The 103,149-nt window shown below is 44.6% G+C and overlaps 2 protein-coding genes across 2 annotated transcripts; both read right to left on the bottom strand.

The window, feature by feature from the left end:
• Window positions 1-2,613: 2,613 nt before the first annotated feature.
• LOC311138540 (carbohydrate sulfotransferase 11-like) lies at window positions 2,614-28,090 on the bottom strand. Its single transcript, XM_084173276.1, has 3 exons — window positions 27,506-28,090; window positions 15,444-15,526; window positions 2,614-4,380 (listed from the first exon to the last, which is right to left on the bottom strand). Exons 1-3 carry the CDS (start codon window positions 27,597-27,599, stop codon window positions 3,532-3,534), a joined length of 1,026 nt encoding a protein of 341 aa, XP_084029402.1. The 5' UTR covers window positions 27,600-28,090; the 3' UTR covers window positions 2,614-3,531.
• A 7,617-nt stretch (window positions 28,091-35,707) lies between these two features.
• LOC311138091 (thioredoxin reductase 1, cytoplasmic-like) lies at window positions 35,708-63,639 on the bottom strand. Its single transcript, XM_084172751.1, has 16 exons — window positions 62,968-63,639; window positions 62,714-62,774; window positions 60,323-60,432; window positions 59,187-59,294; window positions 58,433-58,505; window positions 53,142-53,264; window positions 52,888-53,030; window positions 52,300-52,415; window positions 48,454-48,679; window positions 47,810-47,902; window positions 47,440-47,516; window positions 39,699-39,855; window positions 39,227-39,334; window positions 38,077-38,172; window positions 37,604-37,738; window positions 35,708-37,074 (listed from the first exon to the last, which is right to left on the bottom strand). Exons 1-16 carry the CDS (start codon window positions 63,082-63,084, stop codon window positions 37,012-37,014), a joined length of 1,806 nt encoding a protein of 601 aa, XP_084028877.1. The 5' UTR covers window positions 63,085-63,639; the 3' UTR covers window positions 35,708-37,011.
• Between the last annotated feature and the right edge of the window lie 39,510 nt (window positions 63,640-103,149).

Below are 103,149 nucleotides of genomic sequence, written 5' to 3'. Positions count from 1 at the left end.
TCCCCAGCACAAGGTGCACCTGTGTAATGATCATGCTTTTTAATCAGCTTCTTGAAATGCCACACCTGTCAGATGGATGGATTATATTGGCAAAGAAGAAATGCTCACTAACAGGGATGTAACAAAATGTGTGCACAAAATTTGAAAGAAATCAGCTTTTTGTCCGTATCTAAAATTTCTGGGATCTTTTAATTCAGCTCATGAAACATGGGACCAACACTTTACACGTTGCGTTCATATTTTTGTTCAGTGTACAAATGTTTTACTGGGCCCACACAAAATTGAATTCTAATGGTGCAGCCCTCTTATTGGTCAACAAAAGAAGGACTGGCTCTTGTTGTCAAATTGACTGGGGCTGTTGTTGAATCTTTTGTTGACCAATAAGAGGGCTGCACCATTAGAATGCAATTTTGTGTGGTCCCAATAAAACATTTGGTGGAAAAAATATTGTGAAACACTATCATTCCACTATTACTGTTGTAGATACAGTATATTAAGGACATTTTCTGAAATTACAATACAAAAATATTACATATATCTCTATTAAAAGGGATATTTTTGCGAGATTACATATTTAGATATTTGTTTCTTTACCTTGAAAGCAGTTTATGGACAAGGAGTCCACACTTTGGTTTTGTTAAACTAGCCACTGCCAACAAATGTAATTTCTAGGTACTATCCCTTCTCTTAATGCATTTCTATTTTAATATTTTACTTCTGTTTATTTTAGTAAATACTTTCTTAACACTTATTTTTCTTAAAACTGCATTGTTGGTTAAGGGCTTGTAAGTAAGCATTTCACTGTTGTATTCGGCGCATGTGACAAATACAATTTGATTTGATTTGATTTCCCACACTGTACTTCGGATTGTCTTTTACGATTATTACATGTCACACTGTGCGATGTGACCAAATTAAAACCTTGATATCAACCTGGCCAGATTGTAGATTTGCTTCAGTTCTGTCGTCACATTCTGCGATTGGCTTGCGAGGCTACGTCAACAGGGCGTGTCAAGCGTTGCATCAAAAGAACAACAACAAGCTTTTGCTGTGATGTTGGCGGTGTTTTGTCTCGAGAAACCCAAGAAAAAGAGAAGAAGAAATGGTATGGACCATTCGTGGCTGGGAACGAGAGCAGTATTGGTGCGCAAGCATGGCGTCATTGGCCGTGTTCCTATTGGTCAGTCACCGGGATCGTCTCGTAACACCAGCCAAACTACACGATGAAGGCAAAAAAAATCTGACACTACCAGGACTGTGTCGGAGCCTACGACCGCATGTAGCGGTACTTAATTGGCAGACCCAGTCACACTGAACGAGCCATGACGTCCAACAATCATTTACGACCTAAGAATTTGCCCACGACGTGGACATTTCGTCTGGGACGGCAAAATCGTGGCATAAGACGGCTAAAATAATACAGTCGGTGCGGGCTTTAGGTATACTTTATCAGACAGGGCTCCAAGCCTCCAGGGATACTACAACAATGTTAAGAGTATTGACATAAAGACTGGTAATAATAATGCCTATCATGACAGTTCATCTTACATAACATTGGACACAACTCGGTTTAGAGTGCAGTAGAAGTGCTCTCTTCCCATACTTTCTTTCACAGCAACTATAAAACAGCATGATTTTACCTCTATTTTTCAAACATTCACACAGTACATTCAACATATTGCACAGCTGGATTCTTACCCTTTATGTTGACTGGTGTTGATGATCACAAGTTTACTGGAGAACGGAGACCAAGTAGAGACTTTCGGACAAGGTGGATGATTGTATAATATAAGGCAGTTTATTCAGAGGTAAAGATATCTGTAAATAACGTGCACGGACCCGTTCGTCAATCTCGTAGGGAGATATCTGAGAGCGCGAGAGCCCCTAAACATTGTGTGCTGACATTTTATACAATAAAATAAAGTAGGTTGATTCTAGTAGTTCTGATCTTCTGATTGGTCCTGATGAGTTGGTCGAGGTCACCTCCAGGCTAGTGTCACTGTTGCATTGGCTCTGAGTCGGGTTCTCTGTCTTCAGATGTTCAGCCTAAGAGAAGGGGGTTTTTGTGTGTGTGTGTGCTTAACAATGATGATGTGTGTGTGTGTGTGTGTGTGTGTGCGTGTGTGTATGTGTGTATATGTTTAACAATGATGATGTGTGTGTGTGTGTGCGTGTATGTGTGTGTGTGTGTGTGTGTGTGTGTATGTGTGTGTATGTTTAACAATGATGATGTGTGTGTGTGTGTGCGTGTGTGTATGTGTGTGTGTGTGTGTGTGTGTGTGTGTGTGTATGTGTGTGTATGTTTAACAATGATGATGTGTGTGTGTGTGTGTGTGTGTGTGTGTGTGTATATGTGTGTGTGTGTGGGGGTGTGTGTGTATGTCCTCAGAGCAAGAAGTCGTGAGTTTGGGAGAACTGAGAGACCTATGGCGTGGGTGTTGTCCATAGCCACCTGCTGATAAGGCCGACAAGATAGAAGTCTTTGTGCATTGTATTAAATCCAAAGGCCCAACACAAGATGGGTCATGCACAAGATTTTAGTCAGACCAAGCTATAACATTATATATTTACTACGACACTGGTATGGCAGCATTCCAGATACGGACACACAAAAACTGCTTAAATGTGTTTATTTGAATATGTCTGAAGTTATGGTAGTTATTCCAAATGTCTCAGTGTTTTCTAACTGCAGTTTGTTGACATTGATACGCAAATATCACAATAAATAAACTGTCCAATGAGAGTCAATGCCATGCTCTGTACACACCAGAGACACTCTCTACAGTACAAAGAAGACACTGATGTCAGTCACATTTCCAAAGGATGTCATACACCTTTGAGTCATAAGGCTCATACTCAAAGGCACTAATATGAAGACTTTCAGCACCCCCTATGAGATAACTAGTACTTTCAGACAGCTTGTGTTCCTCTTAGTCTGACTGTAGAATGGAACATTGTTTGTGACAATAGAAACTTTGAAAAAAAAAAAAAAAAAGTTTGTTGGTGGTGTCATTGAGTTTGGACATTTTGAGTTAATGTGCACTATAGGTGCATTCTGCACATATAAAGGCAACAGTTCAATCTCCAGTGGCTCATTGTTACAGTACAAGATCATTTGCCTAGTGTAGTCAACTTCTCCATCTTGAAAAAGTGTCCATTCCCAGTTGTGAGGACGTCTCATCTTAAAGCCACTCTTACCTTTGATATGAAAGATATATTTAGTTAGTTGCTTAGAGTTCACCAGGTTAGTTCTCTCAGTAACGAGCATTATTGTGCTTTGGAGAGTCCCGGGATCCATGCTAAAATTGTCTGTAACAATTATCTTGAACCCTCTGTCATAGGTTATACCAAATGTTGTTATAAGCAACAGCTGTTAAAAGCCATACAAACAGCTGACATCAGCTGTATGATATTTGACCACGTCAAGCTGCCATGACACAAGCAATAAGCTAGTGGGGGCTGGGCACAACGTCATGCTTACAACTGCATTACAGACGGTTCAAACAAAGCCTACTCCTAAGAAAAGTGACTTCATGGAAACTTCAGGTACTCCGGCGTGGAGTAGTTGAACAGCAGGAAGTCCATGCGGTACAGGTTGTACAGCTTCTTTTGGTAGAAGGGGCTGATGTTGTGGAAGAACTGGGCGGCCATGTCTCCCGTAGTCCTGGTGTTCTTGGCTGAGGTGGGGAAGGTCACCTGGCCCTTCACCCCGGCCAGCTGCAGCACGTAGCGGGAGTCCTGCTCCAGCGTCTCGTACTTGCCCACCACATCGTAGTGGATGAGGCAGGGGTGGCACAGTGAGTGCACCCGCTCCCAGTGCTCGTTGAAGGGCTCCTCACGCTGCGTGGCCGGGTCCACCAGGTAGTACACAAATTCCTCGAAGGAGACGTCATCGCCCCGCTCCAGCGCCTTGGCCTGCGGATCAGGCCGGTGCCGGCGGATGATCTTGGTGCCGTAGCGCTTGTGGAAGGCCGTGTTGTAGCTGCGTGTGAACTTGTTGCGGTAGGCCGAGACGAGCCGCTCAAAGGGCTCGCGCACAAACACAAACTTCAGGTAGGAGCGCAGCCGCTGGTTGATCTGGGAGGTGGAGTACTCAGAGAGGGTGCGTAGGTTGCCCGGCACGTGGGCCTCGTTGGCAGGAATGTCGAGGGGGTCGCGGTGGGGGCCAGCGGCGCCTGTCAGGACCATGAGGACTCGCTTCCAGTTGGTGCAGGCCACCTTGGGCACGTAGCAGTAGAGCAGGCCATGCTGGTCATCCACAATGACGTGCTTGAGGTCCTCAGGGATGAGCACGCGGCGCTTGAGCGTGTACGAGTGGCAGGCATCTTCCAGCAGCTCCCGCCGACCCTGGTGGGTCACCTGCACTGCCGACTGCTCCAGCTACAGGAGAAGACAGGAGAGGATTCAGTGAGTATTCCAGACAGTGACATAAAAAAACAGCTTGAATTTGTCTGAAGTTATGGTAGATGTCTTGTGTCGTTTAATCATTGTTTGTTTCCTTGAGGTGAGTAGAAAGTGAGATGGCAAGTGGTTATGGCTGGGGGATACACTTTTTATATCCATGTTACTGAACACATTGGCATATTTCAACATGTAACACATGAACAAGTTTCAACACTCATCAGATTGCAGAATGAGAGACAAGAAACTGGCTCCAAAACAACCTCTAGCCCAAACACACTTCAAGTACATCCAAAATAATTGGATAGGTACAAGCAATGTTGTTGTAGCGCCACCTTGCCCATATCTTGATTAATCCAAAAAAGTATTATAACACCCTTGCCTTTCTCAAACTAACAATTTGCACTTGTATTTTCTTAGTAGCACTGGCTTGGCAGATAGTTTATTGAGGAGAAATGTACTTACTATGACATGTGGTTGTCTCACCTACATATCTTAAGATGAATGCACTAACTGTAAGTCACTCTGGATAAGAGCGTATGCTAAATGACTCAAATGTAAAATGTAAAAATGAAGGGGAAAGGGGATACCTAGTCAGTTGCACAACTGAATGCATTCAACTGAAATGTGTATTCTGCATTTAACCCAACCCCTCTGAATCAGAGAGGCTAGATGGATGGATTTTTTTTAACATATTGCTTATACCCATCAAATCCTTTCAGATATACACAAGTGCCTTGTAGGGGCTAGGGGTTGTTTCTGTATGGGGCCTTTTTCAACCCGAATATGAGAAAAAAAACACCCTTTCAAAAGTAATGCTTGGACCTCCTCAGTCTATTGACATTAGGAAGTTACTTGCATGGGCAGAAACGCTCCTCGCATTCCAACGTCACTTCATATAATTCATTCTACACCTTGTCCTTGCCCCCACAGAAAATTCATTCTGAAAAGGAGTTAGCTACAGTGGGGAAAAAAAGTATTTAGTCAGCCACCAATTGTGCAAGTTCTCCCACTTAAAAAGATGAGAGAGGCCTGTAATTTTCATCATAGGTACACGTCAACTATGACAGACAAATTGAGAAAAAAAAATCCAGAAAATCCCATTGTAGGATTTTTAATGAATTTATTTGCAAATTATGGTGGAAAATAAGTATTTGGTCACCTACAAACAAGCAAGATTTCTGGCTCTCACAGACCTGTAACTTCTTCTTTAAGAGGCTCCTCTGTCCTCCACTCGTTACCTGTATTAATGGCACCTGTTTGAACTTGTTATCAGTATAAAATACACCTGTCCACAACCTCAAACAGCCACACTCCAAACTTCACAATGGCCAAGACCAAATAGCTGTCAAAGGACACCAAAAACAAAATTGTAGACCTGCACCAGGCTGGGAAGACTGAATCTGCAATAGGTAAGCAGCTTGGTTTGAAGAAATCAACTGTGGGAGCAATTATTAGGAAATGGAAGACATACAAGACCACTGATAATCTCCCTCGATCTGGGGCTCCACGCAAGATCTCACCCCGTGGGGTCAAAATGATCACAAGAACGGTGAGCAAAAATCCCAGAACCACACGGGGGGACCTAGTGAATGACCTGCAGAGAGCTGGGACCAAAGTAACAAAGCCAACCATCAGTAACACACTACGCAGCCAGGGACTCAAATCCTGCAGTGCGAGACGTGTCCCCCTGCTTAAGCCAGTACATGTCCAGGCCCGTCTGAAGTGCATTTGGATGATCCAGAAGAGGATTGGGAGAATGTCATATGGTCAGATGAAACCAAAATATAACTTTTTGGTAAAAACTCAACTCGTCATGTTTGGAGGACAAAGAATGCTGAGTTGCATCCAAAGAACACCATACCTACTGTGAAGCATGGGGTTGGAAACATCATGCTTTGGGGCTGTTTTTCTGCAAAGGGACCAGGACGACTGATCCGTGTAAAGGAAAGAATGAATGGGGCCATGTATCGTGAGATTTTGAGTGAAAACCTCCTTCCATCAGCAAGGGCATTGAAGATGAAACGTGGCTGGGTCTTTCAGCATGACAATGATCCCAAACACACCGCCCGGGCAACGAAGGAGTGGCTTCGTAAGAAGCATTTCAAGGTCCTGGAGTGGCCTAGCCAGTCTCCAGATCTCAACCCCATAGAAAATCTTTGGAGGGAGTTGAAAGTCTGTGTTGCCCAGCGACAGCCCCAAAACATCACTGCTCTAGAGGAGATCTGCATGGAGGAATGGGCCAAAATACCAGCAACAGTGTGTGAAAACCTTGTGAAGACTTACAGAAAACGTTTGACCTGTGTCATTGCCAACAAAGGGTATATAACAAAGTATTGAGAAACTTTTGTTATTGACCAAATACTTATTTTCCACCATCATATGCCAATAAATTCATTAAAAATCCTACAATGTGATTTTCTGGATTTTTTTTTCTCATTTTGTCTGTCATAGTTGACGTGTACCTATGATGAAAATTACAGGCCTCTCTCATCTTTTTAAGTGGGAGAACTTGCACAATTGGTGGCTGACTAAATACTTTTTTTCCCCACTGTACGTGCTTATGTAATAGTATAAATGTCTGGGAGATTAACCATAATGAGCATAATCTGTCCAAGAATGGAGTTAATCTCCAGAAAATTGAGAGTATGTGGAGAGGTAGAAAATAAGATGAAAATGTGTGCATTAGGGAATCTGGAACCGAGACAAGAGTATGTTCGTGCTGAATGACTCTGAATTACAGCTTCTCTAAATTATCTTATTGTTCGTTAAATATGAGAGTTGATAGTTGAGTTTTAATGACCCATTTCTCTCCCACGTACACACACACTGTAGCTGGATGTCATAATCATATTTAAACCTCTCCCATCAACACACCACCAATACCAACACTACAGGTCAACCAGTTCAACTTGGCTTCCTTCCTGTATAAAACCTGTATTTACTCCTTCCATTTACTCAGCCAAATGCAGAGGCTCTCAGTTTGCCTCTGTGTCTGGTGGCATGTGTGGTCCTCTGAGCTGGTTTGAGAAGACACTGTTTACACTGAAAGATCAAGGACACACTCAAGCAGGCCACACCGATGCCAACTATTAGCCTTCACTCATTGTGTAGCTGGGAAGTTATATCTTTCTATCAAACACGATTTTGTCAAGCAGAAGTTATCAAGTAAAACTATTACTTTATCTTTGTCATCAGTGAGACACCAGGTAAGTAATTGCTTATCAATGTAATTCATTATCAATGACAGTGTAAAGACTATTTTATGTGATAATCTTGAGTTTAATTTGTGGTGTAATACGTATTTTTATGGTACATACTCTTACCCTGTCGGCTATGGTTGACCTCAAGTAGATTCAATGGCTTCCTCGTAAACCTAACACGCAAACCACACCGGCCACGTTGCGTGTGCGAGCATTGCAAAATACATTTACACATACATGTATATATTATTCAATAATTTCACCCACACTGCTCACGCACGTGAAGAAGCGTCTGCATAGCCAAGCGCTAAAATACAACTTGGTTCTATTTGACACACATGACGCGCTACAAGTCCCGCCTCTCCCATCTTCTCATTGATTTTCAGGAGCATAGATATATTACTAAAAATTCAGAGAGCCTCATTTTGTGGTCCTTTGAATTTAACATTTTAATTGCCATTTTCAAAGTCATTTTCCTAAATAAGTCTATTTAACACACTGTCATTGTTAGAATTTCGATATCACAAACAGAGTTTGTGTTATAAGCAGTTTTAGGAGGACATGTAATTTCCCCCCCACCCTGCCCTTCCTTCACCAGTTGGCTGCCATCTGGCAATGGTCCATCGAAACTACACCTAAACTATCTCAAAACAAATTTCAAATCTGGGCTTATAATAATAGATTAAGCCTAAATACAAGATTCAATCGATAATAATCTGATGGGCGACAATATTATCAATTGCCTTGTGAATGAAGAGACTGCAGTGCAGCGTGGGTAATTGACAAAGAAGGGAACAGAGCTTACCAAAAAGCAACTTTTTCAAATAATCTTTCATGCAGGTAAGACATATTGATTTCATAAGCTAGAGGAAAGAGCAGGTTCTAAGGTTTCTAAAACACATACATTTGCCAAACAACTTAAAAATTAGGGCATGGGCTCTATTTCAAAATATAACTTTTTTGTAGAATAATACAGCCGCTATTCCATGCGTTCTACATGTGAGCACTTGCCGCAGCATAGCCATAGGGTACTGAACACAGACTAGTAACATAATACAACTTTAAATATGATATTCTGTTCTTTTGAATGACAATCTTTTTTTCTTTTTTGTATGTTTCTAAATACCTGCGTTAACGAAATAATGATGCATTTCTTTGGGATGGTGTATACTTGAATTGTGGTGTTATGTCATTTTTCATTTTTACATGTAGCCTACAGTAACATAAACTAATGAAAATAATAAAATGTTCGTATTCTAATGGTAGGCCTACCTAAAACCTTAATAAACACAACCAAATTATAATTTTTTGCAATAGCATATAAAATGTATTTATTAGACTGTTAGAATGCATTGGCTAAGAACGGGATTGCTAAATGCTCAGCTTTTCTAGTGTTAACCCTTGGCCTACCGCGGAAATCTAATTAACATAATAATTACATCTAATTAACGCCCACAAGCCTCACAAGAGTCGTCTGAAGGTCCCGGTAACAGTTTAAAAAATGAATGGAAGTATATATGGAGATAGGTTAGTGTCTAAAATAAGGGGATAAATACATCTAAAAAATATATAAAAAAATAGTTTCCTGCTCTTTCTTATATCTCTCAGATGTAGGACAGACACTTCAGAACAAACTTCCTTTAGATTTTGGGGGGGACTATCTGTTGTTCCATGTAGTGAATCTGTTATTCAATGCATTTCTATTGGCTAATAGCAGTAAAGCCAAATTCAATCCAATATTTGGGCTTAGACAGGGTTTAGGCTGGGCTTACACTCTAGAGGGTTTTAATAGTTGGAGTAGAGAAACATATGACTGTGTATGACTTCGGGTTAAAAAAAGCATGGGTAAAATAAAAACCCAATATTCATCTCCCAGGACAAATAAGTTAGCAATAGCAAGCTAGATAAATGTCCATGAATGTTTCATGTGTGTTTGACATGACCCCAAATTAATATAGTTGGTTCACAGTTGGTTTAGATATTTTAACCTGCGCGTCATGATCGCGTCTGGTATGGATGGACAAAATGCATGTGATGACGCATGCGGACGTACGTGCATGGCCAGTGTAGTCAGCATATAAGGGTAACTTAAGCATGCAAGGGCAACCTCCATGCAACCTTTGCTTAAGTTAAACTTCCTGTATAAAGTAATTACACCCTTTAGTGTTCCAAAAGTGTTAGACAAATCAGAATAAAATGTGTTAAAATCTTCTGCAAGTTTTGCTTGCTGCCTGCCTAAATTCAAAAACGTTTCCTCAGAGTATAGCAAGAGCACAGAGTTCAATCTCCTCCCTGCGTAGAGATTACGTTAATTTATTTTCACGAGTAAAGTACGTTGTCTACTAGCTCTGTGTCCTGCGCCTGACTCCGTCCTACCGCTACACACTGACGCCTGACAGAAACACGCACCTCAAATGGAGTCAGCAGGTACATTTTTCCTTCAGGATCAGTGGAGGAACGCGTCCAGCAGCAAGCGACCATGATACAGACTCTCGGCACAGCCATGGATCGTGTGTTGAACACTATGGAGCGATGGGAGAGAGGGGGTTTTCCTACACCTCCTTCAACTACACTGCAACCCACACCGCTGTCCACCCCTTCGTCACCTGGGTCCAGTGGGATTCGGCTCTCGCTCCCGAGGGCATATGATGGTACAGCTGCCGGGTGCCAGGGGTTTCTGCTCCAGGTAGATCTCTACCTGGCGACCATCCACCCGGCTCCCTCGGGATACGAGAGCGTGTCTACCCTCATCTCCTGTCTGTCGGGGAGAGCGCTCGAGTGGGCCAACGCCGAGCGGGGAGGAATAGACGCGGCGTCTGTGCGCTATGAAGATTTCACCCGCCGCTTCTGGGCGGTATTTGATCATCCACCGGAGGGGAGAGTGGCGGGGGAACGTCTGTTCTACCTCAGACAGGGGAAGAGGAGCGCTCAGGTCTTCACACTGGACTTCAGGACCCTGGCAGCCAGCGCGGGATGGAATGAGAGGGCCCTGATTGACCACTACCGATGCAGCCTACGGGAGGACGTTCGTCAGGAGCTGGCCTGCAGGGACACCACCCTTAACCTGGCCCAGCTGGTGGATTTATCGATACGGCTGGATAACCTGTTGGCCACACGTGGACGTCCGGATCGGGGTCTGTCCATTCCATCCCCCAGCACCTCCGACCCTACACCGATGGAGCTCGGAGGTGCTGCTCTAAGGTAGACCGGAAGGGGGGCCGTTTCCTGCACTAACTGTGGCCGCAGAGGACACACTGCTGGTCGGTGCTGGGGAGGTTCCTCAGGGAGTCGAGGCAGCAGGCAGAGCACTGGTGGACCATCGCAGGTGAGTAGGCACCCGACTCACCCAGAGCTCCCTGTTGCGCACATGTGTATTGACATAACATTTCCTGAGTTTTCCCCGCATTCCCAGCATAAGGCGGACGTAGATTCAGGTGCAGCTGGGAACTTTATTGATCGTATATTTGCCCGTAGAGTAGGGATTCCTATTGTTCCTGTTGATGTGCCCTTTCCTGTACATGCCTTAGATAGTGTGGTCCTCTGTAGCTCAGCTGGTAGAGCACGGCGCTTGTAACGCCAAGGTAGTGGGTTCGATCCCCGGGACCACCCATACACAAAAAATCTATGCACGCATGACTGTAAGTCGCTTTGGATAAAAGCGTCTGCTAAATGGCATATTAAATTAAAATTATTATTATTATAGTCGCCCTTTAGGGTCAGGCCTGATTAGGGAGGTCACAGCTCCACTTTGGATGAAAACGCAGGAGGGTCATGAGGAGAGAATTAGTCTCTTTCTGATCGATTCTCCTGCGTTTCCAGTGGTGTTGGGGCTTCCCTGGTTAACCTCTCATGACCCCACTATTTCATGGCAACAGAGGGCTCTCAAGGGATGGTCAAGTCAGTGCTCGGGGAGGTGTGTAGGTGTTTCCATAGGTGCAACTACGGTGGAAAGTCCGAACCAGGTCTCCACTATGCACATTCCCCCCGAATGTGCTGATTTGGCTCTCGTCTTCTGTAAAAAAGAAGGCGACTCAATTACCACCCCATCGACAGGGGGATTGTGCGATAAGGTAGGCGCTGCACTTCCCCGGAGTCACGTGTATCCTCTGTCACAGGAGGAGACGGCGGCTATGGAAACATATGTCTCCGAATCTCTGGGACAGGGATACATTCGGCCGTCCACTTCACCTGCCTCCTCAAGTTTATTTTTTGTGAAGAAGGATGGAGGTTTACGCCCGTGCATTGACTACCACAGTCTCAATCAGATCACTGTTAAGTACAGTTATCCACTACCTCTCATTGCTAGTGTGACGGAGTCATTTCACGGGGCGCGCTTCTTCACCAAATTGGATCTCAGGAGCGCGAACAACCTGGTGCGTATCCGGGAGGGGGATGAGTGGAAGACGGCATTTAGTACCACCTCTGGGCACTATGAGTACCTCGTCATGCCGTACGGGTTGATGAATGCTCCATCAGTCTTCCAATCCTTTGTCGATGAGATTTTCAGGGACCTGCACGGACAGGGTGTAGTGGTGTATATAGATGACATTCTCATATACTCCGCTACACGAGCCGAGCATGTGTCCCTGGTGCGCAAGGTGCTTGGTCGACTGTTGGAACATGACCTGTACGTCAAGGCGGAGAAATGTCTGTTCTTTCAACAGTCCGTCTCCTTCCTAGGGTACCGCCTGTACGCGTCAGGGGTGGAGATGGAGAATGACCACATTTCGGCCGTGCGTAATTGGCCGACTCCAAGCACGGTTAAGGAGGTGCAGCGATTCTTAGGGTTTGCCCACTACTACCGGAGGTTTATCCAGGGCTTTGGTCAGGTAACGGCTCCCATTACCTCCTTGCTGAAGGGGGGACCGGTGCGACTGCGGTGGTCAGCTGAGGCGGACAGGGCTTTTGGTCACCTGAAGGCCCTGTTTACCTCGGCTCCTGTGCTGGCTCATCCAGATCCCTCCTTGGCATTCACAGTAGAGGTGGACGCGTCTGAGGCTGGGATAGGAGCTGTACTGTCTCGGCGCTCAGGTACGCCACCAAAGCTCCGCCCCTGTGCTTTCTTTTCGAAGAAGTTCAGCCAGGCGGAGCGCAACTATGATGTGGGGGACCGGGAGCTGTTAGCTGTTGTCCAGGCTCTGAAAGCGTGGAGGCATTGGCTTGAGGGGGCTAAACACCCTTTCCTCATTTTGACTGACCACCGCAATCTGGAGTACATCCGGGCGGCGAGGAGACTGAACACTCACCAGGCAAGGTGGGCCATGTTTTTCACCCGTTTTGTGTTCACCCTTTCTTACAGACCAGGTTCCCAGAACGTTAAGGCAGACGCTCTGTCCCGGCTGTATGACACAGAGGAGAGGTCCATGGAGCCCACTCCCATACTTACGTCTTCTTGTCTGGTGGCACCGGTGGTATGGGAGGTTGACGCGGACATCGAGCGGGCGTTACGTACGGAGCCCAGTCCCCTCCAGTGTCCAGAGGGTTGTATGTACGTTCCGTTAGATGTCCGCGATCGATTGATCTATTGGGCTCACATGTCACCCTCCTCTGGTCATCCTGGCATCGGTCGGACAGTGCACTGTCTTAGTGGGAAGTACTGGTGGCCCACTTTAGCTAAGGACGTGAGGGTTTATGTTTCCTCCTGCTCGGTGTGCGCCCAGTGCAAGGCACCTAGACACCTGCCCAGAGGGAAATTACAACCCCTACCCGTTCCACAACGGCCGTGGTCACACCTATCGGTGGATTTCGTTACGGACCTTCCCCCGTCACAAGGGAACACCACGATCCTGGTCGTTGTGGATCGGTTTTCTAAGTCCTGCCGTCTCATTCCTTTGCCCGGTCTCCCTACGGCCCTACAGACTGCGGAGGCCCTGTTTACACACGTCTTCTGGCACTACGGGGTACCTGAGGATATAGTGTCTGATCGAGGTTCCCAGTTCACCTCAAGGGTCTGGAGGGCGTTCATGGAACGTCTGGGGGGTCTCGGTCAGCCTGACCTCAGGGTTTCACCCCGAGAGTAATGGGCAGGTGGAAAGAGTAAACCAGGATGTGGGAAGGTACTGTCACGAATTCAGCCGAGGCTGCCCCTCTTCCTTGCTCGGGCAGGCTTCGGCGTTCGTCGTCACCGGAGTACTAGCTGCCACCGATCTATGTTTCTGTGTTCTACTTGTTTTGTCTTTATTGTACACACCTGGTTCCCATTATGTTCCGATTTGTTCCCTATTTAACCCTCTGGCTCCCACTGTGTTGTGTGCGTGTTTGTTCTATGTTTGGTGTCATAGACTGGTGAGCGGGATTTGTCCTCCCTGCGTGGAGATTATGTTAATTTAATTTCACGAGTAAAGTACGTTGTCTACTAGCTCTGTGTCCTGCGGCTGACTCCGTCCTACCGCTACACACTGATGCCTGACAGGGTTTCAGTGGCATTGGGACTGGGACTGGATAGGAAAATAGCCTAGGCTGCAGGACAAGAGAAGTTAGAATTTTCCCTCATGCCTCTGAATTGTTAACAGACAGAGATGCCTATGTAGTGAATTGTGCATATCAAAATTGTGACTGTCTGAAGAGTCACAATGACAGCTCAAAGAGGCACACGTTATTTTATAGTCTATACTGAAGGGATTTCCTGTATGGTTTATCAACTGCATTCAGGTCGCGTGTGCAGTCCGACAGTATCAATTATGCGTGTGCTTTCAATTTATGGTGAATTTGTGTGAAGTAAATACACTAGGCTTAAGGCTTCCATGCGACAACCTGTTTGGATAATGTGCCATTTTATTTTTTGCTAAACTGCTGCTGCGCATGTTGTGTATTTTGTGGAATTGCATTAGTGCAACATTGGGGCCATTTTTTGTAATTTCTCGGGTCTTCCCATTCCATTTTTTCAGGAAATGTGAAGATTGTTCCTGGGACAGTCCCGGGATGCCAGTTACCCATGTTAATCCCTAACTACTTATACTGCAACTTTATACTGCACTCTATCACTGTCTGGACTTTTTTTCAACAGTGGTATGACAAGCCAAAAGAGGGAGGGAGAGCAAGAGGGGGGAGATAGAGACAGATGGTAGCAAAGTTACAATGTCAGTTATTTTCTTTTTAACAAGACGGTTTTATGCCCACCAACACCCGAGTAGGCAGGCTAAAATAAATGAGCGAATGCCCTTTGCATTATAACTAATCTTTTTCCATCCTAAGCGTCCGTCCAAAATCATTTTATTTTGCTAACCAACGTCTGACTGCAGTCTGGAAGCGCCAAGTCAGGGCTGGGAATGAATCATCTTCAAAAAACTTAAGTCTGCGGCGAAATTAAACGCAGACGTTTCAACTTTTGTCTGATGACTAACTTCAAAAGAGCTGTACTAGACAGTAAACAAACAAAAAAAGGTCAAGGGTCGCACCTGTGTCAATCACTGACTGTCACCGGTAACTACAGCAGACAGTTTCAAAGGCTTGAGATGTACAGATTGCAAGACACCCGACCCTTGGAGCTTAAGGTACATCTGTAGTGCAATGTGGGCTTAATAATTATGATTTCATCTAAATCTGATTTTACAGACAAACCACTCACATCAGAGACGGAATGAAACATGGAACAGTTCACGCATATATTAATGCAAAATGTCATCTGTCCGCGCACAACCATTTATCATGAGGTAAGTCGAAGTTCGGTAGCCGAAGTCTACAACCCTTCACAGTGACACAGTAGGTCAATGGTAGGGGTGGGAAATATGGCGGGATTGTAGACTTGACCAAAACAAGTTCAGTGGTCATCAACATTCATGTAGCTATATATTCATCAGCCAATGATGTGAACGCTACCTGATGGTGGGCGGGACTTACCTGGTCACTGTCATAGAGCATCTGGAGTGGACTTCTCCCTGACTTTCCCTGGCCGCTGCTCCTCCTACTGCCCTGCGCTGAGGCTGAGAAAACACACACAGGTATACACATCAAGGTCAGCACAGGCAGATTACCTATAGTACACACTCAAGACCATCAGTGGCCACTAGCCATCTCTGCTGCATTCTGAATTGGTATCCACACACTCCATGTTATGCCAGTGTGGCAAATTATCAGGTATGGCAAGTTATTACTGAACATTCAATCTAAACACAAACGTCATGTTCGTTTAATGTTGAGTCCAATACTTGATAAGCGACCACTCTGACCCAGCTTAGTTGAAACTCGGGCAAAATGTTCTTTACATCCGTGCCATAGTTTAGTTAGTGTGTTAGTGAAAATGTGCAACTTCCTAAAAAAGGGCAAGAGAGATAATCATGAACCATGTTAAATGTAAAGGTATGAATGCAACCACAACCAGAGACTTTTATATAGCCTAATAGAAAGAAGTCACAAGACAAGTCCAATTGAGTCACAGGGAGACCAGAAAGAGAAACTCACCCATGTGTAATTTATTACATATTGTACACACTACTACACACCTGAGGGTCGTTAAACACTAACACACTAGTACACACCCAAACGACATTCCATACAACACTTACCTAGGGGTTGTCATAGAAGCACACAGAGAAGAGAGAGAGTCTTTTATGTAAAACCAGGCCTCAAAAAGGACTGTGCATACATTCAGACTACTACTGTACCTTTTACTGTAGCTCTCTCCTAAACATACAACGCAGCAACACTACTGAAAACAGCACTCCTTTATGGGAGCAGAGGAGGGGGAAGGAAGTACGAGGGGGAAAAAGTTGCATAGCAATCAGAGAAAACCAAGAGGGCTGATGGAGGATAAACAGAGGTAGGAAGCCTCTGGGACTACTTTAGAGTTCCTTTAAGAAACGTGACTGGCATTTAGATTGTTGTTGTCTAGACTGTTGTTGTTGTAGCCACTGTTTCTTATGCTGTTGCTCATGTGATGTCCTATAAAAAAATGGGTTGGCAGTGCAAACATGCAATTGACTGTGTTTGAGTTAGATGGTAAAACAATGTCACATTTGTCAGACAGTGTGGGTTGACAAGAAACCTTCGCATCGGACATTGCAAACAGCTGAAGCACATACTGTAACCGGGCCATAAAGTTTTCAGGAAACACTTCTCTTCTAGCAGTATAAAGGCCATTTGGTGTGTTCTAAATCCTTGCATCAAGGTATAGGGCTACATATACACAGATTACGTTTTACACAATCATTCCCAGCTCGTTAGACCAGTACACCTGCTTTCAGTACACCTGATCTTACTATCTTATCCCCTGCTTTAATGACCACCACTGTTCAAGTCAATATGAATGGTACTAACTCAGCCCTGTTAAGACTGTAAAAGCAGTCAGTCTCTGTCAAGTTCAAAGGCAAAGAGAGGGCCTCTTCTGACAGTGATCTGCCATGTTTCAACTCTAGAGTAAAGCTAGAGGCACTTTTCAAACCTGTCAAAAGGAATAGAGGAGACTTTGACTTTTACCTGCGAAGTTACGACTGTCTTACATTTGTATTGCCTGAATTTTCTTAGTCTCGCTGATTGCAAAACTTGATGTGATTTTATGTCATACTCTTTTAAAGACGCTGACACATGCAGTGTTTGACGCTTGGGAAACCAGTATTTTCTATATTTGGTCAGTTTTTCTTTACTGAGAGAATTTACAATTTGTATTCTTTAATAGAAAGGAACTGGTTTAAGACCTGGCATCACAATTTTAAGTGGCATCTATATGTTGACCCAACGCTAGCCTCGATTCCAGGCTTGGGAGTATGGTAACGTGAGACTAACCCGATGCAAATGACTATGCATTTCACCCGTTTTAAGAGGTAACTTTAAAAGCTTTGCTTTAACTTTCACATACAAGTTATTGAAAGGCAGTTATTGCATGAGCCACTTCTGCCTTGACTGGGATGTAATAGCTACTGTGAAAGACGATGAAGAGGTTGTAGATCATTACAGAGGAGCAATGACAACAGGGCAAGATAGAAATTGGCCTATAACAGTTAGGATCTCCCCCTTTAAATAAAGGACGCAACATGGCTGCCTTCCAAGCACTGGGAACCTCCCCAGAGATGAGAGACAGGTTAAAAAGGTGAGAGATTGGCTCTGCGATGATAGGGGCTACAACCTTAAAGAAGAAAGCTGCTTATCTACTGTACATACTGTATCAGCAACGGTTAAAACCATATGTATTATCAATGTTGATGGAGTAGCTGAGACATGGTCATCACACTCAAATAAAGTTAAACAGAAAACTCAGATTATGGTAGGGGCTTGAGCAGAAACAATTCCAAGAGCAATAATGTCCAAAATGATGAAGCGATGAGAGACAACAACAACAACAAAAACAAGTCCCTCATTCAGGAAATCGCCCTTCTCCTGTAGCCATGCACTGCGGAGAAACCCGAGGAGAGGGCCTCAGTTTTATCTCTCCTACTTTACGGATCTAATTAAATAGGACGCGCATTCCTAAAATGCCAACCTCGCTTTGTCCACTTCTGCTAGTGTTACACACATGTGGAGTTTCACCTATGCTATCCTCAGCTTTCTCCCCAAGGGACAATGTTACGGAGGGCATTCCCACTTACCAAACAGTTAGGTTCAGAGTTCAGGTAAACCTTTAGCTCATGCCAGACATAGTGTTATTGTAACTGGATGTTCTGTCAATAGGCAATTTGTGGCCTCATGCATGGTCCCCTGAGTGTAAGTTGGGGAAAAAGAGAGAGGGTCGGGGTGCAATATATTGATTCGAAAGAATATGCCGTCTGTCCTTAGATGCTTATAGAACACAACCTGTCCTCTACAAGTCTACATATCATGAAATTTGCTTTGGCCCTAACCAACATCACACAGAGAAAATGTAAACATTATTTATTTGATTTGTATTTAACTAGGCAAGTCAATTAAGATAACATTCTTATTTACAATGATGGCCTACCAAGAGGCAAAAGGCCTCCTGTGGGGACGAGGGAGAAAGAAAAAGACAAGTAGGACAAAACACACATCACGACAAAAGAGAGACCAAAGACAACACAACATGGCAGCAACCCAACAACCCAACAATGGTAGCAACACAACATGACAACAACATGGCAGCAACACAACATGGCAGCAGCACAAACATGGTACAAATATTGTTAGGCACATACAACAGCATGAAGGGCAAAAAGGTTGAGACATTCTTCTTACCGAACCCCATGACCTTTGTTTTGGAGGTGTTCAGAACAAGGTTAAGGGCAGAGAAAGCTTTGGCCAAGTCAATAAAGATAGCGGCACAATATTGCTTAGAGACAAGTGCAGTGGTGACATAATTTAGGACCTTTAAGGTTGCAGTGACACATCCATAACCTGAGCGGAAACCAGATTGCATACTAGAGAGAATACTATAGACATCAATAAAGCAAGTCAGTTGATTATTGACAAGTTTTTCCAACACTTTTGATAAACAGGGCACGATAGAAATTGGCCTATAACAGTTAGGATCAGCTTGATCTCCCCCTTTAAATAAAGGACGCACCGTGGCTGCCTTCCAAGCACTGGGAACCTCAACAGGGAGGAGAGACAGGTTAAAACACGTGAGAGATTTGCTCGGCGATGATAGGGGCTGCAACCTTAAAGAAGAAAGGATCTAAACCATCTGACCCAGATGTTTTTTTAGGGTAAACTTTAAGGAGCTCCTTTAGCACCTCAGACTCAGTGACCGCCTGCAGGGAGAAGCTGTTTAGCGGGTCAGGGGGAAAAAGAGGGAGGAGCATCAGGGTTAGAAGGGCTGGGAGATGAGGAAGTGTTGGATGGGCAAGGAGGCATGGCTGAGTCAAATAGGAATCCTGACTTAATGAAGTGGTGATTAATGAGCTCAGCCACACCATTAATGAGCTCCAACCACATCATCTACATTAAGGGACATGGGCAGCTGTGAGGAGGAGGGTTTATTCTCCAGGTCTTTCACCGTTTTCCAGAACTTCTTGGGGTTAGACCCACAGAGAGAGAACTGCTCCTTAAAGTGGAGCGGTTCGAGAGCTTCAAGTTCCTCGGTGTCCAAATCACTAAGGACTAAAAATGGTCCACTCACACATGCACAGTCGTGAAGAAGGCGCGACAGCGCCTCTTCTCCCTCAGGAGGTTGAAAAGGTTTGGCATGGGCCCTCAAATTATATAGTTATATAGCTGCACCATTGAGAGAATCTTGACTGTTTGCATCACTTCTTGGTATGGCAACTGCACCGCCCTCGATCGCATGGTACTACAGAGGGTGGTGCGGACAGCACAGTACATCAGTGGGGCCGAGCTCCCTGCCATCCAGGACCTCTATACCAAGCGGTGTGAAAGGAAATCCCGGAAAATCAATAAAGACTCCAGCCACCCAAGTTATAGACTGTTCTCTCTGCTTCCGCACGGCAAGCTGTACCTGTGCATGAAGTCTGACACCAACAGGCTCCTGAACTAACAGCTTCTATCCCCAAGCCATAAGACTGCTAAATAGATACCAGAATGGCTAAACGGGCTCTGACTTGACCCTTGTATTTTATTTTTTATTTTGGACTGTCTCTGTGGACACTCACAGGACTCTACACACTCACGCACACTGACACTCCAACACACAAATAACATGCACACACATTTATACTAACTACACTAACATACAATCATAATTTACGCTGCTGCTACTCTGTTTATCACATATCCTGATGCCTAGTCACCTTACCCCTATACATACAGTATCTACCTCTATCACTCCAGTATCCCTGCACATTGTAAATATGGTACTGGAAGTGACCCTGTATATAGCTTCTTACTTTCTTGTGTTCTTATTTCTTATTTGTAGTTATTGTGTGATTTTGTTCTACCTTATGTTATTTTTAGTGATACATTGTTATTGATTACTGCAATGTTGGGTTTGGAACTTGCAAGAAAGGCATTTCACTGTACTTGTGCATGTGACATTAAAACTTGAAACCAGGCGTCCCATGTCTGTAAACGACACAACTCAATGTGCAGTGGCTGGATTAACCCAAAAGGCATACATTCTAAAAGAGGGAGGAAAGTGATACTTAACTGTGGTGTGGATTAATTTAAACACACACACACAGACAGAAGAGGAAGGGCTGGGTGCATCAGGAATCCAGCAGAGTAAGACTGCTACGCAATCAAAGCTTTCCCTGCAACAAGGATGAGGGAGAGTTAAGAATAGGTGCTTTGTGCGTTTGCACGGTATATACTCTAGGAGTCCTGATGTAAAATGCCAAATAAGATTTAGCAAAAAGAATGGCTAAGGACAACGTTAGTGTTGTTAGCATTCATGCTATCACATCGAATGGACTCGCACTGATAGCAACCTTAATCTTGTCTGAGCCCAATCCAATCAACCAATAGCATGCCATCACAATATTTATAACGCTGTTGAACTCCAAGCTCTATAAATACCCATCAGGCTAAGCAGCATTAAATCCAATTTGATGATGCTGCTGTGACATGAGTCAGGTGAGACTGCCTTTTGTAGAGCTACACCATATAGCCAGGAAGCAACGTGTGCAGCAGGGTCAAGGAGGGGAAATGCTATATGGACACTCCTGACCTGCAAACCAATATTTAATTTCAATTTTTTTTTAAAGTAGGTTACGGTTAGGGTCATGTTTAAGGGTTTAGTTAAGGTTAGGGATAAGGTTAGGGTCAGGGGCAGTTTTAGGGTTACGTGACAGACACTGTGGTCTACAAGGCTGGTTCTGCATTACATGGTAGTTCCACCAAGGATAAAGGCAATTAAATAATACTTGTGTGAGATGAATAGAGTATAGAGGGGAAATGTAGTGTGTGTATGTGTGTGTGGCAAGGAAAAAGACAAACGGACGATGTGTGTCTCTCCCTCCACGCCCGTGTGAGACTCGGCAAGTCTGAGTGCCAAGCCGCTTGTGAACAATGAACCCACTCACACTCTCCATGCCACAGCAAGGCATGTGGGAAATATATACTGTAGCCCACTGTAGCTGGGGATAACCTAGAAGCTATGCACTGCCAGGAGGGAGGGGGAGGGAAAGAGTGTGAGAAGCAATAGATGCAACTATACATATTCAACCAAGTCTCTAGATTTGCCATCTGCATGCCAAAAGATTATATTTTGAAAAAACGTGCTTATTGCACCGATGTCTTGCTAATAGAAATGACATGTTATTTGTATGGAGAAACAACCTTTTCCATGCTGAACAATTTACCTTGTACATTCAGTAGATTCTTACTTTCTCGTGTTCTTATTATTTTTTATTTCTTATTTTCATTTATTGTGTGTTTTTGTTCTACCTTATGTTATTTTTAGTGCTACATTGATATTAATCATTGCATTGTTTGGTTTTTCACTGTACTTCCGCTTGTGACCGTGAAACTTGAAACTATACTAAACAAAAATATAAACGATCCCGCAGGTGAAAAATCCGGATATGGAGGTCCTGGGCTGGCGTTTTTACATGTGGTCCGCGGTTGTGATGTCACGCCAGGGTAAGCCTACATGAAACCCAGCCCTTATTTTATGTGTTTCAAAAATTCCCTATGGGAGAAATCAATCGTGGAAAAACGATTGGAACCATTTCACTGTTTGACTGCTAGGTTTTATGGGTATTATGACACCTCCACTGTGGGGCTCTACAAGTCTGTACTGTGGGGCTCTACAAGTCTGTACTTGGGTTAAATTTTTTGTCACTTAGCTAGCAGATCTTATTCTGAGCAATAGTCAGTCAACATATACAATGAGCAATTCTTGGGCTTTACTTAGGCCTAGATCTTCAGCAGCTGGCTTGCAAGGCTTGCCAATGCAACAACTTATCTTCCGTAATTGGATGGGAAACTCCTGAACATATTGCTCATTAGTTTGCATCCGAATAAATGCTAATTAATCAGAGGAATTTGTGTAACTTTCCATGGTTGTAGAATGATAATAACTAGGGTGTGACGATACCAGTATCACATTATTTTTTTCATGGCAAAAATGAAAACACGAAGCACGACCGAACTCTTTGGTCCTTTAAAAACCTACTGTTTGTAAAATATTGTGTGCTATAGCTTGGGAAATAAATAAATAGGACTCTGGATGACAACATAATGATGTCTGTTTCCAACATTATGGCTGTTTTCCTAAATAGGTTACATTCGCTTCATGTTTTGTTTCCTTGCCACGAAACTAACAAGTATAGTGATACAGGTATCATCCCAGCCCTAATAATAACAACAGGAAGTTAAGGTACTAAGAGCACATTGATTCAATGTGTCATCTCTGCTTCTTCCTGGAATACAGTAGCTATAGTCACATTCTGCCAGGTCCTGCTTCGTATATTCAAAAATAGTACTGACATTACCTGTACTCCTGGCATTTTATCAGGAAAAAATGAAAATTTATTCATACTAAATTTAGCTAACATTCGATAGTTAATCCAGAGATTTGCTTCTCTTCGGCAGTCTCGTCCAGATCATCATGGCATTTGTAGTTCTTTATGATACCCACATTAGCAGCTAATTAGCATTTCATTTTTGGGGGGTAAATACAGCCGCATATATTGATAAAAGTCACCTTGTCCTAAAGAGATTTACAAAGTTATTAAAACGTCATGCCAGGGTAAGCCTACACGAAACAAAGCCCTTATTTTAAGTGTTTCTAAAATCCCCTATGGGAAAAATGAATGGCGGAAAAACGATTGAAACCATTTCCTTGTTTGACCGCTAGGTTTTATGGGTATTATGACTCATACTGTGGTACTCTATACAAGGGTTTATAGCAGTCAACCAAAAACCCATTTAATGTGAGCTGACCAAGTCCTATTAGTTTACACTTGACTAGACCCCATGCTGATCCTCTCTCTTTCCCACTCTCCCTTTCTGGTACAGAATCAAGGGCTTAGGAGATGCAGAATGTAGAAAGGCCAATGTGTGTTTCTCCTGTCCCTGCCATGAACGCTGCTCTGTGTGGAAGTCCCTCGGGGAGCAAGGGCCCCTCCCCCTCCACGGGCTCTCCAGGTCCGCCAAAGACAGGAGCTTTACTGAGAGAGACACTGCTGTGTGGAGGCCGATTCCCGCTGCTGCCGCAATGTATGTGAAGGGTGTTAGTGCACATCCACAGGCGCGTGGGTGGTGGGGGTTATCTTTTTAACGAGAGTGAGTCTTAGGAGAGTGTAAGCAGATGTGGGAGGAAGGCTGCTAGGGCAGAACACAGCCCAAAAAGCAAAGCAGGCCATGGTGTTCCACAAGGAGGGTCATCTTCCAAGCTGTGCTTTGGGTCATCACCAAGGTTTAAGTCTTTGATTGATTGCGTGCCAGGCTGGCATGCTACGCCTGTTATGTGCCGATCAGGAGTCAAGTGTTTCGCCTAGTGAGGAGAACAAGCCTCTCAAAGCCCTCAATGGTGATCTGCGAAATTGCTGAGTCAGCTTGGGCAGTCTAGGGGGGATAAGGTGACCTTCAGCACAGATCTAGGAACAGTTTTAACTTCAAAAGCTAACATTTAGGTGACTGGGGACTGGGGTCAAGACAAGAACACAGGGCTGACGAAGTACATCAAAAATTACACAAGACAAAATTCTGGAGAGAATTCCCATTACCATTCCCAGTAGTCCTCTGTGTGTGAGAAGATAATCCAATCCTACATAGGGATTTGTTCCATGGTGAGAGCAGCTGGAAGTAATTGAAGCCAATTATGAACAAACCCAGAGTGAGCGAAGAAATCCGTGTTCTGGCATCACAAAATAATCTAATCCAGGAGAGCTCGGTCTACATAAGTGGAGGCTTCTGAGCGGAGGACGGCTCATAATTATGGCTGGAATGGCACGAATGGAATAGCATCAAACACATGGAAACCATGTGTTTGATGCCATTCCACCGATTCCACTCCAGCCATTACCACGAGCCTGTCCTCCCCAATTAAGTTGCCACCAACCTCCTGTGTTCTACATGAATATGCAACTGGCAGGGGGAAAAGAACAGGTTGGAACAGCAGGGCCGAACTGAACTGTCATCAACATCCCAAGATGGCTACAGATCTGACGGTCATCTCAGGCAGAACTAATTCCACCTGGCACCTGAGAGTACCATCGAGATCTACATGACAGACAGTCAGCCCGTATCTCTTCTGGGACACATAGTACTAGACTGAAGTCAAACAACAATGACAAACATAGGAGAAACTGGAACATTCCCCAGATCAAAGTTCAAGACACTTTGTGCTCCTACTCTTCTGACAGGTAAGACAATGTATAGATTTGTGCCTAAGGATATTTGTATTAGTCTGGGGTACTGCAAAGTATTTTATGACCCCAATGCTCTTGAGTCAAGCCCAGGCAAGGCAGGTATGAGGTGGGGACCAACTTCACAGTGTAAGCTGATAGTTGCCCCAAGCACTGATCTACGGCCAGGTTTCCTTTATCAGCCACAATGATTATGGTTGGGACCAAGATAGGGCAATCAGGCCTCAGATCAGCACTAAATCAGTGAAATCATTGGTTGGAGCCTTGCGTGTCTTCTCTCTCCCTTCCACTTGTAAAACATACATCCGACTTGTATACCCCAGAAGCATCCTGACAGTGTGTCTGTGTTCTAGATATAACATTCCATTGAGGTTTTAGTGCCACACATGCTGTCTCACGTCTTTTCATAAGTTGTGTTGTTCCAGCAAGGCTTTTGTCAGACCCTCAAAATCCACCACTGGCTTTCGCTGCAAACCACAGAGGGCATATTGGGTTGAATTCACGTTGACTTTAGCGTGGCCACCACAAAAATGTAATTTGTGTCTCCTGGGTCAGGGCAACGGAGTACAGTCTATGTAATTATCTTTCTTGAATTTGAGAGTGAGTACTGTGCACACAGAAATCCCACTTAGCAAGTGGGAGATAATGGCACTGTCCTTTTGTAAGTTAAACAATGCTGTGCAGTGTGACATGATACTCTCCCTTTGTTAACATAGAAAAACATTACATCAGACTGGGGTCTGACAAAACAGACTTAGAAATGGAAATGTTCCCAAAGTCTCATCTGCACGCCCGACTGCAACAATTTGAAGCCTATCTAAATTAATTAAGTACGCAGATTTTGTTCCCCAGACCTGTGCATTGGTATGAAAGTGCGCTCTTCCATGTAGATCTACTGACATCTGAATGCTCAGAGGCGTTTCCTGCTACAGAAATCCATGCAAACATGTGTGCTTTATATCATACTGAAGACCTACAATAAGATACACCCGTAAAATGGATGATGGTTATAAATGTATTAGTGACAAACCCATATTGATCGACCTTAACCTTTCATGGCATTATGCTAGATAGAAAGGGTGTAATTTGAACAACATTTTAAGTTTAGGACTTTGATTTGATAAATGGAACAAGTTCTTGAAAACAATGTCATAAGTAGAGCAACATGCACCTACAGAGCTCCACAAAGGTGACCGTTCTGTTCAAAGATGTTTTAAAAGCCACAAATGTTACCCTGTAGGCCTATATGGACTTAGTATGGTTGTGCATGTCTGAATGAGGCCATTGTATGGGCAAAGAGGGACCAATGTGGGCTAGAGGAGAAGGCCGGGTCTCACAGTGAACGAATACACAAACAGCAGCAAACTCTCACCACGTTATTCCACATAGCAGAGGAAACACTGAACCAATCAGGCTGGTAATGAAAGTTTTCCTCCATTCTGGTCCATGTCCCAAAGGGAAACGGAGAAAGAGGGTGGGACAGGAGGTAAAACATTTGTGAAAGCTGTTGAAAGAGTGGAGTGGAGACAGAGTACAACAACAACACACACTTTAAACACATCATCTCTGTGGTTTACTCACTGACAGCAAGGCTTTGGAAATGTGTTTCTATAGTAGTATAATGTGTGGTGTAGGCCTAGTCAGGCCAACTTGGCCAAGTCTGCAAAATGACAAACTTTCTCACTGAAGTAAAATTACTGTTAAGTAAATGGGCATACACACTGAGTGTACAGAACATTAGAAACACCTTCCTAATATTGAGTTGTACCCCCTTTTGCCCTCAGAACAGCCTCAATTCTTAAGGGCATGGACTCTACAAGGTGTTGAAAGCGTTCCACAGGAATGCTGGCCCATGTTGACTCCAATGCTTCCCACAGTTGTGTCAAGTTGGCTGGATGTCCTTTAGGTGGTGGACCATTCTTGATACACATGGGAAACGGTTGAGCGTGAAAAACCCAGCAGCGTTGCAGTTCTTGACACACTCAAACCGGTGTGCCTGGCACCTACTACCATACCCCTTTCAAAGGCACTTAAATATTTTGTCTTGCCCATTCACCATCGGAATGGCACACATACACAATCCATGTCTCAAGGCTTAAAAATCCTTATTTAACCTTACTCCTCCCCTTCATCTACACTGATTGAAGTGGATTTAACAAGTGACATTACATTTTGTCATTTAGGAGAAGAGCGATTTACAGTAGTGAGTGCATACATTTTTATACTGGTCCCCTGTGGGAATCAAACCCACAACCCTGGCGTTGCACCATGCTCTACCAACTGAGCCACATGGGACCGACATCAATGGTTCATAGCTTTCACCTGGATTTACCTGGTCAGTCTACATAATGGAAAGAGGTGTTCCTAATGTTTTGTACATTGTGTACACCTCTATCCAGCCTTTTAAACCCATTATAATGAAAAGTATGAATAAGTGCTGGCATGGAAGGCTGCAGGCTACTTGGCAATCATGCATGGTTCGGATATGACATGCCCCTTGTATCTATTCACACTGTAGTAGAACACAGGAGACATTATTATTATTATTATAATAATATTAGTCATTAAGTGTCTGAATGCAATGGATTTTTTTTCTCCTAAAATATGCCATTTAAGAGCTTTAAATAGATATGTTCAAAAGTTACTTTGTACGCAAAACACATGTAAAACAAGCATATTCCATTCAATGTACTGAAATATGACAAAGTAATTTATACAGTAAAATGCTCAGCAGGATATTTGACTCACCTGGTTTCAGGTTGCTGTGAAAATAGAATATAACCATTATAAAACAACACAGGCACATCGCAAGAACCATCCGATTAACTTTGGGTTTTCTCATCCTGAATCTTTAGGAACGACAAAGCCGACCCAAGTCCTTTTGTGATTCATGCGAAAAAAGACCATTCGACGCTCAAGTAACGTTAGGGATTTGGAGATTCGAGTACATTGCCCGGGTACAGATAGAACCATCTCTCCTTCAAGTCAAATTGCTGGTTGTTAACGTTACTTGTGTAATTCGTCATTTTGATGTACATCCACGATTCCACGCATGTCCTGGGCCGGTGAATAGTTACAACAGTCCAACCGCAAAAGGAGCGACAGTTATTTGAAGTTAGCAAATAATTAGTTGCAGACACAACTTGCCATGCCAGTCGCTCGCGTTCTGAACAAATGTACTAGCCAGGGTAGAGAGTCCTTTATTAGAAATTAAAACGGCAATCGACTTCTCTTACGACGAAGGGGTTTATATGCCCTTAAGCAACCCTTCAGAGTTTAAATTCTTTCCAAATGTTAGCTTTGCTGTTAACTCTTTACCTTCCAGAAACATGTATGGCAAGGGTGACGCATAGGCTACATATACCCCCAAGCCTTGGAGAATTTGGGAAATAAATATCATACGTATTCAATGAACCAGTCTGGTATCAATGCAAATCAATGCCTGGTATAACATTTATATATGATTACAGTAATATTTAGGCTATATAGGCCTTTTAGAAATCAATCAATATTTGGCATGGGTTTATTGACCCTGCATCTACCAGTAGTGGCTGACAAAATGTAAGATAATAATGCATTCTAGCACCTAGTATTACACGGTAGCTACATAAGCTGTTATAGTGTAATTACAGTCTAGGTACAAATTGTTGCATAGCAGCCTACTCATACATCTCTTATACCTTCAGCATGTGTATATGTAACTCTTACCCTCTCACCAAAGGTTTGTATATTCAACAATCTACCTGTAATTACAGCATACCTGTACATGTATTAGGGACACTTATTCTTAAGTGGATATGTGGTTGTCAGAGGGATTTAATCATCTGTTTGCTGATCATATAGTAGCGACCTCAACACCTAGCGACCTAGCGGTTAAGGTGTTGGTATGACATTTGCTGGACCTGAATTTGCTACATTGGTGTCAGAAGTGGGGCCATTGGAGAGGCGTGTACACATGAGGGACATGGTAAAGAGAAGCGTAGGGAGACGGTGTGAGGCTTGCCAGTTTATGAGGTAGATAATGGTGAGTGGTCAGTGTCAGCTCTGAGGCCAACTACTCTGTTGTGTTTGACTAGACATGTTTAAAAAAAATGCAAAAATAATAACCTTGCTCTTGTCGTTTCCTACTAGCATTGACTTTGCTGATAACTTCTTTATTGAGGAAAAATGTACTTACTATGACTGATATGTGGTTGTCTCACCTAGCTATCTTAAGATGAATGCACTAACTGTAAGTCACTCTGGATAAGAGCATCTGCTAAATGACTAAAATGTAAAGCAGGTAGACGGTGACCTGAGGAGATTAGCTGAACTCATTTAGAAAGTTACGAGAAACTAAAGAGAAACTAAGGCAGTTGTTCCTAAACCTTTTGGAAACTTATGTCGACAAACCCACAAGTAAACAAAAACAACGCCACTTCTACTGTAGCTATAGCACACAGGATACCTTAACTTTGTTTTCATCGTACCTTTATTTTTTCACTTACTATGAAAGTAGTCTATGACCCAGGAGAGAAAGCCGCAACCCACAAATGCATCTCGGCAAATGCATCTCAACCCATCATTTGGGAAAACACTGCTATGAGAAACTTACAAGGGATTTTTTTTTAACGGGAGAGATTATGAAATACAAGGTCATATTTCTTAACCAATAAACATGGTTGATGTGAGGACAGAGTAATAAAGCTATCATAGAGAGATTCTCAAAAAGCTCTAAACAAGGCCTTTTAGGAAAGATGCTGAAAAGTTGTTTATCCAAAATCAATAATCCGTGGCTATAAAAAAAAAAGACTTGTTGGGAAATAGCAAAACCATATGTGCTTTAAAAAATCCAAGAATGCTTGTTCATTCTGACTACCCTTCATGTAGCTTTCCCCCCAGAGTCTCAATGATTAGACTGTTATACAGTATAAACTTAAAGGGGCAATCTGCATGTTGAAACAATAACAAAGCGTAGTCCCCACCACTGTTTCCAAAGTCGGACCTGTTACATAATACAAAAGACAAAACGATAAGTGGGTTCGATATTTGACGTTTTTGTTCTTGAGGATGTTTTAGTTATCGGTATGCTAGACTAGCAAGCCAGGGCAGTGTCTGCATTATACCGTAATACTTATTGTCAGTGATTCAATCGGCTGTGTCACACCACATCTGGTGACCTGTCAGAGAAATGGAAGAGAGGGGAGAGCAAGAATGAGGAGCAAAGACAAATGCAAACCAGTTTCAAATACATAACAGTGAAACAAAGACATCAAGCAACAATACTGTTTTCCCCATCTTTACTACTCACCTGCAGAGCAAGCAATATTAGGATTTTATTAATAATCTCAAAGTTAGCTACAACATCCCTTTTAGAGATGATTTGGTAATGAAATAAGTGTATTGGCCTTTGGTTACAAAATTATAATATATGCAGTTGGTGGCAGTGGCTAGTTTAACAAAACCAAAACGTGGATTGCACGTAGAGTTTTCACGGTAAGAAAACAATATATATATATACACATTTGTAATTTGGCCGAACCATCCCTTTAACAGTGCAAGCTAGTATTTTAAAACTAAGGCCATGATGGTAGGTGGTGACTGTCACTTAAAGAAGGACTAGCAGCAGGACATCATCTGCTGTGGTAACTGTTTTGGCATTAGTAGGGCAAAGTGTGAGTGAGCGAGCGAGCGAGCAAGAACCCTGGCATGGTCTCTCGCTCTGTGCAAGTCTTAGCTCCCTTCTGAGGCATATGAGCTCACTCACTCCCTCACTTCTTACCTCCCCTCACCACCTCTTCCTCCTCGAAAAACCTACACTGCCTCCGAGGATTCATTGCAAACACATTTTCTCCAGAGGAGAAGAAGGGTACATTTGTTTATTGGGAACATCATGTTCCCAGGCAGTACAGCAAACTGCAGCAATTCCAAGGGAATTCTGGGGGGGAAAGTCCAAGACATTAGCTGATAATGGTGCTTCCTGAATGGTTCCAAACACATACAGTGGGTAAATAAGAACAATAAAATCAATAGGAGTCCAAATATGCAGACTGTATTGGTCTTTTTGCAAATAATTGTTTTGCTCTCACTCTTGAGCCGGACAAGTTGCAAACTCTTATCTGTTTACCGGTTTATCATTGGGCTAACAACCTTTACCTTCTCTTGCTGATGAACAACCATGACCTTCTCATGCTTAATTGCTCACTGGCTGTCAGTTTGGACCACCCTCAATTTAGGGACCAGGAGGCTGGTATTTGAAGGGTGTAGGAATAACAGTAATGCTCTCTGAAATCACTTTACTGATGTATTGGAATGAGAACACACTAACCCTTCATGGACTAGGAGGTAGTGGTTGGAGAGGAATAGGACTAAACACCAGGGATTAGTGAGACTGTGCTGTCCCCTACTGGACAACAATGATAAAACAGTGAAACATGTTGAGACAACAGAAAACATGGAGAAACACAATTATTCTCCTTGTTCATAGTCTGTAACTGAAATTGTTACTCATTACTCTACTGCTCACATTCATACAAGGGCGTTTGGTAGAATGGTCACACCTTAAACTAGTCTAAATACACCCTATAAAGGTTAATGGAAGCCTTCAAAAGCTTCACTACATAGCACGTAGGCTTTTCATCAGTGACTTTGACAGTCCAAAGCATCAGTAGGTGGCAATGTTGAGTTCATGTCCCGCACTCTGCCACTGTGTGAACAACACAGTCGATCATAGGAGGAAGGAGTGGGGAAATAAACCCCAAATACGCTGCTCAAAAAAATAAAGGGAACACTAAAATAACACACCCTAGATCTGAATGAATGAAAAATGTTTATTAAATACTTTTTTCTTTACATAGTTGAATGTGCTGACAACAAAATCACAAAAATTATCAATGGAAATCAAATGTATCAACCCATGGAGGTCTGGATTTGGAGTCACCCTCAAAATTAAAGTGGAAAACCACACTACAGGCTGATCCAACTTTGATGTAATGTCCTTAAAACAAGTCAAAATGAGGCTCAGTAGTGTGTGTGGCCTCCACGTGCCTGTATGACCTCCCTACAACGCCTGGGCATGCTCCTGATGAGGTGGCGGATGGTCTCCTGAGGGATCTCCTCCCAGACCTGGACTTAAGCATCCGCCAACTCCTGGACAGTGGTGCAATGTGGCGTTGGTGGATGGAGCGAGACATGATGTCCCAGATGTGCTCAACTGGATTCAGGTCTGGGGAACGGGCGAGCCAGTCCATAGCATCAATGCCTTCCTCTTGCAGGAACTGCTGACACACTCCAGCCACATGAGGTCTAGCATTGTCTTGCATTAGGAGGAACCCAGGGCCAACCGCACCAGCATATGGTCTCACAAGGGGTCTGAGGATCTCATCTCGGTACCTAATGGCAGTCAGGCTACCTCTGGCGAGCACATGGAGGGCTGTGCGGCCCCCCAAAGAAATGCCACCCCACACCATGACTGACCCACCGCCAAACCGGTCATGCTGGAGGATGTTGCAGGCAGCAGAACGTTCTCCACGGCGTCTCCAGACTCTGTCACGTCTGTCACATGTGCTCAATGTGAACCTGCTTTCATCTGTGAAGAGCACAGGGCGCCAGTGGCGAATTTGCCAATCTTGGTGTTCTTTGGCAAATGCCAAACGTCCTGCACACCTGTGGACGTCGGGCCCTCATACCACCCTCATGGAGTCTGTTTCTGACCGTTTGATCAGACACATGCACATTTGTGGCCTGCTGGAGGTCATTTTGCAGGGCTCTGGCAGTACTCCTCCTGCTCCTCCTTGCAAAAAGGTTGAGGTAGCAGTCCTGCTGCTGGGTTGTTGCCCTCCTACGGCCTCCTCCACGTCTCCTGATGTACTGGCCTGTCTCCTGGTAGTGCCTCCATGCTCTGGACACTACGCTGACAGACACAGCAAACCTTCTTGCCACAGCTCGCATTGATGTGCCATCCTGGATGAGCTGCACTACCTGAGCCACTTGTGTGGGTTGTAGACTCCGTCTCATGCTACCACTAGAGTGAAAGCACCGCCAGCATTCAAAAGTGACCAAAACATCAGCCAGGAAGCATAGGAACTGAGAAGTCGTCTGTGGTCACCACCTGCAAAACCAGTCCTTTATTGGGGGTGTCTTGCTAATTGCCTATAATTTCCACATGTTGTCTATTCCATTTGCACAACAGCATGTGAAATGTATTGTCAATCAGTGTTGCTTCCTAAGTGGACAGTTTGATTTCACAGAAGTGTGATTGACTTGGAGTTACATTGTGTTGTTTACGTGTTCCCTTAATTTTTTTGAGCAGTGTACAAACGCTACATTACCTCAGTAATAAGGAATGATCAATCCATTCATACTAAATGATCAGATCAGTGATTCACTGATGCAGGAGTCAGTTACAGCTCAAGGAAGTTTGAAAAACATTGAGTTGTAATACAGTAAACTACATTACCTGTTCAGGTTGCAATCCAAGCTATTTAGCATATTTCCATTGAATGTAATTAAGTTAACAATCACTGATTGTTTGATGAAAATAATAACATAATGGCACGTAAAACCAGAATACTTTGTGTTAGACTATGAGACAAGGACGTTTCAACAAACGACTCCTTCATTACAACATAAGATGTGGTTAGGGCATGTTGATTAGGAGGGCCAGCCATAACTGTGGAGTCATTGTTTGCAGTAGGACAGGAATAATATGTCTCGTCATTGATAGCACATCATGAATCAAAACAGGAACTGCCAGCTTTATACTTGTAACTACATCAGAGCATGCAAAGTTCGGGGTCACTTTATCTAGCCAGCCTTGGGTCCATTTCCTTCTGTACAGTACTGTAACGAAAGTACACTGTGGCTTTGGGTCTTTCTACATTTGCAATCCTTGACACAACTTCCTTCTTAGTGAGAGATGATTGTGTGGAGAACAAGCCTTGTTTTTGAAACAAAGTTAGTCAAAACAGCAGTATTTTCTTACCTGGGCCTGTATTCATAACACGTCTCAGAGTAGGAGTGCTGATATATGATATCAGCCTTTTAGCTCATAACAAATAAGATCACATGGACGGGGGGGCTCGTATCCACAAAGACTGAGTAGCAGTGCTGATCTAGGATCAGTTTCGCCTTTTAGATCATAATGAATAAGATTGTATGGACAGATCCTAGATCTGAGACGCTTTATGAATATGGGCCCTGATCTCTTTATGAATATGGGCCCTGATCTCAAAAGGACAGAACAAAACTGGAAGAGAGTCTACTTTCCACTTCATTCAACCTCTGGATTGTTCGTGATTCGTTGCCACACATTTCTAATAACTGTCTTATGCCTTGAATTACTCAGATATCACCCTGAACAAACTCGTGGAAAAGCTTGACTAACAGAGAGATAGAGCTCCGAGCAGTGGTGGAAAAAGTACCCAATTGTCATACTTGCGTAAAAGTAAAGATACCTAAATAGAAAATGACAAGTAAAAGTGAGTCACCCAGGAAAATAATATTTGAGTATCAAAAGTAAATGTAATTGCTAAAATATGTTTAAGTATCCAAATTAAAAGTATAAATCATTTCAAATTCCTTATATTAAGTAAACCAGACGGCACCGTTTTCATGTTTTTTAATTACGGATAGCCAGGGGCACACTCCAACACTCAGACATCATTTACAAACAAATAATTTGTGTTTAGTGAGTCCGACAGATCAGAGGCAGTAGAGATGACCAGGGATGTTCTCTTGATAAGTGTGTGAATTGGATGATTTTCCTGTCCTGCTAAACAAGTACTTTTGGGCGTCAGGGAAAATGTATTGAGTAAAAAGTACATTCTTTTCTTTAGGAATGTAGTGAAGTAAAAGTTGTCCAAAATATATAAATAGTAAAGTACAGATACCCAAAAAAACTACTTAAGTAGTACTTTAAAGTATTTTTACTTAAGTACTTTACCCCACTGGCTCCACGTTTGTTTAAAAAGCTCTCATCTGAATGACAGATGAAATAATTGAATCATATCACTGGTAGATTGAGTTTCAATTCAACTGTAGGACTAAATTAAATTAAAATTCACAAAAGGCCAGAGTTGTCATGGCAGCGTGTGCAGGTGACACCGTTCATACAGCTAAGCGTAGGACGGAACCACTAAACCTAACAAAAGCTTCACACCAGTCTAGGTTCTTTTGATCATGACTGCCACTTGGCTGGCTAAATAGACCCATTGAAATAAATACACAAATATGAAAGGAAATACCCCTATTTTAAAATGTTTCAAACGTCCTTTTCTGATGTACGGGGAAATAAATTGGGTGCCCACTTCAACAGACTGGATTGATCCACTGTACCGATGAATTAAAATAATCCAATAATGATCTCGTCACTATTAAACAGCACGCCCACTTTGTACGGAAAGAGGGTTCTCAGCAAACACAGAATGAGAAATCAAGTTTTTCCAAAAATTGTCATTTCTAATTAAACCATTAAACTTGATCCTTTAAGCCATTTTCATTACACTTACAGGTTCAATAATATAGATTGAAGAACAATTGCTTTAACAAATGTACAACATATCTTTCCCCCTACCAATACACCTTGTACTAATAACAGTTTTTGATATGCAAGTAAATGTCCATTTTGCCAGCGCCCATGTCAGTCACACTTGGCAAGATAGCACAAGCGGATCACGATGTAGGCTACATTGCTGGCCCTTCCCAGTAAGAAGGAAACGACACCGCGGACTGATAAGACTATACACACCCAGCTCCTTATCTCAGGAAAAACCCAATCACCTCACATTTCCTTCAGTGCTTTCCTGTAAACCTGACATAATATTATTGCATGCACAAGATTACGCCATCAACCACTAACCACACTTAGGCAACCACACGGAACAGATCGCTTCATGATAGAAGCAAAAATAAAAGTAACAGATATCTTCAATTTCACTTTGAGACAGCAAAACAAACAGCCAAGATGATAGCTTGCATGTTGACATAACTTTTATTAAAGTCTTCAAAAGATAATCTACAAACAGTGATACCAGTGAAGCAGTCGTTTATACAGTTCGACCGGTGTCACCGCTCAACAACAGTAGTAAGATTGGAATTTATTAAAATACTGTCCTCTACCACATTGGATACATCTTAAATACAAACATAATGCAGAGCAAACGAAACAGCAAGATCAAACTGATTCAAAGAAGCATTCGTTTAATTCTCCACTGTAAACTTAAGATTATGATTTATTTTTTACCATCCAGTACAATTCGTGTTTTATGTATTCATTCCTTGGAAGTCTTAACAGTTCTAGCAGAAAGTGTTTTCTAAAGCAGCACACACACCAAAGATTTGAATGTCGGAGGCTCTTTTGACTTCTCTCACATGCACCTTTTTGGTTAACATTTTGGTAGAAATTGGAACTGGGAGGCGTCTTTAATCTAAGGCTAACGGCCCCGATGTGGAGAAAGGTCGACACCATGAGAAAAGGCTGATTAAAAACAAACATATACATTGCCCCACATTAACCTCAATTATTGATTTTTCATATCTGAGATATTTGATAATACACTTCTGACAATAATGAATGCCTGGAATGTTGATGGCTTGACAGAAGAGACGTAATGACAAAATAAACAATATCTTACATCTACCAAGTAAAAATGACCAGGCGTTTCCACCAAACACTCGATAGGAGTTTAGAGAATTATTGTATCCATTCAGTCAAACTCTGGCTGTGTGCCAGCAGTTACATCCTGCCATACTACAGGAGTCATCATACGTGAGTGTGTGTAGATGTATGTGTGTGTAAAGTGTGTTTAAGTTGGGGAGTTGGACGAAGGGTTCGGTTCACCCCTTGTGCCTTTGGACACAGAGGGACATCGGTCCTAGCCCACCACAGTGACTGGGTTAAGGGCCAGGACGTCAAACAGCGCTCACCCATCCCTAGAGAGGGGTGGTGCACCTCTGAGCAAGACACACAAGAGGCGCCTTGTAAAAGCAGCAGAGTAACCCCGCTGTCTAGTAGGCTGTCCCATAGAACGTAACTCACCTCACCTCATTATCTCGCCTTGTATGTCCACGCTACAGGCCCCCTCAGTGCATCTTTTGGCTCAATCTTTCAGACAGTTAGCCATATTGACCCACTGTTTCCTGAGAAGAGATTGGTCTTGGATGTAGAATTTGAGAGGGAGCCAGGTTGGCACAGAGCTACGAGGTGAGAGGGAGGGAGAGATGGAGATATCTAAGATGAAGAACAGGACAGCCGGCTAAACGAGCAGGGTTTAACCTCAGCAGCCCGCCTGGGTGATGTCACCGCCCGAGCTCTTGGTCACCTCCATGGTGGTGAAGATCTGGAAGAGAAGAAGCAGAACGACCGTTGATCTCCGTGACGTGGTGAGGCGCTGCGACTCGTTCGCAAATTGAAAAACAACCGATTAAAGCTACAACCATAGAGATGGCTAGAGGGGGTACTTGCCACAAAATACTGTGATAACATTAGCCTTGAACATTATGGCAATAGTTACCTGTGGTCCTAACGGTCAGCTGTTACAGTGGTTAGTTTTCCAGCCTTTAGTTGACAATAATTACATTCTTGATTTGATAGGTTCCAAGGTCAAATAACCTGTCGTGGCTCACTGCCAGATCGACTCAGGCAATTAGAAAAAGTTCTGTGAGTTACTTTTTTTGCACCATGGAGGGACTTGCATGTTATACATTCACGTCTACAAAAGCAGTCATAGAAGCGATTAATGGGAAAATAGGATGTGCGCCCTCTATCCATCTCTATGCCTACAACCGATTCAAGGAGGAGAGAAAACGAGGGCAAAAGGGAGCAACTCTCTGGAATGAAACGCGGCCTGCAGCTGCGATCAGTCTTACCTCAGCGCAGGTGGGGTGGATGCCGATGGTGTTGTCCAGCTGCTCTTTAGTCAGTCCGCACTTCATGGCCGCGCCATAGCCCTGCGTCACCTCGCCTGCGTTGGGCCCCAGGTAGTGGAACCCGATCACACGGTCCTGCAGAGAGAGAGTGATGTTACTGATAAATCAAGTGTATAGGTCATCTACTAGTTCATTATGTTAGCCAGACCCTGCAAATAGGAACTTGTATTCTTCTCCAATATGGCTATTGAATTTGACATGTGTGTCCGTTGTTATTCTAAATAGCTTTCAGAAACATGGTGTCAAAGTGACAAGGTATTCACATAGCTTCTTAACCAGAGACAAGGGTGGAAGGTAGGTTCCTACATCAAAATCATTTCAGGTTTCCTGAACTCTATACAGCAAAAGTGACAATTGCAGTATCCATGAATCAAACAGGTAGTCAGGTGAGTTAGGAGAGGGGGGTTTCCTACATTGTCCAGTTTATTGCAGATGATCTTGGAGTAGCACTTGTTGTTGTCCCTGTTGGGGATGGTGAACTCCAGAGGCCAGAAGAGACTGTGGTACACCTACACAGTTAACAAAAGACACATTAAATAAACATACAGAAAGGGCAGCATGTACATGTATGTTTCTGGACTGTCAGAGGGTGGAGTTATAACTAGGGCCCTGTGTTTTGCGCAAGCATGTGACATATTTTATTTAACCATTATTTCAATATTTTTCATCAAACTGGTCCACTTTTTATGTCAGATGGTCCAGCACCATCCTCAGACAATATATTTCATTTAAGGTGCAATTGTCATTTCTGGATAAGGCTTAAAATACAGGATAAAATACTGCTATGTCACATGATTCCCCCAAAACATTCTAACCGCATCAGTCTCCACGTGCATATGTTACATTACGGTGTCAGCAGTGGGATCCATTTCAACACATAATGTAGAGTTCTTCATTGCGGAAACACTAACACCACAACATTAACCTGTGATACGTTAGGCCTATATGTAATAGATAGTAATATACAGTCAGTGGACCGTTTATTAGGTACACCTATCTAGTACTGGTCAGACTGACTGGATGTTTTTTGTTTGTCGCACAATTCTCTGTAAACCCTGGACAATATGAAAAGCCAAGGAGGCCGGCCGTGAAAAGCCAAGGAGGCCGGCCGTTTCTGAGATACTGGAACCGGCGCGCCTGGCACGACGATCAACGATGCTCAAAGTCGCTTAGGTCACTCGTTTTGCCCAGTCTAACGATCAATCGAACAGTAACTGAATGCCTCGATGCCTGTCTGCCTGCTTTATATAGCAAGCCATGACCAAGTCACTAACGGTCTGTAGGAGCGAACCATTTGTGAACCGGGTGGTGTACCTAATAAACTGTATATGATAAGTATCACTGTCTAATAGCTGGCGAGTCAATATCTACATTTAAACTGGTATGCTAGCTAGAATGCATATTGGAGCAGAGCCTGAATGTCAGTTGATATCGTTCCGATGTGTAATATTCAGTGCAAGTGGTCTGGTAGTGTGTGATGTGGCTGTAGTACCACTAGGCTGGAAGTGGACTCTGTGTGTGTGTGTGTGTGTGTGTGTGTGTGTGTGTGGCGTCAGTAGCTACCTCCAAGTTGTCTTGGCCGTACAGCTCAATAGCTTTCTCCTCAGAATGCCCACAGGCGCCATACTCCAGAGGGGTGAACACAGTGGTGGGAACATTTACGTAGTCACACTGCACACGACAACATTCAACCGCAGTTAATAATAACAAACAAGACATGACAATGTACAGTCTGTACCAGGTGGTGTCACATCTGAGGTTCACCAGACAGAATATACTACAGTATGATGATAGAAGCTAGGGAACATTTTTACAGGGTTTTTCCTAGTTTTTACATTTTAGGTGTGGAGCAAAGGCCCCACCATATAACATCAACGAGGGCCAACATTACGATTTTCATTTGAACACAAGCCAATCTTATTAAAGCAGAGGGACAACAGAGCGAAGGGTCATACTGACAAACTGCCATGGTCTATCAACAGAAAAGCACGTCAACTCCCAAGTGGTGAATTGAGGCCCGCTGTCCGATAATTACCTTGAGCGAGGCTCCCGCGTACAGCCGGCGTGCCAGCAGCTTGCCAGCCTGGATGGCCACAGGCGTCAGCTCCCACTTGCCCTCCAGGATGTCTCCGATGGCGTAGATGTGCGGCACGTTGGTCTGTTCCTCGTCGTTCACCGGGACCTTACCGTTCCTGAGAGAGTGGAAGCTTAGCTAGGGTAAAATGACAGGCGACTCACATTTGACTAATTATAGATCCCCATAGAGCCACAAAGGGGCAGTGGAAGAGCCACATGCGGCTCTGGAGCCACAAGTTGCAGATCCCTGGTCTAGACTAATTACGCATTTATGTATGAGAACAGGGTTGCAGAATACATTGATTTTGGTGCCTATTTGATCTTTATTATGCAGCGGATGGATTGAAAAATGTTTAGGGCATCGAGGACACAGAGTAAAGTGAAAGGTCCAACAAGTACATGATGTAGTCAATAACTCCCACTTGATGATTAAGTGGAATACAATTGTAAAGTAAATATTTTTAAATCATTCCCAACGTGCACTCTACATTAAGCTGAGACTATTTGGTGACAATATTCACACTTCGCAAATGAAAAGTATCAGATCTTGTGAAAGACACTCTCAGTGTAATGTGATGTGAAAGAATGTGATGTAATGTGACCATCGGTTGAGAAATGTCTCTATGCAAAGAACTCCGTGTTCCGTGATTTCGAGGGTAAACCAATAAGAGGATGTGTTCGGGTCACACTTTTTACGGTGCATTATTTAACTAAAGGTAATACCATATACAGTGCATTGGGAAAGTATTCAGACCCCTTGACTTTTTCCACATTTTGTTACGTTACAGCCTTAAAATTGTTTTTTTCCCCCTCAACAATCTACACACAATACCCCATAATGACAAAGCAAAAACAGGTTTTTAGAAATATCACATTTACAAAAGTATTCAGACCCTTTACTCAGTACTTTGTTGAATCACCTTTGGCAGCGATAACAGCCTCGAGTCTTCTTGGGTATGACGCTACAAGCTTGGCACACCTGTATTTGGGGAGTTTCTCCCATTCTTCTCTGCAGATCCTTTCAAGCTCTGTCACGTTGGATAGGGAGCGTCGCTGCACAGCTATTTTCAGGTCTCTCCAGAGATGTTAGATTGGCTTCAAGTCCGGGCTCTGGCTGGGCCACTCAAGGACTTTCAGAGATTTGTCCCGAAGCCACTCCTGCGTTGTCTTGGCTGTGTGCTTAGGGTCGTTTTCCTGTTGGAAGGTTAACTTTGTCACAGTCTGAGGTCCTGAGCAGGTTTTCATCAAGGATCTCTCTGTACTTTACTCCGTTCATCTTTCCCTCAATCCTGACTAGTCTACCAGTCCCTGCCGCTGAAAAACCTCCCCACAGCATGATGCTGCCACCACCATGCTTCACTGCAGGGATGTTGCCAGGTTTCCGCCAGACGTGACGCTTGGCATTCAGGACAAAGAGTTCAATCTTGGTTTCATCAGACCAGAGATCTTGTTTCTCATTGTCAGTGTCCTTTAGGTGCCTCTTGGCAAACTCCAAGTGGGCTGTCATGTGCATTTTACTGATGAGTGGCTTCCGTCTGGCCACTGTACCATGAATAATGTGGAAAATGGGAAGGTGTCCGAATACCTTCCGAATGCACTGTACGCCTAAGGTTTATCTGACAGTGACATACTGAATGGTTGTGGTTGGGCTGGGCGATATGGGCAAAATATCATATCATGATACCGTTTACATTTTTCACGGTATGACGGTGTTTGATGTTTTTGAATAATAATAAGTTCTAAATATGCTTTATGAGCAGTTCATAAACCTAGGGTGGCAACAAATTACAATAGATTTCAATGGGGCTTTCTCCAATCTGATTGTTTTATACTGTTCAATCCCCCCCCCAAAAAAGAGAAAAAAAAGCATTTTCTCATTAATTTCTGCATTTCCTGCACTTACCATTTCCACGCAGGGCTGTATGATATCTAGGCCCAGTTAAATTTGTGGAATAATGGAAATAGAATGATTATTCTAATTCTATTGTTGGAATATAGTGGGCAGCACCTTGAATACATTGTTGTTTGACATGACGAACAAATAAGCCAGGGCAGGAACCAAAGTGTTGGTCAGAAGTTTCCAAGTTACATTACCGGTACATGTTCTCTTACCTCATGTAGCTAAGTAACATATTCATGCTTCACCTATTTCTCTCTGATTTGGATGATTCCGTTGCACAAACATGCTTATCTAGGCCTACACCAGCACCAGGCTGTATTAGATAGCCATGTTTGCTCTGACTCTTAGTACATTTAGCAAGCTAGCTAGCCAGCTAACTAGTGATTCGCATTAGTGGCTAACCAGATGTATTTTAGCCACAACTTGCTAAGAAGATATAAACTAGCAGACCGTAAGATACACACAAAAAAATACATACTATTAGTTTGTGTATGTACACTACCAGTCAAAAGTTTGGACACACTTACTCAAAAGGGTTTTTCTTTATTTAAAAAAAAATAAAAAATAAAACACATTGTAGAATAATAGTGAAGACATCAAAACTATGAAATAACACATGGAATCAGGTAGTAACCAAAAAGTGTGAAACAAATCAAAATATTTTATATTTGAGATTCTTCAAATAGCCACCCTTTGCCTTGATGACAGCTTTGCACACTCTTGGCACTCTCAACCAGCTTCACCTGGAATGCTTTCCCAACAGTCTTGAAGGAGTTCCCACATATGCTGAGCACTTGTTTGCTGCTTTTCCTTCACTGCCGTCCGACTCATCCCAAACCATCTCAATTGGGTTGAGGTCGGGGGATTGTGGAGGCCAGGTCATCTGATGCAGCACTCCATAAATCTAATGAATTTATCCTCTGCAGCAGAGGTAACTCTGGGACTTCCATTCCTGTGGCGGTCCTCATGAGAGCCAGTTTCATCATAGCACTTGATGGTTTTTGTGACTGCACTTGTTATTTGAGTGGTCTTCCTCTCCTCCTGCTGCATGCCCACTGTCAATCAAGGAGAGAGCAGTTGCTCGACCACAGAGTCACGAGGACTTCCTTGCCGTTCACTCAGTAGTCTGCATGGTCAGATAGATGCAACAAGATGTTGACATGGTGGTGACATGCTTGCACAAACATCTTCTTGCATCCATCTGATCAACTGCTCTCTCCTTGATTGACAGGGGGCAAGGCTTGTTGGGAAGTGGCATGCAGCAGGAGACGAAGACGACTCATGTAACAAACGGAGTAAACTATAAAAACTGACATTACACACGCCTAAGTTGCATATCACATTTAACAAACCAAACATTGAAATATCGTTATAGAAGGTAGAGTAAAAACCCAAACCAGTCCGTGCATCAATACCGGTATACAGTGGGGGAAAAAAGTATTTAGTCAGCCACCAATTGTGCAAGTTCTCCCACTTAAAAAGATGAGGCCTGTAATTTTCATCATAGGTACACGTCAACTATGACAGACAAAATGAGAAAAAAAATCCAGAAAATCACATTGTAGAATTTTTTTATGAATTTATTTGCAAATTTTGGTGGAAAATAAGTATTTGGTCAATAACAACAGTTTCTCAATACTTTGTTATATACCCTTTGTTGGCAATGACACAGGTCAAACGTTTTCTGTAAGTCTTCACAAGGTTCACACACACATTGTTGCTGGTATTTTGGCCCATTCCTCCATGCAGATCTCCTCTAGAGCAGTGATGTTTTGGGGCTGTCGCTGGGCAACACGGACTTTCAACTCCCTCCAAAGATTTTCTATGGGGTTGAGATCTGGAGACTGGCTAGGCCACTCCAGGACCTTGAAATGCTTCTTACGAAGCCATCCGGGCGGTGTGTTTGGGATCATTGTCATGCTGAAAGACCCAGCCACGTTTCATCTTCAATGCCCTTGCTGATGGAAGGAGGTTTTCACTCAAAATCTCACGATACATGGCCCCATTCATTCTTTCCTTTACACGGATCAGTCGTCCTGGTCCCTTTGCAGAAAAACAGCCCCAAAGCATGATGTTTCCACCCCAATGCTTCACAGTAGGTATGGATGCAACTCAGCATTCTTTGTCCTCCAAACACGACGAGTTGAGTTTTTACCAAAAAGTTATATTTTGGTTTCATCTGACATTCTCCCAATCCTCTTCTGGATCATCCAAATGCACTCTAGCAAACTTCAGACGGGCCTGGACATGTACTGGCTTAAGCAGGGGGACACGTCTTGCACTGTAGGATTTGAGTCCCTGGCGGCGTAGTGTGTTACTGATGGTAGGCTTTGTTACTTTGGTCCCAGCTCTCTGCAGGTCATTCCCTAGGTCCCCCCATGTGGTTCTGGGATTTTTGCTCACCGTTCTTGTGATCATTTTGACCCCACGGGTGAGATCTTGCGTGGAGCCCCAGATCGAGGGAGATTATCAGTGGTCTTGTATGGCTTCCATTTCCTAATAATTGCTCCCACAGTTGATTTCTTCAAACCAAGCTGCTTACCTATTGCAGATTCAGTATTCCCAGCCTGGTGCAGGTCTACAATTTTGTTTCTGGTGTCCTTTGACAGCTCTTTGGTCTTGGCCATAGTGGAGTTTGGAGTGTGACTGTTTGAGGTTGTGGACAGGTGTCTTTTATACTGATAACAAGTTCAAACAGGTGCCATTAATACAGGTAACGAGTGGAGGACAGAGGAGCCTCTTAAAGAAGAAGTTACAGGTCTGTGAGAGCCAGAAATATTGCTTGTTTGTAGGTGACCAAATACTTATTTTCCACCATAATTTGCAAATAAATTCATAAAAAATCCTACAATGTGATTTTCTGGATTTTTTTCCCTCAATTTGTCTGTCATAGTTGACGTGTACCTATGATGAAAATTACAGGCCTCTCTCATCTTTTTAAGTGGGAGAACTTGCACAATTGGTGGCTGACTAAATACTTTTTCCCCCCACTGTATAGTCAAATACGGCATACCGCCCAGCCCTAGGTTGTGGCCATGAAGAATAGAACTGACTGACTGGGTGGGGCTAAGATCTTGTCATCACCAAAACAAAGACAAAGTATTCAACGACGATGAGGATGATTCATCAACAACGACAGGCAAATGATGAGACAACAATATAACCGCAACATGCAACAATTTCAAAATGTTTACTGAGTTACAGTTCATATAAGGAAGTCAGTCAATTGAAATAAATTCATTCGGCCCTAATCTATGGATTTCTTGACTGGGAATATAGATACAGTACCTTAAAACAAAAACAAAAAGTATGAGCGTGGATCAGAAAACCAGCCAGTATCTGGTGTGACCATCATTTGCCTCATGCTGCGCGACAGAGTTGATCAGGCTGTTGATTGTGGCCTGTGGAATGTTGTCCCACTCCTCTTCATTGGCTGTGCGAAGTTCCTGGATATTGGCGGGAAACTGGAACACACTGTCGTATATGTCGATCCAGAGCATCGCAAACATGCTCAACGGGTGACATTTCTGGTGAGTATGCAGGACATGGAAGAACTGGGACATTTTCAGCTTCCAGGAATTGTATACAGATCCTTGTGACATGGGGCGGTGCATTATCATGCTGAAACATGAGGTGATTGCGGCGGATGAATGGCACGACAATGGGCCTCAGGATCTCGTCATGGTATCTCTGTGCATTCAAATTGCCATCGATAAAATGCAATTGTGTTTGTTGTCTGTAGCTTACGCCTACCCATACCATAACCCCACTGCCACCATGGGGCACTCTGTTCACAACGTTGACATCAGCAAACCGCTCGCCCACAGGAAACCATAAAACGCTGTCTGCCATCTGCCTGGTACAGTTGAAACCGGGACTCATCCGCGAAGAGCACACTTCTCCAGCGTACCAGTGAACATTTGACCACTGAAGTCGATTACGACGCCGAACTGCAGTCAGGTCAAGGCCCTGGTGAGGTCGACGAGCATGCAGATGAGCTTCCCTGAGACGGTTTCTGACAGTTTGTGCAGAAATTCTTCACATTTTCATCAGCTGTCCGGGTGGCTGGTCTCAGACGATCCCGCAGCTGAAGAAGCCGGATGTGGAGTTCCTGGCCTGGCCTGGTTACACGTAGTCTGAGGTTGTGAGGCCGGTTGGACTTGCTGTAAATTCTCTAAAACGGAGGCGGCTTATGGTAGAGACATGAACATTCAATTCCTCCAGTCAGCCAAGTCATACCAATTGCACACTCCCTCAAAACTTGAGACATCTGTGGCATTGTGTTGTGTGACAAAACTGCACATTTTAAAGTGGCCTATTATTGTCCCCAGCACAAGGTGCAACTGTGTAATGATCATGCTGTTGAATTAGCTTCTTGATATGCCACACCCATCAGGTGGATGGATTATCTTGGCAAAGGAGAAATGCTCACTAACAGGGATGTAAACAAATGTGTGCACAGAATTTGAGAGAAATACGCTTTTTGTGCGTATGGAACATTTCTGGGATATTTTATTTCAGCTCATGAAACATGGGACCAAACCTTTACATGTTGCATTTATTTTTGTTCAGTATATTTATATAAATCGGATCCGATATCTAACCATGCAAAATAGATCAGGTCTAGAATGTCTTTGGACAGAATATGCGTGTCTGTACCTACAAAAGAGAATATCATACCACTATGAACAACTTCTCAAGTCACATTCAAATCAACAAGTAATTTCACTGTTATTCATTAATAACATAATTACACATTAACAAATAATTAACTTGTGTCAATAAATCACTCCTACACATGTAAACTACTAGTCTGGTTGATACCAAAGCCCTCCTGACGTGGGTCGCTTCAGCCAGCCCCGTAAACTACACTCATGTAGCGAACCTGGTGCACCTTAAGCTGTGTGTGTCAGTCAGCCTCATGTTAAAGAGATTCTCCGGTACTTTTGTATAATTCTTAGCCAGTAGTTCTGAAAGTAGCGCTCACGAGCCAAAAATGGTCCCCGAAAATGGCAAACTACGTCACATATGTGCAGAGATGTGCATTGCGCTCTCTTTTGCTCTGCTGTGTGCAGATCTTGCTTGTTGTCACTCAAATGACGAGGTGCTGAACCTCATTGGCTAGAACTCAAATTGCTAGGGGGCTGGCCCACATGGGGGAAAATGTAAGGAAAATGGCGCAGCACAGCTTCCAGTAAACAGTCACTTTCAAACTAGGGATTTCGTGGCTAATTGAGGTAAGACAGTAATTCTGCATGTATGAACTACACATTCACGCATCCATGTCCTTAAATGCTGCTAGGGACCCAGTCATATGACCGAGGCATATGACTGACTAAGGCGCTCTCACTCATGCGCTTGCTTAATCCCGTTGGCCTAGAGCGTACTCTGTAGGGCTGACCCATTCATAACTGAACCCCATGTTAGGAACACTATGAAAACACTTCTTCCTAAATCAATCCAGTTTACATTATTGGAAAGAGGCCTGAGGTTTTTAGATACAGTTACGTCCCAATGTAACAGCACAAGGGGGTTTCTCTCCTTACAAAGCACAAACACAAAAACTCTTATCCCCACAAAACCCCTCCCTGTCAGTTCACACACACATTCCCACTCACTCCGCAGGCTCTGGTGTGGCAATAGTGCTGAATCACCATGACTGTAGAGAGCCTTAAAGGTACAGGCACGTACACACACACTTGTCTGCGTCTCATTGGTGATAGCTGCGAGGGTGCATGGGCAGATTAATGAAATAAGGGAGCGAATAGAATAGAAGAAAATAAAAGGAATGTTTACTTACTTGGGGTTGACTTTAACTCCGGCTTGATCCAGGCCGATCTTGCCTGTACACGCGTCACGCCCAACGGCTATCAACACCTGAGGGAGGACAAGGAAGTCACCGGGTTAACGGGACCATTCTCCAGCTGTAGCATGTCATTAAAACATACAAATAAAGCCCCGTCATCCCTACAGAGCAAGAATGACTCCAGTTTGCTAACAAAACTTCTTATAGTTATAGTTAAGGCTCAAAGACTGACAATCATGCAGAGTGCCTAATGCAATAGGTTAAAGAACTACATTTGCAGATTTAAGTAACAGTATTGGTTTCATTCATAAGTGAAGATTTACTTTGGCTAATGGGGGTTAAGTGGACTTTACTGCGTACGTACAGTGTTGTATTCTCCCTCGATGGTCTCGTCACTCTCTGTGCTCTTGGCTGTCACCTTCAGCCTCCCAGGAGTGCCTGCCTCCAGCTCCTCCACCTGACATACACACACACACACACACACACACACTTAAAAACAAATATCTTCCATACAATTCATTTTATATCTAGCTACAAAATTCTCTCTATAATACTATAATGGCCAGGGCCGGGTGAACTGAAGGCATCTTTTACTCTGAAAGATCACGTGGTTTTATATTTAGTTCACCTTCACAGGCTAACATCCATGACAGTTAGACTTAAACTGATGACAGGATTCTTCCGATAAATAGCGAAATATTACATAACTTCCCTGATGACAGAGCGATTTAGCCTCAGCATTTCCAAACCATAAAAAGGCCATAAAGCTAGCCCTGAACAGCTGAGTAAAGATAAAAGGGCATAGTAGTAGTACCTTGGTTGAAATACTATTGAAATAATTTCAAACACTAGCTGTGCTTGATTGCGCTTACCTGTTGCAAGGGAACAAATAGAAAAGTCCCATAAGTGCAAACTTTACCCAGGCTAAGGCAAACGTTCAAAGTATTTGAAAGACTTCAAATACCATTTGAACCCAGGTCTGGTAGTAGATCATTCACATTGGCTCACCTTGACGGGGACGTACTTCCGGAGGAACTTGACACCATGCTCTTCCATGTGCTCACCGGCACGGTTGGCCATGTCCTGGTCGAAGCCCCTCAGCAAGATGGAGCGCACCATGACCGTCACGTCCAGGCCCAGGCCCGCAAGGAAACCCCCGCACTCCAGTGCCACGTAGGACGCCCCGACCACCAGGGTCTTGCCGGGGCAGTGGGGCAGCGAGAACAGGTCGTCGCTGTAGCATAGACAGGGGAAGATCAGCCAGAGTAGGGTGCACCTCCATTAAACCCATAATGCTCTTAAAATGTATAAAAACACCACAATTCACCTATTCTTTCTGCGATTAGCAAGTGAAATACCTGGAATGTCTGATTCATTCACTAGACCAGTTCTCACCAACCGGTCGATCTTCAAGGCATTCCTAGTCGATAGCCAAACATTTGTAGAAAAGCCAACGATAAAGCCTTGCGCTACTATTTGTTTTAAATTCATCCTGCATGGTTGGTGGTAGGTGCACTTGATTCAGCTGCCCTGCGCGCCGTGTAAGTGAAGCGTTCCCATTTAGATCCATTTCATTTGTCAACAAAAAAAAAAAAAAGTACAAACTCTGCGGACCCGGTTGGCTAAATCAAGTGCACCTATTGCTGGCCAATCGGACTCGGATAGCTCAAATCACTGTGCCTGCAGCTTCCACAGCAAAGATTGATACTAAGTGAGATATTATCACTTTTAAAACAATGACCAGAGAGAGACTCAAAGAATGTAGCAAAGAGCTGCTGTTTTTATGAGTGATTTCATGTTTAAGTTTTTATTCAAAACTTTATAAACCATAAAACGTGTTTCTCCCTACTTCCACTCTCGCTGCAACCAACCAGCACTGCAGCTGCAATAAATGAGTAGCTAAGGTAGAAACGATACAGGTGGAATAATACAGGTGGAAGACCGTGTCCCCTCTCTCTGAGCAGTCTCACCGGAGGAAGGGAGAGAGCAGGGACTATGACCCTCTGCTGCCCTTTCCCGCCATTTGTTGAGACTAACAATCAGAAAAATCCAGTAAAACAAAAAAGCAAATTTAAAATCATGCTCAGTTTACAACTGATCTATATAGCTCAAGTTTAGAAATATAATATGGTCTGAGAAGAACAATATTGGCAGGCCAAATATGCTGTGATAATGTATTAGGCCTACTGCACAAACCTCATTCTTACAGAACAGTTTTTATTAGGTTAATGTTGCACAGGCTTACATTTTTTAAGTCATGTTTTTTTATTTTTTTATCTGAGTGGTAGACCTCGGCTTGGATTTTGACTGCGAAAGTGACCTAGACTCAGAAAAGGTTGGTGACCACTGCATTAGACAAAATAACTTACATATTTACATTACATTTACGTCATTTAGCAGACGCTCTTATCCAGAGCGACTTACAGTTAGTGAGTGCATACATTATTGTTTTTTCATACTGACCCCATGGGAATCGAACCCACAACCCTGGCGTTGCAAACGCCACGCTCTTCCAACTGAGCTACATCCCTGCCGGCCATTCCCTCCCCTAACCTGGACGACACTGGTTATGTAGTCTGAAATGTGTCTGGGCGTGAACTTTGAGGCGAGTTGACAAGTATGTCCTCTGAAAAGTTATTCTGTCACAAAACAACTATTAGGCATAGAATCTGGTTTAAAGGTACAGATATGGATACCAGGGTCTGTCCCTATGACATGTAGGTTAGCAAAAGCCACCAGCATAAAGGGGTTAATCTTCTAGAAAACCTGTGTTCAGACCGTTGGGAGATTATAGCCTTATTAAATGAGTGACCTGAGATACAAGACCTCCTGTGGTGGAAATTAGATATTTGAGCTCACCTGGGGAGGTTGTGTGTGTGTGTGTGTGTGTGTGTGTGTGTGTGTGTGTGTGTGTGCGCACGCGTTCCAGAGCACAAGCTTAGCTGCAATGATCCACATCCCTTATGTCCATCAACATTTCAACTGCATGTCAGTGTAAGATGGGAATTACCTGAACTTGTCCAATGAGAAACTCGTTTCTAGTTCCGTTGGAAAGGGTTTTACTACAGTGTACTCTAATGAAACCACCTTGCAGTGTGTTTATACAGTGCATTCGGAAACTATTCAGACCGACCTTTTCCAAATTGTTACGTTAAAGCTTACTCTAAAATGGATTAAATAAATAAAATATATTATCAATCTACTCACAATACCCCATAATGACAAAGAGAAAACAGGTTTTTAGAAATAAAAAAACAGAAATACCTTATTTACATAAGTATTCAGAACCTTTGCTGAGACTTGAAATTGAGCTCAGTTGCATAAGATCTATATAAGTTCGCACAGTTGACAGTGCATGTCAGAGCAAAAACCAAGCCACGAGGTCAAAGGAATTGTCTGTAGCGCTCAGAGACAGGATTGTGTTGAGGCACAGATCTGGGGAAGGGTACCAAAACATTTCTGCAGCATTGAAGGTCCCCAAGAACCACCAAGACTCTTCCTAGAGCAGGCCACCCGGCCAAACTGAGCAATCGTGGGAGAAGGACCTTGGTCAGGGAGGAGACCAAGAACCCGATGGTCACTGACAGAGCTTCAGAGTTCCTCTGTGGAGATGGGAGAACCTTCCAGAAGGACAACCATCTCTGCAGCACCACCAATCAGGCCTTTATGGTAGAGTGGCCAAACGGAAGCCACTCCTCAGTAAAAAGGCACATGACAGCTCGCTTGGAGTTTGCTAAATGGCACATAAAGGGCTCTCAGACCATGAGAAACAAGATTCTCTGGTCTGATGAAACCAAGATTGAACTATTTTGCCTGAATTCCAAGCGTCACGTCTGGAGGAAACCTGGCACCATCCCTACAGTGAAGCATGGTGGTGGCAGCATCATGCTGTGGGGATGTTTTTCAGCGGCAGGGACTGGGAGACTAGTCAGGATTGAGGGAAAGATTAATGGAGCAAAGTACAGAGCGATCCTTGATGAAAACCTGCTCAGGACCTCAGACTGGGGCAAAGGTTCACCTTCCATCAGGACAACGACCCTAAGCACACAGCCAAGACAACGCAGGAGTGGCTTAGGGACAAGTCTCTGAATGTCCTTGAGTGGCCCAGCCAGAGCCCGGACTTGAACCCGATCGAACATCTCTGGAGACCTGAAAATAGCTGTGCAGCGACGCTCCCCATCCAACCTGACAGAGCTTGAGAGGATCTGCAGAGAAGAATGGGAGAAACTCCCCAAATACAGGTGTGCCAAGCTTGTAGCATCATACCCAAGAAGACTCAAGGCTGTAATCGCTGCCAAAGGTGCTTCAACAAAGAACTGAGTAAAGGGTCTGAATACTTATGTAATTGTGATATTTTAGTTGTACATTTTTTATATACGGTATTTGCAAAAGCTTGTAAAAAACTGTTTTTGCTTTGTCATTATGGGGTATTGTGTGTAGATTGATGAGGGGGAAAAAACTATTTAATCCATTTTAGAATAAGGCTGTAACATAACAAAATGTGGAAAAAGTCAAGGGGTCTGAATACTTTCCGAATGCACTGTATCTTGTTGTGTTAATTGAATAACCAGGGCTTTCCCCTGGCTGGACAGCAGTCAAATTGGATTGTAGGTTAAATAATGAACACGATCCTCTGCTCAGGTGTTGCTGACGCATGCCAGATCTGGATAGGTATTTTACATATCAGCTACCCACATCATATGTTATAGCAAGCTGGTGCCCGACGGCACAGTCGATGAGGTGGGACGCAACCATTGGTTGATGCATGCAACGTCTGAGCAGGGGAACGCGCCCATAGACATAATGCCTGCTGTGTACTAGGATGGAGGTTGGGAGTGGGGGGGTTGGTCTCACCTGGTGATGCAATACTCTTTGTCTCCGGGGATGCCCAGGTAACGCGGCCTCTCGCCTGTCGCCAGGATAAACTTAGCTGCCGTGTGGAAGGTCTCCTTTCCTCGCTTGTTGGTCGCCTGCGGAGGGGAAGGAGGGTGTCAAACATTCTTCACCGATTTATCTTACTCTCTTACACACTGAAAGAATAGACGTTAAAAGTCACCTAGCGTATCCCCGTCTGTTGCATAAAAACCTACAGTATGGTTTAAATGAATCGATGCATCAATTCAAGGGTGTGGTTTGAAACCATCCACGAGAGAGACATTAGCTACTGTACTACGTGTTGTGATGTGTGTTTGTACAGAGCCATTACATATCTTTGGGGTTTGTTTATGATAAGCCAAGGAACTAACACAGCTAGTTTCAGAATACATTATGCGCTGTGCATCTAAAAAGTTCATACATTTTACCCATTAGAAGACAGTCAAGTATGAAAATGTAAGGCAGTAAATTCAGTATGAAAATGTAAAGGCAAGTCAATTCAGAATGAAAATGCATCAGAAAATAACCATGGTTAGACATTTGCTTATAAATTCATAGGGTGCCCACCTTGATTTTGTGCGGCTCAATGAACTCTGCGTAGGAGTTGACGTAGTTGACGTTCTTGTCGCGCAGCGCCACCCGGTAGCCCCAGTTCAACGAGCCAATGTAGTTGTTCACCGCAGTCTTCATCGTCTCCCAGTTGTGCTTCACTGTGAACCAGACCAGAATGACAAAGTCAACAGAAATGACCACACAACTATCTTTAGTCATTTATTACCCTTACTGAAAAAGTACTCAGCTGGAAGTATTACAGACGCTACCTGTCTCCTCAGGCAACTCCCAGCCAAACTTGCGGGCGTCCTGCATGGAGGTCCCTAGCAGGGCTGTCTGGTGCATCAGCTTCTTAGGGATGCAGCCCACGTTCACGCACGTGCCGCCCAGGCCTGTCCAGGGACATGGACACATACAGAATCACACATTTGAAGATTGCATTTGGATCCCCATTGAAATATACAGACATGTTGCAACTGATAACAGCGGTATTCTGCAAGGTATTTTTATTTATGCTTCGGTGGGATTGTGGCAGTTTCTGTAAGATTGTATGTCTGAAACAACCAAAAATGTTCAGTCGAAGACACGCACGTAATATCATATAACTATCTTCAAAGTAATGACTCGGGATGTCGGGTATAAGATGAAAGCTTCTTTTAGTAATAATACTTGTTCACGCTACATTTCACCACTTTAGATAGTTCAAAACAAAATAAAGTTGTTAGCGCAAGCCAGGCTAATCACTCATCACTTGTTTATAACTGGAGCATTCTCGTTCTCACTTCCTGTTGCAAAGCATTCTGGTACTTGCAGTCAATAGCGTAATCCAATACAACAGAAAGATGGTACATCGTTCTCAATCTCCATCACATTAAATGTAATCCTATTACTACTACTCTGTAGATAATATCTTTAGATCATCTCAACGAATTAACTGTAAATCTTAACTCTGTAACCCATTAAAGTTACCTTATCCTCCCCCCAATAAACAACTGTTCATCTAAATCAACTGAATAGGTCTCAACAAAGTCCCTGAGGTAGTGCAAACTGAACATGACCTAACTAGGCCATCTCGGCCTGGAAAAAGTTACTCGATCTTCCCTAGTTTCCAGGTTTGTCTGGGTGTCATCTTCTCCGATGAGTGCAACGTCACCCACTTTCAGTGGGGTGGGCTGTGGTGTGTCACAGTGGTGTGCTGACTAAGTCCAGCAAGTAGTCTCTTCGCCAGCTATTCCAGAAGCTGGTTACAAGTCTCTGCCTGTACTTCCATCTGCATGTCATGTCCTCCTTGTTGAGCGTCAGTCGGAAATAGCTTGTGCGGCAGAGGTTTTTACCCACCAGGAAGTGGGCTGATGTCAAGGACTTGTGGTTAATCCACTTCATTGTACTTGAAGGTCAGAGGCCTAGAGTTTAGGATTGCTTCAACCTGTCAGGACTGTGCACATTACATTTACATTTTAGTCATTTAGCAGACGCTCTTGTCCAGAGCGACTTAGTAGTGAGTGCATTTTCATATTTTGTTTGTACATTTCTTCTAAGTTGAGCGAAGCTCTCCCGAGAACTTTTCTCAGGCATGTTTGACTGATCTGACGAGTCTCTCACAGAATCTGCCCCATCAGGCTGCTGGCTCTCCAATTATCCTCCAGGCAATGCCCCTTTCTGAGAAGAACTACAAGAGTTGTGGGATTGCGTTCTACAGATTCTACAAGTCCTGACCACCTCTCTTGAACATTTTTGCATTGTCCGAATAGATTACTTTGCATAATCTTTTGAAGATTAATCTTCAGACCTAACATGAATGTCTCTTGACTGATCTGAGACCAGATCTACATCTACTGCTCTGGGTACAGCACAAGTGAACAGCGCAATGTTGGAGTTCTTCACAGAACCATTTGCTTTCACGTAGAGCGGTCCTGCAAGATCCACATCTGTGGTTATTCTGTCTTTTGGTAAAAGCACAGTGACCTTCTGTCCAGACTTTGCTTTGAAACTCTTGCAGACTGTGCATCTAGCCACAGTGCTCTTGACTAGCCGTCTAGCACGCAACAGCCAGTATCTGTCTCTGATTGCACTAGAATGTCTCTTACTCCAGAATGCATCACCTTCTCATGATAGCACTGCATCAGTTTTTCTGAGTATCTGGGTTTGCTGGGCAGAACCCATGGGTGCTGCCCTCTGAATGGAAAGTTGGACTGTTGCATTCTTCGTCCTACACCGAGTAGTTCTTTCTTGTCCAGGAACGTTTTCAGTTCTTTGATTTTACAGTCATTGTTTAGGTTTTTTCCTGCCTTCGGTAGTTTGATCTCCTGACTGAAACGTGTTACTTTGAGACAGTACTTTTCTGCTTCAAACAGTTTGTCAGCAGTCAGTTCACCTTGTGTCTGTGTTTGTATAAGCATTGGCTATGAATCTCTTTATCCAGGCGGTCACTCTGAACACTCTTTTCAGTTTGCTGTACCCTTCGAGCTCCAACACTGGTTCAGTGATGTCTGTGTCATTTGCAGTGACCTGAACAGTGACCTGGTGACTGGACTTAAGTTCTTTGTTCACCTCTTCCGGAACCTTGTCATCATCAGTTTCCTCTGACTGATCGCTAGGTCCGTTCCACCATAAATGGCTCTGAAGTTTTGAACAGTTCGTCCTCCTTAGGAAGATCGGCTGGGTTTGTTTTCCCTTCAATATATGTGACCATGACACTCGGTTGGTCAAGGACTGGATCTCTGTCACTGTTTGCAACAAACAGTTTCCATTTCTGAGCTGAGCTGCAAATCCAATGCAGCACGATCATCGAGTCTGTCCACATTCTGATCTGTGTTTGTACCATTTTCAGTGTGGTCATCAGATTGTTTGCTAGTCTCGCTCCAATCACAGCTCCCATGAGCTCCAGGCGTGGCAGCATCATTTTCTTGAGTGGGACTAGGCTTGTCGTTGTTTCTCCGTTTTGTGTTTCACCTTGCAGGTAAGCTACTCTTGCGTCACAGAACATGTGTGGTTTCCTGGTGTGGCTTTTCTGCGGCTACATGTCTGTTCTACACCACCTTGGTATGGCAAGCTGGTGTAGTTCTGAACACCACTGTTGCCATTCTAGTGTCAAATCGGGAGGCAACTCTTCGTCCAAGCAGAGTCCCATCTCCCACATTTCCTGGAACATGCACTTGATTCTGATGGTAAAGGGGGTCAGAAAGCTGATAGGGTCGAAGATGCGTGCAAAAGACTGCAAAACGCTTCTCTTTTTGTTCTCCTTTTGCTTTAGAATGCTCAGTAGCCGTCTGAGGTCAATCAAATTAATCTGTTTCTTGTTTCCACACTAAGCCTAACACTTTCAGCACTGCTCCGTGTGTTCCTGCCCCCAACGTGTGGTCAGTTGTCGTACTCTCCTCCCATTTTGTTTTCAGCTCAGGAGAGTCATCCACTTGCAGAGGTCCATGCTTGCAGTCGATAGCATTTGCTTTGCAGTTGTCACATAGTTAGCCTTTCCAACATTGTGTGAACTTGAAATGAAGTAATCTACATAGAGTGACTCAATGTCCCTCTACAACTTCTGGTTGTTCTGTTTTGTATTGTTTCAGGTGCTTCCTGATTGTAGCTGCGAGCAAGAATGGACTTGGGGAAGCTCCAAACACCACTCTAGTCATCATCAGCACACACAGCTCCTCTTCATTTTCTCAATTTGGTGACCCACAGGAATCTCTCGGCGTCGCTGTCTCTCTGCTAGGGATATCTGCAGAAAGGCTTTCTTGATGTCTGCCATGAATGCGATCTCGTGCAGTCTGAACTTTATCAGAACGCTGAGCAGACCTGGATTGATGCGTTGTCCTTGGGCACATCCTCTGCCATATCCTGTTGTAGGTAGTCCTCCACTACTGCTGTACAATGTCACATCCTTCTTCAGTCCTTTCCTCAGACCTTCAAACCGTTTCATGGCGATTCTGTAGTTGTCTCAGGTTCTAGATGTTTTTGTTCTCATGGCAACTCCACATGGTATAGTCCTTAATTGGTCCTACACCGACCATCCAAAGGTGCTCTCTAAAGCAACTAGCATCTGTCAGTCTCTCCACTGTCAGACACTATCTGCCAGTAGTAGTCTGCTCCTATCAGGACAGAGAGTTCAGGATCGTCATCTCCTGGAAAGTCTGCGAGCTGCAGTCCTTTCCCTATTGAGCTCATGTTGAATCTGCTCACCAGGAACCTTCCTCAAGGCTGTGCATCTTTTAGTAATAATACTTGTTCACGTAATATTGTACCACTTTAGATCATTCAAAACAATAAAAGAAAGTTGCTAGCACAAACCAGGCTAATCACTTAATTGGTATTCTCATTCTTTCATTTCCTGTCGCAAAGCATTCTGGTACTTGCAGTCAATAGCGTAATCCAATACTAACCAATGATACAGAAAGATGTACATACACTATCTATACAAAGTATGTGGACAACCCTTCAAATTAGTGGATTCGGCTATTTCAGCCACACCTTTTGCTGCCAGGCGTATTAAATCAAGCACACAGCAATGCAATCTCCATAGACAAACATTGGCAGTAGAATGGCCTTACTGAAGAGCTCAGTGACTTTCAACGTGGCACTGTCATAGGATGCCATCTTTCCAACAAGACAGTTCGTCAAATTTCTGCCCTGCTAGAGCTGCCCCGGTCAACTGTAAGTGCTGTTATTGTGAAGTGGAAACGTCTAGGAGCAACAACGGCTCAGCCGCGAAGTGGTAGGCTACACAAGCTCACAGAACGGGACTCTCGAGTGCTGAAGCGCATAAAAATCGTCTGTCCTCCGTTGCAACACTCACTTCCGAGTTCCAAACTGCCTCTGAAAGCAACGTCAGCAGAATAACTGTTAGTCGGGAGCTTCATGAAATGGGTTTCATGGCCGAGCAGCCGCACACAAGCCTAAGATCACCATGCAGAAATGGTTTGTTGAGATCGGTGTGGAAGAACTTGAGCCCTGACCTCAACCCCATCAAACACCTTTGGGATGAATTGGAACGTCAACTGCGAGTCAGGCCTAATCGCCCAACAGCAGTGCCCGACCTCACTAATGCTTGTGGCTGAATGGAAGCAAGTCCCTGCAGCAATGTTCCAACATATAGTGGAAAGCCTTCCCAGAAGAGTGAAGGCTATTATAGCAGCAAAGGGGGACCAACTCCATACTAACGCCTATGATTTTGGAATGAGATGTTCGGCGAGCAGGTGTCCACATACTTTTAGTCATGTAGTGTAGTTCTCGATCACATGAAATGTAATACAATTACTATATACAGTACCAGCCAAAAGTTTGGAGACATATTCTTGGTTACTACATGATTCCATATGTGTTATTTCATAGTTTTGATGTCTTCACTATTATTCTACAATGTAGAAAATAGTAAAAATAAAGAAAAACCCTTGAATGAGTATGCGTGTCCAAACTTTGACTGGTACTGTATGTCAATAATATATTTAGATAATCTGAATGAATTAACTGTAAACATGAACTTGGTAACCCATTAAAGTTAATAAAATGCTGGTTGAAGAAGAGTGACACATGAGGAGTACGCCAGGGAAGCCCTACTCACCCCAGGTGTTCCCTTTTGGCGTGGGCATCACATAGTCCAACACCATCACCTTCTTCCCCAGCATCGCTGCCTCCTATCCCAAGAGAAGCACAAGAAGGCAGACATCCATTTAGACAACTTGATTAAAGGTACTCAGCGATATGCAGAAAGTAAACAGCATAGTGGGTCAATTTCTGCAACAACTAAGAGCGTTGAAGCGCGAGGCTCAACTTCTCCGCTGTTTTGGTGCCCTGGCTACTACGCGGTGAACAGCGCGAAGCCAACCCGTGCACATGTGCAGATACTGTGTGTGACTGTGTGAAAGCGAAGTCTTGCATCTCGCTCATCTCAATATCTGCGGTGCTGCTCGTGGCAACTTCATTTCACAGAGTCTACCTTTAATACAACCACAGGTCGACTAGCTCAGCTTATATGGTTAGTTTCATCGCTGCTATGATGACACATCAGAAATCCTGTGTCTGAAAACATTACTAGCAGTCATATCCTTGCTCCCTCCATCGTAACTTCCTCTCAAAGCTCTTTAGAGGAGAAGGTTTGAGGGAAACCTCAGATCCTCTCCTCCAATCCGTTTTGAGAGGAATTGAGGAAACAAGGACAGGGGAAGCAAGGATTGGATGGCTAGTAACGTTTTCAGACACAACCCATGATAGCCGAGACTAGAGCCTTCCTTCAAGGGCCTCAATCCTAGTACACTAGAAAGGTGCAGGCCTGGAGTTATGCTTGGTTTGAGATGCATTATCTGGGAGGCTCTCACCTTTGAGCAGGCCAGGCCTCCCGATCCGCCCCCGATGACGATGAGGTCGTACTCGTAGACCTCATTCTCCCCGCACAGTAGCTTCTGCAGGATGCCATCTTTGTGGGCCTGGGAAGAGGAGGACGACAGGTGGTCAGCTACCATTGTGAAAACAGCATTAACCCAACAAAATTGTGCATGGCTGTGAGGTTATTCTACATTCAATAGCGATGCCGACACCATTCATACCGGAGAGGGCATTCTTCATGCCACATAAAATGCCTTCGACGGAACTAAACCAGCATTTTCAAGATAAGGGCAGGAGACAGAACGTATGTAAATTTAAGGATAATAATACATTATACACTGAAGGAGAATGTGTTGGTGGCTTCAAGTGAAACATAAGCTAGTGTGTCATGCTGACAAAGTGCCACCTTATGCTAGTCCCCTGTAGCTCAGTTAGTAGAGCATGGCGCTTGCAACGCTAGGGTTGTGGGCTCGTTTCCCACGGGGGGCCAGTATGAAAATGTATGCACTCACTAACTGTAAGTCGCTCTGGATAAGAGCGTCTGCTAAATGACGTAAATGTAAATGCATGAGCTAATTGCAGCTCAGTGCAGAGGGAAGAGGAGACTTTTGGGTGTTCTTAAGTAGCCATTTTTATGTAAATAGACGTTTGGCAGTGGTATCAGGCTCTTAACCACACTTGACCCAAATAGATCCACTCAACCCTTGTTTCTGGGAAATGGACAAAGACACTTCAGTAATATTACAATGCAATTAAAGCCTGTAGTGGGCATCATTTACCACATGCTAAAATGCAAGGGGAACCTATGACATCAAATGTAAATGTATCTTTCTTTGCCAAAACCTGACATTTTAGCAGAAGTTTGAGGTATGGGCTCAGCTGGTACAGCATGGTGCGTGCAACGCCAGGGTTGTGGGTTCAATTCCCACTCGGGACCAGTATGGGAAAAAAGTATGAAAATGTATGCACTCACTAAGTCACTCTGGATAAGAGCATCTGCTAAATGACTCAAATGTAAAATATCAAAACAGGATAAGCCCAAGATTCTAAAAGTTGGTGGCATTTGCAAAAACACGAGTGAAATGACAATGAAGTTGTTCTTGAAGTCTTACACTACAACGACCCATACCTGCATTGTTTTGTCACAGCCGCCAATGTGGGTTTTGTTGACGAAGACATTGGGGACAGTTTTCTGCCTGGTCATCTCAAGCAGCAGTTCTTGATAGTTTGATCCATCCTCTAGACACAACAGTTAAGAGATGTTAGCAGAGTAGCAGCTAAATGTATATGAAATTAACCATTCATCCACTGCTCCTTTCATATCTCTGACATGTACACTAGGGTCATATACATGACATTCATACAAACAGTACATGTATAAACATTACAGATGTCCCCGACAAAATAACAACTTGAAACAATGTATCAACTATTAACTTGCAACATTAAAAAAAATATTCTGGGCACTCAGTTTCCTGTACCAGTGAGCTCAGGACAGACACTGCTGTAGGCTATTTGCGCAAGGGATAAGAAGTAATCAGGTAGGCCTATCTTATGATGTTTCCACTGGATCAGAGCATGACATTTTTCCCTTTCACACTGAGTGGTTATCGAAAGGGAGAGAGCTGGAAAGATTTTTCAAATACATTGAGGATATATTGTCATTCTCAATTATGTAAAAACAGACTTTGTTTGGTTGCTGTTTGAGGTGAAGAAAACATTACTTTGAGAAGCTCTACACCGCATTAGTGGTGATGCGTTAAGCCAATCAGAAATAGTATCAGATCCCCAAAATGGGCACATTTATATGCCTATATTTGTGCACAGGCCAGGTAGCCTATAGGCCTACTTCTAGGCGTAATCAGGTGCGCGTCCTTACTCAACATTGACAGGAGCGCTCCAAACAAAAGACAATGACTAAATTGACAAAACTTGTAAATGGAATGAAATAAATCAAAACTTGTGTTGCATAGGTTGTGCGCTCTGCAAACAACGTGTCCACTCCGACAATGAGAACAGTAAAAGACTGGAATAATAATATATTGAATGCATTAACAGAAAATAGCATAACACAACAAACATTGTAGATTAGAAATTATAGGAATGAACAGTAAATGTAATACTGGTGATATATGTAATGTGGAATTGATCAAATGCAAACAATCAAATGCAAACAATTCACAGAATGAACTTATGAAACAATGAATGTGCACAAATTGGCGAGAGAGAGCGCATTCTAGAGAGAGACGTGCATTGTGCATTTTAGCCACACCTCTTCTTCTTGGCCTGTGTCATCCCCACGGCCTCTGCAATCGATTAGTCTCCGCAATGGATTAGTTCACTGAGATGGTTGCGAATAAGACCGGTGTCTCGTGTATCATAAAAATATATATACACATTTGTAGTCCCCTGTAGCTCAGTTGGTAGAGCATGGCGCTTGCAACGCCAGGGTTGTGGGTTCGTTTCCCACGGGGGGCCGATATGAAAATGTATGCACTCACTAACTGTAAGTCGCTCTGGATAAGAGCGTCTGCTAAATGACTAAAATGTCAATGTAAATGCTTCTACTCAACTAAAACAAAAATCTTGCACGACCAACAGCCAATCGACAAAACAATCGACTAATTGGGGTCAGCTGTAATAAACATACAACATACATCAACTTCAATTCTAAGTGCTGGTAGTCGGTTCAGTCTGATGTAAATGTACTTTGGGTCTGTTCTGCAAACAAACACAGTTTGTTTAAATACACTGCATACTTCAGTACTGGCAATCTTTTCTAAGTGTATTTGCCAGAGCAATTTATGTAGTGCCCAGTGTGTATTTATACCAGAACAGCTGTGACTGGTGAGTGAGAAAATGGCCAAGCATGCAGAGGATCGAGAGATGGAACACTGCCAGATAGATCAAGGGAGTGACTCAGCACATTTTGTGGTGGCCCATTAGAAACATTGACAGTGCATTCTGTGGTAAAACATTAACATATTGACTATGCAAGTAAAAACCATTTTAATTTGTGAAAGGGCACCCATTAGCCTCTTTTTACATTCTGATCAACCATTAACAACTGAGAAATATCAGATAATGCAATAAGGAACAGCTTTAAGGTGAACTTGAGAAAAAAAGATGTTACTACGATAACAGGTCCTGTACATATTTTTTATGTTTCACCATTCAAAAAGACATATTGCAAATGTGTGTATGGTCCATCAACATTTCCCAAGTACACTTAATTTACTAATTTAGCCCTTGCACTTGAGACAGTCCACACTGACTGAGCGACAGTATAACCAGGCAACTGGTCAGGAGGTGTGGACCTTTAGTAAAGTACTACTCAATACCTTTTGAACTTCCATTGAAGGCAATTTGCTAATTCAATGATATCCCAAAACGTATAGCCAACTTTACTGAGGCTAGAAAAGTAGACCTCATATAACGAAGAGAACTACATGTCAGACGTTTGAATAACGGCCTTCCAAGAAAGACGCTTGCCACCACTTTCCTGTGAACAATTCCTTACCAATTAGATCCAGCTCCACCACATTGCAATTCACGTTCAGTTCCTTGAACAGATCCTTCACCTGGAAAGCAAAACACATATGCTGCTTGAATCCCGTTGTTTTATCTTCGCTGGATTATCTATCTAGTGTGGTACTGTAACGTCAGTCATTTACAACTGTCTTGAGAAGCTAGCAAGTAGCCGGCTACCTACTAACTAGCAAGCTAGGTAGGTAGGTAGACACAAAATAAAAAACACAAATATTTTGGACTTACTTTCACACAAAATGGACAGTAGCTTTTACTGAATACCAACACTTGGTTTGAATCAATAAGCGCCTGTATCCGAGATTTTAGTTGATTCCTCCCAGTGTCATTGTCGATGGGAGGCATTTTCGGACGATTTCTGCCTGGCTTGCCTCCTGGTAAGCTTCAATTTGTGGAGAGAATAGCCAAACTCCCTCCAACACGCAACCTAGCTGTTAAACGATGACCCAGCAAGTCCAATTTCTTAACTGGTTGTCCTTGCGAATCACAGATAGAGAGAAACTACCTTGCTAGCTAGATATAATTCCAACAAGTCAATTTTTACCCTCATGTCGTTTCAGCGCCCGCCCGGTACATCAACCCCGCGAAATGTCTTCAGTAAATCTTGTTTAAGAGGTCAAAGAGGAAGAGCCGAAGCGAGAGGGTTTACTCCGCCCAGAATCTGTCCACGTCAAGCAGATCATTCATTATTAAGCAAGTGAGGAGTTTTTGTATTTTATAAATTCGGATTAATATCACGTGTATGGCAATGAGAGTGTCGATTTAGTCAAGATAAAAATTAATAGCTATTTTCGTAATGCTTAGGTTGTTACGAGTGTACTGTTTATATCGGAGTTGTCCCTGTTGAAATTATTAGTATAGGCATATTCATAACGCTAGCGTAGCATCTCATTCTTCACTGAATTACAGGCGGTTGACGTCAACACCACTCATCAAATATTCAAAACATTATTCAAACAACGAGATGTATCCACCAATCCAAAGAGAGGAATAGGCGGGAGCGACAGCCCATCGTTCCGCTCTGTGGACAACGAATCCGTTTGTTGGGGCGGAGACACAAGCATCTCGTCATTATATCCAGTACCTCTGGTAAAGTCTGTATAAAGATCGGGGGGGGTGGGATTTATGTCTGTTTACATGCCTGAATGTATACTAACCCTTGTTTCAAACCTTACTCTGAATAAATATATTTATATGTAATCCAACTACATTATAAGATTAAATTGATGAAGCAGTGAAATTGTTATTGATAATGCACGTGATATTAATCTGAATTTATAAAATTTGTGGAGGACGCGGACCAACAGGCAATATTTTCAGACAGCTATAACATTACTTTTGACAGGGTTTGTTCTATCCCCAGATCCTTAGGACGTCCCTAACCCATTGAAGTTTAAATGTAAAATGGTTGAATTAAGGGTTTCGGTTAGGTATGGATTATGGTTAAAATTAGGGCAGGGTCCCGAGAACCGATGCTGGGTTAAGGTTTAGAACTGAACCTTTTGAAAGCATTCCTAATCTTAGTCAGAGACGGAAGAGGAAACGAAACATCCCACTCCCTCATTTGTTCGGTTTCAATGGAAGTCAATGAACTAAATACACCAGACCCAGCTGCTATCGAATTGGTATCTATGGGAGAGCCACCCCCCTAAGTAGCCAGGAACTGACCATTTGTTTAAATGGAAAACGACCTGTGTGCACTATCTTCATTTATCCACCATCTTCGTCTGAGTCGCTCCAATGAAACATCCTTGATAGCAGAGAGGCAGAGTCAATCTTTGCGATAGCCACAAGCAATATTATTACATTTACATTACATTTGAGTCATTTAGCAGACGCTCTTATCCAGAGCGACTTACAGTTAGTGAGTGCATACATTATTTTTATTTTTCATACTGGCCCCCGGTGGGAATCGAACCCACAACCCTGGCGTTGCAAACGCCATGTTCTACCAACTGAGCTACATCCCTGCCGGCCAGTCCCTCCCCTACCCTGGACGACGCTGGGCCAATTGTGCGCCGCCCCATGGGTCTCCCGGTCGCGGCCGGCTACGATAGAGCCTGGATTCGAACCCGCCACTCGGGAGGTTGTTGAGGGGGGAAAGCACAAAGAAAGACATAAATGTATCTATTTGGATCTAAGACTACTATAAACTTGACTTCTCTGGATTTGTGCTTTTATTAGGCTACATTAATTATTTGATATAATGGTTGTTGTATCTAATGTTATGCTATTGTTCAAAGTCATAATCCATTGCAATAAGAAATTCATTACTCAGTCCTAGTGTTTTGGCTCATAGCACCATCTGCTGGAAATCAAGTGTACATTTAGATTTGATTGGGATCCCCATTACCCAATGCCAATGGCAACAACTAGTCTTCCTGGGGTCCGACCAGGGTCGGTTTACCGAATGGGCAAGCAGGGCACGTGCCCCGCCCAACCCTAAAATAAATGTAATGACCTGACTAGATCATAAGAGAACAACTGTCCAGACAGAGGATTGAGTTTACGAATGGACGGTTTATTAAACCAACTTTACACAGGCTACTGTTTGGCCGTAGCCCACGCCAAATAAATGAAAGATAACCCACAAGCCAATCGTGACCTTCTCTTGTGAAGCCCAGACGTAAAAGAGAGAGAACAAAGGCTAAACCTGGTCTTAACTTCCAATGCTCCATCCCCCTGCCCAACCCCCCTCCACGCCACTCCGCCAACCGCCAGGATGCCCGGCATCAGAACATTCCAGGCATTCCCGTGATTGGCAGATAGCAGGTTGATTGACATGTCGGACCCCGCGAACACTGGGTACTGGTAGGTACAACACAACCATCTACTAGCCTAACACATAACACACAGCTGTCTGTGCGGGTCGCTACACAGCCCCCCCACCACAAAGTCCCTCGTCCCCGAGGGAACAAACAAAGTCTCTGAAGCGACCCGGAGGTCTCCTTTGCCTGCGTGGCTGTGATGGCCGCAGAGTGCCCCTCTGGGAACCAGGGGATGAAGGCAAGGACATGGGGGACAAGGAAGCGGGAACGGGTAATACAGTCCGTGGCTCTGGGGAACCACGCGGTGGCACCTGGGGGTGGGTGCCTGGAGAATGTCATTGCCAGAGAGGGGAATTGTGGGGGTTCCTGTGGTTTGGGGAGAAGAGGCCCCTCTATATGGGGCTAACCTGTCCCGGTGCAGTGTCACCCTTCTCCCCCTGGGAGGAAGCTGCACCCGGTAAACAACCTCCCCTACCCTCTCCAGGACACTGCAGGGTCCCACCCAGTGACTGTCCAACTTGGGGCATCTGCCTTTTTTCCTTAGCGGGCTGTAGACCCAGACCAGCTCCCCAGCCACAAAGTGCCTTCCCCGGGTGTGCACGTCATAGTTCCTCTTCTGCCTCACACCTGCATTCAGCAGCTGCTCTCTGGCGAAGGTGTGGGCTGTCTCCAGGCGGTCCTGGAGTCTCCGGGCATACTCCGGCCCCGGGGAAACATGAGGGCTATCCAGGGGCCGACCAAACGCCATCTCCGCAGGGGTACGGATCTCTCTCCCCAGCATGAGGAGGGCAGGCGTGCAGGAGGTGGAGTCTTGGACAGCGGAGCGGCATGCCATGAGGACCATAGGCAGGTGCTTGTCCCAGTCACGCTGGTGTTTGGAAGAGACGATGGCCAGCTGCTGTCCAAGCGTTTTGTTGAAGCGCTCCACAAGGCCATCACTTTGAGGATGGAGAGGAGTAGTGCGGGTCTTGTGCATACCCAGCCTCTCACACATGGTGGCGAACACACGGGACTCAAAGTTTCTGCCTTGGTCGCTGTGGATGGACTCTGCAGCTCCAAACCTGCTGAACATCCCCGCTGTCAGGGCGTCGACGATGGTCTCTGCCTCCTGGTCAGGCAGAGCATAGGCCTCGGGCCATTTTGTGAAATAGTCCATGGCCATGAGCACCCAGCGGTTTCCACTGTCTGTGGTGGGGAACGGCCCAACTACATCCACTCCCACCCTCTCCATGGGAGCCCCCACTGGGAACTGTTGGAGCTGAGCATGAGAGCGGCCTGGAAGCCCTTTCTCGCTGTGCAGTTGTCACAGCGGCGGCAAAAGTCTTCCACATCCCTCTTGTGCTGCCCCCAGTAAAAGCCCTGACGGAGGCGGCGCAGTGTTTTTGTGACCCCAAAGTGTCCGGTTCCCACCCCCCCATGAGTACTCTGGAGCACAGCCTCCCGCAATGCTTTTGGGACCACCACCTGCCACCTCTCCTCCCCCGTAGCTGACTCCTTCCATGCCCGCTGTAACACGCCATCAGCCAGCCGCAGTCGCTCAAACTTTGACCACAACCCTTTGGTCGCGAGTGAGAGCGCTGTCACCTCTTCCCATGGTGGCCTCACCTGCACCTCTACCCACTGTAGCACTGGCTGTAGGTCTGTGTCCCGTCCCTGCTGCTGCCCCCATTCAGCCACGTCGACAGTCTGCAGCTCACAGCAGACAGGCCCGCTCGCCCGACACACTGTGGCACAGACCCCCTCCTCTGCACACAGCTCTCTCTCCCGTCCCTCTCTCCATTCACAGTGGCGGCAGCCATCTGCAGTACAGGGCCGACGGGACATGGCGTCGGCGTTGGAGTGGCGTGCCCCTGCCCTGTGCACCACCGTGAAGTCATACGGCTGAAGCTCCTCCAACCAGCGTGCCACCTGCCCCTCTGGCTCTCTGAAAGACATGAGCCACTGGAGAGCAGAGTGGTCAGTCCTTACAGTAAAGGGCAGACCACCCAGGTAGTACTTGAAGTGTTTGACGGAAGCCACAACAGCCAAGAGCTCCCGCCGGGTGACACAGTAGCGGCGCTCATGTTTGTCAAATGTTTTGCTGAAGTACGCCACCGCTCTCTCCCCCTCTGGCCCCACCTGGGCCAGCACCCCACCCATGCCCACATTGCTCGCGTCTGTGTCCAGGATAAAGGGCAATGTGAGGTCAGGGGGGGCGAGCACGGGGGCCTCGATCAGTGCACGTTTGAGGGTGTTGAACGCCTCCTCACACTCCACTGTCCAAGTGAAAGCCTTGTCCTTCGGCAGCAGGCGGTTCAGTGGAGCAGCAACGCTTGAGAAGCCCCGTACAAACCTCCTGTAGTACGAGGCCAGGTCCAGGAAGCTCTTCAGCTGACGCTGGTCGGTCGGGGTGGGCCAGTCTCTGACAGCCGCTACCTTGTCCTCCATGGTGCTGATCCCCTCCTTCCCCACTCGGTGGCCCAAGAAGGACACCTCTCTCCTCATGAAGTGGCACTTCTCGGGGTGGAGCTTCAGACCTGCGGCAGCCACCCTCTCCAGCACACACCGTAGCGCCCCCAGGGCTGACTGGAAGGAGCTGCCATGGGCCAGGATGTCATCGAGGTATACCAGACACTGCTGTCGGGGGATGCCATCCAGCACCCTGTCCATCAAACGCTCAAAAGTAGCTGGAGCGTTGCACAAGCCAAAGCACAGGACCTTGAACTGCCAGTGTCCTCTGTTAGTGGAGAACGCAGTTTTGGCTCTGGCCTCTGGGGAGAGGGGCACCTGCCAGTAGCCACTGCGGAGGTCTAGTGAGGAGAACCAGGAGGACCCCCTAACCAGGTCCAGCGACTCATCGATACGTGGTATGGGGTATGAGTCCTTCCTGGTTACCTCATTCAGCCGCCTGTAGTCCGCACAGAACCTCAGCTTGCCCCCCTTCTTCGGAACCATGACGACTGGCGCCGCCCAGGGGCTGTCTGAGGGCTCAATGAAGTCTGCCCGCTGCATCTCCAACACAGCCTTGTCTGCCGCCTCCTGGCGTGCCAGCGGGATACGGCGGGGACGCATCTTGATAGGTCGAGCATCACCTGTGTCGATCTCATGCTGCACCAGATGAGTCTGACCCACCTCTTCCTCACTCAGCGCAAAGCTGTCTCTGAATTCAAACAGCAACTGCCTCAACCATTCCTGCTGCTCGGGGTCAAGACCAACACAGTTCCTCCCCCATATCTCCCTCACTGCAGACAGTGTCCTCTCCCCTCCCATCTGGGGTAGATGGGCTGGGGGGGCGCGGCCCGGGCTCACAGAGGACTGTGTCGTGGAGGTAGCTGGGGGAATGTAACGCAACGCCGTAGGTGACAGGGGGGCTGGGGAAAAGTCACACCCAGATGTGGGGGAGGGGGGGCAGCCATGAGTCTCTGCTGCTTTAACTGTTGGAGTAAAGGGTTTGTTGGGTTGAGTGAATGTGACATCAGGGGCCATGGTGACCTCCGGCCCTCCCTGGAAGCTCAGTGTGCCCCTATTTAGGTCTAACTGGCAGCCTGTGCTCCTAAGAAAGTCCAACCCCAGGATACAAGGGTCCTGCACAGCCGCCACCCACACAGGATGACGCACAGTCCTGCCCCCTACTGTCAGAGTCATTATTCCCTTCCCTTTCATGGGTGCCAGCTCACCTGTGACTGTGCGGAGCTGCACAGTTGTAGGCTCACACTGAGTCCAACCTGGCACAATATCTGGCCTCACCAGGGTTACTGTGGACCCAGTGTCCACCAGGGCGGAGCAGGGCACCCCCTCCACAGTGACAGGGACATGACAAAAGTCCCCAACACAGGTCCGGCCCACCACAACAACAGGCTCCATCCGCTTGCCCTCGTCTGCTTCTGGGGAAAGTGGAGCCTTGCTTCCCCGTCTGTGCCGGTGGGCTCCTCCTGAAGAAGATGGTGGTTGGGATAGAAAGCCAGGGGTCCGCACTACCCGGTCTATGCGGACCCCGAGCCGTTTCCCTGAGCTCTGGGGGACATGGGGCAATCTCGGCGCAGATGGCCTGGCTGGCCACAACCCCAGCAGACCCTGGGACCAGGGCGTGTGTTTCGTGCCGCCTGTAGCGACACAGCACGAATGAGTTCTGTCATTTCAGCCACCCATGCAGGCTTTTCCGGCTCCGGGCTGCTCTGCCCCCCAGCTCGCACAGAGGGTCTGTCTCCCTGCACCCCCACCAAAGCCCCAGCTGAAGCCCCAGCCCACACCAGCTCCCTCTCCAAAGCCATCTCCAAGGCTACCTGCAATGACTCAGGATGAGCCAGCTGGGTCTGTATGCGCAGCTCCGTAGGAGAGAGCGCCTGTATGAACTGGTCCCGTGCTAGCTCGCTCTGCACGGAGGGGGGCATGTGAGCATATGCCCGCCGAGAGAGGCTCTCAATGTCATTAGCTAGCACCCGTAGAGGCTCTCCAGGCTGCCTGCGTCTATTACTCAGTTCGGAGCGCAGTAGCCCGGGCTGTACACACTGTCCATAGCGCCTCCTCAGTGCTCCCACTAAAGCACCATAATCACGTCTGTCCTCTGGGTTAATCAATATCAAACAGGCCAGAGCTTCATCCGTGAGGCATAAAGCCAACTGCAGTGCCCTATCTTCATCCGACCACCCCCTAAAATGAGCTAACAGTTCAAACTGCGCATGAAAAGCTTCCCAATCCGCCTTACCGGAATACTTCGGGGTCTTAACGGATACGGACGCAGCCGGGAACTGGGCGCCGCCATGTTTGTTTACATCCTGAGCCCCAGATTCCTCGTCCCGCCGCGTCGACGTCACCCCTTCGGTCCGCCCACCAGAATCCGCGCGAAACACAGTCGACGAAGCACTCATGCCCGCTTCAGCCGCCATCACTCTAACGTCCTCCCTCAAGCGGCCTCTGGGCTCCGATGCCCTGGCGATCTCCTCAGCCAGAACCCCCGACGTCCATGCACATGCACCTCCTTGGCCATAATCGTCCCCTACCTCCACCTTCACTTTCGGATTCCCTCGAAGCATCTTCAACCCCCGTTCTCACCTACGGCAGCTAGCCACAGAAGTCAGCTAGCTAGCTGGCTAACTTTTATCAACGTTTTTACTTCTGACACCAATGTAATGACCTGACTAGATCATAAAAGAACAACTGTCCAGACAGAGGATTGAGTTTACGAATGGACGGTTTATTAAACCAACTTTACACAGGCTACTGTTTGGCCGTAGCCCACGCCAAATAAATGAAAGATAACCCACAAGCCAATCGTGACCTTCTCTTGTGAAGCCCAGACGTAAAAGAGAGAGAACAAAGGCTAAACCTGGTCTTAACTTCCAATGCTCCATCCCCCTGCCCAACCCCCCTCCACGCCACTCCGCCAACCGCCAGGATGCCCGGCATCAGAACATTCCAGGCATTCCCGTGATTGGCAGATAGCAGGTTGATTGACATGTCGGACCCCGCGAACACTGGGTACTGGTAGGTACAACACAACCATCTACTAGCCTAACACATAACACACAGCTGTCTGTGCGGGTCGCTACATAAATATAAAATGGGCCCCCGGAGGTGGAGGCCCCCAGATTGCTTATGACATGTTCATATGCTATTGCAAAATGTGTAGAATTGCAGGAAATTAGCTTTAAATGGGAATCAGGGCTTGTTTTCATCATGTCCGAGGCATTTCTAGGTCAGTGAGATGTGTTTCACGCATAATTGCCCAGGAGGAAGGCAGGTCTGGGCTTCGCATGCTGAATGATACACCCAATGATGACTTCCGGTGTTTTGAGATCTGAAAATAAATGTAGTCCTGCTTTCAGCGATGCTCCTATCAGCAGATTCATTGCTAAATATACAAGTGGACACCTTTTTTCCACTCTCTGAAAGACTACAACTCCTGTGGGGCGGTGCTTCATGCTCTGGCCCTGTCACTCCCCAAAGGCAGGCTTTTTTTAAAGGGAGGCAGACACTAAAAACACAATTCTCTGGGCAAAACTGAAAGAACTGACCAGACCACAATGGCTTCAAGTGATTCCTCTCATCAACACTAATTCGAAGATGGAGCTTTTTTTGTTGTTGCTACATGGTGACATTCAACCATACATGTTTCAACCGGAATATAGCGAAGAGGATTTGAAACTAAGAGTTGGATTTAGCTAGAAGCTCAGCTACAACCGATGCCATGACAAATACGGTGGCTAGCTAAGTAAGTTATTTTTCTGCAAGCCACCTAGCTAGCTAGCTAACTTTAGTTTATCTACGGAAACCCATATTGTGTATGCTGGCTAACGTACTACTGTGTTACAGTGGGGGAAATCGAATTATTGTTCTGTTAGCTAATTTAGGTAGCTAGGTAACTAGTCTAGCTAGCTAAGTTAGCTAAACAACTACAAGTAGCCATATCTATTATGACAAAACATAGAAGAGGTTTTACAATCAGAGATCTGTTATATCTCGATTGTAAAACCTCTTCTCTTTTTAGTCGTTGATATGGCTACTAAAAAGCAAGCTATAATGTTACAACCAGCCACCTAAAGCTAGGTTTAACAGCAAATGTTAGCACATGACTAGAGTTGGCTAGCTAGTTAGCCTGGCACCTGCTAACTTGTTACTATGCGCCAGGCCTCCCATTTGTAACTTTTTAGCAAACGTGTAAAACCAGCAGCTGTAAATAGTTTTACTAGCTAGCTATGTAACATAATTGCATTTAAAAATCACAAAATTATAGGCATGACGCAAATAGGGTTACAAACAGATGTAAATAACAATTATTGGCTATCCAGCAAGCTAGTTAGCTAAGTTTACTAGCTAACAATGATGAGAAACCTAGAAATGCCTCGGACATGATGAAAACAAGCCTAGTTCCCCCATGGTGAAATCCCCCTTTAAAATGTAAATAAACAACATACACAACACAAAGTCACACAAAAGAAAGCCAATTTGCAATTTTATTTGATAGTATGAGAGACACTGTCTGCAAAAACATACAGTATTTTTTGTGTTTTGATGTTACCTTTTACATGCACTGAAACCCCAAAAAGTGTCTTAAACACCAATATTCAGAGTGAAGAACCACTTGTTTCACTGTTTTAAAACACATTCTGTGTATCATAACACTTATATTGGATTTACAGCCTCCAAACACCAGATCTCAACTTAGGTGCATTACTTATCATGGTTTCATTACACAGTGATGGTGTTTTGAGTTTTTATTTTAACACTGCATTGGATTGGGTTCCTTTAACTAATGGTAGGATTGTATCTGGCACAGAAACTATTGGATTGGTTGCCTTCAACCATCTGGAACTGCATGTTGTAATAGAATGAAATGAAATAGAATAAGTTGTGACACTTAACTATTGCATTAGCATCAAATAGCCCCCGCGATATGCAACTTTTCAGGGAAGTTAGGAACCAATATACACAAGCAGTCAGGAAAGCAAAGGCTAACTTTTTCAAACAGAAATTTGCATCCTGTAGCACTAACTCCAAAAAGTTTTGGGACACTGTAAAGTCCATGGAGAATAAGAGCACTTCCTCCCAGTTGCCCACTGCACTGAGGCTAGGAAACACTATCACCACCGATAAATCTACAATAATCGAGAATTTCAACAAGCATTTTGCTACAGCTGGCCATGCTTTCCATCTGGCTACCACTACCCCGGCCACCAACTCTGCACCCTCCGCTGCAACTTGCCCATGCCCCCCCCCGCTTCTCCTTCACACAAATTCAGACAGCTGATGTTTTGAAAGCGCTGCAAAATCTGGACCCCTACAAATCAGCTGGGCTAGACAATCTGGACCCTTTCTTTCTAAAACTAGCCGCCGAAATTGTCGCAACCCCTATTACTAGTCTGTTCAACCTCTCTTTCATAACGTCTGAGATCCCCAGAGATTGGAAAGCTGCCGCGGTCATCCCCCTCTTCAAAGGGGGTGACACTAGATCCAAACTGCTACAGACCTATATCCATCCTGCCCTGCCTTTCGAAAGTATTTGAAAGCCAAGTTAACAAACAGATCACCGACCATTTCCGAGCTGGTCATGGGTGCACTTCAGCCACGCTCAAGGTCCTAAACGATATTATAACCGCGATTGATAATAGACAGTACTGTGCAGCCGTCTTCATCGACCTGGCCAAGGCTTTCGACTCTGTCAACCACCGCATTCTTACTGGCAGACTAAATAGCCTTGGTTTCTCAAATGACTGCCTCGCCTGGTTCACCAACTACTTCTCAGATAGAGTTCAGTGTGTCAAATCGGAGGGCCTGTTGTCTGGACCTATGGCAGTCTCTATGGGGGTGCCACAGGGTTCAATTCTTGGGCCGACACTTTTCTCTGTGTATATCAATGATGTCGCTCTTGCTGCTGGTGACTCTCAGATCCACCTCTACGCAGACGACACCATTTTGTATACATCTGGCCCTTCATTGGACACTGTGTTAACAAACCTCCAAACGAGCTTCAATGCCATACAACACTCCTTCAGTAGCCTCCAACTGCTCTTAAACACTAGTAAAACTAAATGCATGCTTTTCAATCGAACGCTGCTGGCACCCGCCCACCCGACTAGAATCACCACTCTCGACGGGTCTGACCTAGAGTATGTGGACAACTACAAATACCTAGGTGTCTGGTTAGACTGTAAACTCTCCTTCCAGACTCACATAAAGAATCTCCAATCCAAAGTTAAATCTAGAATCGGCTTCCTATTTCGCAACAAAGCCTCCTTCACTCATGCTGCCAAACATGCCCTCGTAAAACTGACTATCCTACCGATCGTTGACTTCGGCGATGTCATTTACAAAATAGCCTCCAACACTCTACTCAGCAAATTGGATGTAGTCTATCACAGTGCCATCCGTTTTGTCTCCAAAGCCCCATACACTACCCACCACTGTGACCTGTACGCTCTTGTTGGCTGGTCCTCACTACATGTTCGTCGTCAAACCCACTGGCTCCAGGCCATCTATAAATCACTGCTAGGCAAATCCCCGCCTTATCTTAGCTCATTGGTCACCATAGCAGCACCCACCCGTAGTCTGCGCTCCAGCAGGTATATCTCACTGGTCATTCCCAAAGCCAACACCTCCTTTGGCCGCCATTCCTTCCAGTTCTCTGCTGCCAATGACTGGAACGAATTGCAAACATCTCTGAAGCTGGAGACTCTTATCTCCCTCACTAACTTTAAGCATCAGTTGTCAGAGCACCTTACCGATCACTGCACCTGTACACAGCCCATCTGAAATTAGCCCACCCAACTACCTCATCCCTATATTGTTATTTATTTTGCTCTTTTGCACCCCAGTATCTCTATTTGCACATAATCTCTTGCACATCTAGCATTCCAGTGTTAATACTATTGTAATTATTTTGCACTATAGCCTATTTATTGCCTTACCTCCATAACTTGCTACATTTGCACACACTGTATATATATTTTCTGTTGTATTTTTGACTTTATGTTTTTTACCCCATATGTAACTCTGTGTTGTTTTTATCGCACTGCTTTGCTTTATCTTGGCCAGGTCGCAGTTGTAAATGAGAACCTGTTCTCAACTGGCTTACCTGGTTAAATAAAGGTGAAAAAAAAAAAAAAAAAAATTGTTTGACTCTTTCACCATGACACTGAAAACCCCCAGATAAAGAACCCAAAATATGAGCTTGTTTTACTCCAATGTTTTGTGTGACACACACAAATGTGGTCACAGTTCACGTGTTGAGAAACGATTAGTTACCGGAGTGTAACTCCAGTTCTATGAGTGGAGCGGAGCCCCATAGGGGAGCTCTGCTCCTAGTGGTTTACCCTCTGCCCTAAGGCAGCAACAGCCTGAAGCATAATTATGCACACACCTGCAGCCAATGGGAGCACAGGTGTCCCTATAAGAGGGGACGCTTCCCCTCAATCAGCCTCCCGAGATATTATCTTCAGCGAGACTAGAGAGGGTCGGCAGGGCCTTAAGTCCTATGGGGCTCCGCTCCACTCATAGAACTGGAGTTACACTCCGGTAACTAATCGTTCTATATCGTGGAGCTCCGCCCCATAGGGGAGCTCTGCTCCTAGTGGTTTAAGGCGGAGCGTAGCGCTCCAAAATGTACTCCCTGCCGAGCCTAACACTTCCCATTAAAAAATGAAAAGGTCAAACCTAGCAATGGCCCCAACCAATTCCCGCAGTACTGCAACTAAAAACCCCTCCGGGCGTCACAATATACCGCGTCATCGGTTAAAGACCCGCCCCACCTAGTTCAATGGCAATGCCAATGACTAGTGGGCAGATCACCAGAATAGAAGCTACACTAATCTGTACTAGCAGATAGATGTGCCTCAATATCCTGTGAAAACACTACCGACCACTAATGGAATGACACCAAGTGTCACTCTACATTATGCACACAGTAGACCACCTCACTCACTCAATGGAATCCCAGAGATTAGTAGGCAGGAACAAAATATAAGTCATACTAAACTGAACAATCAGATAGATGACCTCACATTCTGTCAATTCAATACATGTCTCTACTATACTGACCCTGTCAGTCAAGAGACATGCCACAAGATATGCTTTCCATCCAAAGCGGACCTGATAGAAACCTGTTTCCATCGTCCTGCTTTTCTCTCTTCTAGCTCAAGATTCCCCTTCAGCTATGCTGAGTACAATCGAGCCAGAGAGATAGAAAGCCTATCTATCAAAAAACATGTTTTCCTAACCAAAGCGGACCTGATGGGAACCTGCCCATAGTCCTGCTTTATCCTCTCTTCCTGGCTCAAAATCCCCTTTCAGCTTTGCTGATTACAGACCGAGCCAAAGAGTTAGAAAACATAACTGTCCAGAATATGTCTTCCTAACCAAAGCGGACCTGATGAACACCCATGTCCACAGTCCTGCTTTTTTCCTCTCTTTCTTGCTCAAAATCTCCTTTCAGCCACGCTGAGTACAGATCGAGCCAAAGAGTTAGAAGGCATATCTCATAGATAGAAACAGAATATGTCTTCCTGACCAAAGCGGACCTGATGGACACCCATGTCCACAGTCCTGCTTTTTTCCTCTCTTTCTTGCTCAAGATCTCCCTTCAGCCACGCTGAGTACAGATCGAGCCAAAGAGTTAGAAGACATATCTAATAGATAGAAACGGATAAATGGAGACGGTGTCGACCATGACGCTGCTCTACAAATATCCTCTACCCCTGTTCCTCTGAAGAGGGCAGTAGAAGCTGCTACTCCACGAGTGGAGTGAGCTCTGACACCCTGAGGCAGTTGTCGCCCCGCTGCCTCGTAAGCTGTCTCAATACCTTCACAAAGCCAATGAGACAATCGCTGTTTTGAAAGTGGTCTACCTAATGCAGCCGCACCGTGACACACAAACAGCTGAGGCGATGACCTAATCGCTGCTGTGCGCTCAACGTAACACGCCAAAGCGCGCACTGGGCACAGACAATGAAGCTTTTCCTCACTCCTCTCCCCATGAGGAGGGGGAGAAAAAGCCCACAACTCCACGGTCTGTGATCTATATGCACTGCTAATAACCTTCGGCACAAACGCCGGGTTAGGACGTAACACCGCTCTGCTCAGATCACCATTAATGGCAAGGCAGTCGGGTCTCGTCGACAGGGCACACAAATCACTGACACGCTTAGCGGTAGTCAAGGCGAGCAACAGTGCCGTCTTGATAGACAGCATCTTGAGGGGTATTTGATTCAACGGCTCGAACGGCGACTTACATAGCGCTTCGAGTACCAAGGCCAAATCCCACTGGGGCAGCGTGGCTCTAGGCATTGGCCTAAGCCGCCGCGTTCCCAATAAGAAACGTTTCACTAAAGGATGGCTGAACACGTTCGTTCCGCCAAACCCCTCATGACCAGCTGAAATTGCCACTGCAAACACTTTAATGGTGGAGGGCGATTTCTGCTTATCAAACATAAACTGCAGAAAAGAGAGCACACTCTCAACCTGACAGTTCATGGGGTCCACACCTTGTGTGTCACACCATCGTGAAAAAACGTTCCATCTGCTGGTATACATCCTAGAAGTGGAACCGGCTCGTGCACCTTGTATGGTTCTGATCACTGCATCAGATAACCCACGGCGCCTCAACCTGTCCCATTCAGGAACCAAGCCTTCAGTGGTTGGCCGATTATGGGCCACTGCCCTATCGAGCCTCCCGCCTGGGTCAACGCGTCCCGTCGATGTGGAATTGGCCAAGGTGGCGCAATCAACATCTGACTCATCTCCGCAAACCACGGAGCCCCCGGGCGATCGGGCGCTATCAGTATCACTGACAGCCCCTCTGACCTCACCCTGGCTAGCAGTGGGAGAATGCAAGACAGCGGAGGGAATGCATTCAGGAGAACTTTCGGCCATGGGTAGTGCGCGAATGCGTCTCTTCCCAGTGGTGGCTCTTCCTGTTCCCTCAGAGAGAACCATAGGAGACATTGCACGTTCACGCGTGACGCGAACAGATCCACGTCGGCTCTCCCGAACTGTTCCCAAATTCGGAGAACAATGTCCGGATGCAGACACCACTCGTCGTCTCGAGGACCCCCTCTTGACATGAGGTCTGCTCCTACGTTCAAGTAGCCCGGAATGTGTGCTGCTCTCAACGAGCGAAGGTGCTTGTGAGCCCACAGCCACAATTCCTCTGCCGCCCGGTGGAGGGCAGGTGACCTGACCCCTCCCTGGCGATTTATGTGAGCTACTGTGGTCCGGTTGTCTGACCAGACCAGCACATCGCGACCCCGAAGGGTAGGCGCGAAGTGGGTCAGAACCAGTCGAACCGTTTCCAACTCCAAGAGGTTTATGTGACGACCTGATTGAGGCCATACACCTCCTATCGCTTGAGTCTGACATGTCCCTCCCCATCCAGTCAGAGAAGCATCTGTAAATACTGGAATGTAGGATGACACCTTGCCCATCGGGACTCCGTGCGTGAGAACGCTCGGATTCCTCCAATAGTCCAGGTCTGCTCTTAGCGAGAGAGGAACCACCACCAACCGATGACGTTGACGCACTGGGTCTAGTCTTAGTTGGGTGAACCATCGCTGTATTCTGCGCATGTGCAGAAGTCCCAGCGGGACCACAGAGTGGGCTGACGACATGAGACCCAAAAGTGACATGATCGACAGCGCCGTCACTGTGTGATTCGGACGACACTTCCTCAGGGCTAGCAACAATGCTACCCTTCGAGGGTCCGAAATTCGAGCCCTCATCATTACAGTGTCTAGCTGTAGCCCCAGGTAGACAATCTGATGACTGGGCCAGGGTGCGCTCTTTTTCCAATTCACAGCGAGCCCCAGACGCGTGAGATGAATCACTGTCTGTGTTGTGTGAGTGAACGCCAGCTCTGCTGACGGGGCGAGAACCAGCAGGTCGTCTAGGTAGGCTAATAGCCTTATCCCTTGACAACGCAGCGGCTCCAATGCCGCCTCCACACATTTGGAAAACGTTCGAGGTGCCAGGGCGTACCCGAATGGCATCCTCGTGAACTCGTACGCCACCCCTTGAAAGGCGAACCGCAGAAACTTCCTGTGAAGCGATTGTATCGGCACATGGAAGTACGCGTCCTTTAGGTCTATGCTTGTACAAAAGTCTCCTTTCTGGACACATTCCAGTAGACGTTTTGGCGTCAGCATTCGGAAGGGTCGTTTGGTTATGCTCTCGTTGAGAGTGCGTAAATCCAAAATCGGCCTCACTCCCCCCGTCTTTTTGGGCACTAGGAAATAAGGCGAATATAGCCCTTTGTTCCTTTGCTCCCGGGGAACTACTGTGACCGCCACCTTCGCCAAAAGTTCCGTAATCTCTGACATCAGAGCGGCCACTTTGTCCGGCGTTTTCATCACCGTCTCCACCACTCCCCTGAACGGGGGTGGGGTTCGATGGAATTGGAGGGCATAACCCTTCTGCAACGTCTGTTCTAGCCAGCGTGAGAGGGTACAGCTTCGTTGCCACTGCCAGCAATGCAGAGAAAGCGGGCGCGCACGAAGCTGTGGTGCATCCAGTAGGAAGGACCTGTATTCCTCTATGGCCCTCGCCGCCGCTATTCCCCAGCACTGGGTTGGTGGAATAGCCCAAGGCGGGCCCCCCTCGAAAGGGAGAGGAAACATCAGCTCGTTCTGAGAGAATCGGAGGCCTTGATACGTCAGTTACGTCTGTAACTCTAGTATTCTGGCCCTCCGTGAACGCAGCACGGTTTTGAGCTGCACTGACTGAGGTATTAACCTGAGACAGAGCGCCCTCCCCGGATAGCAATTGCGTCATCATGTCATTGTCTGACTGAGACTGCTGCTTGCCATGAGATCCGTCCACTGCAGTACTCAACAGAGTCTGGAAAGTGTGGTCTCTAACTGGTACCACAAGGTGGCGCCACAATACCTATTTTTTACTGGTCTCATGAGGCTGCTCAACAGCACACTCTAGGTGTGGTGAGCTGCACTCAGAGTAGTGGGCATTGTTACGTTCTGAATTAACCGGGGGCGCCCGTACATTGGTTACACCTGTAACTCTAGTATTCCGGCCCTCCGTGAACGTCGCACGGGTCTGAACTGCGCTGGCTGAGGCGTTAGCCTGAAGCAAGGCGTCATTCCCAGCTAGCGGCTGCGTCTTCATGTCATATTTAGACTGAGACAGCTGCCTGCTATGTGAGACCTTTACTACAGAGCTCCTAGGAGTCTGTAGTAAAATATCTTTATTAGGTGAGCTAAGGCTACGCCTTGCTACCTTTTTCTCTTTCCTCTCCTGAGTGTGTTCAACTACGCACTCTTGGTGGGTTGAGCTATACTCAGGATGGTGAGAGAAATTCATAGGACGTGAAGTACTCTGCAATGTGTCATGGAAGAAAGGCTCTTTTGTGACAATGTCAGTGAGAGCCAGCTCTTTATTCACATAACAACAATAAACATTTCCCTCCATGCCCTGAACAGTAGGGTGGGGGGGAACAGTGGGCTCTGTCGCGTCCAGCGCCGAGCCGTCATCTGTCCTCTCCCCCTCGTCCCGTCATTGACGCCGTCGTTTCTGGCTGACCTTCTGGTGTTGCCAGGACGGTTTTGTGACGACCTCTCTCGCCGCGGAATCGTCGCCACCACCGTCGTCGCTGGAGGGGCCGAGCCCGCTCGCCTGCTGTCGGTGGTAGGCGCCTGTCGCCTGGCCCGTCGCCTCCCTGTAGTTCTACTGGGGGCGCTAGAGGTTGACGGGTTAGTTGAGGCCCTGCTAAACTTGCCTGCCAATGGCAGGTGTTTAGCCAGGTGCTTTCTCTCTTCGTTAAGCTTACCAAAACGTTCCGTCGCCTCCTTAACGGCGACCCCAAAGAGGCCCTCGCTAGAGACGGGAGCGTTTAGTAGCGAGGCTCTGTCCGTCTCCTTCATGGCTGTCATTGACAGCCAGAGGTGACGTTCCATGACCACCGAGGTGGCCATGGACCGGCCTGCGCATATCGCTGACGCTTGTGTCAAATGAAGAATAGCGCCAGAAATCCTGGACGCCTCTTCAATCTCCTCGCTGGTCAACTCAGACCTACCCGTTGTTAGACGGGATAGGGAGGCTGCGAGGAGGGCAATGTTATTAGCCGCTGACACAGCCTGGGCTCCCAGCGTAAAGGACTTCTCAGCCAGCTGTGCTGTGAGTCTGTCCTTTTGTGCTGGCAAGGTGGCTTTCTTGGAGGCCGCCCAGGGACTCGAACCCGGCACTAGATACGCCGCCATGGCGCTCTCGAGCCTAGGGATTCCCTTAGCAGCCCACTCACGTCCAGCCACTCTCGTGAATGGGGTGTACACTTTGGCCGGCGAACGCGCCGCCAGGGGTGTATCCCACGAGCCCTCGACATATTTTCCGAGGGAAGGCATAGCAGGAGCCATCGGCTCAGCTGCCTTCCTCGGTCTAGAGTAGGGGCCGCCCTCCATCATGTCGACCTCCACGGGGGGGGAGCAGGGGGCAGCGCTATCTCTAGTCGGTTGGCGGCTCTCTCAATGAGTTCGGGAAAGTCCGCACGCAGAGAGGCCGCTGCGAAGGACAGGGCTGCTGACGTAACAGAGCCCGTGTCGTCATCGCACAAGGAGCCTTCAGATCTCACACTCCCCATAGGGAAGGGGGTCTTGAAGGTTGGCGCCAGAGGGTCGGATTGTTCCATTGGAACATCCATCTCTGCGTCTCTCTCCTTATCATCCCCTGAGCCAGCACTGTCCGACGACGCCTCTGAAGCAGAGGCGAGAAGAGACAGTACATCCTCTAGGGGGATATCCTCCCTAAAAAACGCCCAACGCTGCTTCCTCTCCTTCATAGGAAGGAGGGCGAAGGAGGCGCAATTAGGGGGATTGCCGGTCCCTTCCTTGGCATGCTGCGGCCCCAAACACACGAAACAAAGGTCGTGGGGGTCCGCAGATGCCATGGAGGAGCATCGGCACTGAGCCCTGAAAAGGGCTTTTGGGGGTGGAAATTCTCCTGGCGTGCTCAATTTAGAAGACGTCGATGGCTGGCTCATCGACGGCGATTTCTTCCTGAGTCTTCTTACTTCTTGGCTTCTTCAGTCTAGTCGTCCAGTCGCTGAAGATAATGGGAGGCTGATTGAGGGGAAGCGTCCCCTCTTATAGGGACACCTGTGCTCCCATTGGCTGCAGGTGTGTGCATAATTTTGCTTCAGGCTGTTGCTGCCTTAGGGCAGAGGGTAAACCACTAGGAGCAGAGCTCCCCTATGGGGCGGAGCTCCACGATATAGAACAATATTTGTTACTTTTGAGCCATCCACTGTGGGTTATTATTGTGGTCCTCCATGTTTTACATTGACTTACATGTATACCTAGTGCTACCACGAGAGGGAGACGTTCTGAGTGCTGCTACTGCATGCTCACGCTGAGACAGAGAAGAAGCACTGAATAAAAAAAAGCTATTTTTCTCTCTGTGTAATTTCTTTTATCTTGCTTTACAGGTTTGTACTATGTACAGTATAAGCATATGTATAACTTTGCAATCTGAAGATGACATGTTCAACATACCCAACCTTTGCAACCCTAATTATGACTTAGTATTTTATTTATTTATTTTTTAGTCATTTAGCAGACGCTCTTATCCAGAGCGACTTACAGTTAGTGATTACATATTTTTTATTTTTATTTTTTTAAATATTTTTATTTTTTATACTGGCCCCCTTGGGAATCGAACCCACAACCCTGGCGTTGCAAACGCCATGCTCTATCAACTGAGCTACATCCCTGCCGGCCATTCCCTCCCCTACCCTAGACGACGCTGGGCCAATTGTGCGCCGCCCATGAGTCTCCCGGTCGCGGCCGGCTGCGACAGAGCCTGGATTCGAACCAGGATCTCTAGTGGCACAGTTAGCACTGCGATGCAGTGCCTTAGACCACTGCGCCACTCAGGAGTATGGCGTTAGTAAAAACGTCGACGTTTTTCCTATTCAAAGTGAATGGACAGTAAAAGAGTATGTGATCTGTTGTTTCTGCTGCTGGACAGTTGGGAGTAAATATAATAATGTTTTCATTTATATATTGAAACAACATAAAATATCATTTGTTTTTCTGAGGTATTCCAAATACTTTCAAATATTATTTGTTTTCCTGAGACCTGTATGCTATTAGTTGATTAGCTATATTCAAACCAACTAATCGACTAGCGGACTAAACTCTACTCCATGTTAAAGGAAGTTTCTGATGAACTTCACCAATGGCGTGGAGCCGAGAACAGGCTTTGTGGAATCTAGCTCCGACTACATCGATTTGCCCAAGGTCAATACTTAAATAAATGTACAGTACATTATGAAATGCCCACCTTGTACCTATGTTTGTCCTCTATAGTTGCGTGCCTTTCTTTGTTTGCTGAACGCCATACTTTTTCAATAAACATTAATCAAAAACCACCACTGACTGTTTCCTTGTTGAGATTCAATGGGCACATGTACTGTACATTTGCATTGAGTTGCCATTTTAGAGCACTACCACTATTATAACTTATTTCATAACCATAAATACTTTGAGATAAACTAGCAAGCACACACATTTTCTTTAGGAAATGCACTTTTGTACTAGTTGCAGTTGTGACTCTATCCACTTGTCTTCGACAAATGTCATTAACTCGTACATAAACAATGCTTTTTCTTAGAATGAGTGAGGGAAAACCATTCTATTTAAAGACTTGGGAGTTCTTATACAAGCACTCTCAGAAGACTTTGTACAAGTCAGACAGAGAACAGCACTCAGGCAGAGATACAGAATTTCTTAAACTTTTATTTAACCCATGGAAAAACACATTGAGACCTAGGTCTCATTTACAAATGTGCCCTGGGAACAATACAGAAAAGAAACACTGGTAGCTGCATTCATGTATATAATATCGCCATAATCTATAACAGGAATAAATGTAGACTGAATGATCTGTTTTCTACTATTTAATGAAAGGCAAGCCCTATTCCTATAGAAGAAGCCCAACTTAATTCTTAATTTCTTGACTAAATCATAAACATGCTTTTTAAAAGAGAGCTTTTCGTCAATCCAGATGCCCAGATATTTATAGCCGGGGACGTGATCAATGGGGGCACTATCTAACGTACTTATGCACAAATCATCAGTTACATTATTACATGATTTGGAAAATAACATGTACTTGGTTTTACCAGCATTTAGTACCAACTTCAGGTCAACCAAGGCTTTCTGCAAGGTAGTAAAAGCAGACTAAAGAGTCAACAGAGCCTGAGCTGCCGTAGGTGCAGTAGCATATACAGTGGGGAGAACAAGTATTTGATACACTGCCGATTTTGATCCAGAAAACACATTGTATGATTTTTAAGTAATTAATTTGCATTTTATTGCATGACATAAGTATTTGATACATCAGAAAAGCAGAACTTAATATTTGGTACAGAAACCTGTCCACACACTCAATCAAACAGACTCCAACCTCGCCACAATGGCCAAGACCAGAGAGCTGTGTAAGGACATCAGGGATAAAATTGTAGACCTGCACAAGGCTGGGATGGGCTACAGGACAATAGGCAAGCAGCTTGGTGAGAAGGCAACAACTGTTGCCGCAATTATTAGAAAATGGAAGAAGTTCAAGATGACGGTCAATCACCCCTCTATGTGTTAATGCTTCCGCAACTTGTTCTCCCCGCTGTACAACAGTGTCATCTGTGTACAGTGTGATGGACGGAGTCAGGCGCAGGAGGGTAATCACTGAATACAGAGTTTATTCCTTCGTTACACAAAATACGCTGGAATAGCGACAAACGAAACAGGCACAGGGGAAACTATCTACCCTGGCAATACACTGTAACGGTATCTCCATACAATACATAGGCACAGGGGAAAAATCGACCCTGGCAACAAAATGGTACGAGTAGCTCCACCGAGCTACACTACTCTCACATTCAAACAATCACCCACAAGGACAAGGGGGCAGAGGGAACACTTATACACTGACTAATGAGGGGATTAGAACCAGGTGTGTGTGATTGACAAGACAAGACAAATGTGATGATTATAATTGGGGCGCCAGTGGTTAGTAAGGCGGTGACGACGAACGCCGAAGCCTGCCCGAACAAGGAGGGGAGGTAGCCTCGGCGGAAGTCGTGACAGAAAGTTACAATTTTGTACAGAGACCAATGCTGTTAATATAAATAGTGAAAAGAACTGGACCAAGAATCGAACCCTGTGGGATACCTTTTGTTATGTCTAGAAATCAGTAAGTACACACTGTGTTCTGTCTTTTAAATAATTCTCAAACCAGCTACAAGCAGCCCGATCTAAGCCAATCGTAGAGAGTTTCTGAATAAGTAAGGTGTGATCCACAGTGTCGAATGCCTTGGACAGGTCAATGAAGAGGGCAGCACAGTGTTTCTTCGTATCTAAACAATTTATGACATAATTTAAAACCATAGAAGTAGCAGAGATGGTACTATGACCTGGTCTGAACCCTGACTGTTTTACATTCAGAAAATATGTAGCAGTTAAAAGGGATCTAAGCTGAGTATTAATCAATGATTCCAGGATTTTTGCTAGGCAAGAGAGTTTGTAAATGGGACGATAATTATTTAGATCACTTGGGTCGCCACCTTTATGTAGAGGAAGCACATCAGCCGCCTTCCAAACGCTAGGGAAAATACTCAATATAATTGTCAAGTAAAAAATATGTGTTAATGCTTCCGCAATCAATCAAGCAGAAAGCTGTACTAAGAAGGGATTAAGCCCCTGTAGATGTTTTTACATGAATCATAAGTAATTGTTCCAATACATCAGAAGTAGACAGTTGCTCTAGAGAGTACAAGGATTGACTGGGGGTTGTCTGGTCCTCTATCAAGTCGACTAGTGGCTGGGAGAGGGACGAGCAGTTTACTGACTGACCCAGTTCTATTAAACCAAGATTTCTTTCAAACCAAAAACCGACGGACATAAAATGTTGATTAAAAGTATGACCTATAAAATGTTTTTCTATAATGATGTCAGAGTTTAGTATATCTTGCTTGGGTAGGGAAGGAGAGGAATTTCCATGCTTTAGTGCCTTAACCTTTATCCAAAATGTATAGATGTCAGCCCTCATGAAGACACTGTCATGGAAGAGTCATGTGAAAGTTATGCAAGTGGGATGGAGGACGGCAGCCAGAGGAGAGAGATGTTAGCCCTCATGAAGATCCTGTCGTGGAAGACTATGGAATAGGACCAAGTTTGGGAAACCCTGCAACAGGTGATTGACCTGAACTCTCTGGAGCTGTCTTTTAATGTTGACAGACTGCCTCTTTTCAAGAGCTCTGGGAAGTCCATGTGGCCTGTCCTCTGAGCAGTCATGCTTAGTCCAGTGACCATTTTCCCAACAGTACTGACCTGTGGACTGAAAAGGCAGACTGACTTTGCATTCCTAGAGGACTCGTGGCTAACCTAGATGAGATCTTGGCGAATGGCCTGGACTACAGAGGGAGGAAATATAACGGTCCAATACTTTGTGTGTGTGATGCTCCAGCAAGATCCATGGTCAAGAACACCAAATGTTACTCGGGGTACTATGGATGTGAAAGATGTACCCAAAGAGGGGACTGGTTCAACCGAGTGACATACCAGGAGACAACTAACCTAACCTTGTGCACAGATGCATGATTCCACGCTCAGACTCAGCCAGAGAACCACCATGGCAACACATTATTCTCTGACCTCCTGGTTGACATGGTGCTGTGTTTCCCCATCGATTACATACATCAGGCCTGCCTGGGGGTCACCAAAAAACTCCAGGTGACCTGGTGTAGAGGGGAGAAAGGGATGAGAATCTCTGCCGGCCAGGTGCAGGTGGTGAGCAGCAGGCTCCTACAGTTGAGGTCGTCGATCCCCTCCATCTTTGCCCGCACCCCCTGAGGCCTCTATGAGCTTGAGAGATGGAAGGCAAGAGTTCTGCCAGTTTCTCCTGTACACGGGGAAACTGGTGCTGAAGGCAGTCCTCAGAGAAGGACCTTTCTACCAGCCTTTCCTGACCTTCAGTGTTGCAGTTGGGTTGCTGGTGAGTCCAACACTGGTACAGCAGCATCACCACTATGCTCACAACCTGCTGCAGTACTTTGTGGAAAAAGGACGTGAACTTCATGGGGCCACCTTCCTTGTCTACAAAACGCACACCATGCTGCACAGCAGATGCTGTCAGGTTTGGTGGCCTGGACAATTGCAGCACTTTCATGTTTGAAAACTACCTGCAGACAATCAAGAAGATGGTGCGATCTGGAAAGAGTCCCATGGCTCAAATAGCCAACAGACTGGAGGAGAGTCTGACCAGGCCAATTGAACAGCCAAAAAAACGAACCACAAAAAAGAGGACCAGGCCTACCTGTTGGAAGATGGAGAGAGCTGTGAGCTTGTGGAGGTAGTAGAGAAAGAGGGAAAGGTGCTGTGCAAACTGTACCACCAACCAGAACCTCTGCTACTGGAGCCATGCAGCTCATCCCTGATTGGTGTGTACAAATACCACAGGAGAAACACAGTTGTAAAATGGATACCGACCACGGAGATCTGGCAGAGGGCCATACGAGTGGAGAGAGGACAGAAGACCACTTTTGTGGCAGTACTACATCAGGTCTGAAGATGCCTGCTGTGGAGACTAACACACACTGACACAAACACAGTGGCTGACCTAGCTGAGATCTTGACGGATGGAAGGTGTTCCAATGCCACTAGTGGCACAAACGTGGGCCTGACAGAGCTGACTGCTGAAGATGCAAAGTTTGAACTCTCTGGAGAGGAGATCCCACTCTTAGACACATAGGAAGACATGCCACTGCCCAGTGATTCTCAGAACTCACCACTTTCTCGAGATGCCTGCTGTGGAGACTGACACAAACACACAAACACGGTGGCTGACCTAGCTGAGATCTTGACGAATACAAGATGTTCCACTGCCACTAGTGGCACAAACATTTGGTGAGAACACAAAAAACATATGTAACAGTGCCATGGTAGTAGTCATTGATCTAAGTTGTCCTTGACTAACTCTTTATTCCTTTTTATCAACAGAATGTACTACATCGTGGAGTTTCTGGGAGAGGAAAGTGTTGGATTAGTGGCAGAATGTTTGCTCTATCAGGAAAATTAGGAATTGTATATTCATATTTCTTAGTGCCATTAACCTTAGGTTGTTTATACGGCATTACATTAAATATACTATGTTAACTTATATCTACTTCACACGTCACAAATGCAGTTGAAATTACAATTGCTATCTTTGAATACATTTCAGCAAAAGTTTTGTTAGTGGCCACCAAAAAACCAGACTAGCATAGCCATGAAAATGGAGGTGCCTGATGAGGAAAGCTGGAGTGTGAGGAGAATCAAGATATTTGCCTGACCAGGTACTGTTGGACCCATTTTGTTTTGAATTTTGGCCTTGAATTCATTAACAGTGCTCCACAAACAGTCCTAGTCATGTAGAAGGCTTATGAAATTGCAAGTTTTCCACTTTTCAGATAGGTACTAGTTGTCCTTCCCTTAATGTTCTTCTATCTTTTTAGATGACTTTACGAAAGCTGTGAAGTGGTCTAAGGTTCCGGAAGTGAAGTCAGCAGTTGAAAGCGTGGATGAAACGTTACCTGACAAAAGGCCAGTGAAAAGACCGAGAGAATACAGAGACAGCAGCTGTGATGAAGGTATGAGACAAACTCACTGAATTTGATCTGGTCTCTGTAACCCTTAACCCTTGTTGACCACAGTATCCTGTATGCTATTTAGATGAGGGCTCTGAACTAAACACACAAGCAATGGCCACAATGGAACCCTCCTGCCAAAAGACACAACAAAAAGTAGAGGTATGATTGTAAACAGTTATCTTCAACATTTCAAAAGTATAAGAAAATAATATACACAAGCATGAAATGTTGATTAGTCAGTTCATGAAATGGACAAAGATATTTTGATGTAGAAGTGCCCATTAATAACTAGTGATTAATCACAGTATCTTGTTCATGTAAAAAGGTGGTTCTCCACAGTATGTTGATAATTCACACTACTACTAGGCCTATTTGAAACTCATCAAAATGTATCTTCAATAACATTTCTCCGAAACCTAATGAGAAATAGACAAACACCGAAGAACTGAAACTGGATTGCCCACTTGATTGCAGTGTATTGTACATGTATTTTCTTTGATAAGTGTTCGGGACGCCTTCCCACCGAAATTCCTCTAGTGAAGCCTAAGCTACCCACCACCCCCTCCTGCACCCTTCCTTTGAAGAAACACAACACCAAATGTAAGATAACATTGTTGCAGGAGCATTATAAATATCAGATGTCAACCATATCAACAAGGAATTATCAAGAGACCATTGACACAATGATTGTGTTGCAATTCTGCTCTTTTGACATCACTTACAACAATGGCAAGTTGTTACTAATACTTGCAATTTTGCACACAGCCATTGATGAACCCTCAACATCTCGCTACCTGGCAGCAGACCACATCTTAGATACAGACTACTCCCAGACAGACATGTTGCATGGTATTACTATTTTGCTATACTGTGTCATTATTTTCAGTGTCTGGAAAGTGTCTCAGGAAATGTAGCCTATTGGCCTAGTGATTATTACGGTTGGAATTCTGCCATCATCTAGCTGTCACAGTGGATAATGACATGATTTCAAATCAAATCAAATTTTATTTGCCACATGCGCCGAATACAACAGGTGTAGACATTAACGTGAAACGTTTACTTACAGCCCTTAACCAACAATGCATTTATTTTTTAATAAAAAAGTAAAATAAAACAACAACAACAAAAAAGTGTTGAGAAAAAAAGAGCAGAAGTAAAATAAAATAACAGTAGCGAGGCTATATACAGGGGGGTACCGGTGCAGAGTCAATGTGCGGGGGCACCGGCTAGAGGTAGTTGAGGTAATACAGTGAGGGAAAAAAGTATTTGATCCCCTGCTGATTTTGTACGTTTGCCCACTGACAAAGAAATGATCAGTCTATAATTTTAATGGTAGGTTTATTTGAACAGTGAGAGACAGAATAACATCAAAGAAATCCAGAAAAACGCATGTCAAAAATGTTATAAATTGATTTGCATTTTAATGAGGGAAATAAGTATTGACCCCCTCTCAATCAGAAAGATTTCTGGCTCCCAGGTGTCTTTTATACAGGTAACGATCTGAGATTAGGAGCACACTCTTAAAGGGAGTGCTCCTAATCTCAGCTTGTTACCTGTATAAAAGACACCTGTCCACAGAAGCAATCAATCAATCAGATTCCAAACTCTCCACCATGGCCAAGACCAAAGAGCTCTCCAAGAATGTCAGGGACTAGATTGTAGACCTACACAAGGCTGGAATGGGCTACAAGACCATCGCAAAGCAGCTTGGTGAGAAGGTGACAACAGTTGGTGCGATTATTCGCAAATGGAAGAAACACAAAATAACTGTCAATCTCCCTCGGCCTGGGGCTCCATGCAAGATCTCACCTCGTGGAGTTGCAATGATCATGAGAACGGTGAGGAATCAGCCCAGAACTACACGGGAGGATCTTGTCAATGATCTCAAGGCAGCTGGGACCATAGTCACCAAGAAAACAATTGGTAACACACTACGCCGTGAAGGAAGGACTGAAATCCTGCAGCGCCCACAAGGTCCCCCTGCTCAAGAAAGCACATATACAGGCCCGTCTGAAGTTTGCCAATGAACATCTGAATGATTCAGAGGAGAACTGGGTGAAAGTGTTGTGGTCAGATGAGACCAAAATCGAGCTCTTTGGCATCAACTCAACTCGTCGTGTTTGGAGGAGGAGGAATGCTGCCTATGACCCCAAGAACACCATCCCCACCGTCAAACATGGAGGTGAAAACAGTATGCTTTGGGGGTGTTTTTCTGCTAAGGGGACAGGACAACTTCACCGCATCAAAGGGACGATGGACGGGGCCATGTACCGTCAAATCTTGGGTGTGAACCTCCTTCCCTCAGCCAGGGCATTGAAAATGGGTTGTGGATGGGTATTCCAGCATAACAATGACCCAAAACACACGGCCAAGGCAACAAAGGAGTGGCTCAAGAAGAAGCACATGAAGGTCCTGGAGTGGCCTAGCCAGTCTCCAGAGCTTAATTCCATAGAAAATCTGTGGAGGGAGCTGAAGGTTCGAGTTGCCAAACGTCAGCCTCGAAACCTTAATGACTTGGAGAAGATCTGCAAAGAGGAGTGGGACAAAATCCCTCCTGAGATGTGTGCAAACCTGGTGGCCAACTACAAGAAACGTCTGACCTCTGTGATTGCCAACAAGGGTTTTGCCACCAAGTACTAAGTCATGTTTTGTAGAGGGGTCAAATACTTATTTCCCTCATTAAAATGCAAATCAATTTATAAAATTTTTTACATGCGTTTTTCTGGATTTCTTTGTTGTTATTCTGTCTCTCCCTGTTCAAATAAACCTACCATTAAAATTATAGACTGATCATGTCTTTGTCAGTGGGCAAACGTACAAAATCAGCAGGGGATCAAATACTTTTTTCCCCTCACTGTATGTACATGTGGGTAGAGTTAAAGTGACTATGCATAAATAATTAACAGAGTAGCAGCAGTGTAAAAATATGGGGTGGGGGTGGGGGGGCAGTGCAAGTAGTCCGGGTATCCATGATTAGCTGTTCAGGAGTCTTATGGCTTGGGGGTAGAAACTGTTGAGAAGCCTTTTGGACCTAGACATGGCGCTCCGGTACCGCTTGCCATGCGGTAGCAGAGAGAACAGTCTATGACTAGGGTGGCTGGAGTCTTTGACAATTTTGAGGGCCTTCCTCTGACACCACCTGGTATAGAGGTCCTGGATGGCAGGAAGCTTGGCCCCAGTGATGTACTGGGCCGTACGCACTACCATCTGTAGTGCCTTGCGGTCGGAGGCCGAGCAGTTGCCATACCAGGAGGTGATGCAACCAGTCAGGATGCTCTCGATGGTGCAGCTGTATAACTTTTTGAGGATCTGAGGACCCATGCCAAATCTTTTCAGTCTCCTGATTTCAAACTTTTAAAGCTGCAATATGTAACTTTCTGAGGGCGACGCAACCAAATTCACATAGAAATGTGTGTTAGAGATCTGTCATTCTCATTGAAAGCAAGTCTAAGAAGTGGTAGAGCTGTTCAATGTGCGCTATTTCTATACCTCCCTTTCTTACATTTCGTTGTTGTGTCTTTGGTTATGGAAAATATATCTGACAGCGGGTTAGATGATACAATGATTCTCTACACTATACTCGCTTGTTTTGTCACATAAACTGAAACTATTTTGTTTGTTTTTACTCATGAACTTCCTCTACCCTCAAACTCTCCGATCATTTTCATGATGACCATCTGGTTTGCTTCTAAATCCCATATCTTTCTAAATGTGCTCTTTCACAAAAGCTCTCAACCTATAACCTATATACTTATTATGGATACAGTATGCTTTACATTAGTTATTAGTTGTTGTTATTAGTCCCATCCTTCAACTCCATTCAACACCACCCATCTATCTCTTAACACCATACATATTGGATTTCTATTTGCCATATATTTTTCAACTGTACTGTGATGTTTTACAAAAGTTCTGAACCATTCTATTCTCATTGTTTCTACAGATTGTAAATTGAAAATATTTTGTTTTGCTAAAAGCATTATTATATTATTGATCGATTTGACTATGACTTTTCAGATCACCCAGTAGTGCTATCTGCAGGGTTAGCTCCAGGTAAATATTGCAATCCTTTAGCCATTCCTGGATCTGTGTCCAAAAGCAAGCTACAAATGGACAGTACCAAAACAAATGATCTAATGATTCTGTCTCTTCGCAGCAAAATCTGCAAAGCTGAGAAGGTTGTATCCCCCATATATACAGTGGGGAGAACAAGTATTTGATACACTGCCAATTTTGCAGGTTTTCCTACTTAAAAATTACAGACCTCTACATGCTTTGTATCATAGGTACACATCAACTGTGAGAGACGGAATCTAAAACAAAAATCTAGAAAATCACATTGTATGATTTTTAAGTAATTAATTTGCATTTTATTGCATGACATAAGTATTTGATCACCTACCAACCAGTAAGAATTCCGGCTCTCACAGAGCTGTTAGTTTTTCTTTAAGAAGCCCTCCTGTTCTCCACTCATTACCTGGCCTAGCTGGGCAACACAGACTTTCAACTCCCTCCAAAGATTTTCTATTGGGTTCAGGTCTGGAGACTGGCTAGGCCACTCCAGGACCTTGAGATGCTTCTTACGGAGCCACTCCTTAGTCGCCCTAGCTGTGTGTTTCGGGTCGTTGTCATGCTGGAAGACCCAGCCACGACACATCTTCAATGCTCTTACTGAGGGAAGGAGGTTGTTGGCCAAGATCTCGCGATACATGGCCCCATCCATCCTCCCCTCAATACGGAGCAGTCGTCCTGTCCCCTTTGTAGAAAAGCATCCCCAAAGAATGATGTTTCCACCTCCATGCTTCACGGTTGGGATGGTGTTCTTGGGGTTGTACTCATCCTTCTTCTTCCTCCAAACACGGCGAGTGGAGTTTAGACCAAAAAGCTCAATTTTTGTCTCATCAGACCACATGACCTTCTCCCATTCCTCCTCTGGATCATCCAGATGGTCATTGGCAAACTTCAGACGGGCCTGGACATGCGCTGGCTTGAGCAGGGGGACCTTGCGTGCACTGCAGGATTTTAATCCATGACGGTGTAGTGTGTTACTAATGGTTTTCTTTGAGACTGTGGTCCCAGCTCCCTTCAGGTCATTGACCAGGTCCTGCCGTGTAGTTCTGGGCTGATCCCTCACCTTCCTCATGATCATTGATGCCCCACGAGGTGAGATCTTGCATGGAGCCCCAGACCGAGGGTGATTGACCGTCACCTTGAACTTCTTCCATTTTCTAATAATTGCGCCAACAGTTGTTGCCTTCTCACCAGGCTGATTGCCTATTGTCATGTAGCCCATCCCAGCCTTGTGCAGGTCTACAATTGTATCCCTGATGTCCTTACACAGCTCTCTGGTCTTGGCCATTGTGGAGAGGTTGGAGTCTGTTTGATTGAGTGTGTGGACAGGTGTCTTTTATACAGGTAACGAGTTCAAACAGGTGCAGTTAATACAGGTAATGAGTGGAGAACAGGAGGGCTTCTTAAAGAAAAACTAACAGGTCTGTGAGAGCCGGAATTCTTACTGGTTGGTAGGTGATCAAATACTTATGTCATGCAATAAAATGCAAATTAATTACTTAAAAATCATACAATGTGATTTTCTGGATTTTTGTTTTAGATTCTGTCTCTCACAGTTGATGTGTACCTATGATACAAAGCATGTAGAGGTCTGTAATTTTTAAGTAGGAAAACCTGCAAAATTGGCAGTGTATCAAATACTTGTTCTCCCCACTGTAAATAGGCCCATTTAATTTTGTCTGGCTTGCCGTTCCAAATAAAATGGAATATTTTTTTCTCATACAGTTGAAGTCTGAAGTTTACATACACCTTAGCCAAATACATTTAAACTCAGTTTTTCACAATTCCTGACATTTAATCCTAGTAAAGATTCCCTGTTTTAGGTCAGTTAGGATCTCCACTTTATTTTAAGAATGTGAAATGTCAGAATAATAGTAGAGAGAATGATTTATTTCAGCTTTTATTTCTTTCATCACATTCCCAGTGGGTCAGAAGTTTACATACACTCAATTAGTATTTGGTAGCATTGCCTTTAAATTGTTTAACGTGGGTCAAATGTTTCGGGTAGCCTTCCACAAGCTTCCCACAATAAGTTGGGTGACTTTTGGCCCATTCCTCCTGACAGAGCTGGTGTAACTGAGTCAGGTTTGTAGGCCTCCTTGCTCGCACATGCTTTATCAATTCTGCCTATACATTTTCTATAGGTTTGAGGTCAGGGCTTTGTGATGGCCACTCCAATACCTTGACTTTGTTGTCCTTAAGCCATTTTGCCACAACTTTGGAAGTATGCTTGGGGTCATTGTCCATTTGGAAGACCCATTTGCGACCAGGCTTTAACTTCCTGACTTGAGATGTTGCTTTAATATATCCACATAATTTTCCTTCCTCATGAAGGAAAGTGCACCAATCCTTCCTGCAACAAAGCACCCCCACAGCATGGTGCTGCCACCCCCGTGCTTCACGGTTGGGATGGTGTTCTTCGGCTTGCAAGCAACCCCCTTTTTCCTCCAAACATAACGATGGTCATTATGGCCAAACAGTTCTATTTTTGTTTCATCAGACCAGAGGACATTTCTCGAAAAAGTACGATCTTTGTCCCCATGTGCAGTTGCAAACCGTAGTCTGGCTTTTTTATGGTGGTTTTGGAGCAGCGGCTTCTTCCTTGCTGAGCGGCCTTTAAGGTTATGTCGATATATACAGTGGGGAAAAAAAGTATTTAGTCAGCCACCAATTGTGCAAGTTCTCCCACTTAAAAAGATGAGAGAGGCCTGTAATTTTCATCATAGGTACACGTCAACTATGACAGACAAATTGAGGAAAAAAAATCCAGAAAATCCCATTGTAGGATTTTTAATGAATTTATTTGCAAATTATGGTGGAAAATAAGTAATTGGTCACCTACAAACAAGCAAGATTTCTGGCTCTCACAGACCTGTAACTTCTTCTTTCAGAGGCTCCTCTGTCCTCCACTCGTTACCTGTATTAATGGCACCTGTTTGAACTTGTTATCAGTATAAAATACACCTGTCCACAACCTCAAACAGTCACACTCCAAACTTCACAATGGCCAAGACCAAAGAGCTGTCAAAGGACACCAAAAACAAAATTGTAGACCTGCACCAGGCTGGGAAGACTGAATCTGCAATAGGTAAGCAGCTTGGTTTGAAGAAATCAACTGTGGGAGCAATTATTAGGAAATGGAAGACATACAAGACCACTGATAATCTCCCTCGATCTGGGGCTCCACGCAAGATCTCACCCCGTGGGGTCAAAATGATCACAAGAACGGTGAGCAAAAATCCCAGAACCACACGGGGGGACCTAGTGAATGACCTGCAGAGAGCTGGGACCAAAGTAACAAAGCCAACCATCAGTAACACACTACGCCGCCAGGGACTCAAATCCTGCAGTGCGAGACGTGTCCCCCTGCTTAAGCCAGTACATGTCCAGGCCCGTCTGAAGTGCATTTGGATGATCCAGAAGAGGATTGGGAGAATGTCATATGGTCAGATGAAACCAAAATATAACTTTTTGGTAAAAACTCAACTCGTCATGTTTGGAGGACAAAGAATGCTGAGTTGCATCCAAAGAACACCATACCTACTGTGAAGCATGGGGTTGGAAACATCATGCTTTGGGGCTGTTTTTCTGCAAAGGGACCAGGACGACTGATCCGTGTAAAGGAAAGAATGAATGGGGCCATGTATCGTGAGATTTTGAGTGAAAATCTCCTTCCATCAGCAAGGGCATTGAAGATGAAACGTGGCTGGGTCTTTCAGCATGACAATGATCCCAAACACACCGCCCGGGAAACGAAGGAGTGGCTTCGTAAGAAGCATTTCAAGGTCCTGGAGTGGCCTAGCCAGTCTCCAGATCTCAACCCCATAGAAAATCTTTGGAGGGAGTTGAAAGTCTGTGTTGCCCAGCGACAGCCCCAAAACATCACTGCTCTAGAGGAGATCTGCATGGAGGAATGGGCCAAAATACCAGCAACAGTGTGTGAAAACCTTGTGAAGACTTACAGAAAACGTTTGACCTGTGTCATTGCCAACAAAGGGTATATAACAAAGTATTGAGAAACTTTTGTTATTGACCAAATACTTATTTTCCACCATCATATGCCAATAAATTCATTAAAAATCCTACAATGTGATTTTCTGGATTTTTTTTTCTCATTTTGTCTGTCATAGTTGACGTGTACCTATGATGAAAATTACAGGCCTCTCTCATCTTTTTAAGTGGGAGAACTTGCACAATTGGTGGCTGACTAAATACTTTTTTTCCCCACTGTAGGTCTTGTTTTACTGTGGATATAGATACTTTTGTACCTGTTTCCTCCAGCATCTTCACAAGGTCCTTTGCTGTTGTTCTGGGATTGATTAGCACTTTTCGCACCAAAGTACGTTCATCTCTAGGAGACAGAACGCGTCTCCTTCCTGAGCGGTATGACGGCTGCGTGGTCCCATGGTGTTTATACTTGCATACTATTGTTTGTACAGATGAACATGGTACCTTCAGGTGTTTGGAAATTGCTCCCAAGGATGAACCAGACTTGTGGAGTTCTACCATTTTCTTCTGAGGTCTTGGCTGATTTCTTTTGATTTTCCCATGATGTCAAGCAAAGATGCACTGAGTTTGAAGGTAGGCCTTGAAATACATCCACAGGTACACCTCCAATTGACTCAAATGATGTCAATTAGCCTATCAGAAGCTTCTAAAGCCATGACATTATTTTCTGGAATTTTCCAAGCTGTTTAAAGGCACAGTCAACTTAGTGTATGTAAACTTCTGACCCACTGGAATTGTGATACAGTGAAATAATCTGTCTGTAAACAATTGTTGGAAAAATTACTTGTGTCATGCACAAAGTAGATGTCCTAACCGACTTGCCAAAACTATAGTTTGTTAACAATAAATTTGTGGAGTGGTTGAAAAAAAATAGTTTTAATGACTCCAACATAAGTGTATGTAAACTTCCGACTTCAATTGTATAATTTAAAAAACTGTTCGCTAGGCGTAGGTAAGACCATAAGCAAACAGGTAAACTGGAATAATACTAAAGAGTTAATCAGGGTGATTTTTCCACAAATAGACAGGTATTTACCTTTCCATGGTAGCAAGATCTTATCTATTTCTGCTAACTTTCTATTAAAATGTATTGGAGTGAGATCATTTATTTGATTTGGGATATGTATTCCGATTATATCACCATCAGACCATTTTATTGGTAAACTACATGGTAATGTTAAAATTGTATTTTTTAGTGATCCAATACGTAATATAGTACATTTATCATATAATTTGGTTGTAATCCAGAGAGGTTAGAAAATGTATCTAGATCCTCTATGACGTTTTGGAGGGATTCAAGTTGTGGATTTAAAAGAAAACATGAACCATCACGTACAATGACATAAATATCTTAATAAATAGATATGTCGATAACGGACAACCTTGTTTCACTCCTCTTGACAAAAAATATACATTATTTACTATTTTACACCTAGGGTTACTATTCATGATTTTAACCCATTTTATAAGAGATTTTCCAAAATTGAAATGCTCCAGGCATTTATATATAAACCCCAGTCGTACTTTATCAAATGCCTTTTCAAAGTCTGCTATGAATAGCAGGCCTGGTTTCCCAGATTTTGCATAGTGTTCTTTTGTTTCCAGTCCTTGCCTTATATTATCTCCAATGTATCGTCCATGTAAAAAACCTGTCTGATTAGAATGAATAATGTCCCGCAATACCTTTTTAATTCTATGCGCTATACATTTTGCTATAATTTTTGCATCACAACACTGAAGTGTAAGGGGCCTCCAATTTTTTTAATGGACTGGATCTTTATATTTTCCAGTTGTATCCTGTTTCAGTAATAATGAAATCAGACATTCTTCTTTTGTGTCTTATAATCTACCATTTACATAGGAGTGGTTAAAACATGCTAATAACGGTCCTCTGAGTATATCAAAAAAGTTTTGGTATACCTCGACTGGTATGCCATCCAACCCTGGAGTTTTCCCGGACTTAAAGTCTTTAATTGCATCCAGAAGTTTCTCTTCTGTAATTTCACCTTCACATTAGTCTTTCTGTATGGCTGTTAATTTTACATGATCAATAGAAAAAAATCTCTACAAATAGCTTCAGTTAGAGGAGATGGAGGCGACTGAAACGAAAACATATGCTTAAAGTACTTTGTTTCCTCCTTCAAAATATAATTAGGTGAATCATGGGTGACTCCGTCATTTGTAACCAGTTTCAGTACATTCTTTTTGGTGGCATTCCTATGTTGAAGATTAAAAAATAATATGGTGAATTTTTCCCCATATTCCATCCAATTTGCTTTATTTTTATAATATATTACACTTGATCTTTCTTTAATAAGTTTCTCCATTTCTTTTTGTTTTTCCTCTAATTTATTCTGAGCCTCAATGTTACAGTTTTTATTGCTATCTATCTGTTCTGTTAGACCTTCTTTTTTCCTTTGTTAGTATGGACTCTTTTGACCTAAATTGCTTTTGTTTTCGAGATGAGTACTGAATTGCATGGCCTCAAGGCACATTTAAAAGTGTCCCATACAATAAGGGGATTTGCTGTACCTATGTTATGTAGGAAAAAATCAGTTATAAATTCTTCTGTTCTAGTTAACTTGTTTTTATCATCCAATAGGCTTTGATAAAATGTCCAATATCCTCGCCAACGTGGAAATTCAGTAAGAGTAATGTATATGCCAATTATATGATGGTCCGACCGCATTCTGTCCCCTATCAACAAGAATGACATAAGAAAGAAGTCAAGACGACTAGCTTGATTGAGTGTCCGCCATGTATATCTCACTAGATCAGGATATTTAAGCCTCCATATATCTACTAGTTCTAATGTATCCATGACATTCATGATTTCCTTAAGAGCATGACGGTGATAGTTTGTGGTGTGATTTCCTTTACGGTCCATTGAGCTATTTAAAACGGTATTATAATCTCCCACCATAATAATATAGTCTTGTATTGCTTGCAGGGTTGATAATTTATTACATATATTGTCAAAGAAGTCTGGATCATCATTATTTGGTCCGTAAAGGTTAATGAGCCATATCTGTTTATGGTCCAATAACATATTTAAAATAATCCATCTACCTTGCGGCTCTGTTTGGACAATTTGGGTTGATGATATTAATTACTGTTAATTAATATCATCACCCCTTTTGAGTTTCTTTGCCCATGGGAGAAGTATATTTCGCCCCCCCCATTCCTTTTCCCATGCAACTTCATCTAGAATTGTTGATTGAGTTTCTTGTAAACAATAGATATTATATTCCTTCTCTTTGAGCCATGTAAATATTGTTCTTCTTTTGTTATTATCTGCTAAGCCATTACAATTATAACTGGCTATACTTATTTCACCACATACCATAATGAGATACAAGTTTCAAATCTATTTATCATTATATATGTTTGTAAATTTACCAATAAAAAATACCATAGTGATTGAGTGTCCATATACAGTGGGGAGAACAAGTATTTGATACACTGCCGATTTTGCAGGTTTTCCTACTTACAAAGCATGTAGAGGTCTGTAATTTTTATCATAGGTACACTTCAACTGTGAGAGACGGAATCTAAAACAAAAATCCAGAAAATCACATTGTATGATTTTTAAGTAATTTATTTGCATTTTATTGCATGACATAAGTATTTGATACATCAGAAAAGCAGAACTTAATATTTGGTACAGAAACCTTTGTTTGCAATTACAGAGATCATACATTTCCTGTAGGTCTTGACCAGGTTTGCACACACTGCAGCAGGGATTTTGGCCCACTCCTCCATACAGACCTTCTCCAGATCCTTCAGGTTTCGGGGCTGTCGCTGGGCAATTCGGACTTTCAGCTCCCTCCAAAGATTTTCTATTGGGTTCAGGTCTGGAGACTGGCTAGGCCACTCCAGGACCTTGAGATGCTTCTTACGGAGCCACTCCTTAGTTGCCCTGGCTGTGTGTTTCGGGTCGTTGTCATGCTGGAAGACCCAGCCACGACACATCTTCAATGCTCTTACTGAGGGAAGGAGGTTGTTGGCCAAGATCTCGCGATACATGGCCCCATCCATCCTCCCCTCAATACGGTGCAGTCGTCCTGTCCCCTTTGCAGAAAAGCATCCCCAAAGAATGATGTTTCTACCTCCATGCTTCACGGTTGGGATGGTGTTCTTGGGGTTGTACTCATCCTTCTTCTTCCTCCAAACACGGCGAGTGGAGTTTAGACCAAAAAGCTCTATTTTTGTCTCATCAGACCACATGACCTTCTCCCGTTCCTCCTCTGGATCATCCAGATGGTCATTGGCAAACTTCAGACGGGCCTGGACATGCGCTGGCTTGAGCAGGGGGACCTTGCGTGCGCTGCAGGATTTTTTTACTAATGGTTTTCTTTGAGACTGTGGTCCCAGCTCTCTTCAGGTCATTGACCAGGTCCTGCCGTGTAGTTCTGGGCTGATCCCTCACCTTCCTCATGATCATTGATGCCCCACGAGGTGAGATCTTGCATGGAGCCCCAGACCGAGGGTGATTGACAGTCATCTTGAACTTCTGACAGAATTTTAGCAACCAGGAAATGGAGGAGCGATTTCTGCATAGTGCATCTTTAAGTGTGGAACTGAGATGCAGTGTACAGAGCCGCCCAGCAAACAGCTCCCTCCCTGGCACCAGAGATGAAATTAATTCATAGTATTTGAACCTTTTATTTGAGGTTTATTTTACCATGAAACTTATTTTCATTCACATCTCAATTACTGTCTTTCTATTACTGTGACTCTGCATTAGCAACATTGAAAATCACAGTGTTAGATACTAGTAAAAGTTACAATGACTGTGGAATTGTTCATCTACTTGGAAGACCCCAATTGTCCAAACCATGTTTACTCTATATCTGGTCTTATTATTTTTGTTAACATGCCAAATACACTACATTACCAAAAGTATGTGGACAGTATGTTCAACTGCTCATTGAATATCTCATTTGAAAATCATGGGCATTAATATGAAGTTGGTCCCCCTTTGCTGCTATAACAGCCTCCACTCTTCTGGGAAGGCTTTCCACTAGATGTTGGAACATTGCTGCGGGGACTTTCTTCCATTCAGCCACAAGAGCATTAGTGAGGTCGGGCAGTCGGCGTTCCAAATCATCCCAAAGGTGTCCGATGGGGTTGAGGTCAGGGCTCTGTGCAGGCCTGTCAAGTTCTTCCACACCGATCTCGACAAACCATTTCTGTATAGACCTCGCTTTGTGCACGGGGGTATTTTCATGCTGTAACAGGAAAGGACCTTCCCCAAACTGTTGCCACAAAGTTGAAAACACAGAATCGTCTAGAATGTCATTGTATGCTGTAGCGTTAAGATTTCCCTTCACTGGAACTAACGGGCCTAGCCCAAACCATGCAAAACAGCCCCAGACCATTATTCTTCCTCAACCAAACTTTACAGTTGGCACTATGCATTGGGGCAGGAAGCGTTCTCCTGGCATCCGCCAAACCCAGATTCGTCCATCGGACTGTCAGATGGTGAAGCGTGATTCATCACTCCAGAGAACACGTTTCCACTGCTCCAGAGTCCAATGGTGGCAAGCTTTACACCACTCCAGCCGACGCTTGGCATTGCGCATGGTGATCTTAGGCTTGTGTGCGGCAGCTCGGCCATGGAAACCCATTTCATGAAGCTACCAGTACGTCTTGTACTGACGTTGCTTCCAGAGGCAGTTTGGAACTCGGTAGTGAGTGTTGCAACCAAGGACAGACGATTTCTACGCGCTACGCGCTTCGCACTCAGCGGTCCCATTCTGTGAGCTTGTGTGGCAAAGAGTGTGCAAAGCTGTCAAGGTAATATGATATGCCATTTAGCAGACGCTTTTATCCAAAGCGACTTACAGTCATGCGTGCATACATTTATTTATTTTTTGTGTATGGGTCGTCCCGGGGATCGAACCCACTACCCTGGCGTTACAAGCGCCGTGCTCTACAAGCTGAGCTACAGAGGACCACAAAGGGTGGCTATTTGAAGAATCTCAAAAGTAAAATATATTTTGATTTGTTCAACACTTTTTTGGTTACTATGTGATTCCATATGTGTTATTTCATAGTTTTGATGTCTTCACTATTATTCTACAATGTTGAAAATAGTTTAAAAAAAAGAAAAACCCTGGAATGAGTCAGTGTGTCCAAACTTTTGACTGGTACTGTACGTAAAGACAAGATTAAATCAAGAATAGTCTGATGGGTGACAATATTACCCTGTCACTTGTGAATTATATATTATCACTTGTGAATGATGCCCAGCGTAAGGCAGGAAACAACGTATATGACTTTTTCAAATCACAGTCCCATACCTCATGTAGCCTAGCCCATAGGCCTACATGTTTTGATAAGGTTTGTATCACAACTAAAGTGGCCAAATAACTTCTTAAAAATAAGCACATTAATCCGCTTTACAATGGGTGTAGAGCCTAACTGGCATACATACGCAGTGTGTGAGTTTCAAGTTTGGGGAAGATC

The sequence above is a fragment of the Coregonus lavaretus genome (genome assembly GCF_964263955.1).
Source record: "Coregonus lavaretus genome assembly, chromosome: 12".
NCBI classification, from domain to species: domain Eukaryota; kingdom Metazoa; phylum Chordata; class Actinopteri; order Salmoniformes; family Salmonidae; genus Coregonus; species Coregonus lavaretus.
The sequence above is the reverse complement of the archived record's forward strand: the minus strand, read 5'-3'. Positions and strand labels throughout refer to the sequence as shown.

Coding starts and splice junctions, on each gene's coding strand:
- LOC311138540 (XM_084173276.1), bottom strand. CDS start 27,599: ATGAGAAAACCCAAAGTTAATCGGATGGTTCTTGCGATGTGCCTGTGT. Junction 15,527..27,505: donor TCACAGCAACCTGAAACCAG/GTGAGTCAAATA, acceptor GTGTTTTCTCAG/CCTCAGCGCAGGGCAGTAGG. Junction 4,381..15,443: donor TGCTCTATGACAGTGACCAG/GTAAGTCCCGCC, acceptor CTTCTCCTGTAG/CTGGAGCAGTCGGCAGTGCA.
- LOC311138091 (XM_084172751.1), bottom strand. CDS start 63,084: ATGCCTCCCATCGACAATGACACTGGGAGGAATCAACTAAAATCTCGG. Junction 53,265..58,432: donor GCCAAAAGGGAACACCTGGG/GTGAGTAGGGCT, acceptor GTCCCTGGACAG/GCCTGGGCGGCACGTGCGTG. Junction 39,856..47,439: donor GGAGTTAAAGTCAACCCCAA/GTAAGTAAACAT, acceptor CCACTCTCTCAG/GAACGGTAAGGTCCCGGTGA.